The sequence below is a fragment of the Pimephales promelas genome, chromosome 3 (genome assembly GCF_988280905.1).
Source record: "Pimephales promelas chromosome 3, fPimPro1.hap1.1, whole genome shotgun sequence".
In the NCBI taxonomy this organism is placed as follows: Eukaryota; Metazoa; Chordata; class Actinopteri; order Cypriniformes; family Leuciscidae; genus Pimephales; species Pimephales promelas.
Window position 1 is genome coordinate 6,839,411 of NC_142771.1, and position 112,756 is coordinate 6,952,166.

Sequence of the window (112,756 nt, forward strand, 5' to 3'; positions counted from 1 at the left end):
TAAAAAATAAGAAATAATGAAAAATAAAAATTATGATAAAAATAAAATACAGTAAATTAAAACTATTTAGAATAAAATGAAGTGCAGTAACAGTCGGACAAACAGTGGCACAGTGCTCATTCAGTAAATGCACAGCTAAACAGATGTGTTTTGAGTCTTGATTTGAATGTGACTACTGTAGGAGCACACCTGATCTCTTCTGGAAGCTGGTTCCAGCTGCGGCTGGCATAATAGCTAAAAGCAGACTCTCCATGCTTAGAGTGAACCCTTGGTATTTCTAGCTGATGTGATCCTAATGATCTGAGTGATCTGTTGGGTTTATATTCAGTGAGCATATCTGCAATATATTGAGGTCCTAACCCATTAAATGATTTATATACCAGTAATAATACTTTAAAATCAATCCTAAATGTAACTGGCAGCCAGTGTAAAGACCTGAGGACTGGTGTGATGTGTTCATATTTTCTGGTCCTGCTCAGAATCCTGGCAGCAGCGTTCTGTATGAGCTGCAACTGTCTTATGGTCTTTTTAGGAAGGCCAGTGAGGAGGCCATTACAGTAATCCACCCTGCTGGTGATGAAAGCATGCACAAGTTTCTCTAAGTCTTGACTGGAAACAAAGCATCTAATTCTTGAAATATTTTTCAGATGATAGTATGCTGATTTAGTTATTGCTTTGACATGACTATTGAAACTAAGGTCTGACTCTAGTGACACACCAAGATTCCTGACTTGATTTTTAGTTGTTAGACCCCTAGCGTCAATGTATGCATTCACCTTGAGAACTTCATCTTTGTTTCCAAACGCAATAACTTCAGTTTTGTCTTTGTTTAACTGCAGAAAGTTTTGACACATCCAACCGTTTACTTCATCAATGCATTGGCACAGGGAGTTAATGGGGCTATAGTCGTTAGGCGATAGGGCTAAGTAGAGCTGTGTGTCGTCTGCGTAGCTGTGGTAAGCTATTTGGTTCTTTTTCATTATTTGGCTCATTGGGAGCATATACAGGTTGAATAGGAGTGGCGCAAGAATCGAGCCCTGAGGGACTCCGCAAGTCATGGATGTCCACTCAGACTTATGTAATCCCATACTCACAAAATAACCTCTCCCTTCTAAGTATGACCTGAACCATTTTAGGACTATCCCAGAAAGCCCCACCCAGTTTTCCAGCCTGTCAAGAAGTATGTTGTGATCAACAGTGTCAAATGCAGCACTGAGGTCGAGTAGTACCAACACGGATAATTTGCCTGTATCAGTATTTAAGCGAATGTCGTTTATTATCTTTATGAGAGCTGTCTCCGTGCTGTGATGCGATCGGAAACCAGATTGAAAATTGTCAAAATATCCATTTGAGCTTAAGAATTTGTTCAGCTGATTGAAGACAACCTTTTCAATGATCTTGCCTATGAAAGGAAGATTTGAGATCGGTCTATAATTGCTCAAGATGGTCTTATCCAGATTGCTCTTTTTCAGGAGGGGCTTGACAACTGCAGTTTTCAGGGAGTTCGGAAAATTCCCAGAGCGAAGTGAGGCATTTACCACTTCTAGGAGATCTGCTTCTAAACAGTTTAACACACTTTTGAAAAAAGATATGGGAAGTGTGTCAAGGGCGCAGTTTGATGTTTTAAGGTGCCGTACGGTTTCTACCAAAATTGTGTCATCAATTTCTTCGAAATCAGACACAGTAACTACTTTCTCAGGTTGTGGTCTGATCTGCCTGACCCCAGAGCAACTCAAGGATGTGCTGATCACCTTTCTGATGTTATTGATTTTCTCAGAAAAGAAAGAAGAAAACTCACCGCACTTGCTGTCTGAGAGCATTTCTATGGGAATCTGGCTTGGGGGGTTTGTCAGTCTCTCTACAGTAGCAAAAAGAGTGCGTGTGTTGTTTAAATTGCTGTTTTTAATATTTGAGAAGAAAGTCCGTCTAGCTTTGCCTAGTTCCCTATTGAAAGCATGGATACTGTCTTTGTAGATGTTATAATGGACTACAAGTTTTGTCTTCCGCCACATGCGTTCTGCTCTTCTGCATTGTCTTTTCATATTTTGCACAGCTGTTGAGTTTCTCCAAGGTGCGTTTTGTCTGCCACTATTCTTCCTGACTTTAACAGGAGCAATATCATCAATTACACTCTTAACTTTTGAGTTAAAAGAATCAAGGAGAAAATCAACAGAGTCAGCAGATATGCTTGGTTTTAAAGCTATAGCCTTCATAAATAGCACACCCGTGTTTTCATTTAAGCATCTCTTCTTGACAGACACAGCTCTAGCTTCAACGGCAGGAGAGATTAATATATTAAAGAAAATACAGAAATGGTCAGACAGTGCTACATCCTTAATAACAATCGATGAGATGTTTAAACCCGTACTGATAAGTAAATCTAGAGTGTGTCCACGATTGTGTGTGGGACCGTGTACATGCTGTGTCAGATCAAAAGTTTTTAAAACAGTTTTAATATCTTTTGCCATATTGTTTTCTGCGTTATCTATGTGAATGTTGAAATCTCCAGCAATGGCAAAACAGTCAAACTCAGAGGTAATTGTTGATAGCAATTCAGTAAAATCCTCAGCAAAGGCTGGAGAGTATTTTGGAGGCCTGTAAACTATGATAAGTAAAAGACGTGGAGCACCTTTTAACACAATACCCAGATATTCGAAAGAGGGGTAATTCCCAAATGATATTTGCTTACATTGATAAACATCTTTAAAAAGAGCAGCTAAGCCGCCACCTCTCTTACCCGCTCTGCAGACACTCATATAAGTAAAATTTGGAGTGGATGTTTCATTTAGGACCGTTGCACTACAGCTGTCTTCTAGCCAAGTTTCAGTTAGAAACATGAAGTCCAGGTTGTGTGTGGTTATTAAGTCATTGACTAGAAGTGCTTTATTTTTAATGGAGCGGATGTTTAAAAGTGCTAACTTTATAGTCTTACTTTTTGTCCTCACAGCAGTCTTAGTTTGGCGTGTAATGGGCACCAGATTAGATGGGTTTGCTGTATGGCTGTTGAAGGCCTTAGATTTTCTATCATGTAAATGAACAGCAATAGAGAAAGATTCAGGCACACTGGGTTCCCGCTTGTTCTGTAAACATTTGATAAAGTTATTGTTTTCATAGCGAGGAACCAAAATATTTCACTTAGAGCTGGTATCAGTTGTTTTTGGTTCACCTCGAGCCGATGGGGGAGAGTGTGGGCCCTGGCGCTGTGGCAGAGGCCGAAGAACTCTCGGAGGAGGAGGAGGGGTGGTTAAGTGGTTCCTAGGATGTTCTGGTTGGTAAAGTGGTTCCTAGGGTGTTCTCGGTGGTCAAGTGGTTCCTAGAGTGTTCTCGGGGGTTAAGTGGTTCCTAGGGTGTTCTGGGTGGTTAAGTGGTTCCTAGAGTGTTCTCGGTGGTTAAGTGGTTCCTAGGGTGTTCTGGGTGCTTATGTGGTTGCTAGGGTGTTCTGGTGGTGGTTAAGTGGTTGATAGGGTGTTTGGGGTGGTTCAATGGTTGCTAGTGTGTTCTGGGTGGTTAAGTGGTTCCTAGGGTGTTCTGGGTGGTTAAGTGGTTCCTAGGGTGTTCTGGGTGGTTAAGTGGTTCCTAGGGTGTTCTCGGTGGTTAAGTGGTTCCTAGGGTGTTCTGGGTGGTTAAGTGGTTCCTAGGGTGTTCTGGGTGGTTATGTGGTTGCTATGGTGTTCTGGTGGTGGTTAAGTGGTTGCTAGGGTGTTTGGGGTGGTTCAGTGGTTGCTAGTGTGTTCTTGGTGTTTAAGTGGTTGCTAAGGTCTGGGTGGTTCAGTGGTTGCTAGGGTGTTCTGGGTGGTTCAGTGGTTGCTAGGGTGTTCTGGGTGGTTAAGTGGTTGCTAGGGTGTTTGGGGTGGTTAAGTAGTTTGCTAGTTTTTACAAATATAATAATGTTAAGTTTAACATTCTAGAGTAAATTAATTTGACCTAAACCAACTAAATTGTGTTGACCCAAAATAAACAGGACAATAATTGAATTAACTAAATTAAATAAATGTTATTCAGTTAAATTAAATAAGGGTTAGGGATTGAATTAATTTTTGAGTGTTAGATTAAAAACTTACTTGTACTTTAGCACTTGAAATACTAAATTCACAAAAACTAAAACTAAATCTAAACCGAAATTCTTAAAGCCAATACAAATTACAAAAGTAACAAAATTACCAAAACATAAGTTATAATAAAAACTGAAAACATAAAAATAAAAGCTACTTCCAAGTTTGGATAAATAATACAATAGTATGAAACAACACTGGTCTCATTTGCGTTTATTTTTATTCCTCCAAAGGTCTTCCCAGACCTTTCCGTGGAGAGAAGATGACCTGGTCCCGGGCGTCAAACATCTGATCTACTGTATGTGTCGGGTGTCAGCCCATCTCTCCTGTGCTGTGTGTTCACCAGGTCATAAAGGACGCTGGCTATCGAATCTGACGAAGTGTGTCGTGGATGCTGCTCTGACGCAAGCAAACCATTGAGTTGTAGTGTCTGGTGTCAGGGAAACGCATAGCAACGCAAATGCTGCCTATAAATACAACTCTTAAGTCTGGCTATTTTAAAAAGCTGTGTCAAAGCGAGCAGTTCAAGGCCACAACCCATCACCTATAGAGCTGATCGAGTCTGGGGACTGCAGCTGTACTGTTCGAATGGACTAATGGTTGTTTTGTGCTTTTACACAAAAAGAACATTTCTGTTTTTCAGTTCGTGAAGGAAATACAAAATCTGTCTGTTTTGTGTTTAGTTAACTACATTTGCCTTTCTTTTACATTTTACTTGCCAAAATCTGCCAAAGTGTTGTAGGTGGTTGCCAGGGTGTTGCTATGGTGTTCTGAGTGGTTATGGTTAGAGTAATGCTATGCGGTTGCTAGGGTGTGCAGGGTAGTTGCCAGAGTGTTGCTTTAATGTTTCTAAAGTTGTTTGACTGGGTTGAGAAAGCATTGCTATGTGGTTGCTAGGGTGTTCAGGGTAGTTGCCAGGGCGCTGCTTTAATGTTTCTAAAGTTATTTGAGTGGGTTCAGAGAGTGTTGCTATGCAGTTGCTAGGGTGTTCAGGGTAGTTGCCATGGTGTTGCTTTAATTTTACTCAATAAATTTGTGCCGGTTGACAGAGCGTTGCTATGCAGTTGCTAAGGTTTTCCGGGTAGTTGCCAGGGTGTTGCATAATTGCATTACTGTTTCTAAAGTGGTTTGAGTGGGTTTAGAGAGCGTTGCTATGCAGTTGCTGGGGTGTTCAGGGTAGCTGTCAGGGCATTGCTTTACTGTTTCTAAAATAATTTGTGTGGTTGTGAGATCGTTGCTATGCAGTTGCTAGGGTGTTCAGGGTAATGGCCAGGGCGTTGCTTTACTGTTTCTAAAGTGCTTTGCGTGGGTTGAGAGAGAGCATTGCTATGCAGTTGTTAAAGTGGTCCGTGTATTTGCTACAGTGTTGCGTTAATGTTTCTAAAGTTATTTGAGTGGGTTGAGAGAGCGTTGCTATGCAGTTGCTATGATGTTCATGGTAGTTGCCAAGATGTTGCTTTAATGTTTCTAAAGTTGTTTAAATGGGTTGAGAAAGCATTGCTATGCGGTTGCTAGGGCGTTCAGTGTAGTTGCCACGGTGTTGCGTTAATGTTTCTAAAGTTATTTGAGTGGGTTGAGAAAGTGTTGCTATGCAGTTGCTAGGTTCCCAGACAGCAAACTGACATTGAATCAACGTGGAAACGACGTCTCTCATGACATCGAAACAACGTTGATCTGGCATTGTTTTGCTCATCGAATTAACGTTGAACCAACGTCGGACGCGGCATTCTTCAAAGCTAAATGAAAATCGAAAAGTGGTTTGCTTTCATAACGTTGAAACAACGTTGATTTCAAGTTGATTTTCTGTTAGTTTTGAAAGAATGACGCGTCTGACGTTGGTTCAACGTTAATTCGATGAGCAAAACAATGTCAGATCAACGTTGTTTCGATGTCATGTTTCCACGTTGATTCAATGTCAGTATGCTATCTGGGTTGTTTAGGGTAGTTGCCACGGCGTTGCTTTAATGTTTCTAAAGTTATTTGAGTGGGTTGAGAAAGTGTTGCTATGCAGTTGCTAGGGTGTTCAGGGTAGTTGCCAGGATATTGCTTTCTTCCTTCTAAAATGATTTGCGTGGTTGTGAGAGTGTTGACATGCGGTTGCCAGGGTGTTCAGAGTAGTTGCCAGAGCGTTGTATTAGTGTTTCCAAGGTAATTTTTAAAACAAACAGTTTGCGAAACAACACATTTAAAATGTTAATTGGATTTTGACCACACTTTATCATTGTTCGCCTGCATGTGAGCAATTGTAATAGTGATGCAGTCTTACTAAAAAAATAAGACTTTCAAATTCACTGCTCAAATCAATAAACAATAAAACAACAAACTACATGTGGGTCATCTAGGCACACAATGCGCAGTGCAGTCATGAGAACATGCTAAAAGAAAGACACATTTCCTTCCATTCATTACTGAAAGTTTTACTCACATGAGAAAGCTCGTTACAATCGACCCGTCCCAAAGCGCTCTTTAACTGAGACTTCAAACAAACAGCAAGAGTCACGGGAGAAATAATTAAAGCCAGTCGCCTCTAAAAGAGTTACAGGAGACTTCAGTGCGGCTCATTCGGTCAGAGTTCAAAGCCATAACAGTTTGTTTTATCATTTTACTTTTAAAAGGGATGCTTTCAGCACAAATATTCAATTTTAATGCAACAGGTGCAGTGAACTATTTTAGATTAGATAATATAATTGATAGATATAGATATATTATACAGAATATTCATATATTCAGATGATTTTTTTTTAAAATAAATCACTCACATGATACCACAAGATAACGTATTCTGTTTGCACAGGAGTTTATTAAAAATAGTTCTGTCGACAGCTTACAGATAAAACATTTCCAAAGACACTAATGACGATTACAATCATACAACAATTTGAAACTGAATTATTAAGACACATTCTTGTCAGTCTCCCATCAATCACAAGCACCTGAAATCAACGATTCACGATTATTGAAATGATCAAAAGTGCTCAAATACACATAATACTGTCATCTTAAATGCGGTTATCAGTCTTTTTAAGTTACTTCACATGCCGCTCAAGTCAGAGCACGTCTGTCGTCATAGTCCGAATACAAGAATATAAACACAATAAACTCAATAAAAGAAAATAATAGCATGTGGTTTTCCAGCCCATTGTTGTATATACATCATACCACTAGTGATTTAAGTACCGTACGTCTACGAAAGTGACATATAAAGTAGTTGGGTGTCAGAAAAACGCTCTCAATGAAGAAAAAGATCATTGTTCTTCATTTCCTCATTGTCCTCCCTTTCCTTTATGTCTCAAAGTGCGTCTTTCCATTAATCCGACCGGACAGGAAGCAGCCGTGGATTAATACGGCACTTCCCGTCTCTGGGTTTGCACAGCGGTTACTGGTCTTAATTTTGCCTTGGCCCGCGTCCCAGATAACCGTACGATCCTGCCTGACAGGCAAAAAAAAACTGAGGAGAAAACAAAAAAGAAAGAAAGCGCTTACAAACCACTTGAAAGGTTGGCTAGCGCTGCGGCCCGTCAGAAGCTGTGAGGTCCTGAAAACGAGCGTTGTCCCGCACTGCAAAAAATTACATTCTTACTGTACATAGTATTTGTCTTGTTTTCCAAATCATTCCTAAATCATGATACATTTACTTAAAAAGGGCCTATTATGCCCTACTAGAACTGGTTTTCATGCTTGAATGTTCAAAAAACACATTATTTTTCGCATATTCTCCATTGTTGCGGCTCCTCTCTTCCCGGTCTGTCAGTAACGCTCTGTTGAGTTCCTGAAGCCCCTCCTTCTGAAAAGCACATTGTGCTCTGATTGGTCGGCTGGACCAGTGTGTTGTGATTGGCTAAGAGCTTTGAGCTTATTTCTTAAATGTCACGCCCATGTAATCGCGAGTTTCAACAACTCAACCAGACATCACCTCCGTATTTACCGTATGCCTTAGGCGGGAATAATTTAAATGAGGAATATTGTGTTCATTCACAGACAATAACTTAAGACTACAATCTACCAAGAGCAGCGCAAATTAGCTTCTGGTTTAAGACATGCTTTTTGGGTTGGTAAATAATTTCAACATGACATCATGACTTTTGCGTAAACATACACACCACTTTCAAGTCAAGTGGCGTGTTATCTATACGCATTTTGAGCTATCCGCGCGTATCCGCTTGTATGTCTACGCCGTTAAATGTCTGAGTGATTCCACGTGTATGTACACGCCGTTAAATATCCGAGCGAAACGAAGCAAATTGTAGATCTACATCTGGGGAGTGATATTTTTTTTCCCTAGGATGGTAAGGGAAGACTCATAAACACGATTAACCCCAGTGGCGGGTAGGTTTAGGGACGGTGTTGGGGTAGGTCATATATATATATATACAGTAATAACGTTATGTCAACGGCGTTCATAAACACGCTGAAAAGCGATTATGCGTGTTGATAGCACGCCAAAAATGGAAATACGAATTGGCGTGTCATACATACGCCATTTCATGAGATCAGTCTGATAAGTTGGGTGGTAAATAATGGCACATATACCAGTACATTTACTAGCGCGAACCTTAGGCCCCGTCCACACAACTGCGTTTTCGTTTAAAAACGGAGAATTAAAACGAATACGATCTCCGTCCACACCAGCGTTTTATCTGCATATTAAAATGGATCTCCGTCCACATTAAAACGACTGAAAACGCAGATCACGTGACCATTCACCAACACTGGGCATGTGCGTGCCGGTGTAAACGGTGGCTGACGAATCAGGGAAGGACCCAATCATAGAGCCGAGCATGAGCCTCTGCGTCAGCGTTTCTAAACTCCTCCGTTTTGTTCCGTCTTCACTAAAACGCCCTCCGGAGATTCAAAACGCAAAACGGAGCTGCAGCGTTTCCAAACTTATCCGTTTTAGGTCTTCGTTTTTTTCATTTTAGTCTGGACGGGAGGTGCAAATGTAGCAAAAGGTCTTCGTTTTTAAACGAAAACGCAGTAGTGTGGACGAGGCCTTTTATCGTAAATATCGGAAAACTCCTACAGATGCATATGCAATAAGGTGAGCCGCAAAAACAACCCTGTCCACGCCTTTTCAGCGCTTACCTAACAGTAGTTTTTTAGCGCCAAAAATGGTTAGCACTGACACAAGCTGTTTGTAAATCTGGCTCTAAGTCTTGTTTTCTGAAAAATGTATCAAAATGATGTGAGTTTATGCTTAAAACAAGAACAAATATCTGTCAATTGGATTAGAACAGTAAATGATAAACTAGATTATTTTTCTGACCCCGTTGACATTAGTTTTATGCATAAACCCACTCAAAAACATGGCTTCATAGCATCTCAAATAAATGTACCTTGATCTAAGGTATTTTAATGGAAAACAAGACAAAAACGCTGAGTAAGAAAACATTCGCGTTGCACTGCAGCTGTGTCTCGACATCTGGACGCATGCAGCTGCAAGTACAGTCTCGATTAAATGCTCCGAACACTCGTTCTGATCCCGTCATCCGTCTTTTTCTCCGAGAGAACTCGTTTGCTCTGAACTGGGGGCAAAACATCTGGACATTGTTCCAAAATGTGAGTGTAACGACGTTTTGACTGTTTTTTGGAGTCTTGTGTGTAAATCAGGCAAAGATGCTCCTCTGATGGGCCATCAGGGCTGTCTGACTCTCTCTTCTCCTTTCCTTCTTTCTCTCCATCCGCACCTTCCAGCAGACGGCGCTCAAGGCGAGCAGCACCAGCCCGGCCGAGAGCAGCACCAGTCCGAAGTAGGATATGGTGGAGCCGTGAGAGTTGAAGCTGTAGGCCACGGCGGTCACGACAATCCCGGCGATCAGGACCACCACGCCGAACGGGACGGTGCACCGGTAGCAGGAGAGCTCGGCTCCCCCGGTGGCCGCCGTCAACTGCACCTCGTTAACCAGAGGAACGGTGACGGCCGGCGGTGGCTCGTTGTTGTTGGTTTTCTCGGCCAGGATTCGCTCGGGAGCTCCGGGGATCGTCATGGTGTCTTTCACAAGCTCGGCGGGCATCGCAGGGTCAAGGGTCAGTGTGTTTCGAGGCATCAGCCGAAGTCTGAGCCGTCCCTACTCAATATTGTTCTCACCGTTTCCGCACCTGTAAGAAAAAGCAAGACGAGTTTATTACAATACAGGGTTTTATTTAATTTGAAAATGGTTTTAGAGCCTTTTTAAGCAGTGTTTTTGGAGGCCGAAGTTTTAGTCGCATAACATCGGTTAACGTAAACACAGTCATTTCGCAATAGTTTTAGATCTCAAAAGTTTTGCGCAAATCTGTAACGGAAACGCGGCTACTTTGGTTTCTTCAACAGGGTTCCATTGGCTTTTGGATTATGGCAGAAAATAAGTTGTGACCAAATAAAGCTTATTATTCTGACGCGTTTTGTTCAATGAATTTTGAAGCCTAAATGCAACCGGCAAAATGCAGGCTATAAACGAACTACACATACAATGAGAAAATGGTTTTAAAACCTTTTTTTAAAATAAGCAATAGAGCACTGCATTTTTTTTTTTGGAGGCTGAACAATAAGTTTGCATCACTAGCTTCGTTTCCAATACCCTTTAACGTGTTAAGGTCGTAAGTGTGAATTGCGTTATTAAGATCGTTATTATGATCGCCCTTTAATATTTAAAGGTCCTGATGAAACATTAACAGTCATATGTGATATCACTACAAAGCTTAGACCCTTTACTTTTCACACAAAACCATCATTTTTTAATTCATTTTACATATTGCACAATTTAATTGTTTAAATTCCTCCACCCGCAACCGAAATACCGATCAAACGTAAGTGTGATTATAAATTTGAATATTGAAGGCATTGGTCAAGTTTGATGAACAATGGCAAGTCATATATCAAACAAAACCTTTCTTTCTCAGGATTTTTGCTATATGGTTTATTTAGTTGACATAATACAACAGATCAAATGATTGCTGAATTAATCGCGAAGTACATCTTTGAAATTTGTAAACAAACTAGGATTTCGTCTGCGATTACAACATGTCTGCGCTAAAAGTTGCGCAAATTCAAATTGGAAATGCACCCAATGTTTTTTTCCCAAACTTTTGTCGCAAATTGGTCATTCAACCACGTTGGTTTATGACGTCACTCACGTGGTGGAGTAATAACTACTTTTAATTAATCATTTTGAGATCGAATTAAAGCAAGGTGTTTTGATATACATTACAGACATGGCATCTGAGGACTATTTCTAATTTTTCTCAGTTATACAGTTTAGATTCAATCACAGGCTCGTTCTTGCGTACTAGAGCACGTTCGCACATAAACTTCGCTTTAAATCTCTTGACAAACTAAAAGACGTAAATCATTTGTATGTATTCTAAATAAAACATACTGAATGCCAGCTTGCTTATTTGGCTCAATATAAGGCTTTATTAAATCCACATGTCATGCAAACAAGAAACTGCTTCTCTAACCACAGGTCGAGAGCTGTCGTTTCAAATCCAAACACACAATTTTGCGAATGTTCGTTAGAACTATGTTTTTGGGAAACACCGAGCCGTTGAACTATGCTGATAATGACGGACCTTGTGACCATAGTTGGCTAACGATACTTTTGGGAAGCATCGTCTGGTTGTCATTGCATTGCTATGGTTTTCTAGGTAGTTGCTAGGGTGTTTTTGTGTGTTGCTAGGTTGGTTGCTAGTGTTGTTTGTTTGTTTATATGATGCAGAACGAGTTACACGCTGAAGTGCAATACTTAATGATCTAAACAAAGCCCAAACTCAATCTATAAGGAATAGTAATAGTGATGGTTGAGCGAGTAAACACATGCGAGCGCAGGGCAAGTCTGTGGAGTTGTTTTGGTTTTCAAGCGGGAAGAGCCCCCAGATCCCCTTTCTGACCACAGGGCCAGGCCGACCGTCGTCTGAATGACGCAAAGAGAGCTGCCACATTCCCTGGAGAGCTCGCGATATGACATTACAAACCGGCCCATGAAACACGAGCGCCGTATAAATTAACAGTCACTTCTCAAGGGGCTTTTTCTTAAGAGGGTCAGCAGAGCTGCCAAACGCCCGTGACACTTCTCTCTGACCGTTACGCATTACAGCTGCGCGGTTTAACCTGGATTTTAACCCTCATGTGCTTCAGATTCAATACTTTTACATTTACAGTAGATCTCTGCAATCAACTGACGGATATTGTTTTTACTCGAAACTGAGCATGCGGTTTTTTTGTTTCAGAAAAGTGGCGGGGTACCCATGAAGGGTAGTAACATTATTTAATTATAGCAAAAACACAATACAATCAAACAAATCCGAATAGAGTTGCAGACTCATTCCCAGGCCAGAATCTGAAAATGGCATTTGCTTATAATTTTATAGCCAAAAAAATATATTATTTTCATCCAGAACTAGATGTTTAAAATATCAAGCTACGTCTTGTTTATAATCAGTTGTCATAAAAGTTGATATAGTCATAAAATATCAAATTAATGGCTACTTTAAAGCCGTTTTTGAGTGTTTAAAGGATGTTCAAATGAGTGCATTTGTGCACTAAATAATGCAAAAACAGTATATTTATTGCTTTATATTTATAGTGAATTAAAATGCTATTATTTATGCATTAAAACGTTTGTTTTGGTGACTTAAAATAACTTATCTTTATATTATCATTGCAATAGCTACATTAAAACTTTGTGTTTTTGAGAAACCGACATTAAAGGTCTTGTATTTCACTAGCTATACCTCAGAAACTGCATGCATGAAGGCAGCAGAAACATTCACTAATGCCACGTGCGACACCCTTACGAAAATAATACTTTATGAATGTGAAATAATGAATTCGGTGCATGCATTAAGGTAATCTGAGACAGGGGCAAGTCATTCACCTCACACGTGTTTTCCATCCTGCCCTCTGAAGGTCCTGTTCAGCAAACCGAAGGCATTAAAGTCCCGTTATAGTCCAAACACAGCCGGCTCCTTGAGATCTCCTCCTCTTGAAGCGTGTCGGAGACTGACTGACTGTGTGTGCAGGTCTCATTCACTAGAAGTGCGTCTGAGTTCCTCCTCCTCCATGTGAACTAGCGCTGCTTCAGTCTGAACACACGGGGAGGGGCGTAAGCTTTGTAAACCATGTCATCTGCTGCTCGATTATGGTTTGCGGTGATGGTGGGCATGTAATAATGTTCATTGAGAGGAACTATATAACTTTGCCAGTGTGTTTGGGTATAATTCATTTTGGTTAAAGCTTTAAAAATAAGTCATAAATATCAAACAAAGGTAATGCTCATGACAGTATAACGTTGCAGCGTTTTGATTTCGATTTTCACGCATGAATGTTCCAACGATATTTCTTTCCTCATGTTTTACGTTCCTCTCTTTCCAGTCTGTCAGTAACGCTCTGTTTAATTCCTGTCTCTATGAAGCCCCTCCTTCTGAAAAGCACACTGTGCTCTGATTGGTCGAATTGATCAGTTTGTTGTCATTGGCCAATAGCTTTGAGCCTGTTTGGGAAATGTCCCGCCCCTTTACCGTAACTGTAAGTTTCAACCTACCAGTCTATTATAGCCAACGAACCAACTCGGACCTCGGATTTGACGTCGCGTTCTATTATGTTTTGCGTGTCCAAGTCGGAGAAAGCTGTTGTCATGGTAGCACTGGCCGAGTACCAGGCACTTACATTTAAAAAAAAATATTATGACCTTATCCTTATCAAAACGCAGCCATTTGAACTTGAAAATGTTCACTTTATTTAATGTTTTTCATGTTAATCTTCTGTTAGCAACGTTAGTAATTGCACTCACAACAACCGATTCCCATATCCACAGGGGACGCAGTAATACGAGTGATTATAATCGTCATTTAAAATGCAAAAGCGGTTCAAAAAACAATGACAAGTCACAGGGCGCAGCCATCTTGAATTCCGAAACGGAATTCTTGTTCGGTGGTCTGAGAGGAGAAATCCGAGGAAAGGGGGTGTGTTGCTAGGCAACGTCTGTCGTCCGATTCGGATCTCTGAGACGGATGAATAATAGAACGTACCATCTCTCTCTTGAATCCAACACAGAAGTGACTTAAACTGTAGTTCATCGACTGACCACTAGAGACGGGCTGCAAAAGAGAGTCAATCCCATAGAGCCCCATGTTAAAATGCCCAACTTAACAACACAAAAAAACATGTTTACAGCCTGGTACAAAGAGTTGTTTTGCTCTTTATAGCTAATTTTGCCCTTCATGACGACTGTGAGGGAGGTGATTTTTTTTATAACTCATCCTTTTAAATTGTATTAAGCCTTAAGTTGTGCATAATTAAGGGCGTGGCCACTTGAGTGACAGGTGGATTGCCGGTGATGTCACTACGTCACCTAATCCACCTCTTCGCTCATTTTCAGTTATCCGGGAGTGATGGCAAGATGGCGACGGCCGGCTCCGCCCACTTTGGGCCGCAAAAATGCTCTTCAGAAACACTCCTTCAGTAGTGTTTTTATAAGAAGTTGCTTGATGATATGTGTGTATTTAGTTCTGGTTATATTTTTACGATATGTAGCCTAATAACCAAAATGTTCGTGTATTTTCATTTGGAAAACACTGTTAGCCATGCATTTAAGGTACAAATTAATAAATAAAGATGAATAATATATTTGAATAGTTGTACACAGTCAAATAATATGGAAATTATTGCATAATACAATATTTATTTCAACAGTCTTGCTGCAGTTGCCGCTAAATCACTGCACAAGTGCGCGTTTTGTTTGTGGACATACATTTGAATATGTGTCAATGTGAATTTGAATGCGTTTATGTGTGACTCAAGCATCTAATGTGTTTCTCTGCTTCTTTTTCTCTTGTAATGTGATACAGGGTGTTGTCTACAGTCTTCCTTCCCGGAGGAAATCTCTCCTCAAACGCAGCTCGCGCTGACGGACATCGCTCGGTCTCTGACTGACAGCACACAGACGCTGAGAGTTTGGTTTTTAGGTTCATTTGAGTTTATTCAGTGCAATTCTCACCAAACCATTCTTTTAATGAACAGATTTTATACAAACACTCCTTAAAGTTTCTTCAATGGTTCGTTTAATTGCAACACCTATTTTTTCTTCTTTTTTTGGCTGTATAGTGTTTTAAGGGATTTGTTTTTCCACAGGTTCTTTCCTATCAGCCTGGATCTAACCCTTTATTGTATTACACTTTCACAACTATATACTGTATAGAGTTTCATCTGGGAACAAAGGTGACCGGATTGGGTTACTCTCGGACAAATATGTCTCATGTTAGGCTCCTTACCACCCGGCTGGAATTAATTTTAAAATTACAGAACGGCTGACAGGCACAAAAAAAAAAAAAAAAAAAAAAATATATATATATATTGATTGATTGATTGATTGGTAATATTTTCAATGTGTTACAAAAAATAAGTAAATTCTACATATATATATATATATATATACGTATATATAATTTATTTATTTTATTATTATTATTATTATTTTTATTGGTAAGATTTTTTAATGTTTTAGAAGAAGTCTCTTATGCTCACCAAGGCTGCATTTATTTTATTAAATATATAAATTCACTCTAATATGATGATTTGATGCTCAAAAACAGTTTTTATTATTTTAAGTGTGTGAAAACTATTTAAAACAAAAAAATTCAGGATTCTTTGATGAATAGAAAGTTCAAAAGAACAGCATTTATTTGAAATAGATTATTTTTAACATTAAAAATGTCTTTCCTGTCACTTTTGATCAATTTAACGCATCCTTGCTGAATATATGTAGGCTATCATTTTTTTAAGTTCTTTCCCAAAATAAAAATACAATTTTATTAACCCAGAACATTTGAAAGGCAGTACAAATGTTGCAAAAGCTTTCCATTTCAGATTAATGCTGTTCTTTTTTTGAACTTTTTATTTACAACTTTTTTTCAACATTAATAATAATCATAAATGTTTCTTTATCATCTGATAATCATATATTATAATGATTTCTGAAGGATCATGTGACATGTAATATAAATATATAAGATATAATATAATATATATAAATATATAATGATCTGTCTTTATATATAACAATAATATTCATATATCTATTTATATTGTTTTGTATATCATTTACGAAATCTACGTGAGCGCGAGCACGTGGCGCGCGATCAGCAGCGCTCTGACGTCAGCGGCCGCGCGCACACATGACTCCTGACTCTAGTGGTGGTGAACGCGGAAGAAACATGGCTCTGCAGTTCAGCGATGAGGAGTTTCAGCAGGCCTGGACCGAGCTGGACCAGCCGATGCTCGACGGGGGCTGGGAGTTCTTCACCGAGACCATGAACGTTAAAATATACAGACTTTACAACAAGGTGAATATATGATGATGAATGACTCAATGCGCACGCGCCCTGTACACAATCAAAACAATGCAGTGCAATCTGATCTATAACATCATGCGTGACATAACATAATACAATGGTTGCGTTTGATTATTATTTTAGGCACGATAACATAATACAATGTCCAACGTAAATTATATCGAACATCTGGACGTGATGATAATGACGATAACAAACCTGCTTCAAACTCACAGTAAAAGCACTAATCCATGCATTTTTAAAAATATCGAATCAAAATAAAACTCAGATGTGCATTTTAGTTGAATAAAACTATTTTTTTTTATTTCTTCCGTTTTCTCCTTGCGCTTTTAATAATGAGTTACTTAATACCGTCTTTCTGTTTAATATGCTTTTTTATGTCAGCTTCTCACTGTGACAAATTGCCCCATATAAATGTACTTTAAAAAATAGGTCAACCCGGATAAATGTTTTCTGGAGTTGAAAGTGTGACTATTTAAAATGAGTATATGCTATTATTGAATGGGTGAATCTAGTGGCAGTCCAGTGATTTACAACTGTTATATAATAAAGAACACAATATGTATTGATATACATAACATTTAAAAGTCATATTACATTATGTGGCTCAGTGTGGATTAAAATGACCAAAATCCCCTATAAAAGATCCAGATGTTTTAGTGATTTATAAGCAAAAGCGACCATGACGTATTCATTCAAGATGAAGTGCGTGTATAACATAACACCACATCAATCATTCGTATATCACGACGCTTGTTCAGTATTGCAGGCTCTGGCTGTGATGTTGCGTGTGTTTGTGATGCATTTGTTGAACAGGAAACGGGTTTGTACGAGTACAAAGTGTTCGGGTCTCTGGACGGCTGTTCTCCAGATCTCCTCGCAGATGTTTACATGGATCTCAACTACAGGAGACACTGGGACTCCTATGCCAAAGGTAACTTAAAAAGTCATAAACATCTTCATGAAAACCATTATTTCATAAGCATTCAGCCTCAGTGTCATGATAGATTGACTCTCAGTTACTCGTACGGCAGGTTTAGACACATTCCTACTCTCATGAATCATCATTGAGTGGATTATATATGTGTGCTACACCCATTTCTGTAGCAGAACAACAACTAAGTAACATTAAAAAACTGTGTGTGAAAACTACTGAATCACTTCAACAAATGTGAAGACGGTGTCGTTTAGCTCAAGTCAGTTCAATGTTTATTCGGTTCGGTAAAACGAGTCAATTATGAAGGTAATTCAGCTATAAAGCAGACAATAATCGGCTTATTATTCAGCTCACGATGATATTACAGAGTTTGAAATTAATGTTTGGTATGTTTTATCTTACCTCAAGGGCATCCAAGATGTCGGTGTCTTTGTTTCCACAGTATTTTCAATTTTGATATTTTTAGGTCAAACCGTTCTCTGTCAGTCATATAATGGAGGTCTATGGTCACCACCTCAAAGAGCAGCACAGAGAAGTCCAAATTAAACATGATTTAATGACTCATAAATGTAAGTCCACGTTGATGGCCTAAGACACGAAACAAGCGGTTTGTGTGAGAAAACGAACAGTATTTATATCGTTTTTACCTCTTGTTAACACAGCCACGTCCAAGTGATCTGAGGGCGCGGGCGCTTTTGGTAACAAGAGGTAAAAACGATATAAATACTGTTCGTTTTCTCACACAAACCGCTCGTTTCGTGTCTTAGGCCATCAATGTGTACTTACATTTACGAGTCATTAAATCACGTTTAATTTGGACTTCTCTGTGCATGCTCTTTGAGGTGGTGACCATAGACCTCCATTATATGACTGACAGAGAACGGTTTGACCTAAAAATATCAAAATTGAAAATGCTGTGGAAACAAAGTCACCTACATCTTGGATGCCCTTGAGGTAAGATAAAACATACCAAATAATAATTTTAAAGTCAACTATCCCTTTAAATGCCTTAAAGTCATGGTATGTAGCTCAAATAAACTGGCGCCCACTGCATTATGGGTTGTTGTTTTTTTTTGTTTTGTTTTTTTTTTGTTTTGTTTTTTTTTTTTTTGTTTTTTTTTTTACATATTTTCCTGTTTTTTCACACTGAAGCTTCTCCTCTTGATGGTGGTCAGGTCCGTTCACATGCGCTGGGAACTGGACTGGTACGTCATGCACATGTCCCAGTAGAAATAACCCGGTGTTTATTCTGTCATTATATGTGTGTGTGTGTGTGTGTGTGTTGTGTTTGATAGTGATGTGGTTTATACACTAGTCTCACGTAGGCAGAAGATCTGGACCAAGTACTGTAGTTCACATGGTCATTAATCAGTTGTTTTACATGGTTGCTAATATGTAAATGTGTGAGGTCATATCATATGTTAATGAGCTTGTAGTTGTGATGTCATAACCTGGATGCTTTGAGTTGTTTTTGCAGGTTATAGTTATCTAGGGAAAGACTTTTGTGTTGGAAAAAAAGCTCAGAAAATTGTGTTTTAAGTTCAATTTAAACTATGTTAACATTGGCAATCGTCAACACGGAGCTCGTTTTATCCTCTAAACATGGACATGCTCTGTCTCGGGATCCGGGAACGATTAATCCGGGAAGGATTTCATAATACATTCATATTTTTGACACATCTTTTTGATAAGAAACTAGCTTTTGAGGCCGTTTAGTTTTCCTCATGTTTAAGACATGACATGGCAGGGTGGTGTATTTCCCGCAAACACAAACAGACCGTGAATAGCTGTGTGTGTGTGTGTGTGTGTGTGTGTGTGTGTGAGGGTGGAGTGCTGTTTTATTGGAAACACATCTCTGGCTCCAGGCGGACCCTGTACGCATGTGTTTGAGCTGATCTTTCACGGAAAGCCTCACGCATCTGACAGCGTTTGTGCTTTAGTCCTGATGTATGTCCTCTAGTGTCCCCCTGTGGTGTGTTACACTGATTTATACACACACACACACACACACACCGACACAAACTGACCCCCGGATCCAGAAGTGTTTACAGTCTCTATCGTTTCACGCCGCAGTGTTGTTTCATCATCTCTGTTTTCTTCTAATTCTAAATAAATGTGTGTCACACTACAGGACTTGTTTTTGTTCTTTCATCTGAACATCGTGTCTGTTGTTCACATGTTTAATTTCACTGAACGTTCGTTGAAAATGCTTCTGATTACAATCACGAGCCTCCACCCTTGCTCGCTGAATACATGATCTGTGTATCGTCGGATTGACCCGTTCAGGCCTGGAACACACACACACACACACACACACACACACACACACACACGCCTGCTAGTCTTTTTCTGCTCAACAGTGCTTGTTTTTTTTGTGTTTTTATCAGTATTTTTTAATATTTTTATATTTTCAGTTGTAATTTTAATTTGAATGTTTTAGTAAATTTGTTGTATTTTATCAGTTTTATTTAAATGTCTATAGTTTTTTTTTTTTTTAAATCTCAAGTTCTTCTAAACGAAAATGAGAAATTTTGCCTTTTTATATTTTCGGTTGTAATTTTCATTTGAAATTTTTAGTCGTTTTTTTTTTTCATTTTTATTGGTTTTATTTTTAAATGTCTATAGTTTTTAGTTTTATCTCAAGTTGTGGTTATTTTAGTACATCAAGTTCTACTAAACGAAAATGAGAAATTTTGCCTTTTTATATTTTCGGTTGTAATTTTCATTTGAAATTTTTAGTAATTTTGTCATTTTTATTAGTTTCATTTTTAAATGTCTATAGTTTTTATTTTTAATTTTTATCTCAAGTTGTGGTTATTTTAGTACATCAAGTTCTACTAAACGAAAATGAGAAATTTTGCCTTTTTATATTTTCGGTTGTAATTTTCATTCCAAATTTTTAGTCATTTTGTCATTTTTATTAGTTTTATTTTTAAATGTCTATAGTTTTTTTAAAAAAATCTCAAGTTGTGGTTATTTTAGTACATCAAGTTCTACTAAACGAAAATGAGAAATTTTGCCTTTTTATATTTTCGGTTGTAATTTTCATTTGAAATTTTTAGTTGTTTTTTTTTTCATTTTTATTGGTTTTATTTTTAAATGTCTATAGTTTTTAGTTTTATCTCAAGTTGTGGTTATTTTAGTACATCAAGTTCTACTAAACGAAAATGAGAAATTTTGCCTTTTTATATTTTCGGTTGTAATTTTCATTTGAAATTTTTAGTAATTTTGTCATTTTTATTAGTTTCATTTTTAAATGTCTATAGTTTTTATTTTTAATTTTTATCTCAAGTTGTGGTTATTTTAGTACATCAAGTTCTACTAAACGAAAATGAGAAATTTTGCCTTTTTATATTTTCGGTTGTAATTTTCATTCCAAATTTTTAGTCATTTTGTCATTTTTATTAGTTTTATTTTTAAATGTCTATAGTTTTTTTAAAAAAATCTCAAGTTGTGGTTATTTTAGTACATCAAGTTCTACTAAACGAAAATTAGAAATTTTGCCTTTTTATATTTTCGTTTGTAACTTTCATTTTACATTTTTAGTAATTTTTTTCATTTTTATTAGTTTTATTTTTAAATGTCTATAGTTTTTTTTAAATCTCAAGTTGTGGTTATTTTAGTACATCAAGTTCTACTAAACGAAAATTAGAAATTTTGCCTTTTTATATGTTCGGTTGTAATTTTCATGTTAAAGTTTTAGTAATTTTGTTGGATTTTGTCATTTTAGTATAGACATAAATGTCTATATAGTTTTTATAGTTGTGGTTATTTTAGTTCATCAATTTCTACTTAACAAAAATTACAAATTTCAACTTGGCAACTGTCTGGGTAACACTTTACACCACTAAATCCACTCACTAAAGTAATAACTATAAATTATGCATGATTACATGTAACTAAACCAAACCCTAACCGTAACTCTATAGCAAGTACAGTAATATTACTCAGTACTTACTGGTGTAACTACAAAATAACTTAAAATAAAGTGTAAGCAACAGCTGAAATAAAATGAGTTCAAGTTTTATATATATATATATATCTTTTAAGTTAAAGTTTATGGCAACAATTTACAAAAATGTTTTATTTGCTAACAATGAAAAAGACTTCTACGGCATTTTATAATCTTAGTTAGACAACATTTACTAATACATTTTTAAGATCAAAAGGTATGTACTGTAGTTAATGCACTGTGAACTAACACAAACGTGGATATTTTATATTAACACATTAAAGGTCAATAACATTCAATAAGTGGTCTAAATATTAACACATGTATATATCTTTTGCGTTTCTATGGCAACACCAATGCCGAAATGAACCTGCAGGAGTCAGGTGGTGAAACTACAGCTCTACAAGTTCACGTTGTTATGTAACGTCATGTGCTTTGACACAAAAGGTCATTTAACAGTCTCTCGTAGCGCTCTGCCGACGCTGCTGTGTGCGTTCATGTGTTTCGAGAGTCGAGGCTTTGGAGACGCTCTGAAGGAAGGGCTTTCAAAGTCCGTTTTATAATAAAATTCAACTGTTTAAAACTATGAAGCTGTTTTAACGTGACTTTGAAGTCAAACCCTGAAACGTTTGTGGTTTCTGATCGCTTCCAGTCTTCTGGGAAGATGTTAGATGTTGGACATGGATCTCATGAGGTTGCATGATGGGATCAGACTCGCAGACGGCGTCCGGATCGAGTTCAGGAGGGGTTCAGGTCTGGTTTGAGTTTTCACACCTGATGTGTGGATGTCAAGCTGGAACTGAAAACGTGTCTCTAAAAAAAAACAGTGTCTCTAAAATGACATTTAACCCTCTGGGGTTGTTCGGCCCAAATGGACCCGAAGAATTTAAATAATTTTTTTTTTTAAATCACAGCTTCCTCGGAATGGTCTGAAATTTGGTGACTTTGTTGGTATTTGGTATTTGAACACCCCAAAAAAATTGGGGACAGGATGTGAATAGTCTAAGGTTGTAAAAAAAATAGTCACACTTGGGGTGTTCGAGTCCTCCAAATGGACCCGCATGGAAAATGAATGGGAAATTGGCAAATATGTGAAAATAGTGAGTTTGTTTGTGCGTACAATCTACAAATCAGCCACGATCTTGAAAAAAAGCCCACAACAGTGAAGGGGTGAATCTATAAAACATCAAGAGTGCAAAACAGACACACACACACACACAAACACACTTTTATACACAAACACACCAAAAAAAATAAATTATACATGTGTTTTGCATTTTTAAAATGCTCAGTTTGTCCACCAGATGGCATCCATCTCATTTCAAAAATTGCTTTTTTGAGGCCTAGGCTTGACTCTAAAATGAAATACAGCTTTAAAAAAAATTAAAAAAATATTAAAAAAAAAAATAATTTTTCTGTTATGTTCAATGGGGGGAAATTTTTTCATAATTATTGCATTAATACTAATTATAATTTTTTTTTTTTTGAAATTTTCTCAAAGCACCAAAAAAGAAAAGAAAAAAATATTATAAAAAACGAGTAAAAAAAAAAATCATGATTTTTTTTATTTTTGGACCCGAACACCCCGAGTGTGACTCTGAAACAAACAACCCCTGAGGGTTAACAGTGTTGCATTACAAAAAGCTTAATTTGTATTAACTCATAACTCATCTGGACACACTCCTCTCATAATAACAGTTTGTTGATGTGTGTAGTTTAGGTTCTGGGTAACACCGGGTCTCATTTGCTCATAGTTCATCTCAATGCATTGGCTATTATGACTGAGAAATATATATTTGTTCACACTTCACAGCATTTTTACTGCACATAAAAAATTCAGTTCTCCTTAGTTTCCTTTCCATTGTGAAGTCAATTCACATTTATTTAATTAGCACTTTTTTACAATACAGATTGTTGAAACGCCGCTTTACAGTGATAACAGGAAAATAATGCTGCAAAGTATGTTTCAAGAAGAAATAAAAAAAATATTAACTGATACAGCTGGACATATTGGCATATTTATTAAGATTGAAAAACACATTAGAAGTACAGTATTGTTCATTGTTAGTTGCTGTTATCTAATGTTAACATCGACATGTGACCTTATTTATGTATGCAAGTACTTACACTGTGTGTGTGTGTGTGTGTGTCATCCTCAGAGCTGCACGAGAAAGACTACAGCGGGCAGAAAGCCATATACTGGGAGGTGAAATATCCATTACCTCTGTCCAACAGGGATGTATCCTACAGGCACACTTCAAGCATGTGTGTGTGTGTGCGGGAATAGACGGATTCAGTGTCAGACGAATAATGTTTCTTGATTTATATAATAATATTTGATTGACGTCTGTCGGTGAGGCCTTAACCCTCTGGAGTATGTGTATGTGCGTGAGCGCCGGGATCTGGACGCGGGAGGACGGAAGATCTGGGTGGTTTTAGCCAAGAGCTCGTGTGTGTCTCAGTGTGCGGAGAAGAGAGGCGTGATCCGGGTCAAAGACTACAAACAGAGTCTGGCCATGGAGAGCGACGGCTACGGCGGGACCAAAGGTACACACTCACACACTGACACACATGCGCACACACGTACGCACTCACACAGTCACTCACTCAGTCACTCACTTGCTCACACACTCACTCACACACTGTCAGTCACACTCACTCACTCACTTACTCAGTCACTCACTCACTCACTCTCTCCCACTCACCCACTTACTCACTCACTCAGTCACTCACTTACTCACTCACTCACTTACTCACTCACTCAGTCACTCACTCACTCACTCAGTCACTCACTCACCCACTCACTCACTCACTCAGTCACTCTCTCACCCACTTACTCACTCACTCACCCACTTACTCACTCACTCAGTCACTCACTCACTCACTCACTCTCTCCCACTCACCCACTTACTCACTCACTCAGTCACTCTCTCACTCACTCACTCACTTACTCACTCACTCACTCACTCACTCACTCACTCTCTCACCCACTTACTCACTCACTCACCCACTTACTCACTCACTCAGTCACTTACTCACCCACTTACTCACTCACTCAGTCAGTCACTCACCCACTTACTCAGTCACTCACTCACCCACCCACTTACTCACTCACTCAGTCACTCACTCACCCACTTACTCACTCACTCACTCACTCTCTCACCCACTTACTCACTCACTCACTCACTCAGTCAGTCACTCACTTACTCAGTCACTCACTCACTCACCCACTTACTCACTCACTCAGTCAGTCACTCACCCACTTACTCACCCACTTACTCACTCACTCAGTCACTCACTCACCCACTTACTCACTCACTCAGTCACTCACTCACCCACTTACTCACTCACTCACTCACTCTCTCACCCACTTACTCACTCACTCACTCACTCACTCAGTCACTCACTCACTTACTCAGTCACTCACTCACTCACCCACTTACTCACTCACTCAGTCACTCACTCACCCACTTACTCACTCACTCAATCACTCACTCACCCACTTACTCACTCACTCAGTCACTCACTCACCCACTCACTCACTCACTCACTCAGTCACTCTCTCACCCACTTACTCACTCACTCACTCACACACACACTCACTTACTTACTCACACACACACACTCACTTACTTACTCACTCACACAGTCACACTCACACACTCACTCACTCTCAGTCACACTTACTCACTCACTCAGTCACTCACACACTCACTTACTCACACACACTCACTCTCACTCACTCACTCACTCACTCACTCACTCACTCTCTCTCTCACTCACAGTCACTCACACAGTCACTCACTCACTCTTTGTCACATTCACTCACTCACTTACTCAGTCACTCACACACTCACTCACACACACAGTAACTCACTTACTCATTGTCACATTCAGTCACTCACTCACTCACTCACACCTACACACCCACACACACATGCACGTAACATACTCCTGCTCACCGCTAACTGTGTGTGTTTGAATCATAATCCAGTGTTCATGAACTACTTTGATAATCCTGGAGGAATGATCCCGACGTGGCTGGTGAACTGGGCAGCGAAGGTGAGCCGGCTGTACATCATCCATCTTTTCCTCCATGTGGATTTATTGATGTAACGGTGTTGATCAATGTGTTTCCACCTCAGACGGGCGTCCCAGCCTTTCTCACCGACATGAAGAAGGCCTGCGCCAACTACGCAAACTACTGCACCAACAACAAGTGATCCTCTCAGTCTCCCGACACCCCTCCGCTTCTGTTTCACGTCAGCAGGGCATTCTGGGTAGAGCTACTGATGTTTATACGGGGATCGGAGGAAATGAATCAAAGGATTTCAGGTTCCTGTTGAACTTTAGAAGAAAATCATGGATAATTTGAGTTTAGAAAATCGGTTTTGAATGTAATACAGATTCATCAAAGCACTTTTATGTCATTTTGTGAATATATGAAAACATCAACCTCTTCGTTATAAATCAAATGCACAAAATCAATCAATCAGCCTTCATGAAATACAAACGCTGTTAGGTTTTATACAGCAACCCTATAAAATGAAATATAAATATGAATAAAATATAACATTTGGACACTTAAGACATGGAAATGTGCTAGAAATCAAGAGTTGTTTACGGTAAAGAAAGATTTACGGCAAAAATAAGTTTGTTAGGTTCAAATCATAAAGCAATACTGTAGATATACACTGTCATTATTAATAATTGAGCAGCAATAATAAATGAGCATCATATTATAATGATTTCTGACAGATCATGTGACACTCAAGCCTGGAGGAATGATGATAAATTCAGCTTTGATCACCGGAATAAATTACACTTTGTAACACATTATAATATTTCAATACAATATTTCAGAATATTACTGTATTTTTGATCATATTAATGCAGCCTTGGTGAGCAGAAGAGACTCAAGTGTCCAAATAAGCACGAGAGCCAGTCCTTTAAATACCTATTGAACATTATACACTCTCTCAAGATCTCAGCATCTTCACCTACTAAAATCCAGACTTTATTTCATACAAACATTCTTATTGATAATGAACTGATGCTTAGATGTTAATGTTTTATTGAAAAAACTAAAGTTTTGATGTCACCATTATGGTGATCAGTGTTTGCTTTAGTTCGGCTCTTGACCCTTGACTCTTTAACATTAGTTTTTTTTTTTTTTCTCTAGTTGGTAATCTGAATATTTGTATAATGATTATGTTATAGTTTTGTTCCCCAACCCGAGCATTTGAATACAATCATGCACTTAAATATAACAAGAAAAGTTTTTGTGTGCTGAATTAGGCATTAATATTATAATGATGGATTGTAGTGAAGCACTTGAGACTTTACCAAGATGATAAAAATCAGATGAATGATTGATTTGTGTTTTTAATGGTCAGAATGTATGGTCTGTATATTGGGGAAATGAATTACATTCAAATTTATATTTCTGATACTTTACGGCTACTTTTTAAATAGGAATTTGCATAAATAGCATTAAGGACAATTACTATACAGAGTAGAAAATATATTTCTGAGCATTTGCACTGAAAATATTATGACTCCATTCATAATAGTGCTGTTTACATGTTAATTCTGAGAACAGTACATTTTATGGAGAAAAAATAATACATAACAATACAGTCCGTTAATACCTGCTGGTGTTTACAATCGTGGGTTGTTATCCATTAGGAAATAGAGATTATTCATAGGAAAGTTATTAAAGAGTTGCATTGACATTCCCTTTGACTTGTTTGACACTCCGTAGTTTCAATGTGTGTGTATTTTTTTGTTCTGGATCTGTTGTTTTTTGACATCTACCTCTTAAACTCTCAGTACTGCAAATCTGTGCATTCTCAGCCTGTTCATTGTTGCACGATTCAATTGCAATAAAACTGGTTTTTGCCTTTCAATGTTATTGAATATTTATTGGTGTTTGTGCTTTTCAAATTGATCTTAAAGTTATATATATATATATAGTATATATATATTTTTTTAAATGTCATTTTGGTGATAGGTTGAGTAAGGGATGAAATGATTGACAACAGGGGAACTTGGACTCTAACATGATCATGGATTTGAGTCTACAAATGAATACTTGTACAGGACAGTACCAGGCTAAAATAAATGTAGGAGCTGTGTCTCTCCCTGCTGGTTAAAAGTGTAATTACAGTCTGGAATGTCATATTCCGAACAGAATACAAGTATATGCTGTAAAAAAAATATATTGTTGGTTTAACTTAAGAAATGAAGTTTGTTTGCCTTAAAACTGTAAGTTCATTGAAATTGAAAAATTGACTTAATACAATGAAGGAGATTGATTTAATCAGAAACTCAAAATATTATGTTATCTAAACCACATCTAAGTTGATTTGACAGAAGAAAAAAACGTTATGATAACAAATCATGATTTTTTTTCTTTAACAGAGTAGGTCTCTCTCTCTCTCTCTCTCTCTCTCTCTCTCTCTCTCTCTCTCTCTCTATATATATATATATATATATATAATAAACCATGGTTTGTTGGGTATGTTTGTATAGTGTTTCATGTTAGTGTGATCCTGTTTTTGTATGGCGCAAATATGGCACAAGCATAAAGAGTGGCTCTCACCCCAAATTCAAAATAAATCATATTTTCCATATAGAAGATAGATTTTTCTTCCAGATCTGTGACATATTTAATATTAAATTGTATTTTTATAATTATGCACATGAGTGTTTAATATTTGAATATTTATACTCATTAATATTATTTCAATATCATATTATCACATTAGAAATATTTTACTATTTAGATGATTTTTCACTTTGCATGGCCACTCATAATCTATTAAAACACCTTAATGTTTGTAAAATATAATTTCTTAAATCTTCTTTTGACAGGCATCGTGGGATCCCCCCTTCTGAATGTTTCTCTTGGCCGGTACTCGTGTCCATTCAAGCCGTACAATGAACATGAGATTGTTGAGGGTCTATTTGTCCCACATTTTGTCCCCTGAAACGGCCCCCTTGAATAACATCAGGTATTCCTCTGTTTCTTTCCACTGGCTGTCTTTCACGAATGGAAGGCAAATATATTTCTTGGCCAGCTGTTGTATTTCTTCTGATTGGTCATGTACAGGACTAATTAGCTTCAGAAAGCGATACACTTTTCCCTCCTGGACTGAAAACCTCCTCCGATTTCCCAGGTGCCTGTCTGTCTGAACAGACGCTCCGCTCGGAAACCTTCCCGTCTGCAGCTTTTGTGATTCTTAATAGATTACAATTAGAGATAGAGGGGCCTCTGGGAACAGGCATCCTTGATCCTGAATAGGCTTTTATGGGCTTTTTCTTGCGCGTAATGCGCATGAAGTGAGTTTTGATGGAGGTTATTCAGCCCGGTTATAATTGCAGACGTTACCTGGCGCTGTGTCTGGCCCCTCTATCTGTAGCCAAGAAGCCCCTGAACTCAAGGTTAGGTAATTATTTTCATAAGCATATGCTTTGCATTGTTGAAATCTCAACCGTTCTGGCGTCGAGGAGAGTCCGGGCTCTGGTGCCAGTTTATAGGAGTCCAAACAAAGTGTTTCTGCAGGTAATTCGTTTGGATTTGTGCAGGGAATAAGAAAATACATGGGAGTTGCAGTTTTTGGACTTAATTTGGTTAATAATTTTGTGGTTGATATAATTTGATAAAATTATTAAATATAATTCATAATTTGGTTGCTAGGTTGTTCATTGTGGTTGCTATGGGGTTCTATGAGGCTGATCTGGGTGGTTGTTAAGTGGTTGCTAGGGTGTTCTGGGTGGTTGTTAAGTTGTTGCTAGGATGTTCTGGGAGGTTGCTAACTTAGCATGTAGGGCTGGGAATTGATTGAATTGATTTCATTTTTATTCACAGTCGCTCAGTCGTTTCAATATCCATTCATATAGCTAGTTCTACATTAATTTTTCTCAAGGAAAACAATAAACCTCAAGCTGTAAACTATTCAGGGAACCCTGTCAGTTGGTACATTACTATAATATTAAATACTGAAATTATCAGACTAAGCTATGTTCATTAGCCAATTACATTGCTCAACTGCTTATTATTATTTATTTATTATTGATCTTACTTTTTAGAAATAATATACTCAAATAAAAAAAACGATTTGTAGCCCTATTCAGACATTTAATTAGCACAAAAGGCCGTTTTTAATAATAATAACTCTTCAATGATATGTTACTCCAATTCGTTTTTCAACTAGCCTATTTTTAACCGTAATCATTTACAAACATAAATTTGTTTTCATGACGGATCTATCTAATCATACAGATTAAGTAAAGACGTAACCAATAGTGCATATTTTTTGCAAAGGCTTTCCTGAGGAAAATGTGGGCTTACCGTTGGCGTAACACGTGACGGGAGAGTTTGTTGATGACGTCTGTCCGCGTTTAAGACACTGATAATTGAGGCATAATACATTTCGGTAAGTTTACTCTATCTTTCAACATACCTTTGGATGTTATTTTAGTGATTTAGTAGCCTAGCGGAAGAGATGATCGGTTCACGTGCTGGCGTAACGATCACACGCGACACACTAAAAGAGCGCCAATTCGCCAAAACGACATTTATTATTTGAATTTCGTCACAAAATCGACGGAATTTAAAAGCTGAGACTGTTTTAAGGGAAGTTTTGTTCACGCAACAGAAAACAGCATCAATTAATTGTGTTTTGGGTGGTTAGGTTTTTTTTTTCTAGATTGAACTTCTGTGCATCAAGCGACTAGGATGTTCTGGGTGGTTGTCAAGTGGTTGCTAAGGTGTTCTGTATGTTTAAGCAGTATTAGGTTGTTGTTGTTAAATGGTTCATACTGTTCTAGGTGTTACTAAGCAGTTGCTAGGTTTAATTGTTAGGGTTTTCAGGGTGGAAACGTAATTTCTATGTTGTTTTGGTGGTTGAGTGGTTGTTAGTTGATTGCTAAGATGTTTCAGCTGGATATTATGTTGCTAGGTTGTTTTAGGTGAATGTTAAATTGTTCCTAGGTTGTTCTGGGTGGTTGTTAAATGGTTGCTAGGGTATTTAATGGTGTTGCTCCTTGGCTCAAGTCAAAAGGTAGTGTATCAAAATCCTACCCCTAAGAATAACCAGTTTTTGATCAAAAAGCCTACCAATCTATTGCAGTATTTTTGTTTTAGCTATTCAAAAACCTTTTCTTTTGACCTTTTAATGAACTGTACAGTATTATAAGCATACTAATCAATTAGCAATCCACTTTTAGCCAAGTATTATTAGTATTAACGTACACAAAAGAAGTTCTGCAGCCAATTTCTGTATAGTTGACTTGCTCTTGGCACTGGCAGGACTTATGTGTGGCAAAGATTTTTGGGTTAAAGTGCTAATTCGGTGGGGAACACACAGAGATGTTCTTCTTCAGCAGCATTTTAACTGTTTATAATATAACCAAGTTTTGGATCAGTGAAATCTGTTAAAGAGGATGTTTGCGTTTCATTCATCATTCTGCTAGAAGATCCTGCTTTATTCACTGTAAAAATGTATTGTTTTCAAGTTAAAAATCAAGCGTTCATGCTGCCTTATAATTTTAAGTTTAAGCAGCTTAAATGTGAAGATCTCTTAACTGACAATTTAAGTTATCTCGACAAGTTATTTTAACTCTAAATTTAAAGTTGTTCATTTTTAGCTGATTACAGTAATTATTTTTATTTGTATCAAATATGATCCATCAGGCTTTTGAGGAAGGTTTGTTCATACTCATCGCTTCATAACATTAAGGGTGAAACCACTGTAGTCACATGACTATTTTTAACATTGTCTTTACTACCTTTCTGGGCCTTGAAAGAGCATGGTAATGTGTATGCATGGTCAGGGTCAGAAAGCTCATATTTCATCAAAAATATCTTCATTTGTATTTCCAAAAACGAAGGTTTTGCGGGTTTGGCGCAAGATGAGGGTGACTAATTACTTACTAAATTTTCATTTTTGGGTGAACTATCTCTAGAAATTGTAATTCAATTCCTGAATTTGAACTGAGGTAGCAAACAGGAGGCAGAGGAAGTAGACTCTTCTTCCTCCAGAAGGGGGCGTTAGAGTCTCTCTCAGTGTCTGTATTTGAATATATTGTGTTTTTACTCTGAGGCTGTCATCTGAGACATGCCACTTGAGTCATTTTCTCCCGTGTCTCCTCTGTAAATACATAATGCAGAAAGTATAGGAGCTGGCACGCCGTCTGATTGCAGCTATTTCAAGTGATTACAGCAGAACGTCTCTGTCGTTGCCGCTCGTCCCTTAAACGCTGCAGGACCGGGCCTTCTGGGACCCCTTTCCTCCATTATATCATTAGTCCTGCGGCCGGAGAAAACACGAGACGACTGCTTTTACTTATAGAGCTCTGACCGCAGCCGTCTGCTACTGTAACACACACTTCCCACCGGAAAATCACTCACGTCTCATTTATGTCTCAAGTGTTTCTCCAAGAGCAGCACAATGAGATTAAATGGAGAGTTTTTAAAAGTGTGCTTTTTGAGTGTGTGCGTCATGAAGCGCATGTGAGAGCATCCTGATTGGCCGATTGATAAAAAACAAGAATCGAATTGAACCGTGACCTTAGAATCGAAAATGTAATCGAATCGAGGATTTGGAGAATCGTGACACCCCTACTAGAATTCAATGTAAGTATACGTATAAATCAATTCAAAATACACAAGACAAAAGACAACATACATATTTAACCCAACAGCTGGGTCATTTCTAGAAATTATCCAATGATTTAAAAAAAAAAACGACCCAACATTTTTTTTTTAAATCACAAATATGGGTAATAGAGCCCGACCGATAAAGGATTTTGAAGGCCGATACCGATACAAATATTTTTTGCTTTTAAAATCCGATATATCGGCCGATATATATTTTGTTTCAGAAAAGCGCCACAAAACATTAACAGATTTCCCTAACATAGTTATTTATGAGTTTTAACTAAAATAATATGGTAAAGCATTTTAAAAAGAAACTTGTTTCTTTTATTGTCACAACAGAACAGAGGAACATCAAAATATATTAAAGTTCTGATAAATAAAAAAAATAATTAGTCCCTACATTGCCTTAAAAGCTACCTTAAAATTGCAATGTCAGGTTAGCTAGTCTATGATGAGCCATAATTTAGCAATAGATAACATCATACTGCAAATTGTAAAACATACATTTTCAATTTAACAGGCCAAGGAGAGATGATTGAAGCGTGTTTCATCCATTTTTATTTTATTTTTTAAATATTCATTTATCGGCCATTACAACTGCCGATACCGATAGTTTGGAAAATGTCTAATATTGGGCGATAATATCGGCCTGCCAATATATCGGTCTGGCTCTAATGTGTAACCCAACTTTTTTTTTTTACTGTGCCTTTTTGGTTCACTATCCATGATACATATTGTTGCATTTTTGTATTGGGGCACCCCTAGAACTCTTTAAACATGAAACTATACAATCATTTGAGACATTTCTTCTTGTATAGAATCTTTTTTACTCAAATGGTTCTTTAGAATTGAGTCAGGAACCCTAGAGTTCTATATAGAACCCCATTGAAGCTTTTATTGTAAGAGTGTAATGCCTTGAATGGGTGACTTTGCTGTTGAAGGGCGTCTGAGCGAGTGAGAATGGGGGTTTTGTTGTATGAGAGAGCTCAGACTGTAAACCGCTCTACGTGGCTGTTTGTTATTGAGTGTACTCGGGTTGGAGCCAACAGTAAAGCTGTCTGTGAATTGTAGTGGAATTCAATAAAGCGTCCGTTAGCTAGTAAACCCCAGCGCCGGACCTTGACGCACCGTGACCCGCCACCAACCGCTTCACGATTACACCCATAAACCCCGAGGACCGGCCCTCTCAGGACCCGCTTAAGCCTTTATTTATGAAGCGTCTCGGAGAAGATCAGGTTCCGGCTTCAGATCCGTTATAAACTCATCTCAGATCATTTACACACACTGATCTGCAGACAAATAAGCAACGTCTGCATGGAGATTTTCACAATAATCGGTTTGTAGCTCAACTACGGCCAATTAAGGCCCAAAGCATGATAATTAAAGAAGCAAACAAACATCTGAAGCCTTCTGTCCACACCGAGGAATGAAGAGAATTTTGGTCAATATTATCTAATGATTGATCATTTAGCAAAAGGACTGTTTGATGTTAATCCGAGATAAATGTCACGTGGATATTTTCTGAAAACAGCATTTCAGTCATGTATATGTGAAATATATTAGAATATCAAGTATTTCACTATCTATATATATATAAATTTAACAATTTATAGAAAATAAAAAATAAAGAACTAAAGAATGAATAAAATATTGTTTTATTAAAAGTTGAAAAAGGGATTTTTTTCAGATTTGTAACAGAGCTGCACAAAATTATATTAATATTATTCACCAAAATAGTTTGGTAGTTTCTTATATATTTAAATTTTAAATAACTTGTGTCGGTTAATTTTATTGTCGTCTGTATGTCTGGTGATGAACTATTAGATTATGTCTCTAATGTGTTTTAGTTTACTCTGAATCTTGTGCAAATATTTCTGCCCATTCAACAACGGAAATATTTCAGGCTGTTTTTTGTTTGTAAGTACTGTCGATCACTGCCATCATTTTCCAATGTCTCACTTTTCTATTTTTCGTCTTTATATTTAAAATTAGCTCAGATTCCCAAGAGATGTTTTGATGGGAATTGTGGATTTTCTTGGAACAGTGAATTGGTTTAATTGCGGTCATTAAACAGCACTGCCAGTATATCACACTCATGTACACACACATTTGTCCTTTTTTGAGTAAACTCAACTCAAGTCTGGAAAAAGCCAGGAAAAAGTATTTACAAATATACGATCTAAAAATAGTTTGTTGTTTGAGTATCTATACACTACCAGTCAGAAGTTAAAATTCGGTAAGATTCAATGAAAGAAATCTCTTCTGCTCTCCAAGGCCTCATTTATTTGATGAAAAATACAGTAAAAACAGTAATATTGTGAAATAATATTACAATTTAAAATAGCTATTTTCTATTGTATTATATTGTTAAAATGTAATTTATTCCTGTGATCAAAGATGAATTTTCAGCATCATTACTCCAGTCTTCTGTGTCACATGATCCTTCAGAAATCAGTGTAATTCGATGATCTGATGATGTCTTTACTGACACTTTTGATGCATCCTCATTGAATAAAAGTATTCATTTCTTTCTTACTGAGTCTGACACCAAATCTTGAACGCTAGTGTGTATACGTACGTTCCTCCAATATACGATTTCAATTTGCTCACACTCTTAGAAGAAATGGTTCTATTTAGAACCAGAAATGGTTCCATATATGGAACTCCAAAATGGTTCTATATAGAACCATTTTTTTGGTAAAAGGTTCTATTGGCCTAGTATGGAACCCCAGGGTTCTATATAGAACCCAGACGAACCCATTAGAGCCCGACCGATAAAGGATTTTGAAGTCCGATACCGATACAAATATTTATTGGTTTTAAAATCCGATATTCCGATATATCGGCCGATATTTTTTCTTAATTATTATTTCAGAAACGCTCAAAAACTTGTAAAACATACATTTTCAATATAACAGACCAAGGAGAGATGATGCATCTCATTGCTATAACTGTCACGCGCTATTAAAGAAATACTTCAGTCACATACATTGTCAAAAGTTAGAAGGACTACACTATAACAACATAATGCTAATTTCGCTTCATTCTCGTCTTATTTAACAGCAGCAAAACTGGACATGACAGTCACAAATTTTCTTAAAATATTCATTATCAAAATATGATACAAAATATTCATTTATCGGCCATTATAACTGCCGATACCGATAATTTGGAAAATGCCTAATATCGGCCGATAATATCGGCCTGCCGATATATCGGTCTGGCTCTAGAACCCATTTTTGAATAGTGTAGAGAACCTTTTAGGGGTTCCAAATACATAGCGCTGATAGAACCTTTTAAGGTTCTATATAGAACCTTTTCTTCTAAGAGTGCATGCAATAAATGCAAAATCTCTGTTTCAGACTTAAGTTGGCCTATAAAACTACAAATTTGCCAACACAGGAAACACATCCATTGTAATCCATACAGCCATTTTAATCCATTGATTTACCAGACTTTTAATGCATGATATATCACTGTGAGAGAGATTGAGTGAGTGGACAGTAATCGTATTAGAACTTAACTCTAACACCAACATTGCACCCCATCTAGATACTTCAACTCACAAATCCATCCAGCCAAATATTTGCAGCTGAAGGCCGTGTTTTTGAAGAAACCCTTCATAATGTGTCGCGCTCTGCAGATTTATCTTGAGAGGGGAGAAACGGGCCTATTGTTATTATTATTATTATTTTTAGGAGTGTGAGCCCGGATCCTTGTGTTATATTCCAGCTGCTGTTATCTCTGGTGTCTTTTCAACAGGGGTTGTCTGTGATTTCTCTGGGTCATTTACACGGCAATATTAGTCTTACTGGAGCCTGGCGGTTTCTTGGCTCCCAAAGGTCGTTTGTTAAAATCGTAACACGACAAAATACTGCAGCGTATTCTTCAATGTCATTTTCACACAAAACAACGGGGGGAAAAGGGCCGGTTTGATCTCGTAATTACTCAAATGTGAAGACGCCCGTCTATATGGGATCGTGTAGGTCAGTGTGAACGGGCATAAATCAAAGTGGAAAAGCCCATTTCTCATTTCGTGGGACGTGCGGCACCAGGGGGTTTGGGTCCGGCTCTAGAAACGACTGACTGTCTCCTTCTGTTCCTTTACGTGCGATAGAGACGGATTCGTCAATATTTACTCAGGGTATATGTATTGTATATTTGAACATGTGGTTTGACAATTTGTTTTAAGCTCAGTGAGTAAGAAGGGAAAATCAGCCAGGGTGGGTGGTTCAGGGCACAAATGCGTTATTGTTTGGGGAGACAGCCAGGACGCACTGAGCACGCTCAGTCTGATGTATCATCATCATCATCATACGATATAGTACGGTGTAGAGTTACTGCTGGTGCAACTTCAGTTACACTCTTATGATGTCTCTTATGTCTTTTCTATGTAAAAACTCACTGCAAAAGTGATGTGGGTTGATGCCAGGCTGTTGCTAGGGTGTTCTGGGTGGTTGCCATGGTGATGCCAGGTGGTTGTTAGGTTAGTGGAACTTTTAGGATTAAACAGATACTTGATATTTCATTATTTGTTTATTTGACTGAAATAACCACTCGTTACAACCGAGTAGAGCCCGATCGATAAAGGATTTTGAAGGCCGATACCGATACAAATATTTGTTGGTTTTTAAAATCCGATATTCCAATATATTATTATTTCAGAAACGGGCAACAAAATATTATCAGATTTCCTTAACATTAGTTATTTGTAGTTAATTATGAGTTTTAACTAAAATAATATGACAATGCATAACTGGTTCTCTCTGCCCGACTCTGGCTGGATAAGCAGGTTGTAGGAGGTGTGGTGCGTTATACATGAGTGTTGCCAACAGGGACTGTGTAGAGTGCCCTCTGGTGGACAAACTATACAACTCCAACACTCATGACATGGTTGAAGCGTGATTCGCCCGTTTTTATTTTATTTTTGAAATGTTCATTAATCGGCCATTATAACTGCCGATACCGATATTTTAGAAAATGCCTAATATCGGCCGATAATATCGGTCTGCCGGTATATCGGTCTGGCTCTACAACCGAGGTATGCAGCAAAGCATTTGTGAAGCCACAACACGCACAACCTTGAGGCGGATGGGCTACAACAGCAGAAGACCCCACCGGGTACCACTCATCTACACTACAAATAGGAAAAAGAGGCTACAATTTGCAAGAGCTCACCAAAATTGTACAGGGATTCGTGTGAATGGGGATCGTTTTGACAATGCTGTCGTCTGTACACGAAAAAAATCGAAGTAAAACCTTCTCTGTTTTAAGCATATCGTTGTCGTGTAAATTTAATGTACCCTTGAACAAATGAACTGAGGAAACTTAGGGCTTAAATACATGGGGAACAACCAAGGAAACTAACTAGGGCCATGACCACACTAATACGTTTTCGTTTGAAAACGTATATTTTTCTCTCCGTTTTGGCCTTCCGTCCACACTGAGACGGCGTTTTAAGTCAACAAAAACGTATCGTTTGGAAAACGCTTTCCAAAGTGGATAAATTTGAAAACGCCGTTTTCGCGTTGTAGTGTGGACAGTGAAACCGGAGGAATTTCAAAACGATGACGTAAGTTTAGTCATGTGATCCATGTAGTACCAATAGATATCCATGTTTATCGGTATTGCGCCTGTTATGTGTTATTCATTTTTTACACTATTGCTAAAATAGTTACTTAATATTAGAGCCCGACCGATAAAGGATTTTGAAGGCCGATACCGATACAAATATTTGTGGGTTTTAAAATCCGATATTCCGATATATCGGCCGATATTTTATTTATTGATTTGAAACTGGACATGATAGTCACAAATTTTGTCATGCTTATTTGAGTTAAGAGAACTGATGGGGATGTTCTTTTAATTGTTATTTAAGCAATGTATGTATCGTGATCAACTCAACGAGTGTTGCCAACAGGAACGGTGTAGAGTGCCCTCTGGTGGACAAACTATACAACTCCAACACTCATGACATCGTTCAAGCGTGTTTTGTCCGTTTTTATTTTATTTTTGAAATATTCATTTATCGGCCATTATAACTGCCGATACCGATAGTTTGGAAAATGCCTAATATCGGCCGATAATATCGGCCTGCCGATATATCGGTCTGGCTCTACTTAATATGTCCTATTCTTCACAGCACAGTACTGCAAAGATGACGGATAGTACTTAAGTTACATTTGCTGTCCTGCAGCAAAACAGGAGAGCAGTTGCGTTTTAGACCAAACATATGGTGACTGAATGCGACCTGGACGCATTAGTGATGGTGAGATATTTTTGCTAAATAAAATTATCTTGTTATTGTGCGATAAAATTATGATTTACTTTCCCATCTGTATCATCTCAGTGAGCTTTTGTGAAGGTTCACGCATGCGTAGTAAAGTGAATTTAGAAGTTTCTCATCCACACTGAAACGTCAGAAAACGCCTGAAAACGCTAGTGTGGACGCTAGAGCGTTTTTAAACGAAAACCCCGTTTTCAAATGTATCCGAATTGATGTGGACGTACACAGGCAAACCAGAACAGGGAAAACAGAACCAAAACTATGACACGCAACGAAACTAAACTAAAACAGAACACACGTTATATTAGATATCATATTACAAAATATATTTTAGCACAGTTGGAATGTGTATTAAGAAGGTAATTGGGGTCCGTTTTGATTTCATGTTGACTTCAAAGCATAAAGCAACTGTTTTGTATCATAGTATTACAAACAGGGTTTTTTATTGGAGAGAAAAAGCATAAAGAAGTTCAGAAATATCTTGCCTTCATGGTTTTCATCATATAACGAGCGCTGAAAGGGCCTGGCAGCAGATGCAGATTGGAAAGGCCTGCGAGTGAAGCAGCTCTGATATGTGACATGTGCCGTGTGTTCAGATAAATTTGTTTCCTTTGGAAAATAGCAGCGCACCGTGGAATTCAGACTGATTGAGTCCATTGTCTCTGCCACTAATACGCCACACGACATATTTAAGGGACAGACAGGATGAATGACTGGTAGCCTTGGCCTCGAACGAAAGACAGAGAAAGAGAGATTTCCTAGCTTTACTGAGTAGACCCAGACTGAGAATCTGAAACCCATACATTTGCAGAGCTTCAGCGAGTAGATTGGGTAATGTTTACAAACTTCTTTTAAAAAGAAAATCTGAATGTTTGTGCGATGTAGGAAATAAAAAGGTTGTTGAATGGATACTTTTGCTTACAAGAGACCCCAGGGTATCATGTCAAATGTTTCCAACTTGGCCCAGATTTGCCAAGATACCGAAGTCTTAATGTAATTAATTTATTTATTTATTATAATTTTAATTTAATTTATTAATTTTATTTTGTAATTATTTAATTGAATTTAATTATTAAATTTAATCCCATCTGTTATTATTATATAATTAATGAGGTTCTTTAGTTAACGTTAGTTGAATTAATGGAAACTAACGTTATAGGAGTCGTTCACTTTAAAAAAAAAACAAAAAAAAAAACTTTTGCTGATAATTTACTCACCCACATGTCATCCAAGATGTCCATGTCTTTTCTTTTTTTCTTCAGTCGAAAATAAATTAAGGTTTTTGATGAAAACATTTCAGGTTTTTCTCCATATAATGGACTTCAATGGGAACCAAACGGTTCAAGGTCCAAAAGACAATTTCAGTGCAGCTTCAAAGGGCTTTAAACGACACCAGACGATGAATAAGGGTCTTATCAAGCGAAACGATCGCTCATTTAACCCCTTAACTGTCACCCCCCCTTTTTGAGAATGGGGGTTAAATGCTCTATTCACACTTAAATGGTTGTTATTCAAGAATGCTTTGGAATATATACCCAAGTTTGGTCTTGTTTTAAAGAAAACACTCAGCAGATTATTGCTGAAGTGAAAACAGTTCAAAAAATGAAAGTATGAAAAAGTTATGGAAGTTTTAATTCACAGTAAATCTATACTATATACTATATATTTTTTATTTTATTTAAAATATATATTTTACAAAATATTTTTTACTATAAAATTACTATAAAATCAAAGCCATAAATCTAACCAAGTTATGTTCCAAATTTGAAGTTGATATCACAAAAATTGAAGTTCCCATGAGATTTTGTTTAGGCGTAGTACCAAAAATAGCCACCGGGTGCCATTGAATTACATTGAATTTAGTTGTGTACATTCTGCCTTAACAAATTAATACATTTCTGTCCAAATATCAATTTTGTCACAAAATTTGGAACCTTGAGACTCAGACCTTTCTGACAATATGTGTTTTGTCAAGATTAGAAAAAGTTTTGATCAATAAATTATGAAATATAATGATGATACCCAAAAGGGGAGGAGCCTGGTAAAATAAGTACCGTTTCTATGGTAACGCAACATTCAATTATAAAACGGTTTTCACAGGATGAATTCTGATTCTATAAGCTTTCAAATGATACCTAATTTATGATAACTACTAAAATATGTGATATAATAAAAAAGGTGATAAAAAATATTATATCACGCGTTCGTGACTCTCCTGTTCGAACTTGTTCATCAAAATGAACGAATTCTTTTTTCGAGTCAGGGTCCTATAAGACCCCTATTCATCATCTGGAATCGTTTAAAGCCCTTTGAGCAGTTTGCACTGAAAGTGTCTTTTGAACCTTGAACCGTTTGGTTCCCATTGAAGTCCATTATATGGAGAAAATCCTGGAATGTTTTCATCAAAAACCTTAATTTCTTTTCGACTGAAGAAAGAAAGACATGGACATCTTGGATGACATGCGGGTGAGTAAATTATCAGCAAAAGTTTTTTTTAAAATGAACTACTCCTTTAGCAAAGATTACATCCATCTATCTGTCCATGTTAGTTCACAGTGCATTAATTCATTTTAACAAGATTTGACCTCAGTGAGTCTACAGTGACGGTGGAATAACTGAGATCTCCATGAAATCCGAGATAAGAAAGAGGAACATCAGATGCCGTTTTATGACATTAAACCAGTAGAAAACGTCACTTTAGCCTTTGTGTCGTCACTTCAGGAGTGAGCAGTCCGTGTTTACAGTAGATTAAGCCACGACACAGACTCGAGATGCTGGAGCCGGAGCCTTTAAAGACTTAAACGTTACCCAGATATCTCTCTCTCTGGCTCTGAGAAGGCTTAGCGTCCACTGTCTAGGCCTTTGAGTCTGTGTGTGTGTGTTTATTCAGTGCTTGGGTTTGTGTCTGCGAAGGGCAGGTTGGGTCTGTGGTCATGTGAGGGTTTATGTAAGGGCCAGAGATCAAATCTATGTTCACACTTGCGGTCGAGTCCAGACCTCCAGCCGTCCGTGTGGCTTTACGGCAGTGAGAATATTCAGCGTGTTTATAAAACGGCCGTATAGTGTGTGTGTATGACAGAAGGGGAGTTTATAGGACGGTCACAGTCTGCGTGTGTGTTTATTGAATATGCATATGCTGTGTGTGTGGCTGTCTGCGGGTGTTTTCGGAGGGCCGAGCGCGTGTCTGTGGGTGTTTGCTTTGGGACGGGCTCAGAGACGGTGGCTGCGCTGGCTGTTGGCATGTCAGCTCAAATGTTCGAATGTTTTTATGGGTTAGTGATGATGGTGACTTACAGTACAGTGACCTGAGGTTTAGTGTCTCCTCGCTGAGGTAACCTGGGTCATGTTTGCTAACTTCTGTTGAAAAGCTGAATAATGTGCTGCTATTAAGTGGAGATTAAGGTCTCCTGCTTCTCAGATTTCCCCCTGAAGTAAAAGAGCCTGGTAATTTCACGAGTCTCATTTTTCAAATGTTTTGAATTGTGCTCAGATTCTACAATACCAATCAAATTTAGATTTGAGAAACATTGGAAGAGGATCTCAATTTGAATTTTTATCCATCCATATATCCTTATGTCTATCTATCCAATATCCGTCCATCCGTCTGTCCATCTATCTTTCCGTATGTCTGTCTTTGTTTATCCATCCATCCATCTACCTATCTATCCATAGATCCATCCATCTATTCATTTATCATCCATCTAGCCATCCATCCATCCATCTATTCATTTATCATCCATAGCCATCCATCCATCTATTTATCATCCATCCATCCATCTATCCATCTATTTATCATCCATCCATCTATTTATCATCCATCCATCCATCTATCCATCCATCTATCAGTCTGTCTGTCTATCAATCTATCATCTATCCGAATGTCTGTCTGTCTATCTGTTTATCCATCCATCTATCCTTCTATCATCCATCCATGTATCTCTCCATCCATCCATCCATCTATCCATCCATCCATCCATCCATCCGTCTATTCATCCATCCATCAACTATCCATCTGTCTGTCCATCTATCTATCATCTATCTGTATGTCTGTCTGTCTATCCATCCAGCCGTCCATCCATCTATCTATCTGTTCGTCCGTCCGTCCGTCCATCCATCCATCTATCTATCCATCTGTCTGTCCATCTATCTATCCATCCATCCGTCTGTCTGTCTGTCTGTCTATCCATCTATCCATATGTCTGTCTGTCTCTCTGTTTATCCATCCATCTATCTATCCAGCTATCTATCCATCATCCATCTATCCTTCTATCCATCCGTCCGTCTATCTGTCCATCCATCCATCCATCCATCCATCCGTGCATCATCCATCCATCTGTCTATTTTAATTTTTATCTATCCATCTGTCCATCCAACCGTCCATCCATCCATCCATTTGTCCATCCATCCATTTGTCCATCCGTCCGTCCGTCCATCCGTCCATCCGTCCATCCGTCCATCCATCCATCCATCCGTCCATCCATCCATCCATCCATCTATCTATTTTAATTTTTATCTATCCATCTGTCCATCCGTCCGTCCGTCCATCCATCCATCCATCTGTCCATCCGTCCGTCCGTCCATCCGTCCGTCCATCCGTCCATCCATCTATCTATCCATCCATCCATGCATCATCCATCCATCTATCTATTTAAATTTTTATCTATCCATCTGTCCATCCAACCGTCCATCCATCCATCTGTCCATCCATCCATCTATCCATCCATCCATCTGTCCATCTGTCCATCCATCCATCCGTCCATCCATCCGTCCGTTCATCCATCCGTCCGTCCGTCCATCCATCCATCCGTCCATCCGTCCATCCATCCGTCCGTCCGTCCGTCCGTCCGTCCGTCCGTCCGTCCATCCATCCATCCATCTATCCGTCCATCTGTCCATTCATCTGTCTATCTGTCCGTCCATCCATCCATCCATCCGTCCGTCCGTCCGTCCATCCATCCGTCCGTCCATCCGTCGGTCCATCCGTCCGTCCATCCGTCCGTCCATCCATCCATCCATCCATCCGTCCATCCATCCATCCATCCGTCCGTCCGTCCATCCATCCGTCCATCCGTCCGTCCATCCATCCATCCATCCATCCATCCATCGTCCATCCATCCATCCATCTGTCCATTTATCTGTCCGTCCATCCATCCATTCAACCAAGACAGTTCCAAAAAGTTCCAAGATGAATGCATGAAATGTGAGTAAAAATTGTCTTTGGCTAGGTAACATTTATTTTGGCTGGTAACTTAATAAGGAACTGCAATATTACACAGTTAAGTCACACTGTAATAATATTAGTTCTAATTATAATCAATTTTATAATAATAATAATGACAGATTTTAACACATTTCAAGCCAATAAGATGTATTCAGCGCCGGTCAGTTTTGTCATATCACTCTTCACTGACAGATGCTCAAAAGTTCACTCTACCCCTGACGATGAGGTGTTATTGAGGGACGGGCCGTGAGGTAAAGGTGTGTGTTACTGTTGAATCTGTCAGCGACGGCTGCTCTTCACACCTCAGAGACCCGTCAGCGTTTGGGTGGTCCGCTCGTGGTCCCGTCAATCGCGTGTTCGGTGCCCGAAGCGTTCCTCTCCATGACCTGTGCTGGTATTTTCAGCAACTCTCCATTTGTTGGTTGATTTTGAGGCCTCCGTTTGAGAGCGGTGATATTTTAAGCAGAAGTCTCTCCTCCTCACCGCAAGCATTTTCATAGTCCCCCGCCTGGATCAGAGAAACCGTTTCTTCAGAATAAAGTTTGATGGGTTTCCCTGGTACCAACGGCTCTGTCAGTCAAAGCTGGCAGGGTGAGCGCTAAAACAGATGCGTGTGTGTGTGTGTGTGATTTCTGGAATACAGTCGGTGGATTGTACAGAAGGATTATGACTGGAAAATTCAATCTCTCATAAAGTCTGTTGTCTGCCCTTTATAAATCAAAGCCTGTAGTGAGTGAGCACCGAGGGCGAAGGACGCTGCTGATTTGAAAAGGAGAATGAGGAGGTGGAAACAGAGCCCGTTTTATTAGCAGACGACTGAACGAGAGTTTCACGCACACTTAGACTTCAGAACAATAGTTCGGCCACATCATTTAACATAGGCTACATAGTTTGCAGCAAGACTTTCGTTGTGGGATGCATACTAGTGGCCGATAAATATATTGCAATATATTTGGTCGATAAGGGACGTAGCTATGCCGGACAATATTTTTAAAATGCGCCTGGTTTGGAAAAAAAACAACAACTTGAGAGTGAATAAATAATTGCGCAGTTTACATTCTTGGCTAAATGTTTCATTTAAAGTGTTTCATGCAGAAAAGTATGGAAGCTTGTTTGCACCACAGAATAAAAAAAATAAAAACGGTAATTGCGACTTTTTTCTAAAAATGTTTACATCAGATTTGTATGATATAAAGTTGCAATTGCGTGATATATAACGTCAGAATTTGGATATAAACTCACAATTCTGACTTTATAACACGCAATAGGCTCTATGCACGGCGGTATTTACGGTGAAGGTGTAAGGATGCTCGATAACTTCCGCCAATCGTAGAGTCCAATGCAATACTGAGAATTTATATTGAATTTTATACTCCATGGTTATACTAAAGAAACATTAGTTACAAAAACAGATAAAACAGACACCCCTCGTTGTGTTTATGCTTCTTTTTAAAATTATATTAAATAAACATAACTATATATAAAATTACATCTAAACATATGTACGTTTCGTTTCAAAGACGGGAGGACAGTACATTTTCAGACTGATCTCATGAAGTAGCGTGTGAATGACACGCAAATTCGTATTTCCATTTTTGGCGTGCTATCAAGATGCATAATCGCTTTTCAGCGTGTTTATGAACGCCGTTGACTTAACGTTATTACTGTATATATAAACATATGACTTACCTCAACCCCGTCCCTAAACCTAACCGTCACTGGGGTTAATGGCATTTATGACTGTTCCCTTACCATCCTAGGAAAAAAAAGATCGCTCCCCAGATGTAGATGTACATTTTTTGCTTCGTTTCGCGCGGACATTTGACGGCGTGTACAGAATCACTTGGACGTTAATGGCGTAGACATACACGCATACACGCGGATAGCTCAAAATGCGTAACTTGACTCGAAGGTGGCGTGTATGTTTACGCAAAAGTCATGATGTCTTGTTGAAATTTTGAAGACTCTGCCATAATGCCGTTTTCCTCGGTTTTCTTGTGTCAAATGCGGAACTTATGCGTGCATAAAAACCATTGCGACTTTATAAAGTCAGAATTGAGAATTTATATCTTGCAATTGTGAGTTTATATCTAAATTCTGACTTTATATAACAGCAACTTTATATCATGCAATTGCAACTTTATAAAATGAAATTCTAGCTTTGTATCTCGCAATTTCATGTTGAAATTTTTTTTAAAAGTCAAACAACCATGTCTGTACGATGTTCTGGTGCTGTTATATGGCAAATTCATGTGTAAAGGTGGTTGCTAGGCGGTTGCTAGGGTGTTCTGGGTGGTTTCTATGGTGTTGTTAGGCGGTTGCTAGGGTATTCTGGGTGGTTGCTAGGCTGTTGCTAGGGTGTTCAGGGTGGTTGCTATGGTGTTGCTATAAAATTGCAAGAGTTGAGATTAAAAGTCGCAATTATCTTTCCTAAGGAATGTTTTATTCTGTGGCGGGAACAAGCTTCCATAGAAAAGTGGCCACAGTCATTTGATTTTTCATTTAGTTATTACGTTTAAATTGAATTCTGTCCTTTTTTAAAGGAATAGTTTGCTCATTTACTTATCCTATTTACTTATAGCCTTACTTAAGAGGTAAACGTCTGATTTATTGTCTATATGAATTGTGTGCTATATTCCAAGTCTTCTATATATATTTGAGGCTACATAATTTTTTTAGGAATGCTGCTTCTCAACAAACCCTGCAGTAAAGTAATAGCACATGACGTCCTTTAGTCTTTAGAGTCAGACAGCATTTATATTACAGTGAGTCTACGAAGCTGATGGTGTCCTATTCTTTCCATATGCATGTTTCATAACATCTGATTATATTTATTTAGGGGGTAAACGTTCTGTTCTGAGATCAGTGCTAAGGCTCCTGTATGGGCACGAACACCCGTCACCCTGTTTTTCATTAATAACCCAGCAGCTTGATCTTAGATCTGAAGCCCGGCGTCTCTGAACGCATCTCGCTGAGCTTAAAGCTGCATGGGGAGCACCAGCAGGACCGAGCGAGCTCATATCATAAACACGTTTATATGAAGACGAAGAACAGATCAAAATTTTGAGATGAAAATGTTTGAAGAAAAAAAATCAGTTAAATTATTTATTGTTTATAATTTCACCTCTGTACGTGTAACCACCGAATCTAACACCGAATCTGCGAAACAGCGAGTCTGAGGGGATAGAGAAGGTCGATGTCAGCACCTGGCGGCCATCTTGCCACAGGCAGCTCGCTCGCTCGTAACATTGTGTTTTAATGGTGCATGTACTTTTTAAGTGTATAAATAAATAAGCATCCAGAATTATAGCCAAGATAACAACGTTTGTAAAAAAAAACAAACCGTTTGTTAATCGAAATTTCAACGAGATAAGAGTTGAAATTCTAATATGAAAGCATTTAGTCTTGCAGTGTTAGTGGTGATTTTAGGCGTAAGTGTTTTGTCCTTGAGTCTCAGAGTTGTAGATCTGGCGGAGGTAAACTTTCAAGGTTGCGCCGGAGTCATTTGTCTTCCTGTCTCATCCCTCTGTTAAAGCAAATGGGCCTGAGAAGGAGCAGGTCAAACGCAGGGTCGTCCCGTGGCACCAAGCATCCCGAAGCGTTGGCTGGATATTTCAGAGGCGTCATTGCTGAGGGAGTTCAGGTTGCAGCGCATACCGTGCTGACAGCAGAGGAGATCTCCTCTGGGACTGCAGTCTCTCTTCTCCTCATCCCTCTGCTTTTAGACCCAGGAGTGACGCCGGGACCAAGATGGGCCGTTTGAAGGGACTTTAGGGTTCAGTTTTACCTTCGGAGAGTTTTAGTGCACACTTGGTGGCAAAGTCTGCCAGTTGAAGGCGATGAGCTGGGGTTTGGTGTGTGTTGATGTCTATCTTGCAGAAGTGAAGCACTGTTTATTACGGATTATTGGCCAGTTATAGTATAACGTTTTTTATTTTATTTTATGCAGTTGGGTAGTTTGAATTATCCACACAATTTTATCTATGTATTTTATTTGTTTATTTTATTTTGGTAATAAATCTTACACAGAAATTGCATATTTTCTTCTTTGTTTTGTTTTATTTTATTTATTTAGGTAATTGAGTAGTTGAACCTTCCACAGATTTTTATTTTTATTTTATTTATTTAAAAACACTTATTTTAATATTTCAATTTATTTTCATAGTTGAGTATTTGAACCTTTCACAGAAATTGTATTTATTATATTGTTTTATTTATTTTATTTTATTTTTCTTTTTTTTAGGTAGAGTAGTTGAACCTTTCACAGATTATTTTATTATTATTATATTTTGGTAATTGTATAGTTGAACCTCCCATAGAAATTGTATTTCTTTTCTCTTTTTGTTTTATTTTATTTTTATTTATTTTTTATTTATTTTAGGTAATTGAGTAGTTGAACCTTCCACAGATTTTTATTTTTATTTTATTTATTTATTTATTTAAAAACACATATTTTAATATTTAATTTTATTTTGATAGTTGAGTAGTTTAACTATCCACAGAAATTGTATTTATTATATTATTTTATTTATTTTATTTTTCTTTTTTTTTAGGTAGAGTAGTTGAACCTTTCACTGATTATTTTATTTTATTTTATTATATTTTGGTAATTGTATAGTTGAACCTTCCACATAAATTGTATTTCTTTTCTCTTTTTGTTTTATTTTGTTTTATTAATTTATTTTATTTTTTAGGTAATTGAGTAGTTGAACCTTCCACAGATTTTTATTTTTATTTTATTTATTTAAAAACACATATTTTAATATTTAATTTTATTTTGATAGTTGAGTAGTTTAACTATCCACAGAAATTGAATTTATTATATTATTTTATTTATTTTATTTTATTTTTCTTTTTTTTAGGTAGAGTGGTTGAACCTTTCACAGATTATTTTATTTTATTATATTTTGGTAATTGTATAGTTGAACCTTCCACATAAATTGTATTTCTTTTCTCTTTTCGTTTTATTTTATTTTATTTATTTATTTTATTTTTAGGTAATTGAGTAGTTGAACCTTCCACAGATTTTTATTTTTATTTTATTTGTTTAAAAACACTTATGTTAATATTTCATTTTATTTTGATAGTTGAGTAGTTGAACCTTCCACAGAAATTGTATTTATTATATTGTTTTATTTATTTTATTTCATTTTTCTTTTTTGAACCTTTCACATATTATTTTATTTTATTATATTTTGGCATTATATTTATTTATATTTATATATAAAATATATAAATATATTTATTTTAATTTTTTTGAAACTTCCATAGAAATTGCATATTTTTTATTTTATTTATTTTTTATTTTATTTTTTATTATTATTTATATATATTTATTTATAGTTGTGTAGTTGAAACTTCCACAGAAATTGCAAATTTTTTTATTTTATTTTTTAAACTGAAAGCTGTGGTCTGGCGTTCGATTGATATGGTTTGCAACTGTTATTAAACTAATCTAGACTATTCTGAAGAAGTAAACCACTGTTTATGATCTATAATTGACCCGTTCTAGTATAATGCGTGCATAATTGCTGTTTGTCTCCAAAGAAATTGCCTTTGGTGATCAGTTTGCATTCTTCACATGTCTGGAAAAAATGCATAATGCATAATAAGTGAAGCTGCTGTTGTAGTTAAAGCAGCTCAACATAGTAAGATAACATAGTAGCTTCCACTGGAATAATTATTATTTATTTGTTTAGGTAATTGAGTAATTTGACGCATTGGCACAGAAAATTAGAAAAATCAGAAAAGATATCTTTAACATCACATTTGTTTACTTTAATCAATTAGATTTAATGGAGGTTAAACTGAGACTTTTCTGAGGGGAAAAAACAGATATCTCACATTTCACATTCAACTTATAGCTCTATACTCTTACTCAATGACACCTATGTCTTTTTCTTTTTCTCGCATGGCATTTTAGCAGAAAGCTGATGCTTAAATAAAGCGCTCAGTAACAGAGTCTCCTGATGAGAATTCCTGCATTCATATGCATTTTTCTCCTCATTTATGTTCTCTCCTCTCGTGTGTGTCCTCGCTGTGGTTTGCGTTTAGCACTTTTGGCAGTGGCACCAAAGCCGTCGTTCCCCGAGCGCAACAGCGGCGGCCATTAAGCATAATTTGTCTGGTATCCCTGAACTGCAAACACACAACGGGACCGAGAGAGAGAGAGAGAGAGGCATTCCTCAGGTTGTCATGTGGAGATATTGGGCCCCATGCGGCTGTGTGTGTGTGTCGGACAGCGACACTGAGGCTCGCTGGGAACTCCCGCAGGACTCACTGTGTGTTTGTGTGTGTTTTAAGGGGGAGGGAAGCAACCTGAGAGGGACGTCCCGCTCCTGACGGTGGGATCAAGCGCTCCTACGGCCAGCCAGGCACCAGCGATCCTGAGGGATTTCCACACGTCACCCTCACACTCGCTCTCTGTTCGCTCTTCTCCATCATTCACTTCTGTTCATACACTCTTCTTAAATCCATAAAGGCGCATCATATATTGAACCTTTTAGGGGTTCCATCATAGGATCATTTTATGGATTCATTTTTAGTAAATTAGTTTTATTTGGATTCATTTTTAATTACATACTTTATTAGTAGAAAACATTTAAATAACATGTTAAACATGAAAGTATTAAACAATCATTTGGGATACTTCCTTATATAGAACCTTTTTTGTATGATGTGTTCTGTAAACTTTAGTCCAGAACCCGATAGTGTTCTATATAGAACCCCACTGAAGCTTGTTCCGAAGAGTGTACTCAGAGGAAATTAGCAAGTCCTCTTTAATTCTATGGGCTTTATATACAGATTGTTTCAAAGCAGCTTTACAGTGATGAACAGGAAAATCACAGATTTGCAAACTTTATCGTACTGTATGTGAGACGGATTCAAATTCTGAAAATTAATTCAGCTGTCATTATTCAGCTCAAGTCAGATGGCTCAGTCTTTGATTGGTCTACTTTGCTCTGATTGGTCATATGGCTCAGTCTGTTGTGATTGGTCTACTCTGCTCTGATTGGTCATATGGCTCAGTCTGTTGTGATTGGTCTACTCTGCTCTGATTGGTCATATGGCTCAGTCTGTTGTGATTGGTCTACTCTGCTCTGATTGGTCATATGGCTCAGTCTGTTGTGATTGGTCTACTCTGCTCTGATTGGTCATATGGCTCAGTCTGTTGTGATTGGTCTACTCTGCTCTGATTGGTCATATGGCTCAGTCTGTTGTGATTGGTCTACTCTGCTCTGATTGGTCATATGGCTCAGTCTGTTGTGATTGGTCTACTCTGCTCTGATTGGTCATATGGCTCAGTCTGTTGTGATTGGTCTACTCTGCTCTGATTGGTCATATGGCTCAGTCTGTTGTGATTGGTCTACTCTGCTCTGATTGGTCATATGGCTCAGTCTGTTGTGATTGGTCTACTCTGCTCTGATTGGTCATATGGCTCAGTCTGTTGTGATTGGTCTACTCTGCTCTGATTGGTCATATGGCTCAGTCTGTTGTGATTGGTCTACTCTGCTCTGATTGGTCATATGGCTCAGTCTGTTGTGATTGGTCTACTCTGCTCTGATTGGTCATATGGCTCAGTCTGTTGTGATTGGTCTACTCTGCTCTGATTGGTCAGATGGCTCAGTCTTTGATTGGTCTACTCTGCTCTGATTGGTCAGATGACCCAGTCTGTTGTGATTGGTCTACTCTGCTCTGATTGGTCAGATGGCTCAGTCTGTTGTGATTGGTCTACTCTGCTCTGATTGGTCTACTCTGCTCTGATTGGTCAGATGACTCAGTCTGTTGTGATTGGTCTACTCTGCTCTGATTGGTCAGATGGCTCAGTCTGTTGAGATTGGTCTACTCTGCTCTGATTGGTCAGATGATCCAGTCTGTTGTGATTGGTCTACTCTGCTCTGATTGGTCAGATGACCCAGTCTGTTGTGATTGGTCTACTCTGCTCTGATTGGTCAGATGACTCAGTCTGTTGTGATTGGTCTACTCTGCTCTGATTGGTCAGATGACCCAGTCTGTTGTGATTGGTCTACTCTGCTCTGATTGGTCAGATGATCCAGTCTGTTGTGATTGGTCTACTCTGCTCTGATTGGCCAGATGGCCCAGTCTGTTGTGATTGGTCTACTCTGCTCTGATTGGTCAGATGACTCAGTCTGTTGTGATTGGTCTACTCTGCTCTGATTGGTCAGATGGCTCAGTCTTTGATTGGTCTACTCTGCTCTGATTGGTCAGATGACCCAGTCTGTTGTGATTGGTCTACTCTGCTCTGATTGGTCAGATGGCCCAAGCTGTTGTGATTGATCTACTCTGCTCTGATTGGTCAGATGGCTCAGTCTGTTGTGATTGGTCTACTCTGCTCTGATTGGTCAGATGGCTCAGTCTGTTATGATTGGTCTACTCTGCTCTGATTGGTCAAATGGCTCAGTCTTTGACTGGTCTACTCTGCTCTGATTGGTCAATGAAAATGCATCAAAGTGGGTTTGCTTTTGCAGAGCAGAAAACAGCGTCTTCTCAACATGAACAACACAAACCAAACTCTTGTCTTCACAGCAACTACAGTGTTTGAGGCTCAAAGTAGATGTTGTTCACAGGCTGCCAATGAAAACCACTGGCTGGCATTATGCAAATTTCTTACATTGTTACATAGGTAAACCGGAAGTACGACTGGAATTACTGATGACTTCTTTCAGCAATTCAGATTTAATTCTTTCTTTTAGGGGGACAATAACTTTATTTGTCGTGCACTTTGATCTTTAAAACTTTTACACCAGGGTTCCTCAAATGCAGACCCCGGAGGGCCACTGCCCTGCAGTTTAGCGCGAACCATGATCGAACTCTCCTACCTGTATATGTCTAGAAACTCTGAAGACCTTGACTCGCTTGTTCAGGTGTGTTTGATTAGGGTTGGATCTGGGCAGTGGCCCTCCAGGACTGGATTTGAGGAACCATGTTTTACATTTTACAAACAGTTATTACACAAGCCATGAAAGATAATATCTAAAAAAGCATAATAGGGGCACTTTAAGGATCCATTCTGTTTCATATGTTTTGCCTCAGGAGAAATAAAATAGACACAAATGAATCGGTAGTCATCATAAGAGTATACAGTTGTAGAAGGAATGTGGCGAGCAGCTCAGATCATTTGATGAGAAACGTTTCGGAAGTTCATATTGAGATCTCTGACTATAGATTTTGTTATCTTGGAAAATCTGGGCACAGTCTGAGACATTGTTGAGATCTCTTTAAAAACACGTTGGATTTTTTCATCTTTTTGTGAGTACAAGCAGGAGATTTCAGCAAACTGCGTCCCATTTAATCTGATTATTGGGATTATTGGGAAATTGGGATTTTTCTTATTTTTTACCTAGTTGAATTGTTTTATTATTTATTTTTTAGGTAATGGAGTATTTTGTACATTCCACAGCAAGTTAAAGTCAATGTAAATATTTATACTGTAGAAAGACAATTCAGCTTGTGTAAGTACTGTAAAATCACACGAGATTGATGTAATATTGCAATTGTTTCCCCTAGAATGGAGACTTACGATTATTTATTTATTTCTTATGTCACGTTGGTATCTTGGCGAATCTGAGCATAGTTTGAGACACTGTTGAGATCTCTTCAAAAACTCTAGAGGAGATAAAGTAAGCCTTTTACTTCTCTGTCTCCATTTGCAATGCACTCTCGAAGAAGATATGAAGTGATCTTTTTGTGATTTATCCCTCTTTTTTTTCCTGCATTGGATTTTTCATTCTATATACTTCTTGTCTTCTCAGAGGAGGCGTTTTTGAATTATGTCCCCCGGTACCCCTGCACTCCTGTGGACCACCACACACACACACACACACACACTCAGTAAACTGTCCTCTTCTGCTTCTCTTTATATGGTAATGTGTGTCTGCAGACAGAGAGACACAGACAGGGAGAGAGAGCGAGTGAAAGAGAGAACCTCTGTTTTCTAGGAACTTGACCCTTATCAAACATGCGCTACTTTGTTATTGTGGTCTTGCTCAATTACCAGACCCCAAACCAAACACCCACACACACACACACACTGCAGCTCAGAGACGCCCCGGAGGAGACGGGAAGCTTGAAGCTCATTCATTGTTTTATATTCAGCACGAAACCTACTTACTGCAAGTACTTAAACACAAACCTTTGTGAAAGTATGCATTGCATTCCCAGCATCGCTGCTAGGGGGCGCTATAACAGACTTTAGCATTTGCGCAAATAGCAGTCCACTTTGGTATCATTGACATACTATTATAATTTGCATTATTATTTTCAATTAATTTTCGATATTTTTAAATTCGTTTTTCGCCAAGAATTGGTTGCATCAGTTTTCGGTTGTTTCGGACTCGTTTGAGAACCGATGAGCTGGAGATTTTGAGCATGCGTGATCGCACCTGTTTCTTTCGGAAAACTGATGCTGTGCTGATGCTATGAGCACAGGTTGACCGAGGACTTAAATAAAGGGACGGATTTTTTTCAAAATGTACGTTTTTTTTAATAACAGATAAAACATGAACCTCAACATGACAACATGACTTTTGCGTAAACATACACGCCACTTTCGAGTCAAGTGGCGTGTTATCTCTACGCATTTTGAGCTATCCGCGTGTATCCACGTGTATGTCTACGCCATTAACGTCCGAGTGATTCCGCGTCTCTGTACACGCCGTCAAATGTCCGCGCGAAACGAAGCAAAATGAGGTAAGTCATATCTTTATATATACAGTAATAACATTAAGTCAACGGCGTTCATAAACACGCTGAAAAGCGAATATGCGTCTTGATAGCACGCCAAAAATGCAAATACGAATTGGCGTGTCATACACACGCTACTTCATGAGATCAGTCTGACCTGTAAAACATCCACGTTTGCACATCAGTGCCTGTATTTTATGCTTTAGTTGCAAAACATAAATGTTAGAAACCCAAGATGGTGGTGATGATGGTGATGATTGTTATTATCATTTAACTTAAGTTATAATTAGGAAATGACTTTATTTGAATGTGTTTGAGTCCACTGGTATGATAGAGTTGACATCATTACATGAGGACGTAAAGAAATGGTGAACCGTTTTTTTTTTCTTTTTTGAACCAACTGTCCGTAAACGAACTGGACTTCCCATCACTAACGGTAATGATGTGGTTGCTTGCAGATTGCATGTAAAAGGCCGATCAGCCTGCGCCCTCTAGAGTTTCGGCTCAGGAATTAGATATTTATGAGTATGGCAGAAGCTTTTACCCAAAATATCCATTCATATATTCCCTGGAAATCAAACCCTAGTGTCGCTAGGAAAAGCCTCCCTTCGATGAGGAACTTGAAAAAAATTAAAAATGTATTATTATCGTTAAACAATGTTTTATGTTGTTTTTTAGATCTAGGGTTAGTCATAATTAGCCTTATATAAAAACAACCTCTGTTCTGTGCTGCATTGTCTCTTAGATTGTGTGTGTGTAACTAATTAAATTGTTGTTAGCATAGCAAATGGTGCAATAAATTTAAATTGCTGGAACAATGCAATTTGTCTGAAATCCGGATCTCTCCGTCCTGGACTGCGAGAGACATTAGGACTCATTTAGTGTAATTAAAGCCCGGATTGAAGCGTCCGTGGTTCTGTCTGTGGCGTGTGTGTGGATCCGTCTGTCAGTCTGAGCGAGGGACCGGTAGGTGGGTTTGCAGTGGCTGGGTGGCAGGGTGAGCGTGCGGGGCCTCCCTGGCTGGCGCCTGAAATTTTACCTTCCTATTCATCAGGCTGGTGTATTAATAATAACAGCACATCTGGAGTCACTTACTGTCTACAGTTAACCCTTTACAGAGGTGCTGTCCTCCTCTTCTCCTTTCCCCTACCTCCTCTCACTCTCTCTCCTCCAGAAGTGCGTTTCTGGATCCGAACGATAGTTTTAAAATGCTCTGCTTTCACATGCCAACAAGTAAAAATGCTGTAAAAATATATCATCAGTAAGTTATGACTATGAGTATTTTAAATACTTCAACTAATCAACAATTTTATATAAGTTATGAGATTCAACTTAATATTTTAAGTCAGTTCGATATAATTTAAGTTGAAATGACTTGCACGACCAATTTGATCGTACTTAATGTAAGGCAGCGACTGAACTTTTTTTACATTGTGGACTTTGCAGATGCTATTATACTAAAATCACTTACAATAGCATGCAAATTATGTTGACACTACATTACCTGGGTAATTGGGAACATGAATAACTTGGTCTGAAAATCCAAAAAAACAACAACTTCTTGGCATCTCATTTGATTATTTATATATACTGTGACTATACACTCACCTAAAGGATTATTAGGAACTCCATACTAATAACCTTTAGATCTGCCTTACTTCTACGTGGCATTGATTCAACAAGGTGCTGAAAGCATTCTTTAGAAATGTTGGCCCATATTGATAGGATAGCATCTTGCAGTTGATGGAGATTTGTGGGATGAAGCTCCCGTTCCACCACATCCCAAAGATGCTCTATTGGGTTGAGATCTGGTGACTGTGGCGGCCATTTTAGTACAGTCAACTCATTGGCATGTTCAAGAAACCAATTTGAAATGATTCGAGCTTTGTGACATGGTGGAAGTGAGCATCAGAGGATGGGGACATGGTGGCCATAAAGGGATGGAGATGGTCAGAAACAATGCTCAGGTAGGCCGTGGCATTTAAACGATGCCCAATTGGCACTAAGGGGCCTAAAGTGTGCCAAGAAAACATCCCCCACACCATTACACCACCACCACCAGCCTGCACAGTGGGAACAAGGCATGATGGATCCATGTTCTCATTCTGTTTACGACTCTACCATCTGAATGTCTCAACAGAAATCGAGACTCATCAGACCAGGCAACATTTTTCCAGTCTTGGTGAGCTCTTGCAAATTGTCGCCTCTTTTTCCTATTTGTAGTGGAGATGAGTGGTACCCGGTGGGGTCTTCTGCTGTTGTAGCCCATCCGCCTCAAGGTTGTGTGTGTTGTGTCTTCTTCACAAATGCTTTGCTGAATACCTCGGTTGTAACGAGTGGTTATTTCAGTCAAAGTTGCTCTTCTATCAGCTTGAATCAGTCGGCCCATTCTCTTCTGACCTCTCGCATCAATGAGGCATTTTCGCCCACAGGACTGACGCTCAATGGATGTTTTCCCCTTTTCACACCATTCTTTGTAAACCCTAGAAATGGTTGTGCGTGAAAATCCCAGTAACTGAGCAGATTGTGAAATACTCAGACACCAACAACCATGCCACGCTCAAAATTACGCTCTTAAATCGCCTTTCTTTCCCATTCTGACATTCAGTTTGGAGTTCAGGAGATTGTCTTGACCAGGACCACACCCCTAAATGTATTGAAGCAACTGCCTTGTGATTGGTTGATTAGATAATTGCATTAATGAGAAATTGAACAGGTGTTCCTAATAATCCTTTAGGTGAGTGTATCAGTCAATAGAAACAAGCTAGTTTGTTACCAAAAATATATTTGACTGTCATTGATTGGTTGAGAAGATGTCCATTCTGGATGTTGACAACCATAAATACTATATTTCATGTTAGCTGCACATAGTTAATGTGTTTTTCTGTAATTTCTGTTTCTTAATGAAGAAAGTCACAGTGTACTGAAGTGTACTTTCTTTATGGAAAGTGCTGACCGTCTTCACCCTCCAACTGAGTCTTCTGAGCGTCTGCGCCGTGGAAAGGGGGAACCCAGAGTCAGCTGGGGGGGCTTTTCACGGGCCAACCGTTGGCTCAGCACCGGCCCGACACACACACACACACACGGGCCGGTCCGTCTGGCCGTGTACCTGCTTGCATGTGCAGGTGACAGAGATCTGGGTCGTACCAAAGTGACAGGCGCTCAAAACAGCGTGGCAACCACAACCTCATTACCGCATCGACTCGCACAGCCCTGGCGTTGTTACCGAGCAGAAAACACACTCACACACATGTACAGACAGTGGTCATCACTCATCCGCGCTGCAGTCAACACTAATGATGTCATCAACAGGCGCCCGGCCAGACTCACACAAACTATAGAGTAGAAGTACCTGTATAAAGAGCCTTATTTAGAGAGAGAGAGAGAGAGCGGCTTCTGTTTTTCCGAAGCTATGCCTCCCACCGAGAAACACATATGTAAATAAATACCTTTATTATTATATATAAATGTATATATTACACGTCTGCATAATATATTTGGATGTATATATGCATGCATTAGAAAAGAAAGAACACGTCAGGCTTGTGTAAACACACTCGACAAACAAGGCGGTGTGGTGCTAATCATTTTCTTAGAAAAACAAGCGCGGAGAAATTACGGCGTGTGTTTGTCTAAGCGAGCGCTACTGGGGAATTTCTCTGCGAAAATAAATAACGCTAATTGAATAAACGAAGGCTGACATAGTGGATCCTGGACTGGGATTACAAATATAAGGCCGTAGATTAAACTCTGCGTTTAATCCGGAGTGGCTTGTTATAAACTCTGTTGGTGACAGACAGGTTAGTTAGAGAAAATTTGTTTCCTTATTAGGCAGCATCACTGGAATTATTGAATTTGATGACACTTGACTAACATACAGCATAGACAAAAGAGTTGAGTTGATGTGTTGATAAAGAACAGAGTCGGTCAGTCGTGCTAAAAGTGACTTTTCTTTTAAATTCACCCCTGTTAAAGCACTCGTGATATAGCCAAATCCACTGTCTTCGGCATAATATTTCTAGCAAGTGTTGGATTATAGACATTTTTCCTGTTGTTTTTTTTAAGCATAATTTCGAATATATGTGTCGAGCTGAATGACTCTAATTTGCATCTCAGCGTCCATTAATGTGCGCTGTCCATTTAAAATATATTTAGTTTTGCACCTGTGTTAGTGTTCTTGATATTATATGAAATGTTTCTTAATATTTTGAGTTATTTTTTATTTTTAGTAGTTTTGTTGTGTTTTGTCATTTAAAATGTCTAGTGTCCTTATTCTGGTGTCCCACTGATCAAGTTTTAGTTGATTTTAAGTCTTTATTTACATTCTTTTAAAGGAAGTTGCGTGGTCTGTGGATTATTTTTTACAGTTATCGTGCAATTTCTGGAGCTCTAGTACACATTAAGGACCAATAAAATAAAAAAGAGGAGAAACAAAACAGTGTGTTTTTATCGAATGTAAAAGATATTAAGATATTTTTGATTAAATCTGAGAGCTAGATCCATAGGCTTCTTAAAGGGATACTCCACTTTTTTGGAAATAGGCTCATTTTACCCCCCCCCCCCCCCCCCAGAGTTAAACTGTTGGGTTTTACCGTTTTCGAATGTATTCAGCCGATTTATTTTTATATTTATAAAGAATATCAGTAACCAGACAGTTTCTGGTCTCATTGACTTCCATAGTATATTTTTTTCCTACTATGGATGTCAGTGAGATCAGAAACTGTCTGGTTACTGATATTCTTCTAAATATAAAAAAAATTGGCTGAATGGATTTAAAAACGGTAAAACTCAACCGTTTAACTCTGGGGGAGTGGTAAAATAAGCCTGTTTCCAAAAAAAGTGGAGTATCCCTTTAAGGGATTGAAACTGGCCGGCCCAAAAGTTATGAAAGACATTGTTAAAATAGTCCAAGTGACTACAGTGGCTCTATCTTAAGTTTATCTTCTAAGATCCCCTAGAAGCCTGTGGAGGAGTGATCCAACTCTCAGATTTAATCAAAAATACCTTAATTTGATTTCTGAAGATGAACGAAAGTCTTATGGGGTTGGAACCACATGAGGGAGAGTAATTACGGACAGAATTAAAATTTTGGGGTGAACTATCCCTTTAAATAATCTTTATAATCGGATTTATGGCTCAATCGGAAAAGCCTTCATGAAAACACCTCAGTCAGTTGAGCTCGATCCGATTGAAACTTCGGGTTTGTGTAGACCTACAGTATATAATCCGATCAACGAGACAAAGTTTGATTGTAAACGCTCGAATCATACTCAGATTCTAGTCAGAGTGTGTGTCTGAAACTGAAACTTCAACCGAACCATGAAAGAAAATGCTTCTGCACTAATTGGATAGACCCAATCCCGTTAGAAGGATGGCAAAAACATCTTTCCGATCGGCAAATGCCTTGATCGCGGTTCTCTGTTCCTCTACTTAAAATGAATACGCTGTTTACATCTTCTATAACAGCCCATTCTCACTCCATTTGACCATGCTTCAATATCTGACGCTTTAGGCGCCCTTTAGCGTCTGTTAGATGACGCCCTAGGATCGCGTGTACCCTACCCCCACCCGACACCTAAACCTAACCGCGTCCTCTAACTGACGCTTTCCTTTAGCGTCAGTTAGATGACGCCGTAGGATCGCGTCATGTAAGTGACGCTAAAGGGCGCCTAAAACGTCAAATATTGAAGCATGGTCAAAGGTGACGCCTTGGGGTGAGAATGTGTTGTCTATAACAGAGGCGATGGCTGAATCTACACATCTCAATTCTCCAGCGGCGGCCATCTTTGTTGTAAACAAATTCAACCCAAGCTCTCTTTGGTGACGTGGATGATTACAGTAGTTTATCATCTGTCCATCATCGTATAAAGCCCGCCCTGGCAATTTGATTGGTCCGAACAGCTTTGGTTCGGGAATACTTGCTTCTCAACGGATCAAGTGCAGACCGAACTTCCCATCCTCAAATGTTGTGGGCGGGGTTACGTGTGTGAGGTAAGTTGATTTACGAGGTTTCAGTGTCGACAAGCAGCTTTTGGAAAACAGAGAGCATTTCCCCAGCTAGCATAAATATGTTCTACGAATGTTCCCATTATAAAAACGTCATTTCTGATGAAATTTCGTCCAGACTTCGAAAAGTTTTAACAACATTTTCCTGTGTTATGCAAATGTTAAGGACATATTCCTTTTGATCATTTGGGAACATAATGGCATACGCTGATTTCACGCAGCCGCCATTTTGAAATCGAAAGCGAGGCTCCGGTGGGAAGGACAGATAGACAACAATGCCTTGGACTACCAACCTGAAGGTGCTGCCGCGATTTACACTATTGGATGTTGATATCCAATATAGGATATGAAAGGCGGCACTTCCGGTTTTCTTCCCACCGGAGCCGTTTCAAAATGGCGGCTGCATGAAATCAGCGTAGAGCTAAATGTTCTCTAAACATTCTGAAACACGTATGCTAGACAAACGTCCAACTAACATGTTTCAGACTTCCATAAATGATGTTTTTGCTAACATGTTAAGAGCAGTACCAGATCACTTATTAACATTACTGGAAGAACATGTTGATCATAACGTTGAGGGAACATTGCCAGAACGTTTCCTGTTTGATGGGTCGAAACGGAAAGGCCGTGTTCAAATGTTTCCTGATGTAGACATAGCCTAAATGTGATGCTCTTTACAAAATCTGCTTGATTTGTTATGGGCCGCTGTTCCCGTGGAGTTGAAATGAAGTTGTTCCCCCCTGTGCGTCCTCTAAGCCCCCGCGGTCCTCGTCTCCATCTATCTCCGTACGCGCACCTCTCGCTTCATTAAACACGCACAGGGCATCGACACATGCGCCCACCATCCATCAAACCGCGTTCTGTTTATTTTCAGAGCTAAGAAAGACCTATTTAACGGCGAGCAGGTTGCATCAGTGTGTGTGTGTGTGTGATTCACCTGTCAGAATGTCCCGTCAGGAGGTTTCTGCTCTCGGCTCACCTGAACTGAAAGGCACATTGATGGAGCTGCGGACATGATGTCATGTGTTATGGGACGGAGAAACTGTGAGAGTGAGAAACATACGGACATTATTCAAATCTTGACAGCACGAGCGCCGCTCAGATATTGGTCTGATATCGGCATTATTTGTGTAAAGTCAACGCTGCAGCCAGGAGACAATGTGAAGTTTACAATCATGGTGTAGTTTTGATGTGAAAGCATGTTTTCATGCTTTCACATCAATACTAGAACAGTTGAAAGCGTATTATGGCTCGTTTGTTTGTACACATGAGAAAGCTGCACACGGTAGACGTTTCTCTTTCTAATAATGGCCTGTGAAACAGCCTTTAAACACCGTAATGCCTCCACAGCATGTACGGATTTAAAGTGCGATTTGGTTAATTAGCTTGTTTTGACACAGTGTGTGTTTAAATGAGAGTTTATAGGGATCGGTGTGTGAGAACGCTGCTGTCTGAGAGCCTCATGGGAACACGAGAAGACGGGCCTCTTAAATGCCTTGGATAGTTTTATTTTATAGCAAAACCCCAAACATTCCCCGGTGGTTTAAGGTGCCGATCGGATAGTTGTTTTGACAAGTCTCTCTTTCAATGTAAGTCTATGGGATTTTCGTGTCGGTTACATTAAAAAAAGGTTCAGTCACTGAAGGTTCTTCACTCAACTTTAAAGAACCCTTTATGCCTAAAAGGTTCAATATAAAGAGAAATGTCTTAAATGATTGCATAATTCTTTCATGTTAAAGGGGTTATTTCGATTTTATAGTGATAAAGGTGTTTAATTCATAAAATGTAATTGAAATTAAAACAATATTAGTTAATTAAAACTAAACACAAAATGATCCCATGATGGAAACTTCTAAAAGGTTCTAAATATGATGCGTCTGACGGAACTCTTTGGGGGAACTTCTAAAAGGTTCTAAATATGATGCGTCTGACGGAACTCTTTAGGGGAACTTCTAAAAGGTTCTAAATATGATGCGTCTGACGGAACTCTTTAGAGGAACTTCCAAAAGGTTCTAAATATGATGCGTTTGACGGAACTCTTTAGGGGAACTTCTAAAAGGTTCTAAATATGATGCGTCTGACGGAACTCTTTAGGGGAACTTCCGAAAGGTTCTAAATATGATGCGTCTGACGGAACTCTTTAGGGGAACTTCCGAAAGGTTCTAAATATGATGCGTCTGACGGAACTCTTTTGGGGAACTTCCGAAAGGTTCTAAATATGATACGTCTGACGGAACTCTTTAGGGGAACTTCCGAAAGGTTCTAAATATGATGCGTCTGACGGAACTCTTTAGAGGAACTTCCAAAAGGTTCTAAATATGATGCGTTTGACGGAACTCTTTAGAGGAACTTCCAAAAGGTTCTAAATATGATGCGTCTGACAGAACTCTTTAGGGGAACTTCTAAAAGGTTCTAAATATGATGCGTCTGACGGAACTCTTTAGGGGAACTTCCGAAAGGTTCTAAATATGATGCGTCTGACGGAACTCTTTAGGGGAACTTCCGAAAGGTTCTAAATATGATGCGTCTGACGGAACTCTTTTGGGGAACTTCCGAAAGGTTCTAAATATGATACGTCTGACGGAACTCTTTAGGGGAACTTCTAAAAGGTTCTAAATATGATGCGTCTGACGGAACTCTTTAGGGGAACTTCTGAAAGGTTCTAAATATGATGCGTCTGACGGAACACTTTAGGGGAACTTCTAAAAGGTTCTAAATATGATGCGTTTGACGGAACTCTTTAGGGGAACTTCCGAAAGGTTCTAAATATGATGCGTCTGACGGAACTCTTTAAGAGTGGCGAGGTGAAAATGGTCAGATTGTTTAGTGAAGTAACAGCACATCTTTCCTAAAACAAACCACATTATTTGAGGAATCATTCACTCCAACTTAACCTGGAATATAATGCAAGAGTTAAAAATGCCAACAACAAAAAGACCAAATTGCACAAAGTGTGTGTGTTCAGTAATGTAGCCTCGATTACACATGACTGTGGAAAGTGTAATTGAGGTGATAAATTATGTGAACAAGCCACAGGAATCAGTGCAGACCTCTAATGAGTGCTACACACCAAATTAAAAGCATCTATTACTATTACATGGGCTTAGTGATGACATGAATGATTCCTCATGAATCATGTGTCTCTTTGAGGAGAGCTGTGCTGTTATTTTGTTGTTTTAAATCATCAGATTCACCATTTTTACCTGCTGGACCATAAAATCACATTTAAGCAGGAACCTGACAAGTCACTCCTACAGACTAGAAGATCTTTGACAACCTAAGAACCGAATAGCAATGCTATAGCATCATGGCGGCAAGTTTTGCATGTGTGTGTTTGTGTCTTTAACAGGCTCAGAGGATTGTGGGAACAGAAGAGACAGTGAAGCCACAGACAGATGTGATCTTTCAGCTGTGAAGTACAGAATCATAATTACAGGTATACTTTCTTACTCTTTAATATTGGCATTGAAAGTCAGTCTTTTTGACATGGATGGAATCTTTTTATTTCACAAAAGTTTCTTCATAGAGGGAAAAATTGGCTTTTTATTATTAAAAAACGTATTCACACTAAGATTTTTTTATTGAACGAACTTTCCACTTAACGGTTCTAAGAAAGAATGGTTCTTTAACCCTTAAACGCATACCTCGGGTCTGTAGTGACCCAGGATGCCAATCACTACCCTCCTCCTCCTCATTCATTTTTGAGGTAAATTTTGAGGTAAATTGAGTTAATCTAATCTTTGATGACTGAATAAATGCATTTCCCCTTTATTCCACAAGGTAGCAGTGTCTAGTACACACAAAGAAAGTGATGTTTCACTCATAGTCATCGCAGGCAGAAAACAAAACAATAGGAAGAATCTTCAGCAAAACTTGAAAAGGCTCAGTGATTTACTGCAGAGCAATCAAATATTAGTGTCACTGGATGCTGGATCTGGTGAAGAAGCTGTCAGCGATCATAATATTGATTTGTTGAAATGTTGAAAATTATAGTTTTGAGAATATGTTTGAGATGGCGAATATGAGAATATGAGATTCGAATATGAACCAGATGCTGAATGTTCTGGGAAATGAGCACAGTGATGACGGTATAAAACATCTGCTCAAGCTCAAACAGCTTTATTTTACTCTTCTGTAATTGTTACTCTGACATCTGGAGAGTTTTGTGTTATCACTACGGGTAGACATCCATATGTTAGATAAATCCGGGCGCTAAAGACCACAACATGTAATAATGATTAGAGATGCACCGATTACAATTTTATTGGCCGATTCTGATTTTTTCGAAAGTGTGACCAGCCGATATCGATTTTTACAGATTCCGATTTTATTTCAAATATTGACAGCATACAAACAAAAATCTACGTTTCTTCAATGCAAAATTTAATTTTCATAAAAAATACCGTAATAAAATAATAACAAATAGACCAATTTCAAACAACATCAGAATGTTCACATCAAAGAGAGATATGAAATAAACACAGCTTTACGTTTTGGTTTTTTAAGTGGGTCTAACAGTATGTTAGTATTCGGTTAATAAATTATACGGAAATTAAAGTGATCAATTTACATAGTGTTTATTGTAAAAAAAATACAGACTAAAGGCGTGTTCACACCGGGACGAATTTCACGTGCGTTATTCGCCGACGTTTAACGCCTCGTGACTAAACAAAGGGCGCCAATGTGAGTGTGCACATCATGCACACGCGTAAAAGCGTTATTTTTTAAAAAAATTACTCGAATTCGCGTCAAAAACTATCCGACCAATGAGATTGGCGCTCTTGCTCACGTGTTTGGAGCTTCTGAAGTTACAGTAAAACACAACTAGGGGGCGCTCAAACACAAAACGGTCTTGCCGAGCATAGCCTACATATGAAACGGCGAAGAAGATATACGCCAAGTAGCGTCTGGTAGCGTCGCCGTACTGTTCTCGTTGGTGTTAGAACATAAACTATATGACAAATGTGACAGGGACTACAAACATCTTGATAAAAGAGAACTGATATGGAGTGGTATTGCAGAGCAAATTGGCGCCATCTAATGTCAGGGAATGAATTTGCATGTTCACTCGGCTAATCGTCAGCGAAAATCGCTTGGGTGTGAACACAAAAACACATTGAAAAACGCTGACGAATAACGCGCGCTGATATTCGTCCCGGTGTGTACAGGCCTTAATGCTTATAATTAGTCAAGAGCAGAGAGTGATTTTCTTTGTGTTTTGTTGGTTGATTAACATGACAGACGTCAGCAGGAATATTAGGCTGCTGTCACTTTAAGAGCTTCTTCACAGATCCAATATACTAGTATATAACTAATCAGGCTCCAAAACTAAATGTGTTTATCTGAATACTCGCCAATACGGGCATTTTGATATAATTTTGGCCGTTTGAGCGCAGTAAGTCACTCATTTTGGTACTTGGGACTCACAAGCTGTTTTAGATGCGGCTTTATGTGTGAACGCGAAAGCGGTAATTAGTCAAATTATGCGGAATACAAACACTATTTAACCGGAGCGAGTGATTGTCACTGCGCTGTTATTGCCTACGCCACATTTTTAAAGCGTTCAGTTGTCATTTAAGGACTTTAATGCATTTTTTTAAGCATTTGCCATTTTTCAATATTCAGATTATCGTATTTCTGTATAAATATGTGTGTTCTGGTAGCCGTGTATACGGTTTGTGCCAGTAAAGGAGTCTGGTGTGTTTCATGACATGATGACCCTCGTAGAAAAGACAAAAGCATTAGTCATAATGGCTCATATGAAAACATCTCGGTGCCGGCGTGAGCTCTGATATCTCGAACTATGACAGATATACGTCTCCGTTTATGTGTTTTGACACTGATGAAACTCCAGGAGAGAATCAAGGGAATCGTATGTGACAGACGGTGAGGTTAACCAAAGCCAAATGCTGATCTTTTGCCACTTCGCGAAATGGTTTTTGGTTTTTAAGTGAGTGAGTGATGAGAAGGATTTTGAATTTCAACCTTAACCTATTTTACTTCTGATACGCATTTATGATCGAAATTCAAAATGTGCACTTAAGGAAAGATTATTGAGACAAACGTCTTGTTTTCTTTGAGAAATGAAACGTTTCAGAATCATCTGTTCTGAGTTACGGACGCACTTCTCCAAGCATGTTGTTATGTGTGCGTTTTATGTTGTGACAATGCGCGGTCGGACTAAAAATACACCTGTGACTTGTGTCCCAGACGTCTTCGTGCAGAAGTAACTGAGTTGAAGTGTGAATTAGCTCATTCAGACAGGAACAGAGATGCATTTATCTCTCCGCCTGCTTTATGGCCAGTGGAATGGCAGGTCACTTCTTCCATTAAACGATTCTCGGAGAACGAGCGTTTGACAGTATGTCGGGGTTTCCACACGGCGCTGGCTTAGTGGGAGATGTTCGTTTTGGATTCGTTTGGACGGAGTGTTTTATGGCTTTATTCCCCGCGGCCTGGGCGCACACTTGCATGTTTGTGCTTCTCAAAGTCGCAAATAGATAGATAGTGTGTAGCGATTCAGGAGCTGTTTTTATTCAGAGAGACTTTCAGATCGCTCGTTTCAGATTCAGTCCTGATGGAGAATCTGAGGAAAACAGCTTTGCTGAAGGACATACTAGTGATGGCACTAACCTTAACTAAACTTACCAGCCCTTTAACCTATTTAGATGGATGGATGGATGGATAGTAAGATAGATAGTTGAATGGATAGGTAGATAGATACTGTAGATAGATAGATAGATAGATAGATAGATAGATGGATGGATGGATGGATGGATGGATAGATAGATAGATAGATAGATAGATAGATAGATAGATAGATAGATAGATAGATAGATAGATAGATAGATAGATAGATAGATAGATAGATAGATAGATAGATAGATAGATAGATAGATAGATAGATGTGTGGATGATAGATAGATAGACAGGCAGACAGACCGACCGACCGACAAACAGACAGATAGATAGATAGATAGATAGATAGATAGATAGATAGATAGATAGATAGATAGATAGATAGATAGATAGATAGATAGATAGATAGATAGATAGATAGATAGATAGATAGATAGATAGATAGATTGATTTTAAAATAAACTCCCACCCTGAAGTTTCTCCCCGAAGAGCACGTGGCGTGAGGAGGCCGACAGGGGGCGTATCGGCTTCAGACACGCCTCTCTCTCTCTCTCTCTCTCTCTCTCTCTCTCTCTCTCTGAGAGGAGGTGTCGGGGAATCTCCTTGAAATATTCAAAAAAAAAAAAAACAGAGCCGATGTATTACATCACAGGGCCGCGCGTGTATATATCAGAGGCGCGCGCGTGAGAGAGGCATTCCCAGAGGTTTGGCTCGCGACGAGAAGGACACGCACAGATGCGTCGCGCGCGGGACTTTCAAGCGTGATGCTGCGCGCGATTCGGATGCATTTAACAGCCTTGGTGAACACCAGCAGCTCGTGGAGACCCGAGTTTTGACGCACGCGACACATAAACGCGCCATGGATGGATAGACCCGGTGTCTGAGCGCTCGAAATTTTGCATTGGATAAAGTTGCAAAGATTAAAACGCGTCAAGTGGAGATTTCCCCGCTTTATCGCCTCATCATGGATCTCCAGCAGTGTTTGGTGTCCGTGTACCTGCTGCTGATGTCTTTCGCCCAGTGTCAGCACTATTACCTCCTCAGACCCATCCCGAGTGACACTTTACCCCTGCTGGAGCTGAAGGAGGACCCCGACCCCATCTACGACCCGCGGGACAGGGATCTCAACGAGACCGAGCTGAGAAGCGCGCTCGGGGACTTTGACAGCCGCTTCCTCTCCATCAGCCCTCCTCAGGACCGCTACACGGGCAACGAGGACCTGGACGAGCTGGACCTCCAGCAGAACCCCGCCGGACTGATGCCCAAAGACATCAAGAACCTGGACTTTGACGTGCAGTGGGGTAAAAAGCGCAAAGCCAGCAAGAAGCTGAAGCGCAGACTGCAGATGTGGCTGTGGTCCTACTCGTTCTGCCCGGTGCTTTACGCGTGGAACGACCTCGGCTCGCGCTTCTGGCCGCGCTTCGTCCGCGCGGGGAGTTGCTACAGTAAACGCTCGTGCTCGGTTCCGGAGGGCATGGTGTGCAAACCGGCCAAATCCACGCACATCACGCTCCTGCGGTGGAGATGCGTGCAGAGGAGAGGCGCGCTCAAGTGCGCGTGGATACCGGTGCAGTATCCCATCATAACCGAGTGCAAATGCTCGTGCGCCAACTGAGCGATCATTAACGGGCATCATTCATAAAGACTCCGATCCGATGCTAATTTGTGGAGGAAGGAAAGTTTGATCTGATATACGTTTCTGGACTCTAATATGAAGCATGTGTATGGACTTAAGCTTGAGCTGATGCGTATCGCTGGACTTAAATTATGGGAAACTGCACTCTAAAAAATGCTGGGTTGTTTTAACCCAATTTTGGGTCAAATATGAACAAACCCAGCCATTGGGTTAAAAATGTAATTTAAAAATGTAACCCAATGGCTGGGTTTGTCCATATTTTGGGTTAAAACAACCCAGCATTTTTTTAGAGTGTGCTTTATTACTGTACAAAATGTAATCTGATATGTATTTCTGGATTTCAGTTTTAAAAACTCTGCTCTGGTATATTTCTTGAAAAAAAGAAAAAAACATTATAGAAAATCCAATCGGATTTATATTTCTGGACTTAAGTTATAAAAAATGTTTTATTTTGTAGTTTGGTAACACTTTATATTAACTTTAAGTCATTAATATATGGCCTATACATATGTATAGTCACATGCGTATATGGCATATAACATTTGAGCAATTGTTTGAATGTACTAGCTGACAATTTATGCATTATGTAATATAAAACTGTCTGTTAATGTAAGTTATTATAAAGTGTTCCCTTTTATTTTTTTATGCACTATCATGTGTATGAATGTATTGTAAATGTGGTTTCATCATGTAATGATCTAGCTACTTGTAAAAAGCCAGTATTATGTGTATTACCCAGAGTCTACTGTATTTGTGGAAAATATTGGTTACCGTTGTATTTATATTGCAGAGAGAATGGCCGTGGAGCCGTTCGAGATGTTTTATAAGGTTTCCTCAGAAGTCATTATGGATCTGTAACGTCTCGACGGCTGCTTTTTCCGACAACGATTTATCCTGTAAATTAAGATTTAAGAACTGTTATTTATTCTTTATATTCAGATAATAAAATATCAGTGAAATCCCACAAGCTAAAACGGCACATCTGAGCTTTTGTTTTTTAAAAGTCTTTGTTTCTTTTCATGAGGAAACTTCAAAGAGATTCTCCTGATTTACCGTGACATTTTCTCACCTGGCTTAAGGGCCCCGTAACCAGGCAACCGCCGGTGATGCTCTCAGGGGCCCATGTTGAGGTTTGCTAGCGCTTTATATGAACGTTCATTGCATATTATAAAGATATCATACAATCCATTAAAAATGCTGGGTTGTTTAAACCCAACAATTGGGTTAAGTCTTATATTTAACCCAATAGTTGGGTTTGCCCATATTTGACCCAACTTTGGGTTTAAACAAGTGTAGGTCTCAATTTAAGATTTGTGCATTTGAATCGCATATACAATTTCCATCTTTTTTTATCACCCCGTTTACATAAACAAATTACATACAATTTTCAGTCATACAGAAGTAATGAGGATTTCAGTAATAGCAGCCTTAGTGTAAAATAAACTTAAATAATTAATGTGGCTCAGATAACATAATATTTTGAGTTTCTGATGATTAAATCAATCTCCTTTCCATTTCAATGAACTTTTTAAGTCATTTTAAGGCAGCTTACTTATTTTTTTAAGTTAAACCAGCAATATTTTTTACATTGTAAATATGTTTTTAAATAAACAACGATTTATGCATATTTATCATCAGTCAATCCAATGTGTTTCAATCTCATACTTTTTAACATCACACCATCATCATCACTGCAAAAAAATAAAAATAAAAATAAAAAAATAATAATGCTTTTCTTACTTGGTATTTTTGTCTGTTTCCAGTCCAAATATCTAAATATTCTTAAATCAAGAAACATTTACTAAAATATAAAATATATGTTTTCATGATTTGTATTCACAACATTTTTTTTTTTGTCAAATCAACTTAAATAATTTATGTGGTCCAGATGACATAATATTTTGAGTTTCTGGTGATTAAATGAATCTCCTTCATTGTATTAACTCATTTTTTCAATTTCAATGAACTTACAATTTTAAGGCCAGGTTACTTCAATTTTAAATTAAACCAACAATACTTTTTTTTTCTTTTTTACAGTGAAACGACATGAAAAAATATATCCAATTTTCTGATAAAAATAAATAAAAATAAAAGTATTTTTTGCTTAAAACAAGCTAATGATCTGCCAACTTAATTCAAATGGAAAACAATATTATTTTTCTTACCCCATTGGCCAAAATTTTAGCTTGTTTTATGCAAAAACTCATTTTTATTGATCAGAAAGTGTCATTTTATTAATCTAATAAATGCTTCCCAAATATTTGGACTGGGAACAAGACATAAAATACTAAGTAGGCCTAAGAAAAGCCCTTTTTTGCAGTGTTGATCTGTCAAGGATGTTTGCTAATGACTTGCTAATGAAAGTTAGCTGAGATTACGTGATGCACATTTCAGTCGACAGACCTTTTAAAGTAGATTAACTGCATCAATTAATTCTAAACATTCACACAGCCTCACTTCCTCTGGTTAAAACCTCTCTGGATCAGTGACCACAAACATGTACACTGGGGTTCTATATATGAAGCATATTACTCCAAAGAACCTTTCATGCTAAACAAGGTTCTATAATGACAAGAGAGAACCCTTTTGGGACAAAGGTTCTTTATAGGCTATCATTCATTCTTATATTACATTATTCTGCAACATTTTGTAGTTTTAACTAAAATATTGTTCATTGAACACTGTTATATCACATTTTGAAATGGTACTCGATTAACCACATAAAATGATATATTTGACATATTGACATTTTCTAACCCCCATATATTGAATTTTGTGATTATTCATAAATACATTTGATGTTTGTCAATAATAAGAAATATTTAATCCGGAAAGGACAAAATAAATGATAATGAATGAACCCAAAAGGTTCCATATAGTACAAAGAACTAATTGAACCCTTAAAAAGTGTTCTGTATAGAACCTTTTAAGGGGTTCCAAATACGTAGCGCTGATAGAACCTTAACCTTTCCTTCTAAGAGTGTACCTAATGGACTAAACTTTCCCACATCGCGGGTGTTAACAGAGTCGACGCTTCGCCCTAATGAGCGCGTTAGTTCTCAGTCTGTAAAAACCTCTGCTTATCTGATAAGTGCAGTTCCCGGTGAAAATAGCTCTTTATCTCCATCGCATTCGAGCTTTTATTGTGGGGTGGAGATGCGTGATGATTCTCATTGAGAACCTGTTAACATCTACTGTAGGATGATGGGCAGATAAAGCGTAACAGCTGGAGAGCATCTCTCTCATGTGGCCCGGGCCCGACTGCCACCCGCCCATTTGTGGCCCCGCAGGAGGGCCGCCCTCCCTCCGAGAGCATGGAGCCAGTCTAACAGAGGAATAAACCCTGCCAAACAGCCCTCATAAAGAGCTTCAAATACAGCTCTGTTTACCCCTGCAGAACGGCGCTTTATCCAAACACACCACTGATTAGGAGCAAACTAATCACACTGGGCTTCCTTTAAATGGATGTGTGCCGGCCAGAGGCCGTTGAAGGCCTCGGGTTTGGAGACGGCAGACGGAAATCGAGGTTCTTTATTGGTATCGAGGGTTCTGTGAAGAACCTTTAACATCAATGGAGTCTTTCCATTCCGCAAAAGAACTTTCCTTTTGAAAGTGAACTTCTCTGAGTGTCAGATTGTCACTCTTAAATCAGGGTTCTTTATTGGCATCGATGGTTCCATTAAGAATCTTTAACATCAATGGAATCTTTCCATTCCACAAAAGGTTCTTTATAGTGGAAAAGTGGTCTTTAGATTATTAAAAATGTTCTTTGCACTATAAAAAGTCAGAGTGTCTGATTGTCACTCTTAAATCAAAGTTCTTTATTTGGCATCGATGGTTCTACAAAGAATCTTTAACATCAGTGTAGTCTCTCCATTCCACTAAACGTTCTTTAGATTGTTAAAATGTTCTTCATACTAAGAAAATAAAAGTTATTTTTGAGAGTGAACATCTCTGTGTAAAAATGTGTCAGATTGTCACTCTTAAATCATGGTTCTTTATTGGCATCGATGGTTCCATTAAGAATCTTTAACATCAATGGACTCTTTCCATTCCACAAAAGGTTCTTTATTGTCGAAAAGGGTTCTTTAGATTATTAAAATGTTCTTTAAACTAAGAAAAAAATATGATTTTTGAGAGGGAACTTTTTTTTTTTTTAATTAAAGGTTAAATTTTGGCATCGATGGTTCCACAAATAATCTTTACATTTAATAGACTCTTTCCATTCCACAAAAGGTTCTTTATTGGGGGGAAAACGGTTCTTTAGATTATTAAGATGTTCTTCATACTAAGACATTTTTGAACTCCTCTGTGTTAAAAAATGTCAGATTGTCATTCTTAAATATCAAGGTTCTTAATTGGCATCGAGGGTTCCATTTAAGAATCTTGAATCTTTACATGCACAAGAAGTTCTTTATAGTGAATGGTTCTTTCGATTATTCAAATGTTCTATACTGAGAAAATAAAGTGTCCTTTTAAGAACATCGTTTTATAGAGAGTGTTAGAGTGTCGGATTGTCGCTCTTAAATCAAGGTTCTTTATTGGCATCGATGGTTCCTTTAAGAATCTTTAACATCAATGGAATCTTTCCATTCCACAAATGGTTCTTTATTGTGGAGATTGTTAAAATGTTCTTCAAACTAAGAGAAAAAAGAGTCATCATTTGAACTATTTAAGTTATTCGCAGTAAATCACAATATGTTTCAAAACAGAAGAACCAATACCTATAATCAATCAACTTGTATGTTTAAGTCATTTTCAGCTTAAATTACATTAAACTTAAATTACATTACAAAAAGACTTAAAATGTGTCAAATCTTGTATAACTTGCTCAACAAATTATGAGTTTAAGCAATGTTAATACACTTTGTCACAACTGAACATGGACTTTGAGTTGTACAACTGAAATTCACATGCGGTTATAGAGAACTTTTCAAATTATTCATCATAAAACAATTTTGTTGCAAAATATATAAAAAACAATGCCATTTTTTGTCAGTAATGTCAAATAAGTTTGAAAATGTTTAGTTGAAACAACTCAATTTTTTACAGTAAAAAAAATTAACTGGAATATTTCAGAGTTGTACAACTGAAATTCACATGGTTATAGAGAACTTTTCAAATTATTCATCACAAAACAATTTTGTTGCAAAATATATATATAAAAAAACAATGCCATTTTTTGTCAATTTTGTCAAATAAGTTTGAAAATGTTGAGTTGAAACAACTCAATTTTTACAGTAAAAAAATTAACTGGAATATTTCAGAGTTGTACAACTGAAATTCACATGGTTATAGAGAACTTTTCAAATTATGCATCATAAAACAATTTTGTTGCAAAATATATAAAAAACAATGCCATTTTTTGTCAATAATGTCAAATAAGTTTGAAAATGTTTAGTTGAAACAACTCAATTTTTACAGTAAAAAAAATATAACTGGAATATTTCAGAGTTGTACAACTGAAATTCACATGGTTATAGAGAACTTTTCAAATTATTCATCATAAAACAATTTTGTTGCAAAATATATAAAAAAAAACAATACCATTTTTTGTCAATAATGTCAAATAAGTTTGAAAATGTTTAGTTGAAACAACTCAATTTTTTACAGTAAAAAAAATTAACTGGATAATTTCAGAGTTGTACAACTGAAATTCACATGGTTATAGAGAACTTTTCAAATTATTCATCATAAAACAATTTTGTTGCAAAATATATAAAAAAAAACAATGCCATTTTTTGTCAATAATGTCAAATAAGTTTGAAAATGTTTAGTTGAAACAACTACATTTTTACAGTAAAACAAATTAACTGGAATATTTCAGAGTTGTACAACTGAAATTCACATGGTTATAGAGAACTTTTCAAATTATTCATCATAAAACAATTTTGTTGCAAAATATATATAAAAAAACAATGCCATTTATTGTCAACAATGTCAAATAAGTTTGAAAATGTTTTGTTGAAACAACTCAATTTTTTACAGTAAACAAAATTAACTGGAATATTTCAGAGTTGTACAACTGAAATTCACATGGTTATAGAGAACTTTTCAAATTATTCATCATAAAAAAATTTTGTTGCAAAATATATAAAAAAAAACAATGCCATTTTTTGTCAACAATGTCAAATAAGTTTGAAAAAATGTTTAGTTGAAACAACTCAATTTTTTACAGTAAAAAAAATTAACTGGAATATTTCAGAGTTGTACAACTGAAATTCACATGGTTATAGAGAACTTTTCAAATTATTCATCATAAAACAATTTTGTTGCAAAATATATAAAAAAACAATGCCATTTTTTGTCAACAATGTCAAATAAGTTTGAAAATGTTTAGTTGAAACAACTCAATTTTTTACAGTAAAAAAAATAACTGGAATATTTCAGAGTTGTACAACTGAAATTCACATGGTTATAGAGAACTTTTCAAATTATTCATCATAAAACAATTTTGTTGCAAAATAAATATATATATAAAAAAACAATGCCATTTTTTGTCAATATTGTCAAATAAGTTTGAAAATGTTTAGTTGAAACAACTCAATTTTTTACAGTAAAAAAAATTAACTGGAATATTTCAGAGTTTTACAACTGAAATTCACATGGTTATAGAGAACTTTTCAAATTATTCATCACAAAACAAATTTGTTGCAAAATATATATATAAAAAACAATGCCATTTTTTGTCAACAATGTCAAATAAGTTTGAAAATGTTTAGTTGAAACAACTCAATTTTTTACAGTAAAAAATTAACTGGAATATTTCAGAGTTGTACAACTGAAATTCACATGGTTATAGAGAACTTTTCAAATTATTCATCATAAAACAATTTTGTTGCAAAATATATAAAAAAACAATGCCATTTTTTGTCAACAATGTCAAATAAGTTTGAAAATGTTTAGTTGAAACAACTCAATTTTTTACAGTAAAAAAATTAACTGGAATATTTCAGAGTTGTACAACTGAAATTCACATGGTTAGAGAACTTTTCAAATTATTCATCATAAAACAATTTTGTTGCAAAATAAATATATATATAAAAAAACAATGCCATTTTTTGTCAATATTGTCAAATAAGTTTGAAAATGTTTAGTTGAAACAACTCAATTTTTTACAGTAAAAAAAATTAACTGGAATATTTCAGAGTTTTACAACTGAAATTCACATGGTTATAGAGAACTTTTCAAATTATTCATCACAAAACAAATTTGTTGCAAAATATATATATAAAAAACAATGCCATTTTTTGTCAACAATGTCAAATAAGTTTGAAAATGTTTAGTTGAAACAACTCAATTTTTTACAGTAAAAAAATTAACTGGAATATTTCAGAGTTTTACAACTGAAATTCACATGGTTATAGAGAACTTTTCAAATTATTCATCATAAAAAAATTTTGTTGCAAAATATATAAAAAAACAATGCCATTTTTTGTCAATAATGTCAAATAAGTTTGAAAATGTTTAGTTGAAACAACTCAATTTTTTACAGTAAAAAAATTAACTGGAATATTTCAGAGTTGTACAACTGAAATTCACATGGTTATAGAGAACTTTTCAAATTATTCATCATAAAACAATTTTGTTGCAAAATATATAAAAAAAAACAATACCATTTTTTGTCAATAATGTCAAATAAGTTTGAAAATGTTTAGTTGAAACAACTCAATTTTTTACAGTAAAAAAAATTAACTGGAATATTTCAGAGTTGTACAACTGAAATTCACATGGTTATAGAGAACTTTTCAAATTATTCATCATAAAACAATTTTGTTGCAAAATATATAAAAAAAAACAATGCCATTTTTTGTCAATAATGTCAAATAAGTTTGAAAATGTTTAGTTGAAACAACTACATTTTTACAGTAAAACAAATTAACTGGAATATTTCAGAGTTGTACAACTGAAATTCACATGGTTATAGAGAACTTTTCAAATTATTCATCATAAAACAATTTTGTTGCAAAATATATAAAAAAAACAATGCCATTTATTGTCAACAATGTCAAATAAGTTTGAAAATGTTTTGTTGAAACAACTCAATTTTTTACAGTAAACAAAATTAACTGGAATATTTCAGAGTTGTACAACTGAAATTCACATGGTTATAGAGAACTTTTCAAATTATTCATCATAAAAAAATTTTGTTGCAAAATATATAAAAAAAACAATGCCATTTTTTGTCAACAATGTCAAATAAGTTTGAAAATGTTTAGTTGAAACAACTCAATTTTTTACAGTAAAAAAAATTAACTGGAATATTTCAGAGTTGTACAACTGAAATTCACATGGTTATAGAGAACTTTTCAAATTATTCATCATAAAACAATTTTGTTGCAAAATATATAAAAAAACAATGCCATTTTTTGTCAACAATGTCAAATAAGTTTGAAAATGTTTAGTTGAAACAACTCAATTTTTTACAGTAAAAAAATTAACTGGAATATTTCAGAGTTGTACAACTGAAATTCACATGGTTATAGAGAACTTTTCAAATTATTCATCATAAAACAATTTTGTTGCAAAATAAATATATATATAAAAAAACAATGCCATTTTTTGTCAATATTGTCAAATAAGTTTGAAAATGTTTAGTTGAAACAACTCAATTTTTTACAGTAAAAAAAATTAACTGGAATATTTCAGAGTTTTACAACTGAAATTCACATGGTTATAGAGAACTTTTCAAATTATTCATCACAAAACAAATTTGTTGCAAAATATATATATAAAAAACAATGCCATTTTTTGTCAACAATGTCAAATAAGTTTGAAAATGTTTAGTTGAAACAACTCAATTTTTTACAGTAAAAAAATTAACTGGAATATTTCAGAGTTGTACAACTGAAATTCACATGGTTATAGAGAACTTTTCAAATTATTCATCATAAAACAATTTTGTTGCAAAATATATAAAAAAACAATGCCATTTTTTGTCAACAATGTCAAATAAGTTTGAAAATGTTTAGTTGAAACAACTCAATTTTTTACAGTAAAAAAATTAACTGGAATATTTCAGAGTTGTACAACTGAAATTCACATGGTTATAGAGAACTTTTCAAATTATTCATCATAAAACAATTTTGTTGCAAAATAAATATATATATAAAAAAACAATGCCATTTTTTGTCAATATTGTCAAATAAGTTTGAAAATGTTTAGTTGAAACAACTCAATTTTTTACAGTAAAAAAAATTAACTGGAATATTTCAGAGTTTTACAACTGAAATTCACATGGTTATAGAGAACTTTTCAAATTATTCATCACAAAACAAATTTGTTGCAAAATATATATATATAAAACAATGCCATTTTTTGTCAACAATGTCAAATAAGTTTGAAAATGTTTAGTTGAAACAACTCAATTTTTTACAGTAAAAAAATTAACTGGAATATTTCAGAGTTTTACAACTGAAATTCACATGGTTATAGAGAACTTTTCAAATTATTCATCATAAAAAAATTTTGTTGCAAAATATATAAAAAAACAATGCCATTTTTTGTCAATAATGTCAAATAAGTTTGAAAATGTTTAGTTGAAACAACTCAATTTTTTACAGTAAAAAAATTAACTGGAATATTTCAGAGTTTTACAACTGAAATTCACATGGTTATAGAGAACTTTTCAAATTATTCATCATAAAACAATTTTGTTGCAAAATATATATAAAAAACAATGCCATTTTTTGTCAATAATGTCAAATAAGTTTGAAAATGTTTAGTTGAAACAACTCAATTTTTTACAGTAAAAAAAAATTAACTGGAATATTTCAGAGTTGTACAACTGAAATTCACATGGTTATAGAGAACTTTTCAAATTATTCATCATAAAACAATTTTGTTGCAAAATATATAAAAAAACAATGCCATTTTTTGTCAACAATGTCAAATAAGTTTGAAAATGTTTTGTTGAAGCAACTCAATTTTAGAACCTTGGAATGTTTTTTTTTTTTTTTTAGAATGTGGGGAAAAAATACAAAATATTCATTATTTATTTATTTAAGATGACAGTCTGTCACATTTGCTAGAACTGAAAAGTTTGACACCTCTACTCGTTTGAGTAATAATAATCTTAAACTGATGAACACTTATACAAATGGAAGTTTTCAAATGATGTGATGCAAATGAAAACTCTCTTATAGTCAAGCTGCTTCTTTTGTCTGAGTGCCCAATTTACACAGGATTTGTCTACAAAACTTCAGAAGCCTTTAGATGAAAAGAGCACACTAAATCCAGTGTGTGCGAACATTTGATGGGGAGTGCGTGTTGAAAAAGTACTGAATCTGTAAATCTGATTTCCACATGAAAGCGTCATTGGTGTGTGTTGTTGAAATGTGACGGCGAGCGAGCCGCTGTTATCAGGGTGAAATACTGCGTTTGTACTGTGTCTGAGATGACGCTGTGCAGCGTGCCGGCAGGGGTCGTGCGATCAGGCCCCGTGGCGACCTCTCTGTCGGGCTGGGGGGACTTCGGCTCCTGCACGGTGGCCCCCAGGTACCAGCAGGGCCCTCTGTTTAACCGAGAGGCAGGCGTTCGTAAACCCTGCGGGAGATGGACTGTGATTTATACACCGGTTCTCTCATATATCCCTGTCCTCTTGTGTTCTCTTGTCTCAGTCTGCTGTTTGGATGTGTTTGGAGTGCTATACGACACACTGTTTGGGAAAGAAAATAGTGTGGAATGGTTTACTGAATTTACTACCATTAGTGCACACTATTTATTCTACAAGTCTGCATTAAATTGATCAAATGTGACTTACAAAAAAGACATCTATCATGGTTTGCACAGAAATATGAAGCAGCACAACTGGGTTCAACATTGATAATAATCAGAAATGTTTCTTGAGCATCAGATCATCGTATTATACTGATTTCTGAATAATCATGTGACACTTAAGACTGGAGTAATGATGCTGGAAATTCAGCTGGAATAAATGACTTTTTACTATATAATCAAATAGAAACTAGTTATTTTAAATCTTAATAATATTTCACAACAGTATTTTGGACTAAATAATTGCAGCCTTGGTGAGCAAAAGAGACTTCATTCACAAACATTAAAACATCTGAGGGGTCCTGTTAATTAATTAAGACATATTTTGCCATTTGAATTAAGTTGTGAAGTGAACTAGTATGGGAATTTCTAAATCTTATTTGTATCTCCTACACTCTTAGAAGAAATGGTTCTATTTAGAACCAGAAATGGTTCCATACCCCGCTTCATATATGGAACTACAAAATGGTTCTATATAGAACCATTTTTTTTGGTAAAAGGTTATATTGGCCAAGTACTATATAGAACCCAGTGGAACCCTTTTTTAAGAGTGTATAGAACCATTTAGGGGTTCCAAATACGTAGCGCTGATAGAACCTTTTAAGGTTCTATATAGAACCTTTTCTTCTAAGAGTGTAAACAACGTGAGAATAATTAAACTCTCCTGCTTTTCAGGTGTTTCTAAAGTCTTGTTAATTTCACGTTTCTCCTCTAGAGTTTCTGATGAGATCTCAACGTTGTCAAACAGTGAAAGCAAATGTCTCAAACTGAACTGATTGTCCTGATCTTACTGTATGACAACTTTTTTATATTTTTAGTCGAAACGTCTGCTGAATCTTAAAATTAAATTGGTTACACTTTATTTTGTTGGTTCACATTCTACGAACTAAAATAATGGTTTGTTCACACCATATTTGCGCTAGTTGATTACACACAAAGTCAATGCAAAGACGCGAAAAGACGCATAATTTGCGCCGGGGGCGTTGTGAATGACGCAAATTTGCAACCCGTTTGCCGCGAACATCTTCCGCGCAAGTTGAAAAATGTGAACTCGAGCTGAAGATTCAAGCGTCGATAGACGCGTGTTTGACGCTGTACTCGCGTCGGGTGTGAACACACCATTAGGCAGTGTGTCCACCAAACCGTTTTTACACACCCCTGGCGTATGTTTTCAATTGTTTTTAATGGGAGCGCCGCGTTTTTTAAACGCCATGAGTAGGGTTGGGTATCGTTTGAATTTGAACGATTCTGATTCCGATTCCTATTCCTTGATTCGATTCCGGTTCCTAACGATTCTCGATTCCGATTCTTTTAAGAGGCAGGGTCAAAAAAGTTTAGCTAACCTTGCTAACCAACGGCCTTTCTGAAGGAAATACTCCTTCTGTAAAAATACTCCTTTTGTCACAAATTTTGCATTTTGCCGAGATTTCGTTATTTTTAGAAACGTGAAGCCACACTTTGGATCGCCGACGTAAGGTACTCATGTTCGACTCGCGTGGTTATGCCAACACTTCCGGTAGACGCTTCTTCGTTGGTGTTGTTCAGCGGTTTCTTCTTCCGCTCGGCGGACTGTGAATATCGAAATTAGGAATCGAAATTTTAACTTTTGAACGATTCCGGGAAAAACTAAAAGTTAGTCTCGGTTCCAATCGATACTCGATTCTCGATACCCAACCCTAGCCATGAGCGTGACGAGGCGCTGAGCGGTTTTTTCATGCTGAAGTGCCGAGCGCCCAGCGTTTTCTACTGGTCGCTGGGAGTTGAAAAATGTTCAACTTTGGATAAAACGCAGCGCTCATCACTGTCACTTTTTACCCAGCTGTCCAATCACAGTGGAGGAGGGGCGGGACTAATACCACACCAACCAACTATCACAACATTCAAACTGCTGCGGATATTCTGTATCATAGCAACGAAACGCCTCAACGGAAAAAAACTCTGCGCTGACAAAACGCTCTCAAGCGCCCAAAGCACGGCGTCTAGCGTTTTCAGCTGGCTAAAAACGCTTTGGTGGACACACGGCTTTAGTGTGTAATAGACTGTCACATTGAACGCGAATAGAGCATCAAATACACGTCTATCGTGTCTAGTTGGACACTTGAACATTCACTCGAGTTCAAATTTTTCAACTTGCGCGGAAGACATCCGCGGCAAATGGGTCGTCCAATTATGATGCATCTATTCGCGTCTTTGCATTGACTTTGTATGTAATCTACTCGCGCAAATAATTAAATTTGCGTTCGGTGTGAACACACCATTAGGTTAGGGTTCGGGTTAGTTAAATAAGTTGACGTACTTGAGGAGCATCACGATATTTATAGAGAGATATAAAGCAGACAGTCTACTTATACTCTAATTAGAGTTAGTTGACATGTAATTGCAGAGTAAAATGTCTAAACTGGACCTTTTAAACCTTGCAATGTAATGGGAACACCTGAGCACTGGAAGAGCAGACGGGCATGACAGAAGCTGCTCATGTGTTGATGTGTGTGTCTACTCTGATATCTCTCCGGCAGAACTGTCTCGTTTCTTAATAAGGACACGGCGCTGTCTTCTGCAGAGGGTCGCGGTCTGTCCCATCTCTTCTCTTAAGTGCGCGGCTTGACCTGTGTCAAGAGTCTCCGTATCTCTGCGGCTTTAGGAGACGCTCCAAACATGTTTCTCCTGCGGTCACAGACCCACTTTGAGTGATAACGGCACTTTGTCTTCTTAATGCTGTGGAATGAAAGGGCCGTTCTGTCATAAAATCCTCTCCACAAACCCAAAGCTCTGTCCTGTGTCAGTGACAGCGCGATTGAACGCAGACCGCTGACATGAAGACGTCCGTTTAAAGCCGTTCCTAAGACATGTCAGTCGACAGTCTGCATTCGAATTGCTGCACAGTAGTTTCACGTTTATTTACTGACCCTTGTCTGAATTCCCAGAAGAAAATGAGGGAGATTTCTCTTTTAAAGGTCTGTAGACTTAGACAAAAATTAGTTAGTTAATTAGTTAAAAAAGTAACTGCAATTTTGATGCTTAAAAAAGTTCATAGAGAGATCGTAAAACGAATCCATATGCATTGAGATTTGATCGCTTTATATGATAAACAGATTGAATTTAGGATTTTATTCACATTTATACATTGATCAGCGAACATTAACCGAACCTCAACCGAACCAGCGTGACGTGCGAGAACAAACCTCTTGCTGAAGTTCAAACGTGATGCGTAACACGATAATGAATCTCATTGGTTCTTGCTGAAGCTCAAACGTGATGCGTAACACGATAATGAATCTCATTGGTTCTTGCAGAAGCTTAAACGTGATGCGTAACACGAGAATGAACCTCATTGGTTCTTGCTGAAGCTCAAACGTGATGCGTAACACGAGAACAAATCTCATTGGTTCTTGCTGAAGCTCAAACGTGATGCGTAACAGGAGAACGAATCTCATTGGTTCTTGCTGAAGCTCAAACGTGATGCGTAACACGAGAACGAACCTCATTGGTTCTTGCTAAAGCTCAAACGTGATGCGTAACAGGAGAATGAATCTCATTGGTTCTTGCTAAAGCTCAAACGTGATGCGTAACAGGAGAATGAATCTCATTGGTTCTTGCTAAAGCTCAAATGTGATGCGTAACACGAGAATGAATCTCAGTGGTTCTTGCTAAAGCTCAAATGTGATGCGTAACACGAGAACGAACCTCATTGGTTCTTGCTGAAGCTCAAACGTGATGCGTAACACGAGAACGAACCTCATTGGTTCTTGCTGAAGCTCAAAAGTGATGCGTAACACGAGAACGAACCTCATTGGTTCTTGCTAAAGCTCAAACGTGATGCGTAACAGGAGAATGAATCTCATTGGTTCTTGCTAAAGCTCAAACGTGATGCGTAACACAAGAATGAACCTCATTGGTTCTTGCTAAAGCTCAAATGTGATGCGTAACACGAGAATAAACCTCATTGGTTCTTGCTAAAGCTCAAACGTGATGCGTAACAGGAGAATGAACCTCATTGGTTCTTGCTAAAGCTCAAATGTGATGCGTAACACGAGAATGAATCTCATTGGTTCTTGCTAAAGCTCAAACGTGATGCGTAACAGGAGAATGAATCTCATTGGTTCTTGCTAAAGCTCAAACGTGATGCGTAACACAAGAATGAACCTCATTGGTTCTTGCTAAAGCTCAAATGTGATGCGTAACACGAGAATAAACCTCATTGGTTCTTGCTAAAGCTCAAACGTGATGCGTAACAGGAGAATGAACCTCATTGGTTCTTGCTAAAGCTCAAATGTGATGCGTAACACGAGAATGAATCTCATTGGTTCTTGCTAAAGCTCAAACGTGATGCATAGAATACAAATAAAATAGAAAATTATAATTAGAATAAAAAATTAAATAAAATACAGTAGGAACAGTTGCACGAACAGTGCTCATTCAGTAAATGCACGGCTAAATAGAAGTCTTAGAAGTCTTTGTAATTAAAGACAGAATTTTCATTTTGGACGAATTTCTAACACTTAAATGGACTCAAACTTAATTTACCTCACCATTGTTAATGGCTTGATCCAAATAGGCTTTTGATCTAATTTTTGTTCTCAGACCATAAATATAATTACTGAAAAAAAACACTGATAACTGTGAATCAAACCACCGCATTTCCTTATTCTTGGCAGAAGACCAGGGCTAGAAGTCTCATTATTGCTGTATATTCTTTGAAGTTTCAAGGACAGTAGACGATAATGAGAAAAATGCACATTAACTGAGCCGGTGGACACTCCTCTGAGCTGTGATAACAAATGATAAAGCTTGTGTTTTGAACATGTTGCAATGAACTTGTGAAGCTGTGCTGGTCTCTAATAGTCTGATTTCTTCTTTCACACTCAACAACGTTTGCTCTGTCATGAGTTCAGAGCTGTTCCAACCCGATCTCACGGGAATTCGTACGAATTTTACGAGGTGGCCAATTCGTAACAATCCATACGACCTCACTCGTACAAATTAGTAAGATTTTGCTAAATTGTACATATTTTACGAATTGGCCAATTCGTATGAATTCGTACGAATGACCTACCCCTGACCCCGCCCCTAAACCTAACCATCACGTGGGTTTAGACAAATCGAATGAATTCGTACGAGTGAGGTCGTACGAATTAGCCACTTTTTAATCACACGTACGAATTCGTACGAATTGTTCGTGAGATAGGGAGGGCTGTTCCTGTTCTCTTACAAGCTTTAAGTGTGTAAGTGTTTGAGGAGATTTTGATGTCTCGCATCGCAAGTTTAGGACAGATGTTTGGTTCTCAACCGCATAGCAACGCCCTGGCAACCACCCGCAACATGACGCTGGCATGTGTTTACATTGAAAAACAATTGAAAATGGCGCAATGTAATGGAAAAACGTGTTCTCTGCTTCTGGCCTGATGTGTGTATTGAAACGCAATCCTGGATTATTCATATGATGAAAGGTTAAAGGGTTAGTTCACCCAAAAATGAAAATTCTGTCAGTATTTACTCACCCTCATGTTGATCCAACCCCGTAAGACCTTCGTTCATCTTCGGATCACAAATTAAGATATTTAAGATATTAAGATCGCTCCTGCATACTAGTCCATAGGCTTCTTGAGGGAATGACTCTTGCTGGCATCGAAAAGTCATTAAAGACATCGTTAAAATAGTCCAAGTGACTACAGGGGCTCAATCTTAAGTTTATCAAACGACGAGAACACTTTTGTGCGCAAAAAAATAAAAAAATAACGACTTTATTTCAACTATTGGTTTATTTCTCCCTCTGCGCGAGTCAGGTTACTAGTTTAATAGCGTAAGCTTCTGTTATTGTACGTCACACGCATCACACACACATGACCAGCGTCGGCCAATAGTGAGCCTACGTGTGACGTAGCTCTACGCAATCACACTACGTTAACTGACTACAGGCCCATGGAGACGAAGGGAATATTTGAAATAAAGTCGTTATTTTTGTTGTTTTTGCGCACAAAAAGTGTTCTCGTCGTTTGATAAAGTTAAAATTAAGCCACTGTAGTCATTTGGACTATTTTAACGATGTCTTTAATGACTTTTCGATGACAGCAAGAGCCAGTCCCTCAAGAAGCCTATGGACTAGTATACAGGAGCGATCTTAATATCTTAAATATCTTAATTTGTGTTTTGCGAAGATGAACGAAGGTCTTACGGGGTTGGAACAACATGAGGGTGAGTAAATACTGACAGAATTTTCATTTTTGGGTGAACTAACCCTTTAATGTGATTTGATATGATGGTTGTGCACAAAAAAAAGTGGTGTAAACTCATGCTAACATAGAATAAAAATCCCAAAAAATAGTGTACAAATGCTGCTACTAAGAAATTTAGTGTGGCAAGCGACTTTCTAAGCAACATGAAACCTGCTCCGAATGAGCATTTGGCATTGTGCCGCTATCTAAGACTGTTTTGACTGAATGTTGCTACTTGTTTTAGCTTACGTAAGACTGTATTGGAATCAGTCGGGTTGAGTTTCCTATGCATTTCGCTTCACTTATGAGATTGCACGTTGGTTATGCAGTCAGTTGCTCAGTAGGTGTCCTTGACATCACTGTCGCTTTCACACCGATGCACGTCGTCTCTGATCCTCTCATAAGCCCCGTGACCGATCGATAAACACAAACTCCCATCCACACAGATCATACATGTAGAGTTCAAAGGCCCGGTTGATGCGTATGATAACTTCCCGCTGTGCACATGAAAGCGTCTCGGTCGTGTTGATTTATACGCGCCGGGCAAGAACATTAGTCTACGATAATGAGAAATCAGACGCGAGCCAAGTCTCTCCTTAGACCCGGCGGTATTGATGCGTTTCCATGAAGTAATGCAGCGGTATCATAGAGAGAAGACGGGGGCCTGTGAACTCGCTGGCTTTGATTTCTCTTCATATTCCTCAGCAGAATGCACGCTGTAAATACGCGTATTAAATTTAAATGCTGTATTTTTGGAAGCAGAACGCCGTTGATGAGGTAATGCCACAGACCAATGCACAATCACTAGTGTAGTTAATCTTTCCAGTTAAACGGAGAGGCTTGTTTTGAAGTCGTCCATCACCGAAGTGGCATTTTGTTTGCAGGATCCTGGTTTTATACTGTGCATTTGATTATTTTGTATCGTATTACCTATATTTTGCATTGTTTTTGAGGTCAAGTCAAATTAAATGTATTTGTACACTGCACTCTATAAATGTTGGGTTGTTTCAACTCAAATTTGGGCCAAATTGGGTTAAAATGCAAATGAAATGAAAGTTGAAGTTTTTTTTTAACCCAATATTTGGGTTTGTCCATATTGTCCCCCAAATTTGGGTTCAAACAACCCAGCATTGTTTAGAGTGTGTAAGAAGTTAGATGATCAATACATTTTGCTTTTAACTCATCAAAATAAGTTAAGCGATAAGTTAAGTTTCAGCTCATTTTTAAGTCAGTTTCATGTAATTTAAGTTGAAATAACATGAAATGACTTAAAGGAGTAGTTCACTTTTCAAAAAACTTTTGCTGATAATTTACTCACCCCCATGTCATCCAAGATGTCCATGTCTTTCTTTCTTCAGTCGAAAAGAAATTAAGGTTTTTGATGAAAGCATTCCAGGATTTTTCTCCATATAATGGACTTCAATGGGAACCAAACGGTTCGAAGTCCAAAAGAGAGTTTCAGTGCAAACTACAAACCGTTCAAAGGGCTTTAAACGATTCCAGACGATGAATAAGGGTTTTATCAAGCGAAACGATCGCTCATTTAATAAATAAATAACAAAGTTCAAGTTTTATAAGGTCAAATGCTCGCCTTGCTCTGTTCTGTTCGTGACTCTCCTGTTCGAACTCGTTCATCAAAATGAACAAATCTTTTTCCGAGTCATTTGGTTCATTCAACCAACGAAACAAACGAATTGACTCGGAAAAAAGATTCGTTCATTTTGATGAACGAGTTCAAACAGGAGAGTCACGAACAGAACAGAGCAAGGCGAGCATTTGACCTTATAAAACTTGAACTTTGTTATTTATTTATTAAATGAGCGATCGTTTCGCTTGATAAAACCCTTATTCATCGTCTGGAATCGTTTAAAGCCCTTTGAACGGTTTGTAGTTTGCACTGAAACTCTCTTTTGGACTTCGAACCGTTTGGTTCCCATTGAAGTCCATTATATGGAGAAAAATCCTGGAATGTTTTCATCAAAAACCTTAATTTCTTTTCGACTGAAGAAAGAAAGACATGGACATCTTGGATGACATGGGGGTGAGTAAATTATCAGCAAAAGTTGTTTTTTTTTTTAAAGTGAACTACTCCTTTAATATCTTAATGCATTATTTAGCAGAAGAGCTATAGTTACACAGGCCTGTATAGTTTACATATTGCAACGATATAAGTCAAGATTTAATATATGGTGTCGCTTTACATGAGTAGGTATATATATCTGTATTATATATCCAACTTTATATATAGATGTGCCGTAATTTGCAATATAGTATCGCCTTATCAAGTCAAGTCACCTAATTATATATATATAGCGCTTTTTACAATACAGATTGTTGAAAATAATGCAGCAAAGTTTGTTTCTAGAGGAAAATAGCATCACAGTCCAGTTTAAATAAGTTCAGCGATTTGTTGTAAAAAAGTTCATTTATATGTATTGTATAAACATTAATGTCATTGTCCAGCTCAGTTCATATCTCATATAAAGTGTACTATAAAGTTGGGTGTGTACTATAAAACCAACTAGTTTACATTGAGATTTGTTATAATATATGGCTTTACTAGACCAACTTGCATATTTTAGAGCGCTGCCATAGCGTAGTTTACTATATTACATTATTTCAGGATCCTAAGAGAACTTTTGGGGGTTGTAATCATCCACCCACTTCTTTCCATTCACGCTCTGCATTTACAGATGGGTTTGGAGATTTGCGCTTGATGGACTCTTTAAACGGCGCTCTTTCAGGGATGGAGTCTGTCAGCTTTGTGCTCGCGGAAGCGAGAGCCATTAGGCCTCTGCTTCTCCTCCAGAAGCCTCTTATCTCCATGCGATTTGTTCCTTGTTTCAGATTCCCGTTTCTGCCTGAAGGCGTCACCTATAGTGAAGACCGAAAGTCTGGAGCAGGCCACGGGAGACATATGATTCTCATTGTGAGGATGAAAGGCGTCTATACGTCTGTTTTCCCCTGTCTTCTGGGAGCGGCGGATCGGGTGGGCGGATCCGCTCGTGTCGTGATCCCCTCTCATCCATGTGGTGTTGCTTTATGCTCCGTGGGTATGGATTCATTGTAGTGAAATTGAAACTTCATGACATGTCATTGTTATAAACTTATAAATAATTTATTTCGCCCCGAAGACCGAACGCGGCTTCAAAGGTGCCCAATTGGCGGAGACGAGGTTCGTGTCTGACCCAGTTTGACCATGTTGAAGCATTTTCCCTCGCGTTAACTCCAGCCGCTTGTCAGCACGTCGCTTCGTCTGTTTTTAACATGAAAAATCCATAAAACCTTTGTATTTCGCAATGGCGAATGATTCTTTTTGCTTTGTTTTTTACGACGGCTGCATTGTAGAAACGAACCCTGTAGTCTTTGCTATCTCTCTTGTCATCGCTGCTAGCTAGCTCACTTGCTAACATACGTCTGTCAGTGGCCTTATATTTTCACCTTATCCTCCAAGGCTACAGCTGGCCTGCTCTTAACACTCTTTGTACATAAACCCCGCTCTTAGTCGCAGGTGCTTTTTCCACCCCCCGGATAAAGAGTCCGATTCATGCTAGTTCACGCTGAAATCACACTTGCTTTTTGCAACCCTGAACCCTGTTTAGCAGAAGATGTGTTTCTCCCACTGCTAAGTTAATTGGTGTCTTCTGAAACGATTGTTGACGCTGAGCCAGAGATGTTTTCCTGCTCATAAATCAGTGATTGTGGTGTTTGATGGATAGTGGGGAATCTAGGAGTGAGATATTCTTGCTTACCTGGAATGCAAGGCCAGTGTTTCTTTGATGTCGGAAGGTCAAATGTTGCTCATAGTTGACTTTGAAATTAATGTTTGGTATGTTTTATCTTACCTCAAGGGCATCCAAGATGTAGGTGTCTTTGTTTCCGCAGTAGTTTCAATTTTGATATTTTTAGGTCAAACCGTTCTTGTCTGTCAGTCATATAATGGAGGTCTATGGTCACCACCTCAAAGAGCATGCACAGAGAAGCCCAAATTGTCCAAATGTAAGTACACATTGATGGCCTAAGACATGAAACGAGCGGTTTGTGTGAGAAAACGAACAGTACACTCTTAGAAGAAAAGGTTCTATCAGCGCTACGTATTTGGAACCCCTAAAAGGTTCTATAGACTCTTAAAAAAGGGTTCCTCTGGGTTTTATATAGAACCCTGGGGTTCCATACTTGGCCAATAGAACCTTTTTACCATTTTGCAGTTCCATATATGAAGCGGGGGATGGAACCATTTCTGGTTCTAAATAGAACCATATCGTTTTTACCTCTTGTAACCACAGTCACGTCCAAGTGATCTGAGGACGCGGGCGCTTTGTGGCTGTCATTACAAGAGTTAAACACAATATAAATACTGTTCGTTTACTCGCACAAACCGCTCGTTTCGTTTCGTGTCCTGCTTTATTCTATTGTAGTTTTTTATTTCTAGTGCATGTATTTTCTTTGTTCTTATTTTATCATCGACTGTTTACTTCTTCAGTGAGCTTGAATTTTTTTAAAACAATTTTTTACTTTAGTTTGGCTAGTATTTATGGAAGCTAGTGTGTTTCCACAGAATAAAATATTTTAAAAGATAATTGCGACTTTTTAGCTCACAATTGCTAGTTTATATCTCGCAATTCTAACTTTAAAACATGCAATTGCTAGTTTATATATCACAATTCTAACTAGAGCCAGACCGATATATCGGCTGGCCGATATTAGGCATTTTCCAAAATATCGGTATCGGCAGTTATAATGGCCGATAAATGAATATTTCAAAAATAAAATAAAAACGGACGAAACACGCTTCAATCATCTCTCCTTGGCCTGTTATATTGAAAATGTATGTTTTAATTTGCAGTATGATGTTATATATTGCTAAATTATGGCTCATCATAGACTAGCTAACCACAAAGCTAGCTAATGCCACTATCATCAGTGGAAGACCGCTAACGTTAACATTAATGAGCTTGGAAACCACAATGAACTTTTTCTGCCTAAATAAAGTAATGATTACTGTATTTATAACTAGCATATCTCTAGTTACCGTCCCTGCATTGTAAAATGTAAGTTATACTTGCCAGGAGTGAACATTTAGACATAGAGAAAAAGTATCAAACGTATCTTGAGCAGAAAAGTTAGCTTTTCTTTTACACGTGTGTGAAATCCAACAATATTTTTTTTTAAATATCGGCCGATATATCGGAATATCGGATTTTAAAACCCAAAAATATTTGTATCGGTATCGGCCTTCAAAATTCTTTATCGGTCGGGCTCTAATTCTGACTTTATAACACGCAATTGCTAGTTTATATCTCGCAATTCTGACTTTAAAACACGCAATTGTTAATTTATATCTCGCAATTCTGACTTTAAAACACGCAATTGCTTGTTTATATCTCGCAATTCTGACTTTAAAACACGCAATTGCTAGTTTATATCTCGCAATTCTGACTTTAAAACACGCAATTGCTTGTTTATATCTCGCAATTCTGACTTTAAAACACGCAATTGTTAATTTATATCTCGCAATTCTGACTTTAAAACACGCAATTGTTAATTTATATCTCGCAATTCTGACTTTAAAACACGCAATTGATAGTTTATATCTCGCAATTCTGACTTTAAAACACGCAATTGCTTGTTTATATCTCGCAATTCTGACTTTAAAACACGCAATTGATAGTTTATATCTCGCAATTCTGACTTTAAAACACGCAATTGCTAGTTTATATCTCGCAATTTTGATTTTAAAACATGCAAATGCTAGTTTATATCTCGCAATTCTGACTTTAAAACATGCAATTGCTGTTTATATCTCGCAATTTTGACATATTTTCTCAGAATTGTGAGATTTAAACTCGCAATTGCCAATTAAAAAGTCCAATTCTAAGGAAACTGACTATTTTCCTCTGAATTGCAAGTATATTACTTACAATTCTGATTTTATATCTCCCAATTGTGTGTTATAAAGTTAGAACTACAACATATAAACATGCAATTAAATTCAGTTTATTTCTCACAATTTTTACTTTATACGCAATTCTGAGATAAAAAGTCCTAATTATCTTTGTTATTGTTTTATTCTGTGGTGGAAACAAGCTTCCATAAGTATTCGTTTTCGTTCCAGTTGTGAAATTGGTGATGAGATTTATGAAATTTCAATTCACTTTTTATATTATGAAAACTTTATTTAAAGCAAAAATAACTATATCGTGATATATATCGTTATCATGAAATTAAATGATTCATATCATGATGTAAGATTTTGGTCATATCACCCAGCCCTAATTCTTGCCGAATGAAAGTGTTAATTTCTTTAAAAAGAAATAAAGAGAGAAATCTTCCAGACCCCATCCCTTTAAACAGCAGTGTCAACTCCAATGATTCACTAGTTCTCATCCAGTGAGATTATAGAGCTCAAATCATCTGTTTTGTTCATATTAAGATCTCTGACATCTTGGCAAACGTGAGCACCGTCTCAGACGTCGTTGAGATCTCTTCTGAAACTCTAGAGGAGTTTTTTTGTTTTGTTTTTTTTGTTCATCCAGAGCTCAAGTGGATTGAGATATTTAATAGATATCTAAATACATGCGTTCATACGCTGAACATCTGCAAGTTTTTGCGACGTAAAATCAAAGACGACACACACTCGTGCAGAGTTCACACGCAGCTCAGGAATTCACAGCAATTAACCCTTCAGCGTCACATGTAAATATGAGCGCTGGAGGCCGTTAGTCTTTCACACACACACTGGGAACCTGCTTCTTTGTTCTGTCGGGCCCCTGGCCTGTTGCCATGGTGATGGTGCTGGCAGCACCTCACTATAATGGCTGGCGTGTGAGCTGTCCATCACTCCATCCCCCCGTAACACACACACACATACATGATGTGGTATCATGTTTTATGAGGACATAATGATTTTTATACTGTACAAACTGTATGTTTTGTCCTCCTACACTAGCCCGACCCTTGAACCGACCATCACACAAAACTTTCTGCATTTTTACATTTAGTATGTGATTAAAAAGCTGCTTTCCTCATTTGGACCAAAAAACATCTCAATAAGGATTTCAAATTTTGCCATCTTTCTCGAGACAATTTGTCCCCATAACATAGGAATTACACTGGCCACACAAACACACACACATACACTCTATTTAGTACATCTGGAATTCTGTGCCATCTAGTGGCTCTTATCAAATTGTAGCTGTGTGCGTGCGTACATGTGTGTGTGTGCAGCCCCGTAAATGTGTAACGGTCCCTCTGATCTGATTAGATGTGTGTTTTTCAGGGCCCCTAATAAAAGCATGACCATGGTTACCATATTTTCCATGCAGTTGTTAGTATTAACATAATGTTTGCATCTGCCATCAATAAAGAAATAAAAGCAAATAACATGAGGTGCATCCCAAATTCATGTACCCTAAAGAGTGTGTGCGTATATAAATAGAGTAGTGCGTTCACACTGAACATTCCAAAAAGAATCTAAGTCTGAAGATCAACTGGTTTTACAGTCGTAACTATAGCAACTGTGGAGTTCTGGTGTGTATTCTAAATGGATACTCTGTGGGAGAAAAATTAATTGAGTGTCTATCCAATTAAAGGGAGTGTGTCTCCGCCCCCTGTGACTGCGTTAGTCTCACCGCTCTGCTGTGTTTGATCAGTCCACACTGCGACGGGACGGGGGTAGAAGGGTCTTCACAGGGACATTTCTCATTTGCACCCCGATATCCGGGATACGCCCTCATTACAGACAGCGGCCGATGTTCACGTCCCACCAGTTTGTTGACTTATCTTCAGGTTTTAAGCAATATAAAAAATTATTAAAAAAAATGATATATTTAATTATTATATTAATTAAAATATAATAATTATAATAATAAATATTATAATAATTATTTGTATATTATTAAATAATTATATTAAATAATTATATAAATATTATTAAAAATAATAATTATAATTATAAAAAATTTCAATTAAATTAATGTATTTTTAGGGGATTTTTTTATAATAAATTATATTTACGCTGTATTTATAATCCATTTATTAACTTTTTGAGGATAGACATGTCGTAAACCTTGAATGCTTTAGAGCACAGACTAAAGTTTGATCTCTTTTTCAAAGACGACACTTGGCAGATTATTGCTGAAGCGAAACAAGTTTTAAAAAGTGGACTTACAGAATTTTACATGTAAAAATACTATTTTAGATTTTTAAATGAAATATATATTTTCAAAAACACGTTTTACTCTAAAACCGATAGAAAATCAAAGCCTGAAAATAAAAACAAGTTAAATAAACTTGTCAACAAGTTACTATGTCGAGATATCAGGCTCAAATTAATAAAACAAGTTAACAAGTGTTCCAAATTTGAGCTTGATATCTCAAAAAAATGAGCTTTCAGTCAGACGTAGTTTGGCCGCAGTACCGAACGCTTCCACTAGATGAAATTCGACCATTTAACCTGTTTGAATCATGTCCATAATTTTTCGTGTGTGACAGCAAGTGCCAAAACCTGTACCAAGTTTCGTACCATTTTGATGAACTAAAAAAATGTAAACAAAACGTAAATTTTTTTTAGTCAAAATCGACAGAAGAGCGCCACCACTAGATCAGACGGTTTTCTAGAGAATATAAAGCTTCTCATTAGTGACGTACATCAAAACCCCTCAAAATCAAAAGAGAGAAATTGTAATTTGCATGAAAATAGTGATGAGAATCAACACGAGAATAATAAAAACGTTAAAAGAAACGAGTTTGTTGATGAATTTTGAGAATTTGCCCCTGAAATAGCTTAATCGGACCAAATGTCAATTAATCAAGGCCCGAATATATTATATTTTATGGTCACATTAATTGCATTCATTCAGTCATTTCAGTCACATTTATTTATATAGAGCTTTTATTTATTCATTTATAGAAAATGCGAGAGTCCACATTACAATTTAAAGTGATCTGTAATCAGTTGTAACTGTCTGAGTTAAGCATTTCAGAAATGTACATGTACAAATCTCACAGTTTTAACTTAAACAATGTAATAATGTAGGACAGAGACAACGAGCTCATTAAAGTAATGAGTTATTGTTTGCTAACAAATGATTTAGGAAACTGTATCGTTGGTGCCTGTTAATATTCTCTAGTACACGACTAACATCTCTGATGCCAAAATAGTGTTGTTGTGTATTATATAAAATGAAGCTTTGGTGTGTGTGTGTGTTATATCAGCAGGAGAAGCTACAGAACAAGCACGCGGTGGAAAAGACGAGACCCGTCCAATTATCGGAGACGTGTGAGGGGTCGTTCCCGGACCCAATACCTGAGGTGCGAGCCGGCCTTAAAAACAGATGCAGAAGCGAGACACTCAATGTTGGCTTTCACACACACACACATTTTACACCCCTGTAGGGGGTAATAAAGCGAGTTAAAGCATCACACTTCTGTAAACTTAATCTACACGGCTTTAATTACTATTTGGCGCCTCTCTTCTCTCTCCGGGTCTCCCTGCATCTCCGCGTCTCTGCTTGAGCTCTTGCTGACAGTCATGAAAACGAGATTTGCTCGGCTGGGGTTCCTGTTTGACTGATCGGCATGGAGCAAATTAACAACAAGCAACACACACACACACACTTCCCCCATTTCTGTTTGTATTACCTTTTCTTCTGAAGAACCGCAGTCGAAAGACCTTCCTGATAATCAACAGTCTCCTGACACACACACTTGTACATAGGCTCTACTGTCTCTTAAAGGAATAGTCACTCAAAAACAACTCATCATCATTATTCAAACTCCAATGACATGCAGCGTCACATTATAAGTGTTATTTTAGCACATGCAAGTGCTAAAATGCTAACTCACTTTCCCGTTTTGGCCTACACTCTTAGGCCGTGTGTCCACCAAAGCGTTTCTCCACGCGCCTGGCGTAAGTTTTCAATTGTTTTCAATGGGAGCGCCGCGCTTTTTAAACGCCATGAGCGTGACGAGGCGCTGAGCGTTTTTTTTTCACGGTGAAGCGCCGAGCGCCCGGTGTTTTTACTGGTCGCTGGGAGTTGAAAAATGTTCAACTTTGGATAAAACGTAGCGCTCATCACTGTCACTTTTTACCCAGCCGTCCAATCACAGTGGAGGAGGGGCGGGACTAATACCACACCGACCAACTGTCACAACATTCAACTGCTGCGGATATTCTGTATCATAGCAACGAAACGCCTCAACGGAAAAAACGCTACGCTGCCAAAACACTCTCAAGCGCCCAAAGCACGGCGTCTTCAGCAGAGCGTATAGCGTTTTCAGCTGGCTAAAAACTCTTTGGTGGACACACGGCCTGAGAAGAAAAGGTTCTATATAGAACATTAAAAGGTTCTATCAGCGCTACGTATTTGGAAGCCCTAAAATATTCTATACACTTTTAAAAAAAGGGTTCCTCTGGGTTCTATATAGAACACTGGGGTTCCATACTTGGCCAATAGAACCTTTTACCAAAAAAAAAATGGTTCTATATAGAACCATTTTGGAGTTCCATATATGAAGCGGGGGATGGAAACATTTCTGGTTCTAAATAGAACCATTTCTTCTAAGAGTGTACAAAGTGACGTCATAATTTCGGCACTCTATAGCATTGATCTTACGATAAGAGATGGTAGTATTGTCAATACATTTAATTAATGTAAAATTGTGTCATAAGCTTATGATCAGAGATGGGAGTAACTTGACCATTGCTGGAGATATCATTCAAACCAGATGTACAAACTAAGTCGTGTGTGGCCGTGAGAGTGTAACATTCGGATAAAGTTAGCCAACTATGGTCGCAAGTTCCATCGTTACCAATAGAGTTCAATGGAAATTGCGACCAACATGCGATCATAGTTGGTTAACGATGCTTTTGGGAAACGCACCCCTGGATGTTAAAGTCACCAAGCAAGATGACCTTGGATGATGAAGCACAGGCTAGGCTAGTCTTAGTTGTTCACTTAGTTCGGAGAAAAAATCCTTTTGCTGTTCGGGTGGTCTATAAATAAGGATGATTGATGAAAAAGGAAACTTTCAAGTCTTAATATTATGGAAGTCCCGTTGAGCAAGTGTTATGGGGTTGAGATAGATGAGCAAGGCCAACGCCGCTTAGACAGGTGCTGGTATCCGCAGATTGAGATGCATGAAATCATTCGGTGTTTGCCAGGTCTCAGTAAAATCATCCTACGCTATCTCACGACCAATTCGTACGAATTCGTACGAGTGATTAAAAAGTGGCTAATTCGTACTAATTCATACGACCTCACTTGTACGAATTCGTACGATTTGTCCAAACCCACGTGATGGGTAGGTTTAGGGGCGGGGTCAGGGGTAGGTCACTCGTACGAATTCATACGAATTGGCCAATTCGTAAAATATGTACGATTTAGCAAAAACGTACTAATTCGTACGAGTGAGGTCGTACGAATTGTTACGAATTAGCCACCTCGTAAAATTCGTACGAATTCTCGTGAGATCGGGTTGAATCATCATATCCAGGTTTGTGTCTGTAAGCTCATTTAGAGAAAGGCCCTTGTCCGAGATAGAGCAGAGCAAAATGGTTTCGCAGCACATCTGTATTTTTAGTTGAATTTTCATTGAGGTTCGACTTTTTTACGCAGACAAGCGATCGCGGTGGACGACAGTCTCTTAATAGGCGTTTCGGTTTGACCCGAGTTTTGTTATTTGACCATGTTGGAAGGTAACCCAGTAAAAATAAGAGAAACCAGAGACGGGACGAGTTTTTTTTTCATTTTTTATTTTTAACGAGTTTTACATTTTTTTTGTTCAAATTTAGTTTTATAACAATTTATTTCCCATTTGTGATTTCAGTGCTTCAAAATTAAATAATTTCACATAGTTGCTAATTAAAGCATCTTTTCAAATTTTCATTAAAGTTTAAATAGTTTTTGGCAAGTTTTTCATCCAATATTTTATTTAATAGTATTTATTCCAATTAACAATAATGTTGTTAATGCTGATTTTAACCCTTTTTTTCATCTTTTTTGGAGCTTTTTATTTTATTTCAGCTTCATTATTAAACAATAAGGTTTAATGTTAGTTAATGATAATTATCCAGATTTTAACCCTTTAATAACCCTGATTTTATCCCTTCTGTGTTTTTTTTTCTTTTTGGAGCTTTTTATTTTATTTCAACTGTATCTCAATTAACAATAATGATTTTATTAGTTTAATGATGGTTAACAACATCCCTTATTTTATCCCTTTTTGACGTTTTTTCCCCTTTTTTTTCCAACTTTTTTTCAATTAACAATAAGGTGTAATGTTAGTTTATGACAATTTACTGTGATTTTAACCCTTTAATAACCCTGATTTTAATCCCTTCTGTGTTTTTTGTTCTTTTTGGACCTCGGCAGCCCCAGTACCCATTTATTGCGTAAAAAAAGAGAAAAAAGCTTGGGCATTGACGTTAAAAAAATCTCCTTTTGTGTTTTACAGGAAGTCGTACAGGTTTGGGACGACATGAGGGTGAGTACTAAATGATGTCAGACTTTTGATTTTTGAGTGTACTGTCCCTTTAAGACGGTCTGCAGACGGGGTCTAACTCGCCCCTCTCTTTCTCTCCGGTGCTCGTTAGTTCCTGTAAACATCCACTGTCTTTGGAGAGCGGAGATGCAGTGCTATTGTGCGGCGCGTAATCCTGCAGATATGACACATCCAGGCAGACAGACGGGCCACTAGGGCCTGCAGAGAGACACTGAGGTCTACCTGCTGCTGCTCGGGGGGGGACAGCGCGCTGGAGCCAGTGTAATGAGCTGTGAAATCCTGCGCCGCCCGCATCCACACTGCCAAAACACAGCCAGTGCCTTCAACACCCGCTCGGACGAGGATAATAGTGCAGTAGTTTGCTTTTCCATTCTGATAAATTCATTTGCGCTTCATTGGCACCACGAAAACTGTACATTTGTATCGTCCGAGCATTTTTAGCGCATTTTTTATGTACCTATAGTGAACAAACAATATTAACATAGATTAAAGAAAATAAACTCCATTAGAAAAAATAAAAATATATGAATTACATTTTTTATTTTTAAAATTCAAATGAGATTTTTATTAAAAAATAAAACATGAAGAGTAGAATGAGGATATAGTAAATAATAATAATAATAGCAGTAGTACAAATGTAGTTGTGGATTTATTAAAAAGTAAATTTTATTAGCATTCATTAAAACATTCATTAAAATTAAAATGAGATTTTTATTAAAAATGTCATTAAAAATTCTAAATGGTGATAAGAATAAGGTTATGATTAAAATATTATAAATAAATGTATAAATAAAATATAAATACATTTATGATAAGATGACAATTAGTGGAAATGTTGTAGATTTGTTAACAAATAAATTGATGAATAACCAAATAAAAAAATAATTAAAACCACAAATTAGCAACATTAACAAATAAACTAAAGGAATAGTGTAAATCGTGTATAATAAAATAAACAAAATGAAATATGATCATTGAAATTATATTTGATTTGTATCAAAACTTTAATGTGAAAATAGGAAAATAAAAATAGGAACGTCAGAAATTATGAACGTTTAATGTCTTTTACTCTCTCTCTCTCTCTCTCTCCTGTTTGAATTTGTTCACATTGATAATTATTAATGATGTCACTTCCTGCTTTGTATCAGCCAATCACAACCAAGGCTTGATTGGCTGAGTGGCAAAAGGCTTTAGAATGTTGTTGTTGTTGTTGGTTGCCAGGGTGTTTCTGTATGGTTGCTATGCTATATTCAGTTGCTATGGTGCGGATCTCTGGTCCAGCAGGTGAAAATGGAGCGTCTGATCAGTTCGGAAAGTAACATCACAAACTCTCCCAACAACACGCATGATTTGAAGAACCATTCAAACACTGCAGGACGTTTTATCACACACACACACACACACACACATACAGAGCGTCACAGATATTAGTGTGCGACTCCAAGCTGCTCTCGCGATGACATCATCATCCAGCGCATCGAATCGATGCGTTTTCTCCTGGCTGCTTCAGGTGTGTGTGTGTGTTTAGTGGTGTGAAAAGTGAGAGTGTGTGTGTCAGACATGTCGACTCCGCTGCTGTGATGGATGGTCTGTGTTGTAAGACAGATGAGAGTGTGTGTCTGCTGCTGTGTGTGTGTGTGTGTGTACTCTGTTACACAGGCCAAACTAACGTTTGTTTACTCTGCCACACTGAAGGAGTGATTTAAAAACAGCTAGTGTGTGTGTGTGTGTGTGTGTGTGTGTGTAAAGGTATGCACAGATCAGATTTCTAAACAAGCCTTTGAAATGTAGAAGATCGTTAAGCCGTAGAGGAGTCCTAAATACAAGCAGTCCTGCAATACACACACACACACACACACACACACGTCTGGTTCACTATCTTTGTGGGGACTGTCCCTTGGCGTAATGGTTTTAATACTGCACAAATTGTTTATTTTTTTTCTCCCTAACTTACCCATCACACACACACACACACTAACCCAACCCCTAAACATACCCATCACACTAAACTTTCTGCATTTTTACATTTCTTTTTTTTTTTCCTTTTTTTTATATTTATTTATGTATTTATTTATGTATTTTATGTACTTTTTTACATTTCTTCATATATTTATTTTTTGTGTTTATTTATTTTTATTTTTTATTAGCTTCATCTTTGGTCTGAGAGAGAGTAACAATAATTATTGTAATATATAATAATTGAAATAATAAAATAATATTAAAATAAAAAAATATAATAATATTAAAATAATAAAATATATTAATTACGAAAATAAAAAGATAAACATAATTATATGCACACATGCACACGCACAAAAAATTATAAATAAAAATAAATAAATAATAAAAATTAAAAAAAAAAAATAATAAAAAATCTCACCACAGATTATGTAGTTGTTGACTCCTTAAAGTTATTTTTACATAAAAAAAAAGTAATTATGTGTGATTTATGGGTTGTTTTCGTTATCGGGACCAAAAAATGCCTCCACAAGGACAAGGATTTCGGATATTGCCATCTTTGTGGGGACATTTTCTGTAGGGTTAACCAGGACACACACACACACACACACACACACACACACACTCACTGGCACTACACTCCTACATGAGCCTCCTACATGTGGAGCATCCTGACTGTCAGACAGGGTTATTATCGTAAAACTATTGGAAAATGTCATTTATTCAGTGTGTGTGTGTGTACCAGGCCCCTGTGAGTGTTGTTGTGTCTGCAGTGTGTGTGTGGTGTGTTTACACCAGTGTATTCTGGGTGAATTCCGGCTCCACTGCTATAAATTTCCCGGTGTAGTTGTGTGTGTTTCTGCACACGCTGTGAGGATATATACGACAGCACACACAGATCCTTCATGACGGCTTTGACTTTTACTCAACTTTGAGGAGAAATGTTTGAGTACATCTCTGACGCTTGTTTGAGTGTCAGTTAAACTGAAACATGAGATAACTGGTGTGTTTTTCTCAGAGGAAACATCAGGATAACTCGAGAGAAGATCTGGTGTGTGATGTTTAGTTGCAGACATGATTTGAGCGAGTGGACGTCGGGGAGTCTCTCTGGCGTCTGTGGGTCAGGGGTGTCAGATGTAGGTTAAGAGGGTTAACAGATCCACAGAGAGTTCATGAAGACAGACACACACATTCCTCACACTGTTGAGTGTACACTAGATTACATCAGCAGCAGCAGATTATCCTCACACACACTCAGGACAGGCTTTCAGAGCAACAGCGCCATCTACTGGCTGATGCTTGCCACCTCGTTTTAAAAGCCACTAGTTTTGCTTGCTAAATCAAGTATTGATCAAACTTTGAACAAACCATGTTACGGAGGCGTATTGCATTCACTTGAAGAAAAAAAAACTACTCTGTTTTTCTGAATTAACAAGTTAATTATCTCAGAATTACGAGATTGCTCTGTTTTTCTGAATTAACGAGTTAATTTTTCATGAGAAAAAAAGTTTTGCTCTGTTTTTCTGAATTAACGAGTTAATATTTCATGAGAAACAAAAGTTTTTGCTCTGTTTTTCTGAATTAACGAGTTAATTTTTAATGAGAAACAAAAGTTTTTGCTCTGTTTTTCTGAATTAACAAGTTAATTATCTCAGAATTACGAGATCATTTTTCATGTAAAAAAAATTTTGCTCTGTTTTTCTGAATTAACGAGTTAATTTTTCATGAGAAAAAAAGTTTTGCTCTGTTTTTCTGAATTAACGAGCTAATTTTTCATGAGAAACAAAAGTTTTTGCTCTGTTTTTCTGAATTAACGAGTTAATTTTTCATGAGAAACAAAAGTTTTTGCTCTGTTTTTCTGAATTAACAAGTTAATTATCTCAGAATTACGAGATCATTTTTCATGTAAAAAAAAATTTGCTCTGTTTTTCTGAATTAACGAGTTAATTTTTCATGAGAAAAAAAGTTTTGCTCTGTTTTTCTGAATTAACGAGTTAATTTTTCATGAGAAACAAAAGTTTTTGCTCTGTTTTTCTGAATTAACGAGTTAATTTTTCATGAGAAACAAAAGTTTTTGCTCTGTTTTTCTGAATTAACAAGTTAATTATCTCAGAATTACGAGTTAATTTTTCATGAGAAAAAAAGGTTTTGCTTTGTTTTTCTGAATTAACGAGTTAATTTTTCATGAGAAAAAAGTTTTTGCTCTGTTTTTATGAGTTAGCAAGTTAATTTTTCATGAGAAAAAAAGTTTTTGCTCTGTTTTTCTGAATTAACGAGTTAATTTTTCATGAGAAACAAAAGTTTTTGCTCTGTTTTTCTGAATTAACGAGTTAATTTTTCATGAGAAAAAAGTTTTTGCTCTGTTTTTCTGAATTAACAAGTTAATTATCTCAGAATTACGAGATCATTTTTCATGTAAAAAAAATTTGCTCTGTTTTTCTGAATTAACGAGTTAATTTTTCATGAGAAAAAAAGTTTTGCTCTGTTTTTTTGAATTAACGAGTTAATTTTTCATGAGAAACAAAAGTTTTTGCTCTGTTTTTCTGAATTAACGAGTTAATTTTTCATGAGAAACAAAAGTTTTTGCTCTGTTTTTCTGAATTAACAAGTTAATTATCTCAGAATTACGAGTTAATTTTTCATGAGAAAAAAAGGTTTTGTTTTGTTTTTCTGAATTAACGAGTTAATTTTTCATGAGAAAAAAGTTTTTGCTCTGTTTTTATGAGTTAGCAAGTTAATTTTTCATGAGAAAAAAAGTTTTTGCTCTGTTTTTCTGAATTAACGAGTTAATTTTTCATGAGAAACAAAAGTTTTTGCTCTGTTTTTCTGAATTAACGAGTTAATTTTTCATGAGAAAAAAGTTTTTCTCTGTTTTTCTGAATTAACGAGTTAATTTTTCATGAGAAACAAAAGTTTTTGCTCTGTTTTTCTGAATTAACAAGTTAATTATCTCAGAATTACGAGTTAATTTTTCATGAGAAAAAAAGGTTTTGTTTTGTTTTTCTGAATTAACGAGTTAATTTTTCATGAGAAAAAAGTTTTTGCTCTGTTTTTCTGAATTAACGAGTTAATTTTTCATGAGAAAAAAAGTTTTGCTCTGTTTTTCTGAATTAACGAGTTAATTTTTCATGAGAAAAAAGTTTTTGCTCTGTTTTTATGAGTAATGAATTAATTTTTTATGAGCAAAAAAGTTTTTGCTCTGTTTTTCTGAATTAATGAGTTAATTTTTCATGAGAAAAAAAGTTTTGCTCTGTTTTTCTGAGTTAACGAGTTAATTTTTCATGAGAAAAAAAATTTTGCTCTGTTTTTCTGAATTAACGAGTTAATTTTTCATGGGAAAAAAAGTTTTGCTTTGTTTTTTGAATTAACGAGTTAATTTTTCATGAGAAAAAAAGTTTTTGCTCTGTTTTTTTTTATTAACGAGTTAATTTTTCATGAGAAAAAAAGTTTTTGCTCTGTTTTTTTTAATTAACGAGTTAATTTTTCATGAGAAAAAAGTTTTTGCTCTGTTTTTCTGAATTAACGAGTTAATTTTTCATGAGGAAAAAGTTTTTGCTCTGTTTTTATGAGTTAACGAGTTAATTTTTCATGAGAAAAAAGTTTTTGCTCTGTTTTTATGAATTAACGAGTTAATTTTTCATGAGAAAAAAAGTTTTTGCTCTGTTTTTCTGAATTAACGAGTTAATTTTTCATGAGAAAAAAGTTTTTGCTCTGTTTTTATGAGTTAACAAGTTATTTTTTATGAGAAAAAAGTTTTTGCTCTGTTTTTCTGAATTAACGAGTTAATTTTTCATGAGAAAAAAAGTTTTGCTCTGTTTTTCTGAATTAACGAGTTAATTTTTCATGAGAAAAAAAGTTTTGCTCTGTTTTTCTGAATTAACGAGTTAATTTTTCATGAGAAAAAAAGTTTTGCTTTGTTTTTTTGAATTAACGAGTTAATTTTTCATGAGAAAAAAAGGTTTTGTTTTGTTTTTCTGAATTAACGAGTTAATTTTTCATGAGAAAAAAGTTTTTGCTCTGTTTTTATGAGTTAGCAAGTTAATTTTTCATGAGAAAAAAAGTTTTTGCTCTGTTTTTCTGAATTAACGAGTTAATTTTTCATGAGAAACAAAAGTTTTTGCTCTGTTTTTCTGAATTAACGAGTTAATTTTTCATGAGAAAAAAGTTTTTCTCTGTTTTTCTGAATTAACGAGTTAATTTTTCATGAGAAACAAAAGTTTTTGCTCTGTTTTTCTGAATTAACAAGTTAATTATCTCAGAATTACGAGTTAATTTTTCATGAGAAAAAAAGGTTTTGTTTTGTTTTTCTGAATTAACGAGTTAATTTTTCATGAGAAAAAAGTTTTTGCTCTGTTTTTCTGAATTAACGAGTTAATTTTTCATGAGAAAAAAAGTTTTGCTCTGTTTTTCTGAATTAACGAGTTAATTTTTCATGAGAAAAAAGTTTTTGCTCTGTTTTTATGAGTAATGAATTAATTTTTTATGAGCAAAAAAGTTTTTGCTCTGTTTTTCTGAATTAATGAGTTAATTTTTCATGAGAAAAAAAGTTTTGCTCTGTTTTTCTGAGTTAACGAGTTAATTTTTCATGAGAAAAAAAATTTTGCTCTGTTTTTCTGAATTAACGAGTTAATTTTTCATGGGAAAAAAAGTTTTGCTTTGTTTTTTGAATTAACGAGTTAATTTTTCATGAGAAAAAAAGTTTTTGCTCTGTTTTTTTTTATTAACGAGTTAATTTTTCATGAGAAAAAAAGTTTTTGCTCTGTTTTTTTTAATTAACGAGTTAATTTTTCATGAGAAAAAAGTTTTTGCTCTGTTTTTCTGAATTAACGAGTTAATTTTTCATGAGGAAAAAGTTTTTGCTCTGTTTTTATGAGTTAACGAGTTAATTTTTCATGAGAAAAAAGTTTTTGCTCTGTTTTTATGAATTAACGAGTTAATTTTTCATGAGAAAAAAAGTTTTTGCTCTGTTTTTCTGAATTAACGAGTTAATTTTTCATGAGAAAAAAGTTTTTGCTCTGTTTTTATGAGTTAACAAGTTATTTTTTATGAGAAAAAAGTTTTTGCTCTGTTTTTCTGAATTAACGAGTTAATTTTTCATGAGAAAAAAAGTTTTGCTCTGTTTTTCTGAATTAACGAGTTAATTTTTCATGAGAAAAAAAGTTTTGCTCTGTTTTTCTGAATTAACGAGTTAATTTTTCATGAGAAAAAAAGTTTTGCTTTGTTTTTTTGAATTAACGAGTTAATTTTTCATGAGAAAAAAAGTTTTTGCTCTGTTTTTCTGAATTAACGAGTTAATTTTTCATGAGAAAAAAGTTTTTGCTCTGTTTTTATGAGTTAACAAGTTAATTTTTTATGAGAAAAAAGTTTTTGCTCTGTTTTTCTGAATTAACGAGTTAATTTTTCATGAGAAAAAAAGTTTTGCTCTGTTTTTCTGAATTAACGAGTTAATTTTTCATGAGAAAAAAAGTTTTTGCTCTGTTTTTTTTAATTAACGAGTTAATTTTTCATGAGAAACAAAATTTGCTCTGTTTTTCGGAATTAACGAGTTAATTTTTCATGCGAAAAAAAGTTTTTGCTCTGTTTTTTTTAATTAACGAGTTAATTTTTCATGAGAAAAAAGTTTTTGCTCTGTTTTTATGAGTTAACGAGTTAATTTTTTATGAGAAAAAAGTTTTTGCTCTGTTTTTATGAGTTAACGAGTTAATTTTTCATGAGAAAAAAATTTTTGCTCTGTTTTTCTGAATTAACGAGTTAATTTTTCATGAGAAAAAAAGTTTTGCTTTGCTTTTTTGAATTAACGAGTTAATTTTTCATGAGAAAAAAAGTTTTTGCTCTGTTTTTTTTAATTAACGAGTTAATTTTTCATGAGAAAAAAAATTTGCTCTGTTTTTCGGAATTAACGAGTTAATTTTTCATGCGAAAAAAGTTTTTGCTCTGTTTTTTTTTAATTAACGAGTTAATTTTTCATGAGAAAAAAGTTTTTGCTCTGTTTTTCTAAATTAACAAGTTAATTTTTCATTAGAAAAAAGTTTTTGCTCTGTTTTTCTGAATTAACAAGTTAATTTTTCATTAGAAAAAAAGTTTTTGCTCTGTTTTTCTGAAATAACAAGTTAATTTTTCATGAGAAAAAAGTTTTTGCTCTGTTTTTCTGAATTAACAAGTTAATTTTTCATTAGAAAAAAAGTTTTTGCTCTGTTTTTCTGAAATAACAAGTTAATTTTTCATGAGAAAAAAGTTTTTGCTCTGTTTTTCTGAATTAACAAGTTAATTTTTCACGAGAAAAAAAGTTTTTGCTCTGTTTTTCTGAATGAACGAGTTAATTTTTCATGAGAAAAAAGTTTAAGCTGTTTTTTTGAATTAACGAGTTAAGTTTTCACGAGAAAAAAAGTTTTGCTCTGTTTTCCTGAATTAACAAGTTAATTTTTCATGAGAAAAAAATTTTTTTTGCTCTGTTTTTTCTGAATTAACGAGTTATCTCGTAATTCTGAGATAATTAACTTGTTAATTCAGAAAAACAGAGTAGATTTTTTTTCTTCAAGTGAATGCAATACGCCTCCGTAACACGTAGACCAGCGGTTCTCAAACTTAGTTATCTTAGTTTATTCAAATTTAAACATGCAATGGACATCTGATCCCTGCAAATCGCAGCTTCGCTTTCTCGCTGCATTAGCATCAGCACTTCCTCCTCCATGTGTTCATTCTGTCCAATTAATGAGTTCTGTCCAATTAAAAACAAAATGTTATTTAAAAATTTAACCCAATGGCTGGGCTTTTCCATGTTTGACCCAAAGTTTTAAGTATTAAGTTGAACTTGTCTAGCCATGGGCATTACACTTTGTTTTTGTTTTTTGTACCTATAATTAAAACACACAGGCAGCAGATTAACGGTTAACTAGATGTTTGTTTTGTTACAATAAATTGTAAACAGATATTTTGACTGCCTGTTGCTATGGTTACTAATTTCCAATGGTAAACATTCAGTTTCACCACAACTCCTTCACTAGGTGTCCTCTATCACTTTTTAATGGACACCCTGCAGCCAATCAGAATCGAGCATTCACCCAGACAATGGTATAACATAAACAAACAATAAACAGCTGTATTTTTATTACCTAACATTAAAAAAAGATTCATAAATACTGTAAGAAATGTATTGCTCCCTATTAGTTCATGTTAGTAAATACATGAACTGATGAACCTTATTGGTGTCACGAAAGTAGTGCTAATGTTTAGAGTCAGCGATTAGTGCTAAATATTTGTTTCAATTTGGGTATTTTCTGATTGTTTGTCTGATGTGTTGACCAACCTTTAGTTTAAGACTAGACTTAGCAGTTTATGCAACCGTGCCGTGGTGTATAATACACACAGACGTCGTATTGTTGCAGGGTTTCCTGGTATTATCAAGCTTTACAGTGCTGACAGTGAAGATTTATTGACTTCTCCTTCGCTTAACAAACACAAGCGTTGTCAGTTTACTTTCGTGATACTCTCATTCACTCAGCTCTCACACACATTTGCTACGGGTGTGTTTAGGCGTGTGTCTGTGTGTGGAAGAGATGATTGTTGGTTTCCCACGTCTCCACCCTTTCCACAGCCCAACTATTGTTTAACACCTGAGACTTTACAGAGGACTCTGATTATTGATGTTGTGAAAGACATACGTTAATGTGAAAGATTATACATGTTGAGAAAGATGAACAGGGTCAGAAAGCTCCTCCTGAAAGATTCTTGGTGAAATAATGTTGATGGACTTGATCAGCTTGTGTGTCCCGCCTGCTTTATACGCCCATGATGAGCCTTAATTATCTGTCAGGAGAAAACTACTAAACTAAAATGAAAATGAAAACAAAAAGTACAATCATAAAAACTAATTAAAAATGATAAAAAATATATAATAGTATCTCAATGATGCTAAACTAACATTAATATAAGTAGAATATACACTCACCTAAAGGATTATTAGGAACACCAGTTAAATTTCTCATTAATGCAATTATCTAATCAAACATGGCAGTTGTGTGTGCGTAATATATATATATATATATATATATATATATATATTGCATTCACTTGAAGAAAAAAAATCTACTCTGTTTTTCTGAATTAATTAGTTAATTTTTCATGAGAAAAAAAGTTTTTGCTCTGTTTTTCTGAATTAACGAGTTAATTTTTCATGGAATTTTTTTTTGCTGTGTTTTTCTGAATTAATGAGTTAATTTTTCATGAGAAAAAAATATTTTGCTCTGTTTTTCTGAATTAATGAGTTAATTTTTCATGAAAAAAAAATATTTTGCTCTGTTTTTCTGAATTAATGAGTTAATTTTTCATAAAAAAAAAAATATTTTGCTTTGTTTTTCTGAATTAACGAGTTAATTTTTCATGGATTTTTTTTTTTTTGCTCTGTTTTTCTGAATTAATGAGTTAATTTTTCATGGAATTTTTTTTTTTGCTCTGTTTTTCTGAATTAATTTTCTGAGTTCTCATGAAAAATTAACTCATTAATTCAGAAAAACAGAGCAAAAACTTTTTTTCTCAAGAAAAATTAACTCATTAATTCAGAAAAACAGAGCAAAAACTTTTTTTCTCAAGAAAAATTAACTCATTAATTCAGAAAAACAGAGCAAAAACTTTTTTTCTCAAGAAAAATTAACTCATTAATTCAGAAAAACAGAGCAAAAAAATTTTTCTCATGAAACATTTACTCGTTAATTCAGAAAAACAGAGCAAAAAACATTTTCTCATGAAAAATGAACTCATTAATTCAGAAAAACAGAGCAAAAACTTTTTTTCTCAAGAAAAATTAACTCATTAATTCAGAAAAACAGAGCAAAAACTTTTTTTCTCAAGAAAAATTAACTCATTAATTCAGAAAAACAGAGCAAAAAATTTTTTCTCATGAAACATTTACTCGTTAATTCAGAAAAACAGAGCAAAAAACATTTTCTCATGAAAAATGAACTCATTAATTCAGAAAAACAGAGCCAATTTTTTTTTTCTCATGAAAAATTAACTCGTTAATTCAGAAAAATAGAGTACTTTTTTTTTTCTTCAAGTGAATGCAATACGCCTCCGTACTTATATATTATATATGTTATATATTTATTTGAGTAATATATATTGCAGTAATGAGGATTTCTTTTTTATTTTGGGATGGGATAGGAACGTACGGAGGCGTATTGCATTCACTTGAAGAAAAAAAATCTACTCTGTTTTTCTGAATTAACGAGTTAATTTTTCATGAGAAAAAAAATTTGCTCTGTTTTTCTGAATTAATGAGTTAATTTTTCATGAGAAAAAAAATTTGCTCTGTTTTTCTGAATTAATGAGTTCATTTTTCATGAGAAAAAATTTTTTGTCATGAAAAATTAACTCATTAATTCAGAAAAACAGAGTAGATTTTTTTTCTTCAAGTGAATGCAATACGCCTCCGTAGGAACGTGTTATTAGCATTTTACATTTATATATATATATATATATATATATATATATATATATATATATATATATATATATATATATATATATATGTATATATATGTATATATATATATATTCGAATTGTATCTTAAGGCTAAACAAACAGTAATATACAAACAGTAAAAAAAAGTAATCTTAAGTATCTTAAGGCTAAACAAACCGTAAAAAAAAGTAATATATATATATATATACACACACAAAACTTTAGATTTTGGGCTGGGATAAGAACGAGTTGTTAGCATTTTAGCCAGTATTGTCCACAAAAGATTGTTTAGGCCATTGAGCCATCCTTGAGTCCAGCAGTGAACCCAAGGTTAAACATGTGTAACTGTTGCCCACAGGAACACAGAGTAGCATTGAGCATCAGGAGCTCAGGCTGTAATCCGATCCCTGCGCTCAGCAGTGTTTGGCAGCTTACGTAAGCGAGCACTGATGTACCTGCCGGAGAAACACTGCAGTAAACCTCAGCACATGTGCGTCCTCTTATCTCGTTCCTTCTGCTCGTCTCTGATTATCTGACTCCACTCAGGAATGAGCCGGCGCTGATAACAGCGGCCCTGCGGCGACAAGCAGGCGCTCGAACTGCAGACACTCTGGGGGAAAACTGTCAGTTTTACTGTCCTTTACACGCTCAGTTTAAGCACTAATTTGTCATGTCAACAACATAGAAAATAAGGCTGAAGTATATATTTTTGGTCTCATGCCAACCCTGAGAAAACTTATAAAAGATCTCTTTACTATCTCAGTTTTTTTTTCTCTTAACAGTGAGACTGCATTTAAAGTGCTGCTTTTTAGATGAGGAAAAGTCCCCAGTAATCTCACGTGTCTCAACATTGTCTCAGATTCGCAAACATTTATTAGAGATCTCATAGTGATAGTTGACCCAAAAATGAAAATTATCCCATGATTACTCTAATTGAACTAATTTGCGGCATAACTAGTCGATCACGAGTGGCTCAACAGGTAGATATGTAGAAAAACTCGTCTTCCCGGCATTTGACCGACCAGGTTGACACAGCGTGAGAAATCGGGGGTGTGAGCCAATCAAATGCGGGTGTCTCACGGCCAATGCGTGAGAGTTGGCAGCTGAAGCCTCATCCTAGGTGTATATGACTTTCTTCTTTCAGACGAATACAGAGTTATATTAAAAAAATGTCCTGGATCTTCCAAGCTTTATAATGGGAGTGAATGGGTGTATCTTTGACGACATGTGTCTTTGAAAGTCCATAAAAGTGCGTCCATCCATTATAAAAGTGCTCCACAAGGCTCTGGCGGATTAGTAAAGGCCTTGTGAAGTGAAGCGATGCGTTTGTGTAAGAAAATTATCCATATTGACTAGCTTCCGGCAGACAGCCTACGCAAGTTGACTTGGAGTAGCGTAAGCTTTGATGCCTCTCGCCGTTCAAACAAACAGGGCTGGGCTACAAATTCAAGCTCCTCCCACATTTCTCTTTAAAACTTCTCGTTTTACACTTCAAATTCGTGACTGGTGTTTTGATGTCCTTTATCCTCTGCGCTTCCGTGTTCGTCATTACGTTACGCATCCGGTAAGGGGTTAGTCTTTCACTGTAAATAGATGCGTAGACCGTTTGCCGAAAGCTAGTTATTTTAGTCGATACATTTTTAAATATGTATATTTTTTCCTACACGAATGCAGAAAAAAATAAGATCTCTTTACTAGTTTTTTCTCTAAGCAATTTAAAGCTTACGTCTCAACAGTAGCTGTCTTGCCATTACTCTTCAAATTGAAATTGAAAATACGTCAATTTCCAACATGACATCATGACTTTTGCGTAAACATACACGCCACTTTCGAGTCAAGTGGCGTGTTATCTCGACGCATTTTGAGCTATCCGCGTGTATCCACGTGTATGCGTGTATGTCTACGCCATTAACGTCCGAGTGGTTCCGCGTGTCTGTACACGCCGTCAAATGTCCGCGCGAAACGAAGCAAAATGTACATCTACATTTGGGGAGCGATCTTTTTTTTTTCCTAGGATGGTAAGGGAACAGTCATAAATGCCATTAACTCCAGTGACGGTTAGGTTTAGGGACGGGGTTGAGGTAAGTCATATATTTATATAACGTTAAGTCAACGGCGTTCATAAACACGCTGAAAAGCGATTATGCGTCTTGATAGCACGGCAAAAATGGAAAATGAATTAGCGTGTCATACACACGCTACTTCATGTGATCAGTCTGCAATTTCATAAAAACTCCCATATATCACAAAAAAGTTTTTTACGCTTGCATGAGGTATATTTCGTTGAACTGCAATAGAAACTGGTTTGTTCGGTGGCTGAAATATACGTAAACTTACCAACATCCTTTCCCTCATTTTTTTAGTTACTTTAGTCCAGTGGTGGAATGTAACGAAGTACAAATACTTTGTTACTTTACTTAAGTACATTTTTCACGTATCTTTACTTTACTTAAGTACAATAAATAGTGCCTACTTTTTACTTTTACTTCGTTACATTTCGCAGCAATTATTATACTTTCTACTCCGCTACATTTCTACAACTTCTGTTACATTTTCGTTACATTTTCTGATCAGTTTTTCCCCTGCCAAAACGTAACCTGACCATCCGTTCGTTGCACGTTTGTCTCACCAGTGACGTTTGGTTGCCATAGATACAGTATATCAACCCGGTCACACTAAATGCGTCTCACACTTTTTTTTTTTTTTTTTTCAAGAATTACAATTACAGTCAGGGGTACATTGAATAAACTAAATCTCCAGACCTGCTGTTATATCATTTTGGAATGGTTATGCTGATAATCTCATATGGAATAAAATCTGGAAACTTCCTCATAAATATTTAGTCACAAACAAAATCAAAGAAATTTCCCTTAAACTAATTTATAAATATTACCCAAGTAATCTTTATCTTGTGACCAGATTTAATTGTGATATTGATACATTTTGTACATTTTGTGGTCTACATGATGAAACATTTTATCAAATGCGTCTCACACGCAGTGTGTTTATCATGCAACTCATACGCGAAATTGTTTTTACGTGCATAGGAAACACACCGTGTGTAATATATGTTTGGTTTGGTTAGGATTATGGCAAGCCAAGAGGTTCAGAATTACACCATAAATGAATCGCGTTTACTGCCAAACATAGTTATTAACATATAGTAAGGATAAGCATGATATTGCCTAATTGCAAGCTTGTTTCAGAAATGGTGACATTTTTTTCCATCATTATTGAACATCATTATAGGAGTAGGCTATTAGGTTGAATGAGTTAGAATTAAATGTTTTATTAATCATTATAAAATAGACATTAAAATAATAAATTGTTATGCAAGTACTTTTACTTTTAATACTTAAAGTACATTTAAAATAAAGTACTTTTTACTTAAGTATGGTTGTCATTGTGTTACTTCTACT

The 112,756-nt window shown here is 36.7% G+C and overlaps 3 protein-coding genes and 1 long non-coding RNA gene across 4 annotated transcripts; 3 read left to right on the forward strand and 1 right to left on the reverse strand.

The window, feature by feature from the left end:
* Positions 1-6,825: 6,825 nt before the first annotated feature.
* Positions 6,826-10,096, reverse strand: tmem100a (transmembrane protein 100a). Its single transcript, XM_089128111.1, has one exon. The coding sequence runs from the start codon at positions 10,094-10,096 to the stop codon at positions 9,656-9,658; it is 441 nt and encodes a 146-aa protein (XP_088984237.1). The 3' UTR covers positions 6,826-9,655.
* Positions 10,097-16,187: 6,091 nt separating this feature from the next.
* Positions 16,188-25,636, forward strand: pctp (phosphatidylcholine transfer protein). The gene is made up of 6 exons (XM_039678081.2): positions 16,188-16,370; positions 17,196-17,313; positions 23,428-23,507; positions 23,644-23,815; positions 25,263-25,330; positions 25,414-25,636. The coding sequence occupies exons 1-6, from the start codon at positions 16,203-16,205 to the stop codon at positions 25,489-25,491; spliced, it is 684 nt and encodes a 227-aa protein (XP_039534015.2). The 5' UTR covers positions 16,188-16,202; the 3' UTR covers positions 25,492-25,636.
* Positions 25,637-63,495: 37,859 nt separating this feature from the next.
* Positions 63,496-98,380, forward strand: LOC120483158 (uncharacterized). The gene is made up of 4 exons (XR_016150646.1): positions 63,496-63,587; positions 94,631-94,726; positions 97,871-97,900; positions 98,010-98,380. It is a non-coding gene; the product is annotated as an uncharacterized LOC120483158 (long non-coding RNA).
* On the forward strand, positions 67,437-68,580 carry nog1 (noggin 1). Its single transcript, XM_039678063.2, has one exon. The coding sequence runs from the start codon at positions 67,755-67,757 to the stop codon at positions 68,403-68,405; it is 651 nt and encodes a 216-aa protein (XP_039533997.1). The 5' UTR covers positions 67,437-67,754; the 3' UTR covers positions 68,406-68,580.
* Positions 98,381-112,756: the final 14,376 nt, after the last annotated feature.

What these genes read in the sequence shown, in the direction of transcription:
- tmem100a (XM_089128111.1), bottom strand. Translation starts at nt 10,096, where the DNA reads ATGCCTCGAAACACACTGACCCTTGACCCTGCGATGCCCGCCGAGCTT.
- pctp (XM_039678081.2), top strand. Translation starts at nt 16,203, where the DNA reads ATGACTCCTGACTCTAGTGGTGGTGAACGCGGAAGAAACATGGCTCTG. An exon ending in CTGGGACTCCTATGCCAAAG is followed by an intron (nt 17,314 to 23,427) that starts GTAACTTAAAAA and finishes TGTCATCCTCAG; the next exon opens with AGCTGCACGAGAAAGACTAC. An exon ending in TGGTGAACTGGGCAGCGAAG is followed by an intron (nt 25,331 to 25,413) that starts GTGAGCCGGCTG and finishes TTTCCACCTCAG; the next exon opens with ACGGGCGTCCCAGCCTTTCT.
- nog1 (XM_039678063.2), top strand. Translation starts at nt 67,755, where the DNA reads ATGGATCTCCAGCAGTGTTTGGTGTCCGTGTACCTGCTGCTGATGTCT.